This window comes from Wolffia australiana, chromosome 2 (assembly GCF_029677425.1).
Source record: "Wolffia australiana isolate 7733 chromosome 2, ASM2967742v1".
NCBI lineage: Eukaryota > Viridiplantae > Streptophyta > Magnoliopsida > Alismatales > Araceae > Wolffia > Wolffia australiana.
In genome coordinates, this window is record NC_135836.1 from 20,918,069 (window position 1) to 21,049,090 (window position 131,022).

At 40.6% G+C, this 131,022-nt stretch overlaps 11 protein-coding genes across 16 annotated transcripts; 5 read left to right on the plus strand and 6 right to left on the minus strand.

Annotated features, from left to right (window-relative positions):
• Positions 1-1,851: 1,851 nt before the first annotated feature.
• LOC144700043 (vacuolar protein-sorting-associated protein 37 homolog 1-like) lies at positions 1,852-16,429 on the plus strand. Of its 4 annotated transcripts, XM_078571421.1 has the most exons (10): positions 1,852-2,012; positions 2,352-2,412; positions 2,662-2,709; positions 2,780-2,800; positions 14,219-14,440; positions 15,413-15,500; positions 15,650-15,689; positions 15,772-15,818; positions 15,900-16,020; positions 16,104-16,429. In XM_078571421.1, the coding sequence occupies exons 3-10, from the start codon at positions 2,678-2,680 to the stop codon at positions 16,271-16,273; spliced, it is 741 nt and encodes a 246-aa protein (XP_078427547.1). In that variant the 5' UTR covers positions 1,852-2,012; positions 2,352-2,412; positions 2,662-2,677; the 3' UTR covers positions 16,274-16,429. The 4 variants fall into 4 exon arrangements, with proteins under 4 accessions (XP_078427547.1, XP_078427549.1, XP_078427546.1 ...); XM_078571423.1 differs by lacking the exon at positions 2,780-2,800; XM_078571420.1 differs by lacking the exon at positions 2,352-2,412.
• A 4,936-nt stretch (positions 16,430-21,365) lies between these two features.
• On the minus strand, positions 21,366-41,674 carry LOC144700044 (uncharacterized). 2 transcript variants are annotated; one of them, XM_078571425.1, is made up of 14 exons: positions 41,109-41,661; positions 40,154-40,240; positions 38,968-39,065; positions 38,787-38,837; positions 37,621-37,792; positions 37,209-37,529; positions 36,081-36,290; positions 35,481-35,987; positions 35,181-35,390; positions 22,854-23,042; positions 22,527-22,699; positions 22,212-22,361; positions 22,018-22,084; positions 21,366-21,933 (listed from the first exon to the last, which is right to left on the minus strand). In XM_078571425.1, the coding sequence occupies exons 1-14, from the start codon at positions 41,577-41,579 to the stop codon at positions 21,547-21,549; spliced, it is 3,093 nt and encodes a 1,030-aa protein (XP_078427551.1). In that variant the 5' UTR covers positions 41,580-41,661; the 3' UTR covers positions 21,366-21,546. The 2 variants fall into 2 exon arrangements, 1 of the variants encoding a protein (XP_078427551.1); XR_013580663.1 differs by lacking the exons at positions 21,366-21,933; positions 22,018-22,084 and having other exon boundaries at positions 22,224-22,361; positions 22,799-23,042; positions 41,109-41,674.
• Positions 41,675-57,835: 16,161 nt separating this feature from the next.
• SEX4 (dual specificity protein phosphatase (DsPTP1) family protein) lies at positions 57,836-61,811 on the minus strand. Its single transcript, XM_078571426.1, has 14 exons — positions 61,669-61,811; positions 61,519-61,582; positions 61,408-61,449; positions 60,736-60,838; positions 60,567-60,643; positions 60,414-60,490; positions 60,255-60,335; positions 59,616-59,748; positions 59,475-59,534; positions 59,333-59,389; positions 58,838-58,933; positions 58,704-58,763; positions 58,516-58,623; positions 57,836-58,049 (listed from the first exon to the last, which is right to left on the minus strand). The coding sequence occupies exons 1-14, from the start codon at positions 61,692-61,694 to the stop codon at positions 57,918-57,920; spliced, it is 1,116 nt and encodes a 371-aa protein (XP_078427552.1). The 5' UTR covers positions 61,695-61,811; the 3' UTR covers positions 57,836-57,917.
• A 1,798-nt stretch (positions 61,812-63,609) lies between these two features.
• On the minus strand, positions 63,610-67,293 carry PME31 (pectin methylesterase 31). The gene is made up of 6 exons (XM_078571428.1): positions 66,835-67,293; positions 66,600-66,704; positions 66,406-66,483; positions 65,597-65,784; positions 65,064-65,237; positions 63,610-63,993 (listed from the first exon to the last, which is right to left on the minus strand). The coding sequence occupies exons 1-6, from the start codon at positions 67,111-67,113 to the stop codon at positions 63,831-63,833; spliced, it is 987 nt and encodes a 328-aa protein (XP_078427554.1). The 5' UTR covers positions 67,114-67,293; the 3' UTR covers positions 63,610-63,830.
• On the plus strand, positions 67,274-69,682 carry LOC144716411 (putative glucuronosyltransferase Os03g0107900). The gene is made up of 3 exons (XM_078591520.1): positions 67,274-67,936; positions 68,010-68,251; positions 68,330-69,682. The coding sequence occupies exons 1-3, from the start codon at positions 67,274-67,276 to the stop codon at positions 68,781-68,783; spliced, it is 1,359 nt and encodes a 452-aa protein (XP_078447646.1). The 3' UTR covers positions 68,784-69,682.
• LOC144700046 (ACT domain-containing protein ACR10-like) lies at positions 68,731-71,054 on the minus strand. Its single transcript, XM_078571427.1, has 6 exons — positions 70,611-71,054; positions 70,328-70,546; positions 70,109-70,214; positions 69,446-69,770; positions 69,080-69,364; positions 68,731-68,991 (listed from the first exon to the last, which is right to left on the minus strand). Exons 1-6 carry the CDS (start codon positions 70,792-70,794, stop codon positions 68,854-68,856), a joined length of 1,257 nt encoding a protein of 418 aa, XP_078427553.1. The 5' UTR covers positions 70,795-71,054; the 3' UTR covers positions 68,731-68,853.
• A 10,290-nt stretch (positions 71,055-81,344) lies between these two features.
• On the plus strand, positions 81,345-83,376 carry LOC144716412 (putative cysteine protease RD19D). The gene is made up of 3 exons (XM_078591521.1): positions 81,345-81,782; positions 81,863-81,982; positions 82,843-83,376. The coding sequence occupies exons 1-3, from the start codon at positions 81,345-81,347 to the stop codon at positions 83,374-83,376; spliced, it is 1,092 nt and encodes a 363-aa protein (XP_078447647.1).
• On the minus strand, positions 83,372-84,980 carry LOC144700051 (uncharacterized). The gene is made up of 4 exons (XM_078571432.1): positions 84,899-84,980; positions 84,737-84,814; positions 83,735-83,830; positions 83,372-83,537 (listed from the first exon to the last, which is right to left on the minus strand). The coding sequence occupies exons 1-4, from the start codon at positions 84,899-84,901 to the stop codon at positions 83,475-83,477; spliced, it is 240 nt and encodes a 79-aa protein (XP_078427558.1). The 5' UTR covers positions 84,902-84,980; the 3' UTR covers positions 83,372-83,474.
• A 196-nt stretch (positions 84,981-85,176) lies between these two features.
• Positions 85,177-87,599, plus strand: LOC144700049 (3-ketoacyl-acyl carrier protein synthase III). The gene is made up of 8 exons (XM_078571431.1): positions 85,177-85,643; positions 85,796-85,944; positions 86,083-86,219; positions 86,389-86,491; positions 86,563-86,681; positions 86,763-86,827; positions 86,935-87,142; positions 87,217-87,599. Exons 1-8 carry the CDS (start codon positions 85,435-85,437, stop codon positions 87,436-87,438), a joined length of 1,212 nt encoding a protein of 403 aa, XP_078427557.1. The 5' UTR covers positions 85,177-85,434; the 3' UTR covers positions 87,439-87,599.
• Positions 87,600-87,628: 29 nt separating this feature from the next.
• On the minus strand, positions 87,629-93,192 carry LOC144700048 (uncharacterized). Of its 2 annotated transcripts, none has more exons than XM_078571429.1 (5): positions 92,893-93,192; positions 91,949-91,988; positions 91,083-91,374; positions 90,895-91,011; positions 87,629-90,766 (listed from the first exon to the last, which is right to left on the minus strand). In XM_078571429.1, exons 3-5 carry the CDS (start codon positions 91,365-91,367, stop codon positions 87,629-87,631), a joined length of 3,540 nt encoding a protein of 1,179 aa, XP_078427555.1. In that variant the 5' UTR covers positions 91,368-91,374; positions 91,949-91,988; positions 92,893-93,192. The 2 variants fall into 2 exon arrangements, with proteins under 2 accessions (XP_078427555.1, XP_078427556.1); XM_078571430.1 differs by having other exon boundaries at positions 91,949-91,997.
• Positions 93,193-98,149: 4,957 nt separating this feature from the next.
• On the plus strand, positions 98,150-106,203 carry LOC144700052 (Transducin/WD40 repeat-like superfamily protein). The gene is made up of 14 exons (XM_078571433.1): positions 98,150-98,682; positions 99,232-99,310; positions 101,734-101,823; positions 101,888-101,932; positions 102,780-102,815; positions 103,549-103,575; positions 103,661-103,751; positions 103,880-103,944; positions 104,005-104,115; positions 104,199-104,350; positions 104,443-104,482; positions 104,879-104,941; positions 105,014-105,186; positions 105,609-106,203. Exons 1-14 carry the CDS (start codon positions 98,150-98,152, stop codon positions 106,087-106,089), a joined length of 1,986 nt encoding a protein of 661 aa, XP_078427559.1. The 3' UTR covers positions 106,090-106,203.
• The last annotated feature ends 24,819 nt before the right edge of the window (positions 106,204-131,022 follow it).

The following is a 131,022-nucleotide window of genomic DNA, read 5'->3' on the forward strand; positions in this document are numbered from 1 at the left end:
TTGTTGGAATTCAAATACACCGAGATAGATCCCTAGGCACTCTAGGTCTATCACAAATGTCCTATATATCAAATGTGTTGTAGAGGTTTTCGATGGAAAATTATTCTCCAGGAAAGGCCCTTGTTGTTAAGGGTGACAAACTGAGAAAACTAGAAGTTCCTCATTATGATGAGAAATGATTGGTTACAAAGGACAAACCATAGGTTGCGGTTGTTGGGTCTCTCAACTATGCCTAAATATATACACGAACCGACCTTGCTTTCATCACTGGATATCTTGGTAGATACCAATGTGACCCCGGACTCATGCATTGGCGAGTTGCCAAGAAGGTTCTACGTTATTTGCAAGAGACAAAAGATTCGATGCCTACGTAAAATGATCAGATCAGTTCAAAGTCATGGGATCTCAGACTCTGTTGGATATACAGAGGAGAGAAAATCTACATTTGGTTATATTTTTGTACTTTCTTGGAGAGCTGTCCTACAGCCTATTACCAAGCAGAAGACGACATCTACAATGGGCTATGTGGCTTTCTTCCATGCATCTTCACAAGCCATATGGTTGTGGAATTTCATGTCACATCTTGGAGTTGTTTGCTCAATAAATAAGCCCATACTAAGACAATGAAACTTCTGTGGAGGTAGAGTTCTTCGTTTTAAAGTTCTTGGTTCTCCAATAACAAGAACTCAAGTGCTAGTAGGCACATGGAGGTAAAATTCTTGGTTTTAAAGGAGAGGATCGATGGATTAGTTTCTATTGAGCACATTGGGACTGGCTTAATGCTAGTTGACCCGCTTACTAACGCGCTGCCACCTGGTACATATTGTGGACATGTCTTAAGTATGGGATTGATAGGTTTCCCTTGACTTGTGCAGTGAGAGTTCTCACTTAAGATACTAGCGTATTCACTTGATATCACTTTCTATCTCTAATCGATTCTATACGAATCATGATTTGTTTTCTATAAATTGGTGAAATGAGACTCTAATCACTGTTATGACAATATGAGTTTATCCAATATCCTACATATTGATATTTAATGTCTTACGTAAGTATTCGGTGTGTAGTTGGGACTTACGCCTTGAAGGTATATTACTGCTATGATTGGTATTTACAAGAGAGATTATGATCATATGTGATGTGTATTAATAATCCCTGAATTGTGATTTTAATATTCACTACAAAGGCACGTCAATCAGGTCAAGTGGGAGATTGTTGGATGTTGACCTTGTTAACTAGCCTAATGTAAGCGCATTGTCATCTTTCCATGGGATACAATAACACATTAGGGTTTAGTATGCTAAGGGGTGTTATGGTTAGTCCCTATAAAAGGCATATATATTAGGGCTACTAGCATCTTTTTCTCAAGCTGTTTACCTAGTCTTCTAGGTCCCTAAACCATAGAGGGGGCCACAGGCTTGCTGGAGCCAGTCCATAGCTTCTAGAGACGATCCAAGGAGCTTAAGTTGACATATTCCGATGCATGACACTTACAGATATTCTCCATGTCTCATCAAGATTGTCAAACGATCTGATGGGTAGCGATCATGGGTCAGGTCAATCCCCCATTCGAACAGGTTAGAAAACATGCGGGTCAGATTCACAATTTTCTCCTTGTTTTTAGCCAAAAATTCGTTAATTTTTCATATTTTTCTTGTTTTTTTCCATCGTTTACAACGCCGTGAACAATCAAAGGCCCACTAAGGCCCATTAAGGTCACGCCCCGCCAAGGCACATCATATATGTGGGCCGTATTCCGAAATAACCGGCCCAAAGGCCTTATGGTGGGCCCTGCACTAGGTTAGACATTTAATATAAATTGGTATTGTTTCTTGTTGAAGGGTTCATCGATATTTTACGAGAAACCGTCGGTTGACCAAAATTAAGGAAAAGGAAACTCTGAAGCAGCTTCGTCCGCTGGGTTAACCGCGGAAGAAGTTGTCGTTGATTTTCTTCAGCGATCCGGTGTTTGTTTCTCGCAGTCATATACGATCACTGATCATTCCCAACTGGTGAGCTTGAATCTTTCTCCTCAATATATTGTAATTAGTATCGTTCATTTTGAAGGTGTTTTGGTCTCCTTGCGTTGTTTTTTCCCTGGTTTTCATTGTCGCGACTGACGGTTATCGTTCTTTATATATTTTTTTGTTTAAGCATGGTAATATTTCGGTGATGCGGTTATAGGAATTAGCGCTTGGGCAATTAGCCCTTTACATGATGTTTTATTAGATTTCTGTAAGGTTCCTATGTTCGAATGTACAATGCAACAGTTGTGATGTGATATTGCTCGTATAAGATGACAAATTTTGTTGATTTAAATTTTATTTTTTGAAATTCGAGTCGTTTTGCAGCGAATTGTCAGGTTAGGAAAAAGTAAAGGCGACGAGTATTGTGGAGAGCTTCCTTACAGAGGTAGAGAAATGAGAAAAAACTGCGTGGTCTGGTGCGGTGTAAAAAGGAATTTGAACGATGGAGCTGTTGTTTTGGGGTTTCAAGTCTTTCAGGGTTGGAAAATGAAAATCTTTGGCTTAATTGATTAAAAAATGGAAGTCACTGGGGATTATCACTTGTTTTGTCCATTTTAGAGACAATACCAAGCGTGATTTCGTTAGAAGTTTACGTTCCTAATTTACGGGAGAATATTTATGTTTCTGTTTCCAGGGCACAAGGAGGCAGAATGAACTGGAGGTTTCCTGGGAGTTTTTTGGGGTAACTTCCGAATTTATAAGCTCGAATTCAAAGCCGTTCTACAAAAGTCTCACGAGTCGCATTTTTTTAGATTCTGCGTAGCGCTGCCTCAGTAAGACTGATTTTATTTAGTAATTGGCAATTTTGAGCAAAACCTTCAGGTTCCTGCTGTCCTTTGACGCTATCCTATGGAATGTAGTCAATAAAATAAGCTCTTTGTCATCATTCAATGTTTCTAATAAAAGTTTATATCATCCAGTGTAACTCGAGATTCTCATCTGGAAAAATATCTTTAACCACGATATGCCTATGAACGATTCAAGGCCAGGGGAAATATTTCTCGCAAGTTTAACTTTTCATTGTTTCTTTTCCACACTTTTATATTCCTAATCATCTTGTAAGATTTAATCTGCTTCTATTCTGGTTTTGGTCCTTTCTTATAGTGCTTCGTAATACTTCATAGGAAAGACCACCAATGTTTGCAAACATAGGTCTACATTTCCTTGGACATATGAGCATAAAACACTCTCTTCGCATATGATGCTAGTAAACTCCTCTTTTCATAGATTATATCCCTTGCGAGGCTGTATTGGCTTTTCAACTCTCTACACCGAAATCACACGTATATATACTGACTTTTGAACTGATTAATGAGGACTCGAATGTATATGTTAGTGAGATAGTCAGCCTTATGGGCTAATGGGCCCTATTCTATAAGCCCATTAGCCCTCTTATCATTCTCTCTCTCCTAGGGTATATGTATACCCAGCCATGTACTCTATTGAGTTATGTCATTATCTTCTTCCTTCCTCTCTTGACATGGTATCAGAGCTCCAGAGCTCTTCCATCTAGGGTTTGACATCACCCTCTCGCTGTCTAGCGAATCCGGAGCGTGACCGACGGATCAGCCACAGCGCGAGCTGTAGCCAGCCCGCGGAGCTTCCGGAGAACCAGCCGCAGCCGCAGCCGAGTGCCAGCCACAGCTGCGCGCCAGCCGCAGCCGCGCACAGCCGCAGCCAGCGGCCTCAGCAGCCGCCGAAGCAGCAGCAGAAGCCGCAGCAGCCGCCGCCGCCGAAGCAGCAGCAGAAGCCGCAGCAGCCGCCGAAGCAGCAGCCGCCGCCGCCGCAGCCGCAGCTTGCAGCCGCAGCCGCAGCACGGGCCGCAACCTCAGTCACAACAGCCGTCTCCGTAGAGACCACGACTCTGATGTCGGAGGAACTTTACTCCACGGGCCAGACGCGTCAACCGGCCGTCCCAGATGATGGCTTCACCGATGCAGACTTTCAACGAGAACTGTAAACCCTAGAGGGTCTGGGGGAGAAGAGAGGTTGAAGGAGAATAAAATGTAATGACATAATGAATGAGAGTTACAAGAGGGGTATATATACCCTTAAGAGATAGAATAGAGAATAGGGCTAATGGGCTTATAGAACAGGGCCCATTAGCCCATAGAGGACATGTCTCACTAACAGCCCCCCGCAAGCGAAGTGTGGATATCGTCCATACCGAGCTTGGATACTGCACGCTGCAAGAGAGGCCTGGATAGGCCCTTGGTAAGCACATCAGCAGCTTGATCAGAGGAAGCAACAAAATCATGGTCAAAGATGCCCTCGTCAACCCGCTCCTTGAAGAAGTAGCGGTCACGTTCCATGTGCTTGATCTTTCCCTGCTGGCCCGGATTCTTGGCCAGTGCAATTGCCGACTTGTTGTCACAGAAGAAGTGAATCGGGCCGGCATACTCAACCCGTAGGTCATGGAGTATCCCATAGATCCACTGAGCCTCCGAGGCCCCATCAGCAAGCGCTCGGTACTCGGCTTCGGCACTAGAGCGGGACACTTTGTCCTGCTTGCTGCTTTTCCAACTAACCAGGCTGCCGAAGACGAAGGTGCAGTACCCGGTCGTGGAGCGATAATCAACAAGGGACCCCCCGAAGTCTGCATCGGTGTAGACCTTCACCGTTCGGTCCGAGCTGCAAGGAAAGAGTACACCCTTCCCTGGACAGCCCTTGAGATACGCAAGTACCCGAGTGACCGCCTGGCGATGAATGGCGTGTGGATCATGCATGAACTGGCTCAGGAGGTTGACGGCAAAGCTGATGTCGGGCCGAGTGTGCGTCAAGTAGATCAATTTTCCCACAATCTGCTGGTACTCATAGTGATCCACTGGAGGCGAGTCCTCCCCCTTCCCCAATTTTACGTTAGGGTCGAGGGGAGTGCTGGCTGGCGCGCACTCCGTCATGCCGGTCAAAGTCAACAAGTCCATGCAGTACTTCTGCTGGGAGACGAAGATACCCGAGGAGTAAGCAACTTCAAGGCCAAGGAAGTACCGAAGTTGGCCCAAGGCCTTGATCTCGAACTCCTTAGCCAAAGCGGCAGCAAGACGTGTAGTTTCGACCATATCAGACCCCGTCAGCAGCATATCATCCACATAGACAGCAAGAATGGAGACACCACCGGACGAATGCCGGAAAAACATGGTGGCATCCCCATTACTCTGGGTGTATCCCTCAGCCTTCATGACAGAGGCGAAGCGACCGAACCACATCCGTGGGGACTGTTTCAGTTCATAGATAGACTTACGCAGTCGACAGACGGTGCCCGGCGGGCCGAGAGGATAGCCCGGAGGCTGCTGCATGTAGACCTCCTCAGTCAGATCCCCGTGCAGGAAGGCGTTCTTCACATCGAACTGTCGAATTACCCACTGGAAGTGAGCCGCCAATGCCAAGAGAAGACGGATAGTCTCCATCTTCGCCACCGGAGAAAAGGTCTCGAAGTAGTCGACGCCATAAGCTTGGGTGAACCCCCGAGCCACAAGTCGAGATTTGTGACGCTCGAGTGTCCCATCTGCATGGTGCTTCTTAGCGTGGACCCACTTGCACCCCACCGCCTTCTTTCCAGGAGGAAGAGGGACGATATCCCAGGTACAATTCTTGAGCAAGGACTGCATCTCCTCGTCCATCGCCGCTTTCCAATGAGGAGAAGCGATAGCATCGGTGATGCGGCGAGGGATGGGATCCGATTCGATGCGGGAAAGAAACAGCCGGTAGGGGGTACTCAGCTGTGCGAGAGATACATAATGAGACATGGGATAAAGGGAAGTGCGGGTGCACTTGCGGACCCCTTTGCGAAGGGCGATGGGCCAGCCAAGATGATCATCGTTGCCATCGGAGGAAGGAGGTCCATCGCCGGAAGAAGAGGGAGCGGAAGCCTGAGTAGGAGGAAAATCAGGAGAACAGTCATGAAAAGAATCCTCGTCGGGAGTCGGCAATGACTCGCCGAGAGGAGAGGAAGTGTCAACCATCGGAGAGGAAGAGGCCTCAGGAGGAGACCAAGAGGGAGCGACATCGAAGTCGGGAATAGGAGGTGCTGGAAGAACCTCAAGAGATGACGAAGAGGGGACTGGAAGGTCAAAGGAAGATAGATCATGAGACGATGACACGGTCGGAGCAGTGGGCTCCGCGGACGGAACCGGTTCCAAGTGAGGAACCGAAGGATCCTCATCCAACGGAAGGCGGGGTGAGGAAGAATAATCTCCAAAGTAGGGCTCGTACTCGGGAAAGGTAACATTCGCCGAAACGAAGAACCGCCTGGAAGGCGGATGATAGCACCGGTACCCTTTTTGGAGAGTCGAGTACCCCACAAACACACACCGTAGAGCTTTAGCATCCAGCTTCGTCAAGGTCGGTGAAGTATCGTGGACGTACGCCGTGCATCCGAATACCCGTGGAAGAAGGCCGGTCTTCAATGGAACCCCCGGGAACGCCGCACCGAGACAGTCAAGAGGTGTAGCAAAGTCGAGGGATTGGGATGGGAGGCGATTGATGAGATGGGTGCTCGTCAAAATCGCCTCACCCCAATATGTCCACGGAACCGTATAATTCTCCAAGAGTGTCCGAGCAGTCGAGGTCACATAGCCGATCCGCCTTTCTGCCATACCGTTCTGCTCCGGTATAGCAACACATGAGGACTCATGCAAGATCCCTCTTTCCGCAAAGAACGCATCGAGGTCGGCATTGAAGAAGTCACGGGCATTGTCCGACCGGAAGCGCTGAATGCCACGGCCAAACTGGCACAAAAATGTCGGACAGACCCTGACACATCGGACTTGGCCCGAAGTAGATACGTCCACGTGCACCGGGTGGCCTCGTCAACAAAAATCAGAAAGTACCGATGACCCTGCAGGCTCGGTTTGGGGGCTGGTCCCCAGACATCGCTGTGAATGCGGAGGAGTGGCGTCGAGGTATGAGACTGAGATGAGGGAAAAGATGACCGGCGGTGTTTGGCCAACTGACAAGCCTCACACACAGTAGTCTTCGGGTCCAAACCCACAAACAAAGTCGGAAACAAACGCTTTAAAATAGCAAATGACGGATGCCCGAGGCGCTGATGCGTCAGATGTAGTCGACCCCTCCGCTGCTCATCGGCCGGCCGAAGACTGGGCTGCACCCGGAAGCACTGCGAGGTCCCCCCATCGTCCAGCAGCAGCAACCCGTGCTCGCGTCTAATTGGTGTAGTTCTCCCCACCTTGTTAGACAGAGACATTCCGTCAGGTGTCAGGTGAAAAGAACAAGACACAGAATCAACAAGACGCTGAGGGGACATCAAAATGGCTCGCAGCAACGGAACATGCAGAACCCCTTGAACCACTCCCTGACCATCGATGTAGACTGCCCCAATACCCGCCACGGGAAGACGTCCACCACCCGCAGTAAGAACAGTGCGGCCCCCACCATGTCGCTCGTACGAGACAAACCGGTGGTTGAAGGGGGTCATATGTTCCGTTGCCCCCGAGTCAATTACCCAAGTCGTCTCCGCAACCAGGGGAGCCGTAAAGGCGGTATGACCACAGTACCACTCCGTAGTGGGTAGGGTAGAGCACGCACCAAAGAAAGACGAGGAGGGCACCGAGGTGGATGTCTGAAGAGCAGAGAGCGGGGCCGTGAGCCGAGCAAGCTCGGCCTGCACACGGTCAAACTGTTCTGGCGTAACATGCTGAGAAGCGCCGAAGTAGACTGAGCAAGCAAAGCCGACTCTTTCTTCTTCTTCTTCTTCTGTTCAGCGAAGTACTTCTTCCGACAGCGGGATTCCACTTGACCAATCTTGCTGCAGTAGGAACAGACCGGGGCAGCGCCTTCCTGGGTCGATGCAGGGATGGAGGAGGGCCGAGAGAGGAGGGCCGTCGAGTCCCGTGGATCCTCGGAAGCTTGACGGCCAAACTTCAGGATATGACTCTCCTCTTCTTGAAGCTCTTTCACCAGCTCGGAAATGGTGGGCAGACCCTCCGTGCGGTACATGGCAGCGCGTCGGATGTGCTCATATTCTCGATTCAGCCCCCTGATGAAGCCCAGCAAGCGAAGACGTAGCGTATGTTGATACATTAGGCTGGAGGTGTCCGGAGGGAGGTAGTGATCAACCTCATCCCAGATGCGTTTGTGGGCCAGGGCATACTCCATAATGGACATGGATCCCTGGCGGAGGGAATATGCCTGGTCCACTAAGTCAAGGAGACGCCAATTGTCCCCATCTTTGCCGCAAAAGAGGTTTGCTTGATCCCAAAAACCCTTGACCGTGGCCTGGTGAGGAAATGTGTCCGCAAACTCCGGAGTAAGGGTGTGAAGGCGAAGCCAATTTAAGATAAAGTGCTCCTCCGCATCCCAGGCAGCATAGTGAGGGTGGGAGGTCGAAAGAGCTGGAGCCGTGCAATGCTTGAAGAGTTGTCGAGCTCTTAGCGTAGACTCGACGGCGGCTCCATTTCAGAACATTGGGCGGAAAGACGCCCCGCGTCGGGTGGATGCGGTAGGGGATTAACCACTTTATGGGAAAGCGGTTTTTCGAGGAAGTCGGCGTCAGAGAATTCGTCGGCCGTGATGGTGGCAGCAGACTTGTCATCAGCCATGGCTTGGACAGACGGCTTCGACACACAGCAGACGGCTCACTGGGCAGTCGACGACACCAGATCTTCACCAGATCTTCAGCAGAGCCGTGCAATGCTCGGGATGTCGCGGTTCCACCTAGACGAAATCGGAGAAGCCGCGCCACGAAATCTAGACGAAATCGCAGAAGCAGAGTGTTAGTCTGTGCGCTGCGGGCGGCGCGGACGGCGGCCAGCGGGCTGCTAGCTGGGCAAACGGCGGCCTGCGGGCGTAATGCACAGCAGATGGGTGCACAGCAGAGGTCGGACGGCTGGCCGCGCGGACTGCTGGCTGCGGGCGGACGGTTGCGCGGACGGCTGCCTGCGGGCGGACGGCGTCGCGAACGGCTGGCCGTGCGAACTGCTGTCTGCGGGCGGACGGCTGGGCGGACGGCTGCCTGTGGGCGGACGTCCGCGCGGAAGCTGCGGCGCGCGGACTGCTGTCTGCGGGCGGACGGCAAGGGGGCGCGGCCAACAGCAGCTGCGCGCGGCGACAAGGGGCGGCGCGCGCGGCTTCCTGACGGCGGCGCGCGCGGCTAGGGCTGCACACGCGGCTAGGGCTGCGCGGACTGCTACCTGCGGGCGGCGGTCTGTGTGCGGCTAGGGCTGCACACAGGCTGGATGGCGAACACGACTAGAGTCGTGTACCCGGAGGATGATGTCAAGTCCTCTACTAGGATCAAGAGCTTGAGCTCTGATACCATGTAAACCCTAGAGGGTCTGGGGGAGAAGAGAAGTTGAAGGAGAATAGAATGTAATGACATAATGAATGAGAGTTACAAGAGGGGTATATATACCCTTAAGAGATAGAATAGAGAATAGGGCTAATGGGCTTATAGAACAGGGCCCATTAGCCCATAGAGGACATGTCTCACTAACAAGAACCCTTGTCACACAAGGTTACTCATTCTCTGCCGGCGGTTCCCGACACGACGTGTCTCCAGGGCCCGAATTTGTTACAGTGGCGTCACTTTGTCGAGACTACTCTCAAGGCGCGCTAACTGTTCAAGCATTGCACACAAGCCCCGCTTCCATCGACTCATCCACACTATGTGGCGTGGGAAGCCGAGGAACACTTCGTCCTTGGATGGCTCTACACGACCTCCCTGGCACCCTCGTTCCGTGAAAGGTTCCCTCGCTACGCCACCGTGAAGGGTTTTTGGGACCAGGCCAACAAATTCTGCGGCCGCGAAGGGGACAACTGGCGCCTCTTTATGCTCGTTGCTAAAGCCAGCAACTTTCGCCAAGGCGCACTGTCCATCTCGGACTATGCGCTGGAACACAAGAAGCTGTGGGACGAGGTGGACTACTACTTGCCGACGGATGATCCGTCGTGCAAGTCATTCCAGAACACTCTTCGCCTACGCCTCTTTGGGTTTCTTTATGGCCTAAACAAGGAGTATGACGACACTCGGCGCCGTGCCCTCCATCGCAAGGAAGGCCTTCCTTCCATTGATGACTTGGTGAAGGAACTCCAGGAAGAGGAGAGTCATTTTCATGTCATTGTCACTCTCTCCTCGGAGGCAGCTCGTGACTCGACTGCCCTCCTCGCCCGGCCTCCCTCGCCCGCTCTTGCTCCCTCCGCGGAGGCGGCCCCCTCCGGGCTGATTTGCTCCTACTGCAGCAAGCCTGGACATCTCCGCAAGTGGTGCAAGAAGCGTCAGTACGACAACCGGAAAAAGAAGGAGGCTACCGAAGGGAAAGCTATGGTTGCCTCCTCCTCTACCTCTTCTACCAGCCCGGCGACTCTTGAGCAGCTCCAAGCCGACTTGGCCCGTCTCCGTGACCAAGTAGCTACTATGCAGACTCCGACTCAGTCGACGGCATATTTTGGTGGATTTGGTGCGTTCTCTCTCCCTCAGTCTGAACAGTGGTATTGTGGTACGGCTTCTTACTCGCCTCTCGTATCGGATACGAGCTGGGTTCTTGATTCGGGGGCAACCGAACACATGATCCCGTTCAATGACCGGTTTGTATCCTACGAAAGGCATAGTGGGGAACGTACAGTTATTACAGCCGGTGGTGGACGGTTGCGTGTTGCTGGAATTGGGGCAGTGTTTGTAGACGGCCTCGGAGTGGTCAGCAATGTTCTTCATGTCCCCGCCCTGCGAGCTATACTTATGTCTCCTCAGCGTTTGGTTGACAGTTTGTTCTGTTCTTTTCACCTCCAGCCTGACGGGATGTTTCTATCTGACAAGGTGGGTCGGACTACACCGATTAGGCGGGAGAACGGGTTGCTGTTGTTGGACGATGGGGGGCGCTCTCGGTGCTTCCTGCTTCACCGCCAACTCCGACCGGCGGATGTGCAGCGTATGGGACGTCTCCAGTTGGCTCACCAACGGCTGGGTCACCCGCCATTTTCAGTTTTACAGCGTCTCTTTCCTTCGATGTGTACTGGATTGGACCTTCAGACTATCGTGTGTGATGCCTGTCAACTGGCGAAGCACCGTCGTTCATCTTTCTCTCCGTCCACCTCGCACTCCTCCACTCCATTATTTCCCATCCATAGTGATGTTTGGGGACCCGCCCCGCAGGCTAGCCTAAAGGGCCACCGATACTTTCAGATCTTTGTTGACGAGGCCACCCGCTACACATGGGTCTACTTGTTGACTGCCAAATCTGAGGTTGCTCCGACGGTCCGTCACTTCTGCACCATGGTTCGTACTCAGTTTGGCCGAGGTATTCAGCGCTTCCGCTCCGATAACGCCCGGGACTTCGTCAACTCCGAGCTGGCCACGTACTTTGCTGACCATGGGATTCTCCACGAGTCCTCTTGTGTGGCCACCCCGGAACAGAACGGTATGGCAGAACGTCGGATCGGGTATGTCATGTCGACCGCCCGTACCCTTCTGCTGAACTATTCTGTTCCGTGGGCGTATTGGGGTGAGGCGGTCTTAACGAGTACCCATCTCGTAAACCGTCTCCCCTCTCAGCCCCTTGGGTTTGTCAGCCCATTGGATCGTCTCTCCACGGCGTTCCCCCATCTCTCACTGCGGACTGGACTCCTCCCTCGCATCTTCGGGTGCACGGCGTACGTCCACGATACGGCTCCTACTCGCACGAAGCTCGATGCTCGAGCTCTCCGGTGCGTCTTCGTCGGGTACGCTTCTCTCCAGAAAGGTTACCGTTGCTACCACCCTCCGTCTCGGAGATTTTTCATCTCGTCAAACGTCACCTTTGCCGAGCATGAGTCTTACTTCGGTGATTCTACCTCGCCATGCCTTCCGCTGGTTGAGGCGTCTTCGACTCCTTCCTTGGAACCCTTTCCGTTTGTGGGATCCATTCCTCCACCGTCGCCGTCCCCAGCCACCTTCTCTCCCTTGTCTCCTACCGTCTCACCTCCCGGTGCACCGTATCCTCCCCCTAGTGCACCTCCTAACCCCGGGCAGTCCACCTCTCACCCCGGGGAGCTACCTCCTACTCTTGGTGCACCGTATCTTTCTCCTAGTGCACCATCTTCCCCCGGGGAGCTTCCCCCTACCCCCGGGGAGCTATCTTCTTCTCCCTCTTTTGCTTCCGCTCCTCCGTCGGACGATGCGTCACCCTCGTCTACTGATGATGATGCTCAGTTGGGATGGCCTATCGCCCTTCGGAAAGGGGTTCGTCAGTGCGCTCGCACACCTCTCTACCCCTTATCTCACTATCTCTCTTTTGATCGGCTAAGCCCTTCCTACCGGTCCTTTCTTTCTCACATCGAGTCGCATCCCCTCCCTCGTCGCCTATCCGATGCTCTTGCTTCTCCTCATTGGAAAGCGGCGATGGATGAGGAGATGCAGTCCTTGCTCAAGAACCACACTTGGGAAGTCGTCCCACTTCCTCCTGGCAAGAGGGCGGTGGATTGCAAGTGGATTCATGCCAAGAAGCATCATGCTGATGGTACTCTCGAGCGCCTCAAGTCTCGACTTGTGGCTCGGGGGTTTACTCAGTCGTATGGCGTGGACTACTTCGAGACCTTCTCTCCTGTGGCGAAGATGGAAACAGTCCGTCTCCTCTTGGCGCTTGCGGCTCATTCCGACTGGCCGATACGACAGTTCGATGTGAAGAATGCTTTTCTCCACGGTGACTTGACGGAGGAGGTGTACATGCAGCCACCTCCCGGGTATACCCTTGGCCCCCCGGGCACCGTTTGCCGGCTGCGGAAGTCTCTCTATGGACTGAAACAGTCACCGCGGATGTGGTTCGGTCGGTTCTCTTCGGTCATGAAGACCGAGGGCTACACTCAGAGCAATGGGGATGCCTCCCTATTCTTCCGTCACAGTTCCGCGGGTGTCTCCATCTTGGCCGTGTACGTCGACGACATCCTCATCACGGGGTCCGATTCTGCAGAGGCCGGCCGCCTCAGCTCTGCGTTGGCCAAGGAGTTCGAAATCAAGGCCCTCGGGCCTCTTCGCTACTTCCTCGGCCTTGAGGTGGCCTACTCCCCCCGGGGGATCTTTGTGTCGCAGCAGAAGTATGCCGTCGACTTACTGGCCTTGACAGGCATGACCGAGTGTGCGCCGGTGAGTACTCCCATTGATCCTAACGTGAAGTTGGGTAAGGCGGAGGACTCGGCCCCGGTGAACGCCTATCAGTACCAGCAGATGGTGGGGAAACTCCTCTACTTGACGCACACTCGGCCAGATATCAGCTTCGCCGTCAACCTCCTCAGTCAGTTCATGCACTCTCCGCGGGAGATCCATCGTCAGGCGGCCAACCGGGTACTTGCGTACCTAAAGGGCTGCCCCGGGAAGGGCTTGTTCTTTCCTCGGAGTATGGAGCGGACCGTGAAGGTGTACACGGATGCGGACTTTGCCGGCTCAGTTGTGGACTGTCGTTCCACCACGGGGTACTGCACTTTTGTCTTCGGCAGTCTTGTCAGTTGGAAGAGCGGCAAGCAGGACAAAGTGTCCCGCTCCAGTGCTGAAGCCGAATACCGGGCACTTGCCGATGGGGCCTCTGAAGGCCAGTGGATATACGGAATTCTCCATGACCTTCGTGTGGAGTATTCCGGACCGATCCACTTCTACTGCGACAACAAGTCGGCAATCGCTTTGGCAAAGAACCCTGGCCAACAGGGACGGATCAAGCATGTGGAACTCCACCGCTACTTCTTCAAGGAGCGCGTGGACGAGGGCATCTTTGACTTGGAATTTGTTCCATCCGCTGATCAAGCTGCTGATGTCCTTACCAAAGGACTATCTCGACCTCTCCTGCAACGTGCAGTGTCCAAGCTCGGCATGGATGACATCCATACTTCGCTTGCGGGGGGGTGTTAGTGAGATAGTCAGCCTTATGGGCTAATGGGCCCTATTCTATAAGCCCATTAGCCCTCTTATCATTCTCTCTCTCCTAGGGTATATGTATACCCAGCCATGTACTCTATTGAGTTATGTCATTATCTTCTTCCTTCCTCTCTTGACAGTATATTATTTCATTATATACTTGTTACATCTATAAATCAATATGTTGAAAGAAATAAATTTCTAATTTCAGATTTCAGAGTTAGTCTTAATTCATTCCGGTATCCAATTGGTTGATACTTTTAATTAAAAGAGGTGGACTAATTCGAACCCAATGCGTTCGACCTTTAACCCTGGCGTATTTTTTTAATCAATTATTGAGTGTTTTGTCTTTTCACAGATCTGGTCCTGTACAGAATCAGGCGTCAGATGTTACTACACAGTCTTGGTATCCCCCTGGTGTAACGGATTCATCTTCCAGTTCTTCTCGTCCGTCAACCCCAGGTAATTCACCTGGTACAGCTACACATCAAAGAGCATCAGAGCATTTCCAATCTCAGTCTTCTGGGCATCCATCACCTTCTGAGGCTGCGAGAATTATAGAAAAATTGAAAGACAAGAGGTAGGATGCAACATACACTTTCTTGTGATGTTTTGGTTTTCTACACGATTTATTTCATCGTTTGTTTCAAATTTTTTAGTCATATTTTTTCTAATATCCATATTTCTTTAAGTATAAGCATGGTCAGCTTTTTAGTTATCATGGAGCTGTAGAAACCTAGATGCCTATCGTACTTCTGATTTATCCCGAATCAGTTCCCAAACATATTTTTTTTCTATCCTGTGCCGCAGACTAGATCGGGTTACTAGTTTTCCAGGCATGCACGCTGTGTGCCATTCTCCAGAAGTTTTTCCAGACAACAAACTGTCTGTAATTTTTGCTCAGATTCTTTTTCTCCCAAATACCATTGAGTGGACAATACCTAGATAAATAATGTCAAACACTGCCAGAGCAATGCTCTTCCCAGAGTGCAAACAGACTGGTTTAAATACCAGTTACATTGAAACGAGACTGGTTTAAATACCAGTTACATTGGTGGGTCACTTCACGCATGACACAATTGGGGTAACAAGGAATAAGAGGAATAGAAGAAAGAATACAGGAATCCAGACATGCGTTCAAATTACAGAATTCCTCTTTATTGTCTTATTCTACGCCTTATATTATGGACCAATTTCTCTTCCTCCTTCCAGTTTCAAACTAAAATTAGTCATAAAATTTCCACTTTTAATTTATTTTGTCCTCTTTTTAACATCTCTCAGAAATGATGATTGATAAAGTTCCCTCTGTTAAAATTAACTGGCTGTTTCTTCCCTCCCTGAATTAACTCGTCGGAAATGACTCATTGAAATTGTCATTTTTTTTGAGATGTGATTCGAAGGTCACCTGGCAAAGTGATTTGAGGTCACCCGCAGTGAAATTGTCATATTGATTGGAATTTTAAATTTGGTGTCCACGGATGTTTAAAAACAAAAAAAAAAAAGAAATGTTGTCCGTGACATTCCTCATTTTCTGTCTTCTTTCTGTACTCAGTGTGGACGATCTAAGGAAACTTTTAACCGACAAAGACGCATACGACTCTTTTTTTGCTTCTCTTGATCAAGTGAGGGATCAAAACAACGTAAGTATTCCCCGGGATATAATTTGTATACTTGTCATTCCACATCTTTTCAAAAAAATTATTTTGAACATACCAATTCTCCCTCAGACGTCATTTATTTTAGTTAACCTGCTCCAATTTGTCTTACAAATGAACTTCAATATCGTCAGCTGCGTGAAGAGCTACTAAAGGAGACCTTGCAGTGTGCGAGTAAGATACTCTGTTTTCCTGAATTTACTATTTTCCTTGATCTAAAATATGAAAGAACTGATCTCAAGCTACATTATTACAGGAGAAAATCTAGATAAAGAACCTAGAATCTTGGAGCTAAGGAATCAGGTTAGATCAGTGATCTCCATTGCACCCGACCCAAAAATCTAAATACCTATAATATATTTTTTCCTCTCGTCTATCTTACAGTGCCAGATTATTCGAACAACTGAATTAGCAGCGGCTCAGGAGAGACTTGCTGAACTAGAGAAGCAGAAGGAGGAAATATTAAAATCCTTTTCTCCTCATCTACTTCTTCAAAAACTGCAGGGTATGCCCCACTTTGCTCTAGTACCAGCAACGGTGGATGAACAGGATTATCCTGAAGATTTCTTACGCTCTATTCATATGCAGATGCAATTGACAAGATTGATGAGGAATCCGAGATACTCCACCAACAGCTTCTTGAGAATGAGATTGACCTCTCATCGTTTGTACAGAGATACAAAAAACTACGAATGATTCATCACAGAAGATCTCTGATACATCTTGCTGCAAAGACCAACATATTGGGATCAGCGTAAGTCAGAATTATTTCTCTAAAGTGTGTGGTCGTGTTCTAGTATAAATTGATGATCTGGAAGATGATGTCTTATAACTGCTTTGTAAATTTGTTGAAAACAAGAGACTTGAGCCAAGTGTTTTGACTGGCCTATTAAGTATTCCAGCTTTGGAAAGTACCCAGGTAGAATGATGTTGCTAACTCACTGACGTGTTAACAAAAAAATTATTTTGAAGAAAGAAAAACATTTTTTTGTACTTTTTACAATCTCTGTATTACATTGTGGATCATTTTTTAAAAAATGCTTACAGTTGGAAAGAGGCTCACTTTCGCTATATTGTTTGTGCGTGGGCCAACGCTAGATCATGAACAATTGGATAAACTAGATATTAAATAGGATTCTGATGACACTGAGGCGGGCTTTGAGTAGTAGCTGATGACATCATCATCGTCGCCGAGCCTCAGTGTCGTGATCAACGCCATCAATCGTCAACTAGGCCAGTTGACGTTGACTATGACGATGAAGTTGACCGTGGCATATTTTTTAAAAGAATTTTGCCAAGTTGATGGCTGATGATGAAGAAGTTGATGGTTTACTATCTTTTGAATTGAATTTACCTGATGATGGTTGATGGTGACAGATGGTGTTGATCTTATGTGATACTCAATCATTGTTAACAAAGTCAACAAGAGTGGGTGATGTTGACAGTTGGTACGCGCCGAACCCTAGATAGGATAAACACGTGCTGGTGTGAAGGAAATGAGGTTATCTTTAAGGGAAGGAAGGCGTCGATAGACGAAGTCATACAAGCAGAGGCCACTCTTGTTTTTTATTTTGCTTCTTTTATTTTTAATTTTTTATTTGTATTTTTTTCTCTTTTAATTTTTCGAAAATAAAAAGAAAATAGTTTCTTCACTTGTGGGAGAAGAAAATTTCGCTTCTTCCAAGATCTATGTCTCTTCACTTTGAAAGCTTGAAACCTGGTATGGTGGAGTACTACAATGTACAAAACAATGTGCATGATAAACTATTTAAGAAATGCATCTATTAGGAGAGAGCGATTTGGCCTTGTTTCCTTTATCATATTCGGAGATGAACTGCCTTTCCTCTATTCTGTTGTGTGTAAGACAGAGGGAAGGAGAGAGAGAGAGAGAGAGAGAGAGAGAGAGAGAGAGAGATAATAAAGGAAAACAAGAGCGAGAGAAAATAAGGGAAAATAAGAGGGAGTGAGATATAATAAGGGAGAACAAGAGCTATAGAAATAAGGGAAAACACGAGAGAGAGAGAGAATAAGGGAAAACAAGAGCGAGAGAAAATAAGGGAAAACAAGAGGGAGAGAGATATAATAAGGGAGAACAAGAGCTATAGAAAATAAGGGAAAACACGAGAGAGAGAGAGAGAGAGATAATAAGGGAAAAGAAGAGCGAGAGAAAATAATGGAAAACAAGAGGGAGAGAGAGATAATAAGGGGGAACAAGAGAGAAAGAGATAATAAGGGAGAACAAGAGAGAGACAGATGATAAGGGAAAAAAGAGAGAGAGATAATAAGGGAAAATGAGAGAAAAAGAGAGATAAAGAGAGAGAGAGAGAGAACTAATAAGGGAAAAGATGAGAAAAATAGAGATAAAGAGAGAGAATTAATAAGGGAAAAGATGAGAAAAAGAGAGAGAGAGTGAGTGAGTGAGTGAGAGAGCGAGATAAATGAGGGAAAAGAAGAGATAAAGAGAGAGAGAGAGAGTAAGTGAGTGAGAGAGCGAGATAAATGAGGGAAAAGAAGAGATAAAGAGAGAGTGAGAGAGAGTGAGTGAGAGAGCGAGATAAATGAGAGAGGGAAAAGAAGAGATAAAGAGAGAGTGAGAGAGCGAGATAAATGAGAGAGGGAAAAGAAGAGATAAAGAGAGAGTGAGAGAGAGAGATAAATGAGAGAGGGAAAAGAAGAGATAAAGAGAGAGAAAGAGAAATAAGAGAGGGAAAACAAGAGATAAAGAGAGAGTGAGAGAGAGGGAGATAAATGAGAGAGGGAAAAGAAGAGATAAAGAGAGGGAAAAGAAGAGTAAAAGAGAGAGAGAGTGAGAGAGAGATAAATGAGAGGGAAAAGAAGAGAAAAAGAGAGTGAGAGAGGGATAAATGAGAGTGAGAGAGAGATAAATGAGAGTGAGAGGGAGAAAGATAAATGAGAGAGAGAGATAAATGAGAATGAGAGAGAGATAAATGAGAGTGAGAGAGAGATAAATGAGAGTGAGAGAGGGAGAGATAAATGAGAGTGAGAGAGGGAGAGATAAATGAGAGTGAGAGAGAGAGGGAAAGAGAGAGATAAAAGAGAGGGAGAGAGAGAGAGAGAAATGAGAGAGAGAGAGAGAGAGAGAGAGAGAGAAATGAGAGTGAGAGAGGGATAAATGAGAGTGAGAGAGAGAGAGACATGAGGGTGAGAGAGAGATAAATGAGAGTGAGAGAGAGAGATAAATGAGAGTGAGAGGGAGAAAGATAAATGAGAGAGAGATAAATGAGAATGAGAGAGAGATAAATGATAGTGAGAGAGAGATAAATGAGAGTGAGAGAGGGAGAGATAAATGAGAGTGAGAGAGAGAGAGAGGGAAAGAGAGATAAACGAGAGGGAGAGAGAGAGAGAAATGAGAGAGAGAGAGAGAAATGAGAGTGAGAGAGAGATAAATGAGAGTGAGAGAGGGATAAATGAGAGTGAGAGAGGGAGAAATGAGAGTGAGAGAGAGAGAGACATGAGAGTGAGAGAGAGATAAATGAGAGTGAGAGAGAGAGATAAATGAGAATGAGAGAGAGATAAATGATAGTGTGAGAGAGAGAGAGATAAATGAGAGTGAGAGAGAGAGATAAATGAGTGAGAGGGAGAGAGATAAATGAGAGTGAGAGAGAGAGATAAATGAGAGTGAGAGAGAGAGATAAATGAGAGTGAGAGGGAGAGAGATAAATGAGAGTGAGAGAGAGATATAAATGAGAGTGAGAGAGAGAGATAAATGAGAGTGAGAGGGAGAGAGATAAATGAGAGTGAGAGAGAGATATAAATGAGAGTGAGGGAGAGAGATAAATGAGAGTGTGAGAGAGATAAATGAGAGAGAGAGAGAGAGATAAATGAGAGTGAGAGAGAGATAAATGAGAGACAGAGAGATAAATGAGAGTGAGAGAGAGAAAGAGATAAATGAGAGAGAGAGAGAGATAGAAAGAGAGAGAGATAGAAAGAGCGAGAGAGAGAGAGAGAGAGATAGAGAGAGAGATAGATTCTCCGCCAGGAGAGAAGCAGAAGGAGCCGAGAGCAAGAAAAAGAGAAGACGAGGCGTCTTGCTTAAGGCGTAGATGTTTACTATGTTTTGGAGGAATCGTTGGCATATGTATCATGCCTTTATTATAAAGAAGATACCTATTCATGGATAATAGTCACCCACCAGTCAACATATTTAAAGCAGGTTCGGCTAGTTGTTCACACATTTTATATTATTCAGATCTTTCACACCCCGTGAAATAGTTTAGCATGTGCAAGAATCGTATATGTTTTGACTTTCTGTCTACATTATTTGGAAGATAGCCAATGTTTCAGCTGATACTCCCCAAGACAAGACAAGTAAAGATTTATTTTAAATTATCATAATTGTTAAGTTAATCATCTTAACTATGTATAGATTGTTCCGAGTTGATTTAACCAAAGAATTAGTTTGGCCATCAGCCATACAATTCGTTTCATACATGTAGTTTCACACAACATGTTTCTATGGTATGGAAGCCTTGAGTGGGTCTTACTTCTGTGGGACTTTATTTTAATGAAAGTAAATGTTGGATAAATTCCGAGTTCTTACATCGGCGTGCAGTATATAATTTAGAAACATTTCAAATCATGATCTAACAAAATTTTATCTAACATTTCAAATCATGATCTAAAAAAATTTGAAATTTAAATTTTCAAAATGTTGCCTGGGAATGTGTACACATTTCCAATGAATATATACTTCGGATATAGCTTAGGTCATATCATCTGCGCACCAAAATCTAGATATCAGTTATGAACTGATAGATCTGCATTTTTTCCCGAGTTTGTAAAAAAGTATATACAAATAAGGATAACATACATTTTATCTCGATTTTAAAAAAAAAAGGATTCAATGTATAAAAGATATTTCAGTTTGGCTAGAGTATTCTCACAACCCAAAACTTTACTCGCGACTGCCCCATATTTAAGAAAAATGAATACATCGAATAATATTCAATTCACTAAATCATTCGCATTTAGAAGACATCATATGAGAAGAATATCGTCTCAGGATAAAAAAGACTTCTAATCAATCGATTAAAATCGTTTAAAGATACAATATATAATATGATACGATAAATGCCTGTGAGAAATTATTTCAACCCCAAGTCTACGAATAAATATCGAGACCTGTAGAAGTTGAATTACCACTCCTTCGAGAATATCTTTAGCTCTACTGTTATTCTCTAAGGCATACATATTAAAAATCTGGATCAAGATGCATGGTTGAGATAAACAATTTTAAATATATTGAAGATACCCATCAGAGAAACATTTGGGTATTGTGGAGGGAGAGTAAGCTTGAGTATACATGAATGAAAAAAGTACGCTATTGTGAGGCAGTAAATTTTTCCAACGAATCAAAATTCATTTGAACATGGCTGACGCAACAAGGGACATTAAATTACTTTGTTCCTGAGATAAAAAAGATACTCGATAGCGCTTCAGTTGCATTATCCAACTTAAGTGATTTGACCGTTTTCAGACGAAAAACATATTATTTTTTAACGCATGATCATTATCTTCTATGTTCTTTCAATCAAATGTCAAGGGGAATTAGTATTTTATAATTGGTGAATGCTCAAACCATAACATACGAAATTCATCTTGGAATATCTATCCATGGGCAAAAACATTAAACGTTTTGACATTCTAAATATTTGAAGAATTGGATCATAAGTTAGGACACCAGACTCCGTTCCATCACCCATGACAACCATGAAGAACCCATTGAATAACCTTCTTGATTTGTCAATAAATAAAATTCTCCCAAGACATTGATCTGGTTGAAGTGGCGACAATGAGCTTGAAGATAGAATAAGACGAAGACAAATAAGGTAAGATAAATCTTCTTCCATCCTCATTAAGTCATGTAAAACTATTCTGGCAAGTCAATTACACATTTAGCCAATCTTCCTTAGCACAGTTTATATTCACTTAGGACACGACACAACTTACGTTGATTTATTGCTAACCAATGATTTCTGAAAAAAATGATTAGCAGAGTGAAAGAAGCGACCTACCCGAGGGGCTTCTGAATCCGGCCAATCCTCTTCCTCTCAAGCTGCTTCTCTTTGTCTTTTCTATTCTTTTCTCTTTTCAGCCTATACCTCAATTCTTTCTCCTTCTCCAGAATCAGTTGACAAAAAACTTCTCCGGTTAAAGGCCATAAAAATCCTTTTCTAGGGTAAATTCTATCCTCTGTCGCCTCTGCCAGATCTTCTTCCATGCTCCTCAAAAGGGTTGAATTGAAATAGCCAGTCCACATTAATCCCCTTCGTAGGTCAACGGGTTGTTGCTCTTTGAGCTCCCCGGACTGAGGATTGATATATACCATCTTCCTTCCGCTGTGATAAACCCACACGTTGACTAGCAGCTCCATCAGCCGACAGTAGCAATGCTTCTTCTGTTTAGAGAGATAAAGATAGCATCATTAGGATTTTACTCACCTTATTCATCACGATTGAAACATTAAAAGAGATGGCCAGACCTCCAGCCTTGATGAACCAAGAAGGCATGCTTTATTATTCAAGCTATCCAATGACTCCAGAAATATCCTATCAAGTGATTTGTTTATCAGGTGAATAATAATTAGTCATCAGGTGTTTGAAATAGTGAAACAAGAGAAATATGTAGATAATACGATGATGAATATGAAGAGATGCAAAGATGGGAGAGAAATACCGAGAAAACATAACAAACTCTAGAAACGATGGTGTCGACATGACCCAGCTGTGGAGGGCAGACCAGTATCTGCCATCTGGCATTGGAGGCAGGGAAGGAACGCCGCTCGGTATGCAGTACATTGTCCTGAATGCGCCTTGAAACATGTCCCTGTCAAAAAAGAAAAAATAAGAACAGAACAAAAGATTAAGTGAAAAATAAAAAAGTCCCGGACATCGAGGGGGTAAATTCAAATTCCCAGAAGATTCCTGAATAATTAAATTTTAAGAGCTAAAATTTAAGTGAAATTTATAAAGGAAAAAATTGAAGAGGAACCTGCAATGCCCGTTATTCAAAGTATCGCAGATCGACCAAAAGTCATAGACATTTTTCCCATTAGTGTTCCTACTCCCCATATCTGTTGTGGCCCAGAAATAAAATACATCTCCATTGGCTTCCTTGCGCAAAATCTGCTCCAGCGATCTCTCCGCGACGAGAGTTAACGAAACCTACAATAACATTATATGCAGAAAAAGCCGGCATTAAACAATAAAGCGAAGATGAGAAACTAAATCTGCCTGATTAATAATGAAGATGACACTACTTACAGCAAAACGAAATAAATTGATTATTTAAAGTGAGCAATCTAGTGAGGTCAAACACCTTTCTTCCCACGGCATGCCATGAGTGGAACCCAATCCATGGTGTCTTATGAATGCTGTTCAACTTGTTTGCAATGGCCAATATGCCACCATATTCACAAAGAATATCCCTGTAATATGTGATATTCAGCAATGGGAGACGGAGTACAGCTCGAACGTCGCCCATCCTTGATCCTTCAGCCTCAGTTGACTGTCGATCATAAAAAGAGTAAACGAGTCAATAACGCACCAACACAGCTATTAAACTTAGTTGGTTACTGATAGATGAGTGACGTGATATGGGCTAGAGAATAATAAAACAAATAATTTTTAAAATATTTCAAAAATCTTTATTCTACTTGAAGGGACACTGTAGTGTACGGATTTTCTAGTTGTTCATTGTGGCTGGTTTCATTTAAATATCTGCTCATTACAGACCAGCACGCAATGAAAGAGAAGCTCGTGTTTAAAGAAGAACCAAGCGCTGTTATCTAAATGCCATATTAAACTAGAGGATCCTGATGTTCGATTCAAATTACCCCACATGCCTCAAGGAATTTTTACATAACACAAGCACAAAAGTGTTATCATAATAACTGATTTTTTATATTGTCTGGCACAGTATAAACCATCTTTGATCATCTTTCCTTGTTTTAATCAATGGATTTATTTTTTTCTGAAAGAGAAGGGAAATATCACCCGGAATTGGTGATTAATCCATATTTTCTTTTTGAAAGAAAAGAGGGAAGATCAGCCAAAATCAGTGATCACCCAAAACTAAAATTAATATATATGTCCGTGAAAATTACATGCCCGGCCAGCCCAGCCTCTTTTCCCTCCTTTACTTCTTACTGAACCTGTAGGATATACAGTTCTCCACATCAAGGAGCACCGAGTCCAGCAACACTTTATTTACTCCGTATTTTATTCAACTGATTTTTTTTTATGGCTTTCATTCTGGACTGAGCTTTCATTCTGGACTTTTTTTTTCAACTATAACAAGGGATGAACACCTGACGAATCGTTAAACCTCCCATCAGGACCTTACAGGCCCTTCACCCTCGTTTCAATCATCTTCAAAATCTCCCTTCACCTCCCATTGCTCGCGAGGACCATGTTGCCTTAAGTCCTTCCGCTTCATGTATAGCTCCAACTATAGAAGCCCTTCTTCCTCTGAACAACACCTCGTTTCTATGCAACCTGATGGCCCACAACACCGCTAGTGCTCGGCTGATACCGACGTATCAACAATGGATTTCCAGAAAATAAAACGGAATTGTATTTCCCAAACGTGGCCGAACCAAATGTGAGAAGATGATCCGAAAGAAGGAGAAACAATAACTACGAAGATAGATGAAGAGGGGAATGTAGCTCCCTCTCTCCCCTTTGTTCTGGTAGGAAGAGGTCTCCCGCCCAGCCTCAGCTTCCGCTGCTTAAGTTCGATGATGATTTCTTGACCTACTCGCTTGATCTGGTTTGTATATATAGGCCCTCGTACGTTGACGTTGATGGATGACGCTTCTTAGCGTTGACGCTTTGGGTGACGCCTTTGATACATTCTGGAAAAGAACGTATCATTGCTCCCTCCTAGTGCAGCCAACTTGTCCTCAAGTTGAAAGGATGGAAAAGATCTGCGTAGTTGTGATGCCGACTCCCAGGTATATTCTGCTTCCGTCATGTTCTTCCAACGAAACAACACTTTGGGTCACGCTGACGTAGATCTCGCTTTGAGTACCGCCTCCGGATAGACCTGCCACTCCCAATCCTGTGTAAGAAATGCAGGAAGGGGTTGAGGCTTAACAAAAGATCCCAAAGCCCGTTTTAGCAATTATGCATGAAAGACAGGGTGGATGTTGGCTTCTTTCGGGAGATCCAGTTTGTATGCCACCTGTCCTATTCTACGTAGAATTTTCTAGGGCCCAAAGTACTTGGGACATAGTTTTTCGAAAGGTTGTCAGGCCAAAGACTTCATACGATAAGGTCTAATCTTAAGTAACACCATTTCACCCTATGTAAATTGCTCATCCCGGCGAAATTTACTGAGATGCAGCTTGAGAGAGCGCAATGTGGAGTCACGTTCACTTAGAAGTTTATCCAGAGAGTCGAAAGGTGTGGATGGAGACCCATATCGGATCATTGCCAGTGGTTGACGCCCGTACAAAGCTTGGAAAGGAGACTGTTAGTGAGAGACTAGCTACTATGGGCTAATGGGCCCTATTCTATAAGCCCATTAGCCCATCTATTCTTCTCTCTCTTAGGGTATACATACCCACCTATGTACTCAGTTATGTGGATGTCATTATCTTCCTCTTCCCTTCCACAACATGGTATCAGAGCTCCAGAGCTCCTCACCTAGGGTTTGACATCGCCCGCACATCGCCGTTGCCGCTCTTGCAGCAGCAGCAGCCGCCGCCGCCGCGCGCACGCGCAGCAGCCCGCAGCCGCGCGCACGCGCGCAGCCCGCAGCCGCCAGACGCGCGCAGCCCTAGCCGCAGCGCCTGCGCGCCGCAGCCGCCGCCGCCGCGCATGCGCGCAGCTCCAGCCGCAGCGCGCCACGCCGCAGCCGCCAGCCGCGCGCACGCCGCGCGCAGCTCCAGCCGCAGCGCGCCGCGCCGCAGCCCCAGCCGCAGCGCCGCGCCGCGCCAGCCGCCAGCCGCCCGCGCGCGCCGCAGCCCTAGCCGCAGCGCCCCCGCCGCAGCCGCCCGCCGCCGCGCGCACGCGCCGCAGCCCTAGCCGCCGAGCGCCTGCGCCGCAGCCCCCCGCCGCGCGCGCGCGCGCCGCAGCTCCAGCCGCAGCCGCCAGTCGCCGCGCGCCGCGCAGCTCCAGCCGCAGCGCCGCGCCGCCGCTAGCCGCCGCGCGCGCGCCAGCCGCCAGCCTCCAGCGCGCCGCGCGCCATCCGCAGCCGCCAGCCGCCGCGCGCACGCGCCGCAGCCCTAGCCGCAGCGCGCCTGCGCCGCAGCCGCCAGCCGCAGCCAACCGCCGCCGCACGCCGCCACCGAAACCAACATGCCGTTCACTGAGAGTGCCTTCGCCGAGGCCCTTGTCCTACAAGGTGGCCCACCCGCTCCCCATCGGTCCCGGAGGTGACACTCCTACGGGCCCGAATCTCCTTCAGTGGATGCGCTTTGTCGAAACCGCCCTAAAGGCACGTCAGCTCTTCAAGCACTGCACTGAAGAGCCCTTACAATCGACCACCCACACCATGCGGCGTGGGGCGTTGAGGAACAGTTCGTCCTCGGCTGGCTGTATCGCACACCCTGGCTCCCGACTTCGCGACCGGTTTCCGCATCAGAAAGCGGTCAAAGGATTCTGGGATCAGCGCGCTCCTTCTGTGGCCGGGACAACGACTGGTGGCGCCTTTATGCTCTTGCATGTCAGGCCAGCAATCTCCGTCAGGGCGCTGACCATCTCTGAATATGCACTTGCCCACAAGAAGATGTGGGATGAGGTGGACTATTATCTTCCACCCGACGACCCGACATCGAAGACGTACCAGAATGTGCTCCTCCTGCGGATCATGGGCTTCCTCAGCGGCCTGAACCGCGAGTATGATGACATCCGTCGTCGTGCTTTGCACCGCAAAGAAGGCCCACCTGCTCTTGAGGAATTGGTGAAGGAGCTCCAAGAGGAGGAAAGTCACTTTCTCCTCCATGGGACTCCCTCCTCCGGTCCTCCGGGCGAGTCGACCGCACTGCTTTCTACCCCCACCGCGTCTGCACTTTCTTCCGGCGGCAAGCCCCCGGCGATCCTCCCTACGCCCACATCCGCTGCTCCACCAGCTGGGACGGCGGTTTGCTCATACTGCGGCAAACCGGGCCACGGGAAAAACAAGTGCAAGAAGCGCCTAAATGATTGGAGAAAGAAGAAAGAGGCCGCCGAAGGCAAGGCCATGGTGGCCCAGTCTGACTCATCCTCCGCCAGCGCCTCCTCAGTGACCATGGATCAGCTCCAGGCAGATTTGGCCCGACTTCGTGACCAGATGGCAGCCCTGCAGAATCCATCCACGGCTTACTTCGGTGGTTTTGGTGCGTCTTCCACCCCTTCCCCTTCCGATGAATGGTATTGTGGTCATACGGCTTTTCACTCTCCTGTCATCTCCGATACTACTTGGGTCCTTGACTCGGGGGCCACCGAACATATGACCCCGAGTAATGCCCGATTTGTGTCCTACGAGCGGCATCAGGTTGGCCGTACTGTTCTCACGGCAGGGGGTGGACGTCTTCGTGTGGCTGGCATCGGGGCAGTCTATGTGGACGGTCTTGGTGTGGTCCACAACGTCCTGCATGTTCCCGACCTGCGGGCAGTTCTTATGTCTCCGCAGCGTTTAGTTGATGCCGTCTCCTGTTCATTCCACCTCAGGCCTGACGGTATGTTTCTGTCTGACAAGGTGGGCCGGACTACACCGATTAGGCGGGAGAATGGACTGCTGCTGCTGGATGACGGAGGCCGCTCCCAGTGCTTCATGGTGCACCGGACTCTACCCTCTTCGGCTGAGCAGTGTCGGGGTCGTCTTCTGATGGAGCATCAGCGCCTTGGACACCCACCTTTCTCCACTTTACAGCGTCTTTTTCCCTCGTTGTGTTTGGGCGTGGACCTTAAGACTATGCTTTGTGAACCTTGTCAGTTAGCCAAGCATCGTAGATCCTCTTTTGCTTCCTCTCCGCCTCACACTACGACCCCGCTGTTCCGAGTCCACAGTGATGTTTGGGGGCCGGCCCCACAGCCCAGTCTGAAGGGGCACCGCTACTTCCTACTCTTTGTGGACGAAGCTACCCGCTATACGTGGGTTTACCTTCTGACTGCGAAGTCGGAGGTTGCGCAGAATGTTCGACATTTTTGCACCATGCTCCAGACGCAGTTCGGTCGCGGCATCCAGCGTTTTAGGTCCGACAATGCTCGGGACTTCTTCAACGCTGACCTCGACTCTTTCTTTGCCGACCGGGGCATTCTCCACGAGTCCTCCTGTGTGGCCACCCCCGAGCAGAATGGCATGGCTGAGCGGCGGATCGGCTATGTTACCTCGACAGCGCGCACGTTGCTGTTGGACTCGAAGGCGCCTAGGCGTTTTTGGGGCGATGCGGTTTTGACGAGTACTCATCTCGTTAACTGTATCCCCACCCCGCTCTTGGAGTTCTCTAGCCCCTTGGACCGGATGACTGCGGCCTTCCCGGACGCTTCCCTTGGGACGGGGCTCTTGCCTCGTATCTTCGGCTGCACGGCCTACGTCCATGACTCTTCTCCGACACGCACAAAGCTTGATGCTCGTGCCCTCAGGTGCGTGTTCGTGGTTACTCTTCCCTCCAAAAAGGGTATCGGTGTTACCATCCGCCCTCTCGGCGTTTCTTCATCTCGGCAAACGTCACCTTTGCCGAGCATGAACCCTACTTTGGGGACTGTTCTACCTCATCACGCCTTCCGCTGGATGAGGCTCCTTCGGCCCCCCCCTTGGGGCCCCGTCTGATCGTGGAGTCTACCACCACCACACCACCCTCCTCCCTCCATGATCTCTCTCCCCTTGCCTCCTCTTCCTCAGTTCCCCCTGCGGGGTCCTTGGACGTGTCCTCCACTTCGTCTTCGTTTCCTGCCCCTCCCCCCTTGGCGACTCCTCCTCTCCCATTGGTCTCCGGTTCACCATCCTCGTCCCCTCCCGGTGAGTCGCCCCTGTCACCTGTTCGTGACCAGCCCTCGTCTCCATCCAACTCATCTTCCCCTCCTACCGCCGACATATCCTCCTCATCCGGTGTGTTGTCTCCTGCTCCTCCCGGGGAGTTCCCCCTTGCTTCCGCTCCTCCCTCTGTCGATGGTGACGATCAGTTGGGATGGCCTATTGCTCTACGGAAAGGGGTCCGTCAATGCACTAAGGCCGCCCTCTACCTCTCTCTCATTTTATCTCCTTTGACCGGTTGAGTCCTCCCTACCGGTTATTTCTTTCCCGCATCGAGTCCGATCCCGTTCCTCGTCGCTTAGCCGATGCTCTCGCCTCTCCTTCTGGGAAAGCGGCGATGGATGAGGAGATGCAGTCTCTCCTCAAGAACCACACGTGGGACGTCGTTCCACTTCCCCCTGGCAAGAGGGCTGTGGACTGCAAGTGGATCCACGCCAAGAAGCATCATGCGGACGGGACTCTCGAACGCCTCAAGTCTCGGCTTGCGGCTCGGGGGTTCACTCAGTCCTATGGCGTAGACTACTTCGAGACGTTCTCACCAGTGGCGAAGATGGAGACTGTCCGTCTTCTTTTGGCGCTTGCGGCCCATTTCCACTGGACCATCCGCCAGTTCGACGTCAAGAATGCCTTCTTGCATGGCGATCTGACGGAAGAGGTGTACATGCAGCAGCCGCCGTGCTATTCTCTCGACGCCCCCGGTCACGTGTGTCGCCTGCGGAAGTCTCTCTATGGACTCAAGCAGTCTCCGCGCATGTGGTTTGGGCGGTTCTCCTCCGTTCTGAAGACCGAAGGGTACACTCAAAGTAATGGAGATGCCTCCCTCTTCTTCCGTCACAGCCCGACCGGGATCTCCATTCTTGCCGTGTACGTCGACGACATCCTCATCACGGGGTCCGATGCTGCTGAAGCTGTCCGCCTGAGCGCCGCCTTGGCTAAGGAGTTTGAGATCAAGGCCCTCGGCCTTCTTCACTACTTCCTTGGTCTCGAGGTGGCCTACTCTCCTCGTGGGATCTTCGTCTCACAGCAGAAATACACCGTCGACTTACTAGCACTGACTGGGATGACCGATTGTGCGCCGGTGAGCACTCCCATTGATCCCAACGTCAAGTTGGGCAAAGGGGAGGATTCACCACTGACGAATTCCCACCGGTATCAGCAACTGGTGGGGAAACTCCTCTACTTGACGCACACTCGGCCTGACATCGCCTTCGCCGTCAACTTGCTCAGTCAGTTTATGCATTCTCCCCGGGAGGTTCACCGTCAGGCCGCCCAACCGCTACTTCTTCAAGGAGCGAGTCGACGAAGGGATCTTTGACCTTGATTTTGTTGCCTCCGCCGACCAGGCAGCGGACGTCCTCACTAAGTGCCTCTCCCGCCCACTTCTTCAACGTGCCGTCTCCAAGCTCGGCATGGAAGATATCCATACTTCGCTTGCGGGGGGGTGTTAGTGAGAGACTAGCTACTATGGGCTAATGGGCCCTATTCTATAAGCCCATTAGCCCATCTATTCTTCTCTCTCTTAGGGTATACATACCCACCTATGTACTCAGTTATGTGGATGTCATTATCTTCCTCTTCCCTTCCACAACAGAGACATCTTAGTTCCTGAATGGTAGGAAGTATTGTAGTTATATTCAGCCCAATGCAGCCATTTGTGCCATTTTCTGGGATTCTCAGAAGTAAAACACCGTAGATAGCATTCCAGGCCTCTATTGGTCACTTCCGTCTGGCCATCTGTTTCAGGGTGATAGGATGAGCTTAACTTGAGTGCCTTGTAAGCGATGTAACTCCTTCCAGAATTGACTTGTAAAAATACTCCCACGGTCAGAAACGATAGAGCTGGGGGTCCCATGTAAGCGTACTATTCCCTTGGAAAATGCATCCGCGACCACCTTGGCATTAAATGGATGTTTTAAAGCGATATAATGAGCATACTTTGTGAGTTGATCCACAATAACCATAATTGTGTCATACCCTTCTGAAGTCAGCAAGCCTTCTACAAAATCCATTGTGATATCTTCCCATACCTGATTAGGGATCGGAAGAGGTTGTAATAACCCAGGCGGAGCTAATGTGGAAGCTTTGTGCGTCTGACATACAGGGCACTGATTGACATAAAGCTTGATAGTTTTCCGCATTCTCGTCCAGAATCTTTGTTGATTGATTCTTTTGTAAGTGCGATGATAGCCCCCATGACCTCCTATTTTGGAATCATGAAATTCCTGTAAGATCACTGGGATAAGCGAGGAGGATGGAGGAATAACAATTCTTGATTTGTAGAGAAGCAAGCCCCGCTGTACTGAGTAAGAAGGATGAGATGAAGGGTCTTCCAATACGGCTCTTTTGATAGACGACAATCGGGTGTCAGCTGCTGTTTCTTTTTCAATGGTGGGTTTGTCTAACCAATGAAGAACAGAGAGTGAACAATGTGTTGCATTCTCAACTTCCAATGGGCCCCTGGATAAAGCATCAGCCACCACGTTTCTCTTTCCCGGTTTGTACCTGATTTCGAAATTGAATCCCACAAATTTAGATAACCATTTATGATAATGTAAAGGAATCTCCCTTTGATCAGACAAGAATTTCAAACTGAATTGATCTGTGTGAATATAAAACTTTTGAAACATAAGATAGTGCTTCCACTTTTGTATGGCCCACACCACAGCAATCAGTTCCCTCTCATAGGCCGATTTTTCTTGAGCACGAAGGAGTAACAGTTTACTGAAATAAGCAGTAGGCTGGGATTCTTGCAATAGCACTGCCCCAACTGCATAATTGGAGGCATCTGTTTCAACTCTGAAGGGTAAGGCAAAGTTGGGTAATCGTAATACTGGTGCTGAAGAGAGAGCTTGCTTGAGGTCCTTGAAAGATTTTTCAGCATCCTCAGTTTATTGAAAGGAATTTTTCTTTAAGAGTACTGTCATTGATTGAGCAATGGAAGCATAATTTTTGACAAATCTGCGATAATATCCAGCTAAACCCAAAAACCCTCGTAGCTGTTTAATATTTGTGCGGACTTTCCATTTTTGGACCGCTTCAATCTTGGAAGGATCAGTTGACACTCCATTGGAAGAAATTCCGTGTCCCAAATACTCAATATGTTGACGACCAAATTGACATTTTTGCAGATTTACCAATAGTTGATTCTCAGCTAAGGTTGCAAAAGCCAGCTTCAAATGCTGCTCATGTTGACTATCGTCGATGCTGTAAATCATAATGTCATCAAAAAATACTATTACAAATCTCCTCAAATAAGGCTTGAATATCTCATTCATCAGCGATTGGAATGTGGCCGGAGCATTAGTCAAACCAAAAAGCATTACAGCCTTGATGGTTATGATTTGGTCTTGTATCAGAATCTTCATGGTCAGATGTTGATAGTTACAATGGAACCACCCCAAAGTTCGCAGCCAAGAGGCCCCCAACACCACATCCACACTTCCCAATACAAACGGAATTAGGTTGTGCTCAAAAGTGAATCCTTGAAGATTGATAGGAACATTTATGCAAATTCCCGACGTATGTCGCTGAGTGCCATCTCCCAATGTAATTGCCATAAACTTGTAAGTTCGAACTGGAATCTTTAACCTCTGGATTAACCTTGGACATATGAAACTATAAGAGGCTCCACCGTCTATTAGAACCGTAATCTCAAGGTATTTTATGCTGGTTGATATGACCCCATAATCTCAAGGTTCCATGTACTTATGGGCGCAACCCATTACCTGCGGGTTGAATGGCCCTTAGTTCCCCACTTTCGACAGGGTTTGCATTTAACTGCAGAAAATCGTCTTCAGTTAGTGGTAGAACTTCCTCTTCCTCTTCCTCTTGTAGCATGTAAATGCTCAATTTTTTCTGACACTTATGTCCCGGCGTGTAAACTTCACTACAATTATAGCACAACCCTTTTTCCTTCCTTTGCATAATTTCTTCGGCTGATAGTCTGGTGAGTCTTCTTTTGTTTTGTCCAATCTCATTCTCCGCAGTTGTGGGTTGAGCCATGACCCTAGTGGGCTGAATCCCATTCGGGTTTTTCATTCCTTACCCTGGTGCAGATCCCTGCCTGGAATGGTAATTCGGATTGGGGTGCTGCATGTGCCCGTCCCATGGATTTGCTGTCCAGAACCTGGAGATTGCTCTCGGCTTCAATAGAATAGTCCATTATTTCTTGAATTCCATAAGGCTTGTATTTATTCAATTCAATTCAAACCTCGGGCTTTAGTCCTTGGAGATAGGCTGTCTCATGCACATCGGATGGTAAATGAGATAGAAATGCAGCCAAGTCCTCATACTCTGCTCTATAAGCCGAGACTGATCCCGTTTGGCGAAGATTCATGAGTCGCTCACAAAATGACTTCGAGGAAAACTCATATCGGCGTTTCAAAATGATGCCGAAAAACCATCCAGGTCTTGAACCCAAAGTTTTCTTCGGTATAAATAAACCAACCTTGCACCTGCCCCTCCATATGTAGCGAAACCAAATGTAATTTTTCTGGATCTCGAATTTGATGTACCTTGAAGAAACGTTCAACACAGTTGAGCCATGTCTGAGCGTGATTCCCATTGAAATACGGGAGATCCCCCTTTCGGAATTCCGATTTCCTTTCTGGAGTAATACATGAATTAGTCGGGATTCGCCCATATCGTGCTTGTGCGTCTGTTGCTGACCCCGAAACTCCTGGTGCAAGTCCTTCGAACTTGATATTCATAGTCTTCAATTGTTGCAATATAAGAGATAGAACTGCTGCTGTGTCGGGTTGCTCGGGCTTAGTGTCCTTACCCTTCTCCAGAGGAAGGTCCATGGCTTATGTTGTACGTGACGAGCTCAATGGTACATCCTTTTTCGTTCACCACAATAGAAGATGGCCTTGGTCGTCGCGGCGATTCTAAACTCCCAAATCTTTCCTTAGCTCCACAAGTGCCCAGTGATGTTTGCTCTGATACCAATTGATGCCGACGTATCAACAATGGATTTCCAGAAAATAAAACGGTATTCCCAAACGTGGCCGAACCAAATGTGAGAAGATGATCCGAAAGAAGGAGAAACAATAACTACGAAGATAGATGAAGAGGGCATTGTAGCTCCCTCTCTTCCCTTTGTTTTGGTAGGAAGAGGTCTCCCCCCCAGCCTCAGCTTCCGCTGCTTAAGTCCGATGATGATTTCTTGACCTACTCGCTTGATCTGGTTTGTATATATAGGCCCTCGAACGTTGACGTTGATGGATGACGCTTCTTAGCGTTGACGCTTTGGGTGACGCCTTTGATACGTTCTGGAAAAGAACGTATCATCGACCGCCTTCCTTGTTTCCTCTTCCCTCGCAATTTTGTGCCGAGTCCCAAAAAGCCAGTTTAGATGTCACCTTCATCCTTGAGAGTATCTGGCTGGCCCAAACCATGTGACCAAAGGAGCCTTCAAAGAAAAGATGGTTGTAATCTTCTTCACCATTCAAGCATAGCACGCATTGCGACGAAGTATCTGGATATAGCCTTTTGCGAAAGACTCTTGTCATTAATCTTTACCTTGCTAGCAGCCACCCAAAAAACCTCACCTTGAATGGGATTTTTTGGCGCCATATGGACCTGCATGCGCTGCCTAATGCCGTGTCTTCATCTTGCCCCTCCCGGATCATCGTATAAGCCTTCTAGACCGAGAAGGGGCCATTTGTCCGCGCCCAACTGTCTCGTTCCCCATCTTCTGGTTGTAACTTGAGTAGGGATTGATGCATATCTATGAACTCATACACGCGCTGGTCTAATAAGGCCCCATGTATGATCGGGTTACACGATCCCTCCCAGCAGTCACGCATGTGGGCATTTTGATCCTGGGTAAGTGCATGCAGTCGGGAGAATATCTCACTAAAGTTGCCCAGTGGTGACCATGCATCTCTCCAATATTGGAATATCGCCCCGTCGCCTAACTTGGCCAGAAAAAAACCTTGCACTCTTGGAAAGACCTGTCTCAGCCCTTGCCAGAATGGCGATGCTCCATGATACGGATCTGCCTTTCTGTCCCAATTCAGTCTCCTACCATAGATATGCAATAAATTGATGATCAAATCCTCTCATGGATTCATAATTCTCTTCATCCATTTGGTTAGTAGTGTCGTGTTCATATTCTGCATGTGTAGGACCCCCAGACCTCCCATCTTTATGGGACGACATACCTTATCCCATGCAACCATCGCAAGGCCCCCTCTTTGTTCTGGCCCAGATCCTCTCCATAGAAAGCGCCTCATCATGCCTTCTATTCTCTTCCCGACTCCAATGGACATCTTAAATACTGAGAAATAGAAAATCGGAATGGATGATAAGACTGACCTCAGCAGCACCTATCGTCCCCCTCTTGATAACACTTTTGCTTGCCATCCCTCTAGTCGTCTTTCCACCTCAACGACCGGTTGCCAATCAGCTTTCGTCATCCTTCCCTTCGTCAGTGGTAGGCCCAGATATCTCATTGGAAGTCGCCTATTTTATTCAACTGATAAACACTTCGTTTACTCCATTCACATTGAGCCAACAACAAATCTGACTTGCGGCCCAAAAAAATTCACACATTGGATAACGAGACCAGAGTTTCAAAAAATTAAACTTCACATAAGTTTTGACGAGTGGCAAAGCAAAAAGTAATGGATGGACCCTCAATCAACCATTGACAAAGAAATGTTGATGGTTACATAGACTTACAAGGCTCACAGAGCGGTAAAGGACACCATGGTGTAGAAATGGCCATGCACCCGCGCCAGAGTATATCTCATAAATAGTAACATGCTGACCCACCTTCTCAAGCTCTTCGTCCTCTCGTTCATCATTTCCCACCTTCATCTTTGACACTTTTCGAGTTCTGCTATATACATCTTCCCACGATTCCCAAGGCCTCTCTGTCCTGTCCAAAAGCTACACGGTCCAAAAAAAATGATTACAAAGATAAGCCAAAAGTTCTAACGCCACATAATTTGAAATCAAATCAAATGAAATAAATCGCACCTCCTCGGCTTCCAGCATCTCGATGTCTTCTAAAAATTCCATTTCCCTGATGTCTTCCCAGTCTAAGTTACTCGGATAATCGGAAACAGCTGTTTCATTCTGATTCGAGGTGTCTTGAGAAACATTACCGTCAGTCAATTCTTCCTCAATAGTAAAGACGATGCTGGACGATTCAGAAGCACCCCCTACATTTAAAATGAGGTGATGATCTCCATTTTCCATTTTCTCAGATTCTTCTTGTAAAAAACCCCACTCCCAGTGGTAAGATCGAAGTTCATCAATCGGCTCAGGAAGCAAAACGTCAGAAGGAAATGGAACCACATTTTCAAGAAGCTTTGCGTAGCCAATAATGCAGTCATTTGATAGCATGTTTTTTGATAAGTTTTTCCCAGAAGTAGCCACAGTACGATTTGATGAAGATAACTCTGCCGTGGCAAGGGAAAAAGCAGCGCTAAATGATTTGGCATTTCGTGATTGAAATATAAACCCATCGATGTTGTTCCTGACCTGTTAAGTAATGAACAAATTTGGTGCGTTTGCAATTTACTTTTTTCTGAGTGCATAAACAAAAACTGGAATAGGATCATGCATTATACTTACGTATCGCTTTATTGTGGACAGATCAGGAGCAACGACGAGGACTCCAAAAGACATGGCCCTTGTTAACAAAGAAGGAAACGTCTGCTCATCCAGGAAAGAAATATAAACAACAATATCTGCGATTATCAGAGCTCTGTTCACGTCACCATCCATGGCACAGCGCTTTACACATCCTCTAGGAAACCCAAATTGTGATCCAAGATCCGAATCCTGCTTGTGAATTCACAACCGAACCTTCTATGAGCAAGTCAGTGTAACAAAGAAGAAAAAGGAAAAGAGAGAGAGCATCAAGTGTATTGAAAGGAACAAGAGTTTTGACAACTCATGCCATGTGGAGTTAACCTGTGAAAAGCAACGTTGGTTTTGCATGACTATCAGATAACCAAAAGAAGAAAAGTTCAAATATGAGGAGAGATTCAGTCTAGCTTAAAGAGTAAGTACTGTTTTCCACAAAATAGGAGCGTCTCATTCTTGATGTTCAGTGATTTGCATCACGAGTCTGATCAACTGTTTATGTCTTTCCAAGATGAATAACATCAAAATTGGGGAGTGAAGACAAAACTATTCTGATATGGACATTAGTATCATCTGGAAGTGAGTGATCTGTCAGTGTCGGTACAGTGAAAAGCTTAAATAAGTAAATTTTCAAAATAACAAGCCATTCAACCTTAACACGCTGCACCAACAAGTTTGAATATTTATTTGAGAACTTGAAAATGCTACCATTTAATGCTATTTCTAATGGAATCTTCTTAAAATCCCAGGTTTCAGGCCCACAGGGCTAAGTGAATAACTAGAAACAGATAATTTTCACAGCGAAAGAGGATAATACTGTTGACATAATCTCAAGTTGATAATGCGTAAGAGATTGGGGTGCTTTGGGCCATGTGAGTCTCTGAAACAATTGCTACGAGCGGATCAAGACATACGATCTACACTTTTCAAAGGACGCCCAACTGCATCGCAGATATTATCCTGTAGCCAATCCTTTAGATAAAAATGCCAACAATGCTGCTTTAATTTAAACCTAATAATGAAAATTGAGCATGTTGAATACATGCTAAAACTAGAACATTGAGAGCTGCAAACTTCAGCAAGAAATTTAAGAAATTTAAGAATGAGACAAACCTGAAAAGCACTGTTATCTACTTCAGTATACTTTCCAGACAAAACTATCACTTTAAATGAGCCCTCCATATTCTTTGCTTGAGCGAATTTTGACAGTGTAGGCCCCACAAAATGCATGGCGGTATCATAGTCCCTTGTATCATTATCATAGACAAAGGAACTCCCAACAACTAAAACCACGCAATCAAGTTCATGGAATCCATTCTCTCTTCTTAATTGAACTTTTGAATGTGATGTTCCATAGGTTTCAGCAACCCACACGTCAAACGGTGACCCAGGAATCAGAAAAAAATTTCCTGTATCAACTGCAGTGTATAGCACCTGGCAGAAAAATAAAAACGGAAAACAACCAATTATAAAATACGTTCCCAGAGACATGAAAATATAGAGGAATGAAGAGCAACGTACTAACAGGAAGAGATGAATCGGGGAAAACCACGACATCTGCCCTGCTGAAAGCCTTTCTCCAGTCGGAAATAATGAGTTGCCAATCCATCTCTTTATACAGAGAGAGTCTCTCTCCAAGAGTGCTATCATGAATTATCCATATTACTGGCACATCATCAAGAGGCTCATGCATAAGGCTGCCAGATATAGAAAACCATCAATAACGTTTCACATGAAAAAGACGTGAAAATTAGCGGGGCCCACGAAGAAAAATACCAACAAATGTACTTTCAAAACAAACATTGCAGAGACACTGGAGTGCAATAATTTTGGAATCACAATGAAAAAGGGGAAAAATGGGACAGCTGATGATCCACTTATAAATTTAACAGAACTTGTGATAAACATCCCTTGAAGACTTACCAAAAGAAGAAAAGAAAGATCGGGAATACGGCACGCGCGAGCTGATCCACTCGTCCGAGAAGATTCAAAATAAAGCGGGAAATCGAGCTACTCCAAAGAAGAGGACGCGATGCAATAAATAAGATGGCAGGTTCAAGGAGAAGGGGATCAAGAAGTTGTTAGAGTTCCCGAGCGACCGGAGATACTCCTCGCGCGGGTGCTGGACCGATCTGGACAGCATGTCTCTCTCGTCACAGGGAGATTCCTCCCTCTACTACTGTGAACTTTCATTCGTTCTATATTGCTTCCGTTGTGATCCTCTATTGCCCACAAACACTTGGGTCGTTGAATTCTTTATCGAAATCACTGCCATTGATTGAGATCACGGTTTTGAACATTGATCTATCCGATCGGCTTTCTCCTTGTATCAAATTCGTCGTCGGATCTACTCTAGTACAATACAGGAAGAGATATTCGTCAGTATCTTAACAACTTGACCCAGCTTTTTGCCCTTGAACTTAAACATGTTGTTCAAACTCATGTTTGCTAACAACATTTGCCTCCAAATGGTCCAGTTTTCCCTTCTTGGCCTGATCAAAACTAAGAATAACTTAACAAAGTCTAATATTAAGTAGAAGATTAACAAGCCACATCATTTCTCATTACGTGGAAAGATAAATTTACATGACTCGTTGTTTCATGCCTAAAAATAAACGTCTGTCCTTCAAAGCTACTTTTGGTTCCTGGCAGGCTACAGAACACACAAAAGAATTTATCCAAATTACGCACCTGTTCATGACTATTCTAGCCTCGATGGAGCTCAATATAAGACCTTCAAATCTGAAAAAGGAAGCGAAGAAACGATTAAGGTAATAGTGAAAAAAAACGAAAATAAACTTGCTTCCCGTTATGAGTACATTATCTTCTTTTTTCCGCATTCAACACAATTCACACTTATAATAAAACATACATAGACCAATCAATGTTGTTGTCACGACTCAAGATAGAAATTTGACCCGCAACTTGTTCCCAACGCGGTCGAGCTTTTCCATCTTTTGCTGCAAAGACCTGCCCAAGACCAATTTTTTTTCTTAACTATATTTCCAACAGGGAAAAAAATACAACAAGACTTTGAAGGTCTCAGAATAATATTTCCTTGTCAATTCAAAGACAAAAAAAGACCTTATGTAGGTTTGAGAAAGACTCGTAACACTCTTTCCACCCTTCCAAGGTCGTGAGCAGAACAGATTCTACCTTTTGATCTAAGAAATCCTTTTTTACCATATTTTAACAAGACTGCAGGTGAACTACTCAATGACACAGCTATTTTATCCTCAAAACGGAAGACAATTTAATAGTTACGGAAATATCCCAGAGCAATGAAACTAATTCCTTCTTCATTCAAACCTTACCAACGCTTTGACATGACTAAATACATAAAAAAATCTTTTGAAAAGGTATTTATTTCTTTCTCTCATAAATCACTTGGAGTGCTATTGAATATAATTTTCATGTAACTATATGCCAGGGCATTCATGTTCTTAACACTGGTCATAGAGTTTTTCAATTGAAAGACAGTTGAACACGAATGCCAAGCCCCAGGAAAGAATTAAAACAGCCCACGGGTGTTTACAATTTCGTCGGGTGATAAAAAAAAAGCCTTGTAGTCATCTTTCAAAAAAAAGAAGTAAAAAAAACCCAATCTTTCCTCTGACAGGTCCATTCATTAGAGACGAATAAAGGACCTATTGAATCATGCGAAACTAGCAACTGACTTTCTACTTATTGGTTTGTACGCAAAAAAGTCAACCTTTCTACTTATATTTCAAAAAAAAAACTTATTGCTTTGTACGCAAACTAGCCATTGGACAGACAATAATGTTTAAGATATTCAGTATCAGTTCAGATGCTCCAAAACCATCACAAATAAAGTCAACTGTCGAGAGAAAAGGAAACACCCAAAAAAATTCTTTGTGATTGCATAGTCATAATTAATTCCCAATTAAAGTGAGCATAATAGTGTTTTATTACGGAGAAAAGTGCTAAATTAGTATTTTCAATGATAATTATGAGTTTGACCTGATTATTTTAGCTTTTCGTGGAGATTTATACAAACTCTATTTTAAGTAAATAGCAAAGTAGGTAGTGATACTCACAGTAATATGGTAACCAATCTCTCTAAGATATTTTACCAAAGTAAACATCAACAGAGATGATGAATCCTTTTCCATTCGTCCAAGGACCTGCATCAAATATCGACAGCAAATTGGCATTTTAATGACATTAAATTATTTGATATCGGAAAAGAATAAGAGATGAATCAGAAAATTTAGAGAATAAATGTTCCCTCCAAGCTTGTCACTTAACAATGCTACGAGGTTCAACTTAATGGAATCGAATACACATAAAGAGCGTTAAGTTTCATAAATAGGATGTCATAAGAAGACCATAACCAAAAGTGGGATGTTCACGATGAAATGACCAGTACAACAACATCCTATTTCGTTGTTTCAGTCAAACCAAGAAAAACACCATCCTACTTTGCAAGATGTACTAAATAGCAAGTAAAGGATGCGTTCCATTCAAAGGAACATAAATTAAAAACTATTAACATAATTTATATATTGACTTTCGCTTCACAATTTTTCCCATACGTTGCCAAAGCGTCCCGACATAAAATAACGCTTTAAACGCACAAAAGACAATGAGTTTATGCATAAGGCCGAGTAAACAAGCATGTTATCAAAGATCTGCTTCTTGCTTGAATTTTAAGAGACTTTAAAGCGAAAATATGTCATGGTTTGATGTGGATAACGCATAAAACAGCTGAGAATTCAGTAAAGATTAATAGAAACTTGAAAAAGGCAGCATTTGCACTGAAAATTTTTCACGTTCTTTAACACCAATTGTCCACCCTATGATTCTATGAGCAAAAAGTAGCAATATTATTCAGCCAAGACTAGGAAAAAAACAACCATCACCGACTTGGTAGACATAAAATCGGTGGAAAAGTACGTTTGAAAGGAAGCGCCACTAAAATGAAGCAAATCTCGTAAAGGTGAATACTTTAACGAAACCAAACAACAATTCAAAAAAAAATGCTACGCTTACAACAGCAAGCCTCGGAGGCCGCACAGCCAATCTCGGCTCCGATCGAATCCTATCAAGCCCCCCACGCTCATCAAACCTCCGCAGCATCCCAGACGGCAAGAACCTCAAACCTCCACCAAACTTCGAAGTCGTTCCACCATCCCCAGCCAACATTTCCCTCCATCTTCTGCTCCCGCCACCACCGCCATCCGTCGCTCGGTGCAGCAACGCGGCCAACAGAACGAAGCCACCGACAGCACAGAAGATCAAGATAAACAAGATTACCGCCCTAACGATCGCCCAAGGCTTCTTCCCGCCTCCAACACCACCACCACCGCCGCGAGAGAAGATGGATCTGCTCTTCCCTCGCCGATCCAGCAGCCATGGAGCACGATCTACGAATCGCCTGGCCAAATTCCTCTTCGTTACGACTCCCTTCGATCCTTGCAGTTGAAAACTGTCGGATTCTTCCCTCGCGCGGCTCCCCGCCATGAGCCCGAGCGATCCACAGCGAGAATGCTAAGAGACGGCGCGATTACAAACCATGATCTCGATTCACACTGCTCGAGACTCGAGTATTTATAGACGCCGATGAAATTATCGGATTATTCTACTGTTTGATTTCTTCAGCGACGAACTCTAACTGATTTAACGATCAATACTATAACACGATAATACTAATATAAGTACTGATATGGTTTTTCAATTTATATGTACTGTATTTTCTAGTTAAATAGTTTTATAGTTTCCGGGCTAGTTTTTTGTTTGAGACTGATATAATTAGCAAAACCGCTAACAAAATAATATTATTACAACTTTACAAGTACTGTTATATGTACTCTATTTTGTAATAAAAAATATACTGATGAAAATTTTCGGGGATAGTTTTATAGTGTTGGTTTTAGTTAAACTAAATTTGGGCATTAACTAGAACGTAATTAAGATAAGCAAATTATGATGGGAATTATTATAATTGAATATTGAAGATTATTATTATTTTTAGAAATTGATTGTCCCTTGTGTTTGCAACAAGAATCTGACTGTCTCTCTCCCTCGCCATTCCTCTGTGGCCCATTCCTGTTTTATAGATATATTTTCCCTTTTTAAGGTTTTTATTATATTCCCCACTTATCCAATAGACGAAGAGGGAAGTTTGAGGGTACGGTGGACTTGGGGTTAGGTAGGGTTATCCGTATAGAGGGCCAGGTTGGATTTGGATCATGCTAACTTTGGGCTGGTTAATAAACATTTGATTATTTCAGCATGGTTCAAATGGTCCTTAAATTTATGACTCAAAATTATTGACCAGAAAAAGATCAAGTTAAGGTGAAGAAGGGAATTTGGGTACTATATCATCGGCTTTGGTTTGATTTCTCAAGATGGAATACTTGTGTATGAGTTTAGAAGGGATCAAACTGAAAAAACCAAAATTAAGGGGAGAATAAAGATTTTGATCCCCAAAATTCAAGAACCCCCAAAAGTATATAAATTATTTTGATGGGGGTAAATATTTCATGCTGAGTGTTTTTTTTAATAAATTATGATTTCAAAGTTGGTTGTAAGTGAGTTATACATCATGAACTAACAGGTTTCCAAAACGATAAATATCCACATGCTTGAAAGGCTCAAATAACTGATTCAGTAACATGGTTTCCCACAAAGATGACAGAAACTTAAAGGCAGTTATAATGAAATGATACCTCCAGTGTAGATGACAGCCCCCATATATAAAAAAGAAGGAATGTGAATAAAGTAGACAATAGTGAAAGAAAAATGAAGAAGTTCAAGGATAGGATGTGCTAAAGCCAATGAGAGGGATTTTCTTCGAACAACCAAAAGTGCTTCTTCCCTTTTTCTGTCCTATATTTTACCTAATCATGAAAACTGAATGGGAAAATTCTTAAATGCATAGGACGTTCTTACCAACTAACAATACACATATATTTACTACATTAGGTTCTCAGATTAGACATGACAATGTTTCACCTCGGGGATGAATTCTCATCCCGTCTCAGCCCTCCAGATGAAGGATTCGGATGAATTGTTGTCCCATAAATGCCAGAGGGGTTGTTTGTTCGTCGCTATGACCAACGGTTGTCTTGTCTCAAGGGTTTGGACAGGGGGCATAATGAGAGGATGAATAATTAAGCCAATAAATTAAATAATAATATTTTAATACATTTATAAACACAATTCAATTTAAATTTTATGAATTAAAAATTAAATATTTAGTCTTTGTTGATCATAAATCAAAGCCATAAATTCAAAGTGGGATAGATATGATTATTTTGGTCCATTTATTCAAGCAATTTTTTTTTGTAATTGTGGTAGGGGTGTGATGGTCATTGTGACCATATCAATAGTAGATAGATGCAGTGACAAGGGGAGTATGGAAAACTTTCTGAAGGAAATACGTACAATCAAATCAAAGCCACAGAGTGGGGGACATATGTAATTAGAATACTCTTTTTTTGGTCATTGAAAAATAAAATATTTATTATATGTTATTCAGGTTACTACCATTTTTCTTGACAAGTGAGATGGGATAGGATGATCCTTGAACGACAGGATCACAAAGGAAGAAAAACCATGCACAAAAATATCAAGGATTGGTAAAGACAAATTTCATCCTTAAATATCTGATCATCCTGTCCTATGATGAATTTAACTGTATTCCCTTGTGTCAGGGTGGCCTTTGGTGGAATATTAGTCTATAGAGACTTTTGCAACTGTAAATATATCATATGTATTTCCAAAATTAGGTAAGTTTAGAAATTTATTTGGCAAATATATAAAATAGACTTAATATGGAAATTTTAAGAGAACTATTTATAAACTGTTAAAAATCATACAACTCATACAATAAAAGTTTTATGATATAATAAGAGTACTTAATTTCAGATATTAATATTAATTTTATTTTAAATCATTCAATATAATTACTGTATTTTAAACTCAGTATACATGTAAATTATTTCATATACAAATGAAACTTACAAATGTTGATCTTATTAATAAGATTACATAGATCTTCGTCGGTGTTATAATTTCAAAAGGCCACTACTACACCAAATAAGATGATGTATATTATGATGCCATCAAAGAAAATAACACAACCATGCTATGTCAAAATTCATTAAGTTAAATATATTTGTTCATTATTATTCTTGCTTGATGTTTATAATGAAGTCTCTGAATTTGTGAATTGCTTAAGTGAATTATGATGAGATCATAATACAATGATCACTAGTATTTAATCATGTATTATAAATATTCCTATGCAGTTGATACTTGAGACTAACATTGAGATATCCGGATGTAATAAAATCATATGATCTTATGTATATAGTAAGTATGGGTGATCATTTGGCCATTAATGTGAAGGCGCTAGGAATAGATGTTGGTGATGTTTAGATAAATAGTTCATTGAAGTGATCCTTATGAATCCCTTAATGGTACTATAGCTAATATCAATTAGGTTGATTCATGTCTCAGTCATATAAGTGGTTCATTGGCATGAAATACCAAAGACATCTTACGCATGGAAATGGTATGTTTTGACTAAGACACAAATTTCTAGTCACACAATTCAAACATGTCTGAGCTTTCATATAACAAGAAGTACACGAAGGTGATTGAGTGGTCAAGATGGGCCCATTTATCATCTGTATAAGTGGATATTGACTTGAGGAAGAAGATGCGTAAAATCCTTGCACATGAGAGGGAGGATATTGTTGAAGGCGCACTCCAATGCTCCTCATTACACATCATTACTGACCAAATGATAGATTAGGGTTTGACCACTAACCATACCCTAAGTCATTTAGGAGTCTTGTAATGCAACAAGTTTTTCAATTTTAGCTTTCAAACCTTTTTCTCATTTTTTTAGCGTACAATAGATTTTTAGGGTTACTAAATGATTCTATCTTGTCATACGTTAAACTAAATGATTTTTAGGGCTGGTAAATGATTTTTAGGACTAAACATATACTAAGTTGCATTTGGTCACAAAAATGACTTCCTCTTCTTCCTCTCTAATGCGAAACGAAAGAACGGGATCGATCATCCGTTCTAGTGTCAATTGGACGGGGATAATGCAATGGAGATCCAAATGCTAATGCGTTAAAATCAACAAGTATCAATTCGACGCTGAGAGATACTGACGACTAAAAGATCATGGTGAGGGGGTCCTGGATATGCCACAAGGCTCCCAATGACCCAGATGTCAGGATAAAGATCAACGGTGTGAGCACGGCTTTTGCCGCTGGTGGGCACACCCTCGATGGTCCAACCACAGGCGTACTGTGAAGGGTGCTATCACTCAAGATGATAGTTCTGTCCATCACTATCCTAACCCTGTCGGTGGAGACACGTTCGGGAGGTACTGATGGAAGTAAAGAACGTGCAACGGGTGAGGCACGTGTACTTGCCGACCGACGCCCGCTTGGTCGTGACAACAGTAATGGTGTCCGTGAGCGACGGAGACGGCGGTGACAGAGGTGGGTCAAGTTGGTGGCCTCGACTGTTGCGACATGAGTGGTGCGCAAGCAGCGCACGGTGGCACGTAGACAACACAAAAGATTGCAGTGCAGAGGCGTGCACAGGACGAGGCAGGGCACATGCAAAGAGCATTGCGCTCGTGGAGGCAGCGCGTGCGAGAGGGCAGGGCGCATGAGGAGGCGTTGCACATGCGAAGCCGGCAGGCGGGGCATAGGCTGAAAGGCGCAGGTTGCGGCGCACGGACGGTTAATGCGGGCAGCGTGGGTGGGCCTGGGAGAGCGCGATGGGCACGAGCGAGGCGTCGCAGAGCAGAGGCGCTGCCTAGCGAGGGCGATAACTGGAGCAGGCTGGCGGGTGGCTGGCATGGGTTGCAGCGATGGGCGGCGGGGTGTGGCGACAAGCGCATCGGCAAGCACAGCGGGGGTCTTGGCAGGATGTGTGGCGGCAAAAGTGCCTGCGGGCTCCAAAGCGGGTGTGGATGAGCACCGATGAGCGCGATGAGTACGGTGGAGGCGTAGCGGCTCAGCCACGGGGGCTGCGCCGGAGACGGCTTAGGGGTTTTCCAAGGAGCACCCAATTTTGCAGTGGCAGAATTGTAGAATAACTCAAAAACTCAAAATTACACCAAAATGAAATGAAACACAACTTTCTTCTCTATTCCTTCTTTTTCTCCTTGACTAACGAGGGGTACCCCCTCAACCTAACATAGCGGATGAATATGGGCCTCCCCCTTAGAAAATCAAGGACAAGGCCCACATAAATGGTTTTAAGTGGCCCCCTTAGCAGGAGAAGGCCAACACATGGGCACAAACACGTCGGCCCGACTACACGAACACATGGGCTCCAATACATAGGCCAGACAAACAAAAAAAAAGATGTCATAAATGCATGACGAAGATAACGTCAACCTCTGTGGGCCCATTGACTAGGCCGAATACGTGAAGGTCGGATCTCTCCTTCAGCCTACACTCCACGCGCTAGCCGAGACAGATCTTTGGTGATAGATGGTACCCATCACTCTTACTCTGCCTGATCACACAATCCACTTGTAGGTAATTTAAAATAGTATTTAAATAATAATAATAAGAGTATGAATAACAATATGAGTTGTCTTATAATTTAATACATGTACGACGGACATTTGGTGATGGAATAAAAAATGAAAAAGGGGATCAATGTGGACATCCATTTATTTATCTCTTCCCGCATTAATTTTTAGTTCTTTTCATGGATTAAGAATAAGAGTATCTGATAATTTACCTCAATATATATATATATTATTTTATTATTAAAAAATTAATCATAATTACCAAAATTTCAAATCTTATGTTTATTTACCAGCCTCTTAAATAATAATGATCCCTTAATTAGTCTCTAAATAACAAATTCTGTATGGATAAATTATACCTTTGTTTAAACAAATCTATTAATTTCAATATATTGTTATGCACAGGGAACATATTACAAAATTATTATAGGCACTAGCAAACATAGAGTGTCAACAAGTGATTTTTCAGAACAATGAAAATCTCTGAGAAGCAATGGCTTCTGAGGTAAGAAAAAACTATTTATAATGGATTAGTCCTTAGTCTTACATAATTAGTGTCAGCTTTGACTGGAAAACACAATGTACTAGTGGTGACGAGGTTAACAAGGGAAGTATTGTTAGTATCGCGTAATGATAATCTCAAAATTAGGGTTTAATCTCAAACTTTGGTACTTTTGAGATTATTCAAGAAAAATATAAATCTGTACTCACCAATCTTAGCTAGAGAGGAGTATGGATCACCTCCACAGGGAATGGTGATTATAGATTTAATATTGTTAATGTAATGATTAACAATATGAGATAAGATATGTCCTAATATGAAATCAAGTGACGAGAAACTGCAAGGCGAGATAGTGATATTAAGTGAAGGAGAACAATTACTAGATAGTACACTTTGGGTTTGAGCAGTTTGAGTGAATGCAAGAATGAAATAATAATGATGCAAAGAGTGAAAGAAATGGGGTAGAAAGTGATTCAAATATGGTAATTGATAAGTAAGTTAATGATAGGACGATGATGTGAAGGGGTTAGACGTGATTTGGAAAATGTATGGAGGTGATGTGATGGTGAGATATGGTAGTGAAATTCATTTAAGCTACTGACGATGCCAAGAAAGAATAACGTAAGGCAAAGATGCTTACCGTAGATCCTTTCATTCGACCAAGATCACAGAGATTTGTGAGTGCGGGTAAGCTCCCCCTCTTCTCTGTTGCTTCTTCCCATACACCCACGACACCAAGAACACACCTGATGGATCTCAAAAACTCACTATCTTCCAATCAGCCTACATGAGTAGGAAGCAAGTTTAAGGATGATTTTGACAGTGATCCAAAATTGTATAAATATATCATATGGTTGAAGACAAAGCATCCCTGAAAATTTCAGCTCAATCAGACCTCTAGATCGTCAGATATCGTGCTTTGAAGTTGGAGCAATCCTACATGTCTACTTTTTCTCTCCTCATCATCGACGTTGGTGCTTCTTCTTTTTCCATTTCAATAAAGTAGTCTAAGCGTCAGATGGTTAATGATCAGCATGATTACCTCGTCTTCTGTGATTGCTTACTCTGAGGACACCACATGTACCAACAGGAGAAAAAAGACAAAAAAGACTTCTAAATTCATTTTTAATTGGTGATATGGCGGCGCATTGCAACGTGACATGTCATAATATTCCCCTTGTCTCATCAGAAAAAGGGGAAGATTCCCTAAGTATTACTTGATGTGGGACGTGTTTCTGCATGCCATGTCAGTTTTTACTCTCTTTTTTAATCATTTGCGGTAGTACACATGTGTCCCATGTGTACTGCTACAACTTTTGACTTTTCTCTTCCTTTTTATTATTTCTTTTTCTCGGCTTAGGGATTGCATTTATTGTGATACAGAATTTCCCTTTTTTCTATTGGTCCATGTCACCTCTCAAGAATAAAGTGCATCGGATTTCAGATAATGATTGGCTTATTATGGCATCCTGATTTGCGATGCCATTGTTATACCTTTTTCACAATGATTAGTGCACCAAAGCATTGCAGATACTAGTGATTGGTTGCCATTCGACAAATCAAATTGCGACACATGGCGGGTGCATATTCAAGCCAAAAAATTGATTAATAAATCAGTATAAAATAAATACTGAATCATAAAAATATAATAAATATATATTTTGACTTTGAAATTTTGTATCTCTCTGAATATAAGTTCAAAAAATTCATTAAAAATATATTTCGAATTAGAAATGAGGTCCTTTAAGGACACAATGTTGGAAAAATCTGTACGAACGGGATTTAATCCAAAAAACATAACATCAATCTAAAAGTAGGTTTAATCATTTAAAGGGTATATCACACAATTATATTTATTTTAATGCATAAACAAGTGTAACCTTTATAGAATCAACCCAATAATTTATATGTTATCAGGTAACAAATGCAACTAGTGCAAGCGGACAGGTACAAGTACACATGATTCACATTGATGTCACTAACCATTTATCAAATATACATAATGATGTGATGGTAATGTGAAAGTATTACATGAATTGATAAGTAATAATTGTCATTTTATGCATCTCAATAAGTGAAATTCCTACTATTCATGCATAAACATATTAATTATGAATTAACATTTTTTTCTGACAGTTGAACTAAAATATTATTTTGGAAAATTTCCTAAGCGATTAATAATTTTTAGAATTCTCAGAAGTGGTCAGAGTTTATTTCATATATATATGATTTTTATTTAAGCCAATATATATTCATATATTTACTATTTGTGTTTATTCCAATAATATTTGGTTTACCATATTAACATAACAGGTAGGTGAGACCACTTAGGGTCTCAAACATGTGGCGGAGCACCTAGTTTATTTTTTAGATGTTGATCTTTGACTTGCAGATCATTCCAGGATTTTTGAATGATCCTTTTGAAGAAGTTTCTCTATGGATGACAGAGCTTTTGGAATATTTTGAGAGAATTCTTTCAGCTAAGTACCCGGAGGGAAGAATAAAGGATATCATCTCATGGTAGAAAGGATAGCAAGTTTTCTAAGTGGAGAAGATGGAAATATGAAAGAGCATAAAAGCATGGTTTAAAAAAAGGACCTCTCTCATAATTTACTATGTCTTGAGGTACCTTCGACTCCCTGCCACAACGTTGATGTGAACACATTGGGTATGTTCTTCTCACTTGTGCTAGAAAGATAATTAAAAATCAAACAATTTCTATCTATGCTCTTACCAGTAACAAGCATACAAGAATTCTCATCTAGGAAATTTATTTTACAAGATACTCAAGCCATAATCCACTGTAATCATATGTCAAAATAGTTTTATTTAGTTTGAAGATCATTACCATATCTAAAAATAAGAATCATCATTCCACTAGTTTTTCCCCTGTGTTCATACTTGGTTGATTTTCAAGAAAATGTTTCTAAAATGCAGTTGGCATGGAATAATTGTTTTAGAAAATAAAGTCAGATAAAATTTTAATCCAAAATCAAATCAATTTTTTGATAAAATATTATATTCCCTGCCATGTGTTCAATACAATTTGTTTAGATTGTGTCCAATGATTGGCGTCACTGATTTGTTGAGACGAGTGATTGGAGTTAGCAAATCATTGGTGGGAGTCAATGATTACAACATAGATTTCTATGTAAATTTTTACGGAACAGAAAATTCATGCCAACAGAAAAGACATATTTTTCATTATCCGCTGACACTTTTTCAAGGATCCAAAACATGTGGAAAAACAAGACTACTGGGTGAAAAAGGTGGATTAAATGCACAATATTTGTATGTATTTTCTCATTTTAACAACTACATGTGATCTTTTCAAATTGGGCACACCAATTCAAGCACAAAAAATCATGCCAATAATTGGCTCTTTTTGGCAAAAATCAGGCACATGTCAGTGCATCATCGGGGTGATTTTATAGTGCAGATTATGTTGCAAAATTTTTGTGAAATCTGATGATTCCACCCCACGTGTGATAATATGGGGACTAGGGGTATAGGTTATTGGTGATCCAAGATGAAGAAAAAGATAAATGAACGGCCCATTTCAAAATCAAATGGTAATATCGGAAGGTACATTAAGAGTTTCAGGAAGAAAATTTGAGGGTAGATTCATCCTTTTCCCTTTATCATTCACCATCTCACCTCTACAAGCGGAGTGATTTACTCATGCAATGTACCATAATCGGAGTGATTTGCTCATGCAACATCTTTTTTGGGTCTTTTCTTTCATTCTAAGAGCAACCAATTTAAGGAGTGATGTTTAGATCAATAATCATGAAGAGAAAGCGCCATTTGACCCATCTGGGAGGTCTCGATGAGTCGGTGCGATCTTCACCTTTTGACTCAATTTTGAGTCATATTTCCTCAGGTTATCATAACTGATTGCCTAAGTTTTCACATCATGAAAATCATCTCCAACCCTTCTCTCTTGCATTGCAGCGTGTATCCACTGTCATCTATATCTGAAAACAGTATTTCTTTCATCCACTCCAATCCATTAAAATCCAACCCAATCAACAAAAGTGTCAATGAAGGTAATTATAGAATTAATTTATATTTTTCTACTATAAAGTTATCTTAAAATTCTCAAAATTATTTTATAACTTTTTAATAAATTAGTTCAATTAAGAGAATTTTTTCTCATCAATTAATTTTTAATAAATTTTCTCTAGTTTTATTTAATTAAATTATATTTAATTCCATAAATAAATATACAATCCAAAAAAATGAAATTAAAGATAACATTCAATTATTTAGTATGTTCTCACTATGGGTTCAACCCTTGATCTCCATGTGCTCTTGACAAAAATTTATGAAATTTTGTTGCATAAACCAGACGCCTCAAGCGGCATTTCTATCCATAATATATTATTCATTATTGTGCATACTTTTTTTTCAGAGCATTTAATTAAAGATAAAAAAATCATTTTTAATGTGTCCCTCCATCTTTTCTTTGCAGTTGAATATACTTCTATTTTAATACACTTTTTTTCCTTTTTGCCCACGTCACTTTACAAATTAAAATTTTAAAAATTTGTCAGATAAGGATTGGCCATTTTTCCATCACGATTTGCAATACTAGAATGATATCTGTTCACACTGAGTAGCTGCAGTAATTATTGAAGGAAAATATTAACGGCCACCATTTGATCAAAATGAAAAAACACCTGATGGGCAGAAAACAATACCAGAAATCCTTATAAAAATCTCATAAAAACTAATTAAAATTCCAAAAATGTGAAAACTACTCTTCCTAGAATAAATAATAGCTGGAAGAATATAATACCAAAAAACTGTAAAATGGTTACATTATTTCCTATGTGAATATGATGTCCAATTATTTCATAAAATACCAAAAAAATTAATTTAAATATAAAATATTAATTTAAATATAAGTATTTCAATACAAATAAAAATGGATAACTTGCGATATAAATTGAATAATTGGCATGTTATCTCTTTTATCAATGTCAGTTTATCTATATTTTGGTGCTTATACTGACACGTGATAACCATTTTCTTGAAGTGACATTGAATGAGTTAGTATAATAAAGATTGAGGTGGATAGGTTATAGTGAGATTCATGTGATTAGCATTATCATATTGAGGTGTAATGGTTTTAGATAAGGTTTGGGATTGGATGTGTGGGTGGGAGGGGGAGTATGCAAGGGGCGGGGGAATGCAAGGAAATAAGAATCCTTACTTATAAGTAATGTCTGGTCCCGGTTCAGTTTGACCATTAGACTACATCCGACTGAATTAACAAGTGTGACCTGAAACAGCAGTCTGATGATCCCAGTTTGGTCCAATCTGACCAGTTCTCAATCCAAATATCAAACTAGTTGTTCGTGTGTGACACATGTAAGAGCCACAACCTTTGGCCTTCCAAAAATCAAGAAAATATTTACAATAATAATAAAATCATTGATGTGTGGATATTTCATCTAGTTCTCCATATTGGGATTAATTAGTAGTATAATATGGTTTTTTTATAGTGGTCCATTTCCCCTCTGCTAAATAAAAAATAAAAATTATGTCACCTAATTATTGGCCAATATGACATCGTGATTTACAATATCAGAATGATATATTTATTGCAATGATTAGCTACACTAAATGTCGAGGAGAATGATGATTGGTCACCATTTGATTAAATCAAATGACGATACATGTCAGGACATAAATTAAGTCTGAGAACCCTAATATAATTGTAAAAATGAATCTGTAGTCACACAAATATGTAATATAGAAATTCCTTTCTGCGGTAATTGAAATCCTGAAATAAGATTTATTTATTTATCATAAAAGAGTCAGAAAATGGATGCTAGATGGAATTGTGGAGACATGTTAAATTCAGAGTTAACTGAAGTTTTATTTGGTTGACTTGAATAGATGTCCAAGGATCTTTTAGTAATTTGATATCAAAGATAAGGAGTAATAAGAAACTTGGAGAATTGTATACTTTTCAGAATGAATTATGCCACATTTTTCTGGCTAAAAGTTTTAGTAGATTTGAAATTGAAGAATGCATTTGTTATAAGATTGTGGTAGATTCAGGAGTCTGAGAGTAAGTAAACCTTAAACATGAAAGCCTAATGCATATATGAGGAAGGGGATCTCTACGGGTGATAACACATAAATTATGGGATTAATTCTAGAAAAATTACACCTTTTATGCATTAAAATGAATATAGATGTGTGTTATCAATATTTAAATGATTAAACTTTTTTTAGATTGATATTCTGATTTTTGGGGATTTAATCAGATTTTAAATAATTTTTCTGAGTCAAAAAATAAATTTTATTATATTTCATGACTTAGTATTAAATTATAATGATTTATAATCTATTTTTTGGCTTTAATATGCGTCCGCCACGTGTTGCCATTCGATTCATCGAATGGTGACCAATCACGAGTTTATGCAATGATACGCTGCGCTAATCACGAGTTTATGCTAATGATACGCTGCGCTAATCTATTTTTTGGCTTTAATATGCGTCTGCCACGTGTTACAATATTCGATTCATCGAATATTGTAATTATGGCATCACAAATCGCAATGCCCTACCGCGCCAATCATCATCTAACTTTCTTTCTTTTCATTGCAGGAGTAACATGGACCAATGAAAAAAAGGTCATTTATATTGCAATAAATGTGATAGGAGAATTGAGAGAGAGAGAGAGAGAAGAATAAAAAAGAGGGGAAAAGGACTCAACAATTGCTGCGATACATGCGGTGCACACGTGTACCCTCACAACTGATTAAAAAGAAAAAGGGCAGTGACGCGACACGCGGAAACGTGTGCCGCACCAGGTAATAATAAGGAATATTCTCCCTTTTTGTGACGTGAATGATACCCACCAGTGCGTCCTGCAATGAAAAAGGGAATATTGTGACGTGGTGTACGGTGATGCGCTGCCACATTACAATATTCAAAATGAGACTTAAAGTAAGTTTTTGTCTTTTTCTTTTGCAGGTACATGTGGCGATTTCGAGGTGCATGATTGCAGAAGATAAGGTGACCACACAATCATTAAAACATATGACGATTGGACAGCTTAACTGAAAACAAAAAAAGAGGAAGCATTATTGCCGATGATGAGGAGAGAGAAAATATGAATGGCTAGCATTGCTACAAATGCAAAATGGGATATCTGATGATCCACAAGTCTGATTAAGCTGAAATTTCTAGGGTGTCTTTGTCTCCCCCTCCTATTTCCATCCATACTCTGATCATAGAGGCGGGGATCATTGTCAAAATCATCCTTAAACATGCTTCCTTCTCATGTGGGCTGATTGAAAGATAGTGAATTTTTTAGATCCATCAAGTGTGCTCTTGGTGCCCTTGGTGTGTGGGAAGAAGCATCAAAGAAGAGGGGGAGCTTACCTGCCTCGCAAATTGCCGTGATCCTGGCGTAATGTAAGGATCTATGGTAAGCGTCTTCGCCTTAGATTGCTCTTTCGCGACATCATCGGTAGCATAGTTCATTTGCACAATTACATCTCGCCGACACACTACCTCCATAAATCTGCCAAATCATGTCTTACCATCGTCGTGTCATTACTTACTCACCAATTATTGTATTTGACTTTTTCTCTACCCTAATTCCGTCATGCCTCACGTCATCATTATTTCATTCTTGCATTCACTTTATCATCTCAAACTAATTGATTGGCCATATTTGATTGGCTATATAATAATTCAAACTAATTGATTAGTTTCTAAAGAGAGAAACTAATCAACGAATGCGGCTAATCGATTTTGCGTTCATTGATTATGCAGAATATTCTTATTTCATAAATGCGTGTGGAGATCGATTCTCCCTGTACATTTATTGCATGAATAAACCAAATAAGATAAAAAACACAGTGTACCTTTTTCCTCCCCGCCCGTGGCATGTTGTTTTTCGAGATAATGATTTTCTCATTATGGCACCATGCATTGTGATGCCATAATGAGCCAATAAAGTGCTCATTTGATGCATCCAATCATTCGCCCAAATTTTCAGGCGAATGACATGGATGCCACGAAATTCATTGAAAAATAATTTTTAAAATACTAAATAAATTATGAAATATATTATTTTAATTCTAAAAATTATTTATTGGCTATATAATGGTAAGAAAATTATAAAAATATGGAAAAAATTCCCAAAAAATTAGTAAAACCTTAACACCCTCTAGCCAAGTATTTTATGCCTGCAAAAAATAATTCTTCAATGCACTGAGGTTAAATGTCACGTAAGAAATACTAAAAAATTAAAAACAAACATAAAACTATAGTGCAAGTCATTTATGTCCATTAAATTATGATAACATGCAAATATGGCTGGTAAAACACATAGATTTAATGCAATATTCATCAATTTAACATTATAATTTGCAATTTATCATATATCATCTTTATTCACTTAGTAGGATAATGTATTCATGGACTTCATTATAAGCATCAAATTAGCATTATAATGAATATACTGTATCAATAAATATTTTTAATTGGCTTTCTGGACACATTTTTTTAAAAAATGGGAAGGAAATATAAGAGAAAATCATTCAATGTTATTTTAGTATATATATATGTATGTATAAAAAGTGTCTTTCCCTCATTTTAGACATGATCTAGCAAGTGCCTAGTAAGCAAAACAAAGCGTCCACAGTGTTGAAGTCTCTCCAGGGTCCACACTGTTTAACCTACATAATTTGATTTTTCTAAAGTTATGTTTCAATCCCTTCTCTTGTTTTCTTTGAGAATAATGAGATCCTGGCAGAATATAAGGATGCACACATGAAAGAAAGCATTTAGGGATCATGAGATGACCTTCATGAATTTAGATCCAGATTTTTTCCATGCTTTTACATCCATTCCCCCTTCATCCCATCATTTTTCTCTCCAAACATATGTTTCCCCTCTTTCTTTCAATAGAATGGCCTATATCTCTCTTTAAACCTTCATTCATCTTTAATTTGTAATCCTAAAATTTCATAAGAAAATCAACTATTTTGACTTCATAATTTCTTCATGTCACATCTTTCATTCTCTCCATTTACACTAGTTTCTCTCTTTAGAATCTGTCTCCTTACCTCTCTAACACCCCTATAAATCTCAAGTGTCTCCATCCAGAAAAGAATCCAAAATATATTTACTTCATCCCCACACCTCACCAGTCCTCGAAGGGTTCAGCTGTGTGCATAACTGTCACATTCTTTTATAGAGAATTATATTTTCTTATCTCAAATTAAATAAATATTAAGAAATTTACGTAAAAATAATATTATTCATGTTTTGTCAATTAAAAAATCCCTAAAAATAGTTAAAAACCTTAAAAACCCAAAACGTATTATTACTTTATAAAATCATTTATGCTATTTTTTAACATAAAAATGAAGAAATTCCTACTTCCTTGTGGATAAATCCCATGCTCACCATTTATGTTTTATGGAGTACCTAAGAGAGAAATTATTATAAATATGTTGTGTAGGTCTGAATTGATTCAACGATTGAAAATACACCAAATTTGGACTCAGCAGTATAAAAAACTTGAGTCGAGTTTGTAACTAACAAGCTAAGTTTTAATTACCAAGGAAGAAGGTTTACTTTGCTGGTGCATATTTTTTTCTCTGAATATATCAAATATTTTATGAAATAAGCTTACTGATGAATATTAATTACACAATTTAGCGGTCTTCTCTAATGTGAAGCAAGCTATCTTTACGTTCTTTTACTTATATGTATTGAATGGAAACTACGTCGGGTTCCTGTATGACTTCATTTTAATGTTAATTCATAGACTAATATTAACTCAAAAATAAATCAAAATTTAGACAATTGGGGAGCCTTCATTCCCCTTTTACTTTGACTTGATATGAACCATTTTAATTTTTTTTGTTAGGAGATTATTATTAATCTACGGCTTCCCTTCCTAAAATTGATTTCTGGATTAAATCCTCATTGATGATTTAGCACCTGACCGCTGTCTCAATTATTTCTGTTCCAAGAAAATTGCGCAGTCGCTATGGTTATCTTGCTTTATCCAATCAATTTTGTTTTAAACTTATCCATACTAGATCAATATTTCTGTTTATCTTCTTGTTTGTGTCCAACCTCAATTTTTAAAGCATTTTATACTCAAGGGCCTCTAAGTTATTAGGTGCTCTCAGAAGAATAACAGGATATCATAATGGAGTGAGAAAATATCCATAAAACCCTTAGCAACAAACTGAGAAGTTATTTAATACAACTTACCAAAGACGAAAAGAAAAAGGACTTTGTCTTAAAGAAGCGCATGCGCGGAAGTTGGCACGTGCCAAAGGAGTTATAAATAGCAAGGGCAGTAGTTCCCAAGCAAAGATTTGAATCATCATTCAGCTCCCAATCAGGGAGGAAGAGCCGTGCTCGGCTGGTTGGACATGGGAGAGTTACTCGTCTCTTATCAATCTCCAATCCCGATGTTCTTTCTGACTTACTGTGCTTTGATTGGACTTGATTTGATTGCAAGGATTCTTGGTTTTCTTTGACATCTGGATTTTCCTGAAATTTTCTGTATCATCCTTGAATATTGGATACAAGTACCAGGTCCTTTTATCACAAACTCTGACCCCATTTAGCCAAAACTCAATTATCTTAATCTCCAGAAATTCCCACACCCCTGGTGGCCATCTAATATTCCCTAAAGTCACATGCTGGCTTTAAATTATTATTTATTTTCTTCATCAATAACAGATTAATTGAAAATCAATCTACAATAATAAGAATCAAGCAGAGATCACTCAGGGCATGCCTCGAGAAATTCAAGGATTTTCTTGCGTTCTTCCGCAGTGAGCTCTGCGTCCATGCCAGGGCTGCTCAGGCGATCTCTCACTTCTACATTCTCTCTGCTTTGTCCGCTTCCATAGACCTACAAGCATGCGAATGCGTTATTGGTGAAATATCGATTGAAGCCATGATCGGACAAAATATTATGAATCTAAATCAATCGAATTTAACCCTCTATCTCTGAGTCATCATTAGTGGCGAGTTCAGATAAGATTATGAATCTAAATTGGTATAACATATCCCTATAATTATGAATCCTCATTAATGGCCGGCTTGGATAAGATTATGGACCTACATTAATCCAATTCAACCATGTATTTATGAATCGTCATTTCGTGGCGTATTTGGAGAAGATTATGAATCTAAATTAACCTATATTCATTGATTCATTAACTTTTTATGCCTTTATTCGAGATTAAACCTTCAAAACACCATATAATCATGACTTATCAATTGATGACCTGTTAGGATGAGATTATGAATCTAAATCTATATAAAATGACCCTATAATTACTGACCATAGATAAATTGGAGTGATTGGACAATACCTGGACGTAGTTGTTCACATGACCATCGCCATTGGGGATGGTCAGCGGCTCATCCTTGTTGCACGTCCACTCCTCGTCAACTATATATTTATACTCGTACCTCCCAGCCTGAGAGCATAACAGATTTAATTGATTTCATGCGAAGTTTTTACTAAATTTCCAGCAGGGTAGAAGTAAAATTAACTTACCGGAAGGGTTCTCCTCAAATTCCAGAACCCCTTCTCCCCGTCATACTTTAGAGGAATTCTCTGAACAAAATAAAGGTCAACATAATGTCAGAAGATGTTTTCTGAAAGTTTGACTTTTTGGTCAATATTATGACCTGTCCCCATCCAATGTCGAGGCCGGAGATCTCCACTGTGATGTTATCTTCGTCGTTCCACGATAAAGTGACGTCATCGGTGGGCACGCCGGTCAACTGTGAACCGCACCAAGTGAGAATGGCTGTGACGCAGAATTAAGGTTCATGCTGGATGAAAGATGACTGAATAGGACGGTCAGGACAGGACGGGTGGAATGACATTTCAATCACTCATCTGTCACTGAGTCTGCAGTTTTGTTCTGTTTCCATCCCAGAGGCTGGACGTAACGGATGCCTAAATGGATGATTTACTGTTGTAAACCTATAGTAAATCACAAATATCTGATGGCAGAACGAAACAGAATGAAGCAGAAAGCACAAAGGCTTTTGTTCACTTTCCATTCTGAGGTTAGGATGGATGACTGATGACAGTAACGGATGGAATGGATCATGGATCATCATCCGTTTGTGCACATTATGAAGAATGTTATAAACCCCAGATAGTGTTTTGCTTACCATGTCTGCAGTGGCACTCTTAATGGCATCGATCTTGGGAAAACACGAGCGTTGACTCTGATGTGAAGAGGGAGAGCGTTGACTTAAGTCACAGTAAAATAAAAAGGAAATTATACGAAAATAGAGCACAATGAATTGTTACCAGAAGTAACTCGTGGGCATCACTGAGCTTATATCCGAGAACCCAAAACATGTATGCCAGCTACAGTTTTAAGACAAAGGGTATCAGCTAACTTAAAAGGAAATAACGCCAACAATGGGTGTTCTATAGCCCATTATTTACCGCAACTGCTGGGGCTCTTCCTAGACCAGCGGTGCAGTGTATGTAGGCGACTCCACCGTTGCGTTTCACAGCCTTGAACAACTTACTCACTACAGCTGGAAGTCTCATCCTCAGATCAAAACCATCAAAGTCCCTGTTACAAGGAAATCCATAATGAAATAAGAGGTGATTCTTTTTATCGAATTCAAATTAAGTTCTGAATCTTTAAGGACCACTTTGTTTCTTCAAAAACTTGACTAAATGAAGGCATCCGGGACATTTTTTCAGGGCATAATGTCATAAAAACTGGATAAATATGAAAATACAGAAATTTTCTCATGAGACCATTAGTTCAATACTGGGTCCTTAATTTTCAGAAAAAGGCATGATAAGCTTTACATGATGAATATTAAGGAAACATATTTCATATAGAAGGAAGTAATAATATCAATTCACCTTAAGCAAATATATCATAAAAATGAAATATAAGCAAAAAATGAGAGAATGCATTTGGGAAAATACACGGTATTATTCAGACAAAAAGGATCGTCATTAGCGGAAATTTGAAAAACTCATTAAGACACGGGGACCAAAAAAAGAAATTCATAAAATAACATTTCATTAATTATTGCAGCACGAGAACACTTCTGGTTGATCTACCTTATTTCAGCACGATAGTGCGCAATGTCCTCAAACTGCTTCGCATAATCCTGTATGGCAACTATGTCAACACCGAAGTATCTGCACATATTAATAGGAATGCAATGTCATCTCAGATTGATGAAATTTTTAATTGTGTAAGTGTGTGAAGAAGGATACTCGAGGTCTGGATTTTGCTGAAGGCAAAAAATGGTCTTTACTCCAATTTTACGTAACTCGTCAACATCTTCAGGTGTCTGTAGTCGGAGATCTCAGAAACATCTCAGAATACATACATATTTGTGCATCATCGATTTTGGGTCAACAAAATACCTGAAGGCAGGATCCAACAATTAAATCAGGACGAATAAAATCGTAGTTCATTCCCAACTCGTGCCTATACGTCAGCACTGCGCCAATTTGATAGAGAAGGTGAGAAAAACTGGATATTGAGTGTTTTGAAAAAAAGAATCCAGGCAATAGACCACGAGAAGACACCAACCGGCGCCCATCGCTTGGGTCATGTCATGGCTATATGTGTCTGACTTATCAACCTCTTCCTCAGAACTACTCTTCTCTTCACTTGATGCAAAAGTAGAAGATGCCTGCAAGAATGCATTCTGAATCACATTTCCAACTTTCCACTGAACAGAAAATGTAGGTGTTCATTCTAAAGCGTTACATTTACAAAAAGAAAACTCCTTCGCTGTTAATTTTTCATTCAGATATGAACGCATGGAGCAAATATTATGTCGAGGAGCGGGACACTGGTCTGAAGAATTTAGCGGATAAAAATCAATAAAGCTGACGAACAGAGAGAAACTAGTAACTTTTGGAGAAATCGTTTTCACATTCTACACTAAAAGATCGGCGCCAAATTGGAAGAAAATAGTGGCATTGGTTTACTATAGCCATCAGCATATTGTTTCAGCTCGGAAGAAACTAAATTTTTTCGTTCCTCCGGATTTCACGAGTCGAAATACAGAACGAACAAACTAGAGAGATTTGGCCGAATTTTCTCTTCCTAGGAGAATCGTCCATAAACCAAGTAAAGGAAGCCGACTTCCTTGGCTTAAAAATCTATATAAAACGTATAAACGCAATATTAAAGATCAATTCACGATAATTCACAAGGATTTCCGTATCAAACAGAGCGTAAGTCATGAGAGATTACCCTCATAGCAATTCTACGGCGCACACTGGCTCCCATGGACACCTACAACGGCATTAGAGGGCAGGTGAAACGCAGGGTAGCGGCTTCAATATCAACTTAAACACGATATACCAGATTAAATTTCGGATTCCGTTGAGAAAATCCTCTGTGTCCGCGTACGTGGTAGCCGCCCGACCTGAGAAAAACATCAACAATTCACGATTAAAGCCGATCGCAAGTGTAAAACAACAAATCAAGCGATCAAACAGCGCGTCAACTCACCTCGGAATGCTCTGAAGACAATTCATCTTCTCTCGGCCAACGAACACCTCTCTCTCCTCTCTCCCTCTCTCTCGATCCTAAAATTACAAGAGAGAGAAAGAGAGATGCGCTATCTGCAGTCTAAACTTGTGCTTTAAATTAATGGTATTTATAATTTTATATTGAGGAGTCGGTGGAAGATATTTTAGAGTGGGCCCCGCATGTGGCTGTAAATAAACAAGATTCCTGCCGACGTGGTAGCCGTTGCTGACGCGGCTGGCGTCGCTATACATGGTCCGCGCTTCATCGGGCCGTCAAATAGGTGACCCCGTTTATATAAACCGTCGGATTAGCCAAAGATGAGTCCAACTCTGGGGCCCACAGATAAATATCTTCCCCCAAAGCAATCCGGCGAAGGTCCATGAGTTTTGGCGCTTTAATGAATCAAATATGAGAAATCATGCTGGTTCCAATCTACTGTTTGGAATTTGGTGAGCGAAAATTCTATGAGTTAATTTAAGGTTTGATTTAAATTATATGTTAACACACAGGAAAGCCTTAATAATTTGTCATTTTTACATGGCAAATGCATTGTTAGGGGCCTTTAGTATAAAATTTATAACGACCTTCAGTGTAAATTTATAATCTTCAATATACTTATAATGATCTACAGTAGGAGATTCAACTGTAAATTATAAATACCTGGTTTAAAAGATGTGACTTGATTACGAATCCAAAGAGAATACCTCACAATTTGGTGCAGAGATGAGGGAGGTATTCTCATGAGACAAGGATAATCTATTAGATCAACAGTTCGCCAGTGTTTTAGTTTAGTTTCTGCCAGTATTTTATAGATCTATTCTTTCAGATTTCTTTGTTCTTCTGCACATTTATACTAACTTACAGGAGGAATCCGGTTAGTAGAAAATCAATGGGAAGAAGAATAAGAGGAAATAAGGAGAATGAGCTCACAATTAATTCCTAAAGTTTAACGAACTATAAATGGCGTAAACGCATTAGTTTCTTTCACTATAAATACTCTTAAGGGGTGTTTCTCCATGATCCAAATCATCGACTTTTGGGTTTGAAGAATCAAGATACCAGCGAAATAATCAAGAAGATCATTTAACTTATTTTTCGGATACTAAATATGGGTAGTTGAGGGCTTTTTGGATTGATATTTGAATATAATTCATCCAATGAAGTTAAGAATAATTGAGCGAAGTATTGAAGGAATACAAAACTGAGACACATGTATTAACAATGATAGTGATGTTTAAATGTATTGATTGGCTCGAGTAGGATCCGTTCAAATCATAAGAATAAGGGTATCTGCTAATTTAATACTCTTGGGAGATTTTTCTTCGGCTGAAATATTATGAGATTGGTAACATTAATTGATAAAATTTTTATTCATAGATTACTTTTTAGTTACAAAGAAGCTTTATATATTGAGTGTGCATCAGAGCATTGAGAGGGAAACTTATACATATATATATATATATATATATATATATGTAAACACGATTCATTGACCTGGATGAATTGATAGAGTTGACATGTACCTCACTAATATCTTGAGCCGATGGATTTTGAAAGTACAAAACAATGGGTAAGCTAGAAACTGGGATGAATCTATTTCGGTTATTGGAAAAAAAAGGCACATTTAATTTGGAAAGAAGAATCATCCCAAAAGTGAAGAACAAGTATGATGTAATTTGAAGTTCCAAGGGATAAGAACTGAAGAACCTATCAGAGAAGGAATTTCCAATTGATGCATGGTTAGCACTGCCAACAAGGAAGCTTGATTAGAAGCTTTTGCATAAACTTTCCATGGAGGTGAAGAAGAACCTCCACATCTAGCTCGATTTCAAGAAAAGTTTACAAGAACAATGGCTCAAACATCATTGTTTGGATCTACGATAGTAATTAGGGTGAAAATTGAACCTTAAGAGACGAAGATTCAAGATTAAAAACGAAAATAGAATTAAAAACCACACAAAGGATACAATAGAATCAATGTAGGAACCTATTTTGGAAAGGCCTTCAGGCCCAAGTAAGATCTCCTCTCATCTCAAGGTGAAAAGACTAAACTGCCCCTCTCCTACTCTTGGGTCATTACAAAGACCATAATAGTTAATCCTACATTGATTCAATATGTGCATATATATAAAAGAGGAACCTCAAACAGAGAGCGGGATCCTTGTTGACATTCTTTGAACCAGCCATGGCTTTGCGGGATCTGGATCAATGAAAGAATGCAAGAGCAGCTGCTTTGCTTCTTGCTCTTCAAGCTCTCTGCACCAGGGTACCCGCCCACCATGATCACTGCCAGGCCCTGAACATCTGCATCCATAGACCGATATCCCAATTCAGGATATGAAACCCAAGAACGGGAAATAGTCATACTTTGGGGTTTGAGGATGTCTATGATTGTTAGTTCTACGCAACGTTTAGATGAAAAAATAAGAATTTTATCTTAGCGGTTGATAAGAACCTGAGAGTTCTTATGGGATAAGATAGAGAAAGAGGAGAACCGGCAGAAAGATATTCCTTGCAAATCAAAGGGAAGGGAAGAATGCCAAGAAGATCGTCACTGGAGAGAATAGAGACCGGCAGAAAGAGCATTTCTCAGGAGAGAGATATGGGAGCCAAAAAAACTTCGGTTTACTTCTTCGGGTTATTAAATGAGGAAACATACAACAAAATGACGAAAATACATCAAACAAGGTAAAATGACGAAATTACCCTAAATACAACGAGGATCGTATCAGTGATGATCGGGAATAATGTGACAGGGATGATAGTGTCTACAAGTACTAGTTCTGAGCCATGTGTAGATGAAAAAGGAAGAATTTTGTCTCAGTTACACGTAGTGATGATCTCCTTTTCTACTCTCTCTCTTTCTCTTTATCTTTTTTGTCCATCCTTGATAGTATCTAGGATACTATCACCGGGTGGTTACCGCTTTGTCGGGTGACCACCTTATTTAACTTTTCAAAAAAAAATCTAGGATACTATCACTATATTGGAGCTCCTCTAACTATGGTAAGATCTTTGCACGGATCTTATCGAAATGCATCCTGAACTCGATGTAATGAGGAACACAATCATTGATTTAGGACCATTCAAAAGGGAGAGACGACGGTAAGGTCATCACTGAGAAGGGAGGAGGATCCGGCAGAATGGACGTAGCACAGGGAAGAGAACTGGAGGATGGACATTGCATGTGGGGACAGACGAATACGACTTCAAATAGCTCTTTTTCTACCCTCCTAAAAAGAGGACTGCCCTATTGAGCGGGAAATACATGTAGTAGGGAAATGACCAAAATGTCCCTAGAGGGCTTCAAGGACAAAACTAACCCTAGATATGATGGGGATTTTATTTTAAGACAAACTGAACGTTGAGAACACCTGAACTGGAAGAAACAAGCGCTCTTTTCATTTGCCGGCTTGTCCCAGTTGTGCCAGCCCATAGGCTTGATGCAGGAATCCATCCAAGTGTACGCATAGAGGACTCTAGCAAATGAACCCCATGGGCGACCAAGGTATGAATAGGCAGAAGAACCATTGCCTGTAATCACGCATCTGGGGGAGAAAAAAAGGAGACAAATTAAGGCAGCAACAAATAAGTAATAAGGTTGGTTCATCTAACAGATTAAAACCCAAAAAAACACTAAATAGTTATCAGGCACATCAAACTGAAAATAAAAATTCAATGAGAATTGAATGGTGAAATCTTGGATAAGGTATGACATAGATTTAGAAAAAGTTGAACTTAATGCGGGAAGTAAAAGATGATTGCATGTGAGACTTCCTGGGTATAACACCCGTTGATGTTTACAGAATCCAAAACCCATCACTGTCATTGTCATCATCATCCAAAATTGTCATCATCATCATCATCCGCAAATAATGGGGAGTATGAAAAACATTATAGATATCACCTTAAAAATATGTATCCAGTGGACTCTTCAGCAGATTTTCTACTTTGTGCGGTTATGAATCCTTGGGACTTGCAGTGAACGTGGCAGTGTTCCAGAAGAGCGGTGCTGTTGCCGAAAATGAAATCCACACTGCCTTCAATGTAGCAGTCCTTCAAATACTGTTTTCCATAGTGCAAATAAAGCGTGTCCTGCAAAAAAGACCTACGATTATTAGACAATTTTGGATAAATTGGGTTGCTAAAAAATATAATGTGATCGGAGATACAGCAGTGTAATGAAGCGTACAACGTTCATGGTCTCACTTGTGTCTCGGGGAACAGAGAAGTGTAGTTCTAAACGCCTAACGAATCACAAATTATTTTCCACATATTTTCTGTAACTTTCATATAAACATGGATTTCACCAATCTAAGCTTTCATATAAACATATGATATTCTTCTTAACCCGTCAGATATCAGTTTGATTCATATTTTGATTCCTCCTCCTGGACGCTAAAGTTTTGTTGTTGAAGATCAAGGTTCTATTAGTCCTAACAGTAAAGGGAAACCAAGAGTGGAAAAAAACGCTTATTTACCAAAAGTCCTCCGAAGGAGAACAGTAATTCATCAGACGGGAGCCGCTGATCAGAACTATATGCCCATAAAATGCATCATGAAGTAGATTCAACTTCCCAAAACTCGAATGCTCGTTGATTCTCAGAAACATCAGATAGGTGGTTAAAACAATGACCTTGCTCAAATCAACGGAACCTGATAAAATGTGGTAATTATTGAGAGTTTGCATCAAAGAGATCATGTAGAATGAGCTACCTGCCCACCAAGAAACCGGCAATTGTAGAATGCACACCGGTCGGCTGTCACCCTTACTGCTACAGCTTGACCCGAACCCTAAATCAGAAGTAGAAACAGGCTATGTGAGAGGAAGGCCGATCAATATGATGATCCCAATACGTATAAAAAACTGGCAGCCTCAGACGATCAAATCCACAAATCTAAGCCGAGACCTGCGGAGCGGAATTCTCGAAGGTAATGTTCTCAGCAATGAAATCTTCTCCCTCGATAATAGTACTACCGCATCCGAACGTACCCGTTCCGATCACCTGCGAAGGCTAAAGCGGCACGGCAAACACGAAAAAAGAGAAGTACGAATCAGCAAACGTTCAAAATCATGAAAAAAGACACTCAAAAAAACAAAAGAACTTTCGAACACGAAAAAGGCGATCGCAGCGTGGATCTCACCATATGATGCTCGATTCGAGAGGCAGTGTTGTGCCACGTGAGAACGGTGGTCTCCGGCTGGGAACCAGCGAGAGTGATGAAGTTCTTGGTCTTTGGAATGTAAACCGGCTGGCGATAGACTCCCGGCGGGATCAAGATCACGATCCTGACCTTATTTCCCAGCGGAACAGCGTCGATCGCCTCCTGCACAGTCTTGTAAACTTCTTCTCCGATCGGAATCTCCACTCTTCCTCCGCCACTACACGGCGGCGCCACCGTCAACACTCTCCGCGACGCCATCTTCCACAGAGAACAACTAAACCAACGACGTAGACTTTGAAGTTTGAACTGCTCAACTCAAGCAGTAGATCTCAAATAAATAAACCAAATTAAAATAATAATTATAATTTCCATAATTTGAATTTTTCTTCAATATTAGCCTTTGATATATCTATCATATATGTGGCGGCGGTCTGGTTTGGCCTCCACTCTTCAGCCGGATTTCCCAAAGACCCCCGCCGCCGCCGCCGCCGCCGAGGTTCGCCGTCTTGGCGGCGGATCGGGATCTCCGCCGCCCGATCCGTTGACGATAACCGCGATGAAGCTCTCGCAGAGGAAAGGTCAGCGGAGCAGCAGAATCGTTGTAAGGCGTCTCCGGTGGGTGGCGCTGCTCGCTCTCGGCCTGACCTTCTTCCTATTCTCCTTCTTCTCCCCCGCGCCACCGCGGGAGGTCGCCGGAAAATCCCATATCGGAGAAAATAACGAGCGAGGGCCGCCGCGGATCTATATCTACGAGCTGCCCCCTCGCTTTAACGATGACTGGTTGGAGAATCCTCGTTGCGCCCGGCACCTCTTCGCGGCGGAGGTCGCCATCCACGTGGCGCTGCTTCAATGCGCGGAGCGGACGCTGGATCCGAACGCCGCCGAGTTCTTCTTCGTCCCCGTTTACGTCTCCTGCAATTTCAGCACCGTCAACGGATTCCCCTCCCTGGGCCACGCGCGGGGCCTGCTCGCCTCCGCCGTGGAGCTCGTCTCCTCCCGGTTCCCCTTCTGGGACCGCCACGGCGGCGCTGACCACGTCTTCATCGCGTCCCACGACTACGGCGCCTGCTTCCACGCCATGGTGGGGGCCTTATCCTGAATCAAGGTTTGATTCCGCTGCGGCTACTTCCTCATCTCTGGGTATTTTTCTGCAGGATGACGTGGCGGCGACGGAGGGGATCCCGAGCTTCATGAAGCGCTCGATTATTCTCCAGACTTTCGGGGTCGAGCGGGCTCATCCTTGCCAGATCGCGGAGCACGTCCTCATCCCGCCGTACGTGCCGCCGGCGTTGCTACCGCCGCCGCCGTCGCCGGAGCTCGAGCGCAAGATCTGGGTCTATTTCCGAGGGAAGATGGAGGTTCATCCCAAGAACATCAGCGGCAGGATCTACGGCAAGTAAGCCCCGCCGGCCCCGTTCTTTCTTCTTCTTCCTTCAATTTCCTCAGCCACCTTCTTCTCCGGCGATTTTCTCAGCGGAGTCAGGACGGAGATTTGGCGGCGCTACGGCCGGGACCGGAGGTTCTTCCTGAAGAGGAAGAGGCACGACGGGTTCCGTTCCGAGATGGCCACGTCGGTCTTCTGTCTCTGCCCGCGTGGCTGGGCGCCGTGGAGCCCCCGCATCGTCGAAGCCGTGGCCGTTGGATGCGTCCCCGTCATCATAGCGGACGGCATCCGCCTCCCCTTCCCTGACGTCATCGACTGGCCCGCCATCTCCCTCCGCGTAGCGGAGCGTGACGTGGCTCGTCTGGGCGCTGTTCTCCGCCACGTGGCCGCCACGAATCTCTCCCTCATACAGCGCCGTCTGTGGGACCCTGCCAACAGGGACGCCCTCCTATTCAACCGTGGGATCAAGACTGGGGACGCCACGTGGCAAATCCTGAGGGCTCTCTCGGCCAAGAAAATACAACACAACCGATCCAGAACGTGACTGTACAAGTGACAGGCGCTGGTTACGTACAGAGGGAAGAATACACAGAAAAGAACATGATGGGCCGAGTTCAGTCCCAGCCCATTAGCATATTGAGAACGCGGTCACGGACCCGGCCCAAAGCGGCGGGGGTGCGGACCCCGTCGTTGAGGAGGATTCTGTACACTTCCCACTCTCGGCCGCCGACGACGTGGCGTCCGACCTCCGCCTGCAGCAAATCAAGATAGTTGATCTCGGGGTCAACGCGGACGAAGCCGGAAGAGGAAAGCTCAAGCGAAAGGAAGAGAGGGGCTGACCAGGAAGATGCAGGCGTTGAGGAGCTTGAGGGCGAGGGTGATGTCGTGGAAGACGAGAGGCCGGCCCCTGCCCGACAGCTCGACCGGGTTGACCACCAGCAGCTCCGTCTTGAGCCCGCGGTTCAGCGCGTTGACTCGGAGCGGCCGGAAGAGCTCCATCCTCAGCCGCGTGCACAACGCCTTCTGCTTATCCGGGTCAACGATCTTCTTCCCGTCCGACTGCACCACGAACAGGTCAAACTCGCAACTCTGCCTCTCGTTCGCGTTAAACCTTCCATACGACACCTGTCCAGGATAGATAATCATAATTCAGAATCGCCCTGGTTTTTGCGTCGCCATTCGTTGTACAATAACCGGGTGAGTTACCTGGATGTTGTACTCTTTGAGGATTCTCATGACGTCGTAGAGGAGCCCCTTGTAGTCACGGCAAAGGATCTGGATGAGGGAGCGGGCCGGGCTGAGGGAGTTGTCTATGGCGACGGAGGGGCAGTCGGAAGCGTTTGAATATTCCCTTGCTGGATCTTCTTCCGGAAGCTCCAGCAAGAATGTTTCCTCTGGAAATGAAAAGGGCTGAGAGTTCACCCCCGTTTCTGTTTCAGCCACTTCGATACCGCACTCGGCTTGCTCCCCCAGAACGGATTTCAGTTGTTGGAAGATTTCTTCTCTTCTGCCTTCCGTGTGCAGAAGCTCCCTGGAAAATAGAATAGAGTAATTCGTTAGCCTTGCTGAATTTCTGCCATTTATGATTTTTTTTCTAAATAAATAGCATAATAGCAATAAAATATTATAAATCCGAATGAACTTTATTTATTTATTATTTATTTTCTCTCGGAGCACAATAAAGTAATCATTTTTATCCAGTTCCATCCTTGCATTTTTGCTTTCAATTTAAGGCTTGAAGATCTTTGACACGAGGCATCAACCAACAGAATTGACTCGGTTTTATCCACGCAGGCGTCACTTGTTTTGAATCTCCATTAATTAAAAACCGCAAGTCGAATACCAGGGGCGAAGGTGGAAGATACGGACCTGGTATCAATAACGAAGAAGAAGTCCACAACCTGCCCGTCTGCTGTGGTGGAAACTTTAACTCTTCTGATTATGAGCTCCAGCTTGCAGAGAACTTCGCTCATATCTGCCCATTAAACCCAGTAAGACCCACGTGCTCTATTTCAATAACCTAACAAGATTATCCCCAAACCAAACGAAGATTAATCAAATTAAAGCCCTGGCGCAGGATGCACACACCATGTAAGAGGCCGAGGCGATCGTCGCAGAGGATCTTGAGAAGATAGACTTTGGGCTGGCTGGGTTCAAGATCCGTCTGTGCAAAGCAGTAGCTGTAAATCCCCGCGGCAATCGAAGGGCAAATCCCGAGCAACCTCTTCTTCAGCAGACTCCACCGCGTGGGCCCTCTTCCCTCCACCCAGAAAACGATATAACACCATCTCCCATCCGTGCTCAAGTCTGCAACAAACAAGCGGTGAGAAAATCCGAAGAATCGAAGAAGGAATTAAAAAAAGAGGAATACCGCATCGAGTAATGTTGAGACCGAAGAAGAGGATGATCCGGGTGAAATCGCATCCCATGCCGATCTGATCAGGGCAGCTGATGGTGATCACGCTGGGATCTCCCGGCCTCTCCGGCTGCCGAATCACCACCAAGTCCTGGCAGAAGGAGTCCTCCGGGCGGAGGATTCTCTGAACAACTCCCATCCTTGCCTTCAAATTCCGGAAAGATCTTCAGCTGGAGTTCATCCCCGGATTCGCCCAATCCCGAGGAGAGAAAGAATTTATGGTCGGCGAACTCGAGGGCAGATTCCGACCTTCCAGCCGTTCAGGGGAACTAGATAACCCTCCATTTTATAATTCCACCGTAAGCCCATCTCAGCCGTCCATTCCCTCTCTAACGGGCTCTTCTTTGCTCTTGCCTCAGCCGTCCGATCTCCCGGCACTACTCCCGGCGATAGACGGAATGACGTGGGTTCGTACGTTTCCTCAGGAACAAACGTGGCTGTAAGTATATAATCCGGAATGCATTTTGTCAGAAAAGCCCCCCCCCCCTCCGCCGGAACGTGTCGCTGACCGGGGAGCTGTTCTTGACCCGGAACGGAGAAAGTCAACGCACGCAAACCTTGTGGAAAGTGTTCGGAGATGATCAAACCGCGGTTGATTCAAAATTGGGTGGCGGAAAATCGGAATTATTAAAGTTAATTACTCGAGGTTGCTTTCCGAGCTGGAATTCAAGATCAGGACGAGGTTCCCCTCTGGATGGGGACAAGGATTAAAAGCTAAATTTCCGTGGCTGGGGAGGGGGTTGAAAGGAAATTGTGAGTAATACTTCCGGAAGGTAAAAATTGCTCTTTTGAAATAAAAGAGGGGGGCAAAGTTAAAGTTGAAGAAGAGGAGAAAAATATCTTCTCTCCTTACATATATATATATCTATGCATCTAATCTGGACTTGTTTTTAGGGGACAGCAGCTATACCCAGAAAGGAATCACTTTATCCTTATTTCTCTGATGAAAATTGAAGACACATGGTGTGATTATGAGGATTTGAAACTTAAGGTGAGAGCTCATTATTTTACTTAGAGGCATGATCCTTTGGGCTTATGAAGAGGAAGAGATTATCTATTCAGAGTGCAAGAGAAACGGAGAGAGGAGAAGATGTCATGAGAGGAGATAAGAAAGAAGTGGAAGATGTGGTGAGATGGGATAAGAAAGAAGTGGATTTCCTTGGAAATTTTGAAAATCAAACAAAAAGTAAGGTCCCTTGGTGGTCACTTGTTTTGGTGGCATGTGTCTCCAGACATGATGGACAATTTCTAAGATGATAATAAATTAAATAGTGGAATGTTGAGGGCTTGGTGAAGCTCTCACCAGGATAGTATTCAATACAAAAGGAAGAAGCTAGATGATTTATTGGCATCGATATCACAAAAAAATAGAATTTTAATTACATTTGGCGCATTTAAAAATATAATTCAATCCAATATTAACCAGTGTGTTATTTATTTTAAAATCCAAGTGAAGTTGTGGTGTGATTTCAAAATGAGTGTAGGAGTAGTTGGCATTGATGAATAGCTTCTGCTTTGTTAGATTCCAAATAAGGATAATAGACTTCATATAATGATCCGGATATTATAGACTGTCAGTTGACTTTCTCAAAACTCCAAAGTGAGCGCAGCCCCCGAAAGAAACAATAAATAGAACTAGACTTGGACCAATGAAATATATTCAAACATAAATAGTGAATATTTGACTTTACCTTGTCAGATACCTTGACCCGGTCTGATTAAATTATATAACATAATAAATAAAATAAGGACTATAATATATCGATGTAATTGGATCAGTTTTAAGTAATTTAGGATCAGCAACTTGAAGTGCCTAACCGCAAGATTCACATATTGCAGTACCTTAACTGCAAGATGTGCACCACCATTAATTTTGTGGTTTGGTGGACAAGTAATGGCTTACAACTAAAAAGCAATTTGAAATTATAATTATGTATTAATAAAATAATACTTGATGTTTACTTTGCACCATCAAATCCAAAACAACATAATCCAATTTCAAGTTTAAAAATACTCTACGTCGTAGATTGTAAGGTTTTAGGACCATCAATCAGGAAATCAACCCATACAAGTAGTGATACAAAGTGATCATCAAGAATCATCCTTGAAAGGTTAGGTAAAGTTACTTGTACTTGGTAATCCAAAACTAAAAAGTATTAAAATTTGTGTACTACCAGTAATGAAATGATATTTTAAACTGTATAAGTCCCCTGAAAATGATTGTCATTGTGAAAGTTCAAACTGTTAAAATATTGGACTCTGGTAAGAAAAATTAAAATTAGAATATAGCTCAATTTTCATTTCTTGAACACACAAACAATGTGGTGGAATAACCCTATAAAAATATTTATTGCTAGTAAGAATGGTGTTTATTGGAAATTCTACCCAAAAGGCAATGGGTTACTCCTACTGTGGGCCTATGCATCATACTCAATGCTTACTGTTTGGTAAAAAATAAGATGTTAACAATTTATGAACCCAAATAACATAGTATTTTTTCCATACCACTTATTTTACTAAGATTATTTTTTATTTTCATAATTTCCCTGATTTTAAGCAAAATATTTGAGATATTTATTATTTATATAATCCCATTGATCTTAATCTTTGTAGCAAAGAGAAACTTTTCTTTCTAATACAATTAAAGTCATAATAGTATCTACGATATGACTTTTGAGTTAAATGAATGAAGTCTAGACATATATGTATATGATACAACAAATTTAATATTAATTTCTTTGTATTTAGATTACTGATCTCTAAAGACCCATTTGACTAAAATTTGAGCTATGATTTTTTCAAGGTCAAAAAATATTTAGCGGGAATCTGAAGATATCACCATTAAGGGAAAGAGTGGGCGAGTCCAGACTGTGTAACAGAATTAATAATATATTTCATGAAATTCTGACTTTTTATATACATCATGGTAGACGAAATTGATCATGATGAGAAACCGGAATAAAAACAAAACGTGTGGGAAACCAACTTATTATCTATTTTATCGTTTATGATATGATTTTGGCTCTGTGCTCGATCAACATTTATTATAAATTTTCGCGAAAAGGTGTTGTGGATTCAAAATAGCAATGGTAGGAGGCGTGAAAATGTACACATAAATTTCATAATGGTGAAATGTAATGACATATGATTTAAATAAATAATAATATCTATATATATGTGAAGGATTAGAAGATGAATAATGACTATAAAAAGAGACAGGCGATGAAGGGGAAATAAATATAAGATTTGTAGAAGATGTCACATTTATTGGATAATGTAGATCGTTGCAATGAATAATTATTGATAATGAAACAGGGATTGATAAAATGATGTTAGTGTCATACCCAATTATTTGAACATTAGTTTAACAAAATGCATAATATCCTCAAGTGGAACAGTTTCTAATGATAGATTTTTATGAGATACTTTTCTAAGAAGGTGTTTTTTAGTTAAATAAATACAGGCACTAATTTATTTTATTTTTATTTTTTTATAAATATTTATTTATCGTATATTTAATATGGTATAAGGGGAGGAGATTAAAGAATTGGAATACGATAGGGTACGTAAATTTGATAAAATTTATAGATCTAGTGACAAATACATATAATTAGTCTCATTGATAGTATACCTTGATTTCTTGATCAGTACTTGCACTCCACGAGCTTCATCATGGAAATTTCACACCTCTATCAAAACTAGACAGTCGAATCATATGAATTATAACATAAACAGTCGAATCATAACTTCATTTTAATTATGATTCAATTCCTTCAACAGATGGTAACTTCCCATTAACTATAATTCAGCAGAAATTTGGAGTCTTTCATAATTAAAACTCTATGACTTCCCTCAGAACTTAAAATTTTGACATTATCATGATGATGTTTAGCATTCATGTGTGAAATTTCATTTCATCTCTCTTATCATCGTACATAGAATGGCATTCATTATGGGTCTTCTCCTATAAAGAAGATTATTTATTGGGTTTTATATGATCAATCATCTCTGAGTATATTTGGGTGAAATTTCTATATATAAAATAGAAGTTTTTGTAGTGTAGTTAAGAATCGCATGTCACATATTTAAGTAAATAAGGAAATTAATGACATGTAATTAAACCGATATAAATTTTATTTCATCAAATTATTTCAGACATCCTTATATTTAGGAAGTGAATTTTGGAGAATTTTTCTAGGAATATTTTTAAATTTGAAATTTTTAGAATTATCAGACATTAATTAGGTAAATTTGTGATCATAGTTATACTTTCTTTTTGAGATTTTCAGCATAAAAGTAAACATAGATAAAACCTTCAGGTAGATTTCCAGCTCAAGGTAGCCTTCTAGCTCAATTAAGTAGGTATAGATAGGGAAACTAATGCTATGGATAAACCAACATAGTACTTTTTCGAAAGAGACCATTGAGAAACTGAACCCAAGGTTGAGTTGTAGTTCTGCCAAAGTCAAAGATAATAAACTTGGTCCCTTACCTACCTTCCACACTACATCTAAGTTTCGGGCACATGATGCAACATGCAAATTATTGTATCACTTTTAAGTTATAGTTTCCCTGCTGTGGGCTTACCCCGTCAATTGGTAACCGATACAAGAAGCCCACTTTTCTTGAAAGTTATAAGACCTTTTAATTTTCATCGAATATGTAGACTGACAATCTATACATAAACTCCAAAAAATGTGTTGTGTGGCTTCCTCTAATGAAATAAACCATGATATGTTATTTTTATTTTATTCATAATTATGATTTTTTCATGATCTTTTTTCCTTGCTATATTTTAACATTTGTTTCTTATGAATCATCAGCTGATTTTTTAGTTCAAAAAGTTTTAAATAATTAAGCCCTTGATATATTTTAACATTTGTTTCTTATGAAAATCATTTATCAATTTTTTCCGTTTGTATTTTCTTATGCATTTTAAAACCAAGTTTAATGACTAATAAACTCTAGATACCATTAGTTTTCTATCAAATCCTTAAATTATTGAACAATCTTCATCATATCCTTATGTTTTCAGCCTTTTTATATTGTATGAATTAAGTATTTTAAGTTTCTTACAGTTTACTTGGTCATATCTTAAGTGATATATCATATCTCAAGTTAAGAATCGTTGGCTTGATACTCATGCAAGTTAGTTTGAGTGCCCCCCTCTTTCTTCTCTCCCTCCTCCCTGATTGTTGCTTCTAATGTGGACTAGATGAAGATGAAATGGGATTTCCAGCAGCAGAGTTCATGGAAAGATAAGGAAATTGAATGATGAGATAATCACATGGACATGAAAGGCTTGAAGATGTCTAGAGGCTAGACATATGAATGGCTTGAAGATGCTTACATGAGGAACCAAGAAATCATGGATTCAGTATGTGCAAAGGTGATATTTTTAGTTTTCAAACTTTTTTGTCAATTCAATATTCCACTAAATCAATCAGATTCCAATAAGGTCAATCAAAGCCCCGGAGTTCCCGATTATCTCTCCACTAAAGGATCCATTATGACCTATTTATCTCTCACGATCCCTTCTAAAGTAATGAGACAACTCATAATAAAGAATCTGATGATTTGGAAACTTTATACTGTAGTCTACTACGATGGATACAAACTTGAAATGATTTCCAATTCTCACACAGAAAATTTAGTGTGGAAAGTTGAGCAAAGTATAGGGAAGATGGTAAAAAAATTATTGGCTTCTAGCTCAATAAAGTGTTAATCTTAGTGCATGAATATCATCCCTGTGTATATCTTACAATTTGAGCCATGTCCATATTAATATGGATTCCATCAAAGAATTAGTTTTAATCTTAAATATAAGAAATGGGAAGGTTTGAAATGATCCACACAATGTTTCATCAAGGAAGGATATTAAGATCAATCATACACTATGAAGAAAAATCTATTTAGGATTGCATTGATAGTGGCTCAAGCAAATATGACTTATACAAAATGTTTAATACTAGAGTTATATTTGTTTCTAAGGCTATGATTGCCATGATCCGTATATGATTCATGCAATGAAAGAAAACATGATCTTAATCGGCCTTAAAATTTGTGTTGAGTCGTTCAAGTGTCCAGCCTCTAGACATACCCATGTGATCATCACCACAACAAATCTCATCATTTTCATCTCAATGGGATCCATTATTTACCCATCACCATTTTTTGGATGTTTTAATCTCATCTCAATTGAAGGGCGCCTAAGGATCAAAGGAACAAGAGGGATAAACACCTGAAGAACTCTTGCATGGATGCCATTCGTTTAGGACTTACACCTATTTGAGAACTTTTCATTAACCCCAAACATTTTAGGATATCTTCTGATGTCCATTAAATCATTTTGAGTGTGACCCTCTAGGCTCATGTATGATATTATTTAATAAGGTTGTTGGCCCAATAAGATTTATTAGTTAACTTCAATTGGACCACATGAAAAAGGCAAGCATTTGCTCATGATTGGACAATTATGTCATCACTAATTGTTACTGCATAAAATCATTTTTCACAGTGGTTGGAAGACCAATCATTGAATGTTGGCATCTATCGGGCTCACATAATGATTTTTCCCAGTACAAAATAATCTTTCTGAGACTTATGGGAAACCTGTACTGAACCCCTTTAAATAATTCTTTAAGAATTATTCTATTTCATAAAAATCCAAAAAAAAATATTCCAAATTAAAGAATTAATATAAGCATGAATATAATGTCAGATTAATCTTAAAAATATTCTATGACTTGTAAAATTATTTTATTTATTAATATGGTGTCATAGAATTCCATTAAAATATGAAAATTCCAAAATATCAATATATCATTATAAAAACAGTTTTAATAATTTTTATCTTGATAGCATGAATATCTAATCATTTTAATGAAATTATGATTATCAATATAACTATTAGCATGTCACCAATGGGCCATGGAATCCTGACAATCTATGTATGGGTTCTATCCATCAGAAAATATCTGCATTGACCAAGTATAGTACCTATTAAAGTGTGTAGGGATAACTCTATGATATATGTAATGGTAAATGAGCTTCAGGTTACACATATGTTTGAGGTTTCCCAGTTGATATGAAGCTTTGAATTCCAGATTAGAAATATGTAGATTTGAGGACAGTTAGTGGTTACTTCTTTAGCTACTTTGAGATATGTAAAGGCCTGAAATTATAATGTCCTATACGTAAAAATAGAACATTAAATCATATTACCCATGTTTTTAGAGGAAGGCTGTATAAGATACAAGAGCCTATGACGGGGTTAAGTGAGCTCTCTCATCAACAGTGATAAAAACAACCATCCAAGTAACTTCAATCAGATTAAAATCGACATCAAGTCCAAGTGGTCATATGATAAGGTGTACTTGTTAAATAAAGAGAAAGGAGAAAATAACAAAACTACATTTTCACAAGCTATAAATCTGAAAATATGATTATTTGACACAGGCCACAACAGGCAGCTTTTGTTGACTTGTCACAACAAAATTTGGGAATATTGTTGATCTATCATTGGAATAATAAATTTATCAGTTATAAGTGGATATTTTATACAACTTAATTTTGATGGGAAAAAGGAGGTATAGGTGGTCGTGATTGTCTCAAAAGGGTTTACACAGAAGGAAGGTGTTGGTTATAGTGCTATATTTCTCACATATCATCAAAAGACTTATTTAGATAATTGTCTCAAAATGGTTTACACAAAGGCAAGGAATTGATGTTGAGAGCATTTCTCATCTCATTGAGATACTTGTTCAGAATGTCCATGGATTGTTTATCTTATTTCAATTTAGAGACATTTCAGATGGATGTTAAAGTATCTTTTCTAAAGTGACAGAGAGTGTGCAAGAGCAAACTTCAAGGTTTTTATGCTGAATGAAAATCACATATGATTTGCAAATTGAATAAACTTATTTATGGATTTAATCAAGCTTTCGTACAATGGTGCTTTCAAATCATCAAGTCAGTGATACTTTTGGGTTCAATAAAAACTGTTTAATATATAGAGTTAGATTAAAGTTGCAGTACGCGGTGCTTTATTTATATGACATTTTTGTCATTTTATGTTTCTAATGTTTACATAGACCAGAAATTTCTCATCAAGTCAGTTGGGACGAATGAAATAGGTAAAGCTCACTTTCTCATTGATATTGAAATTCATTGTGATAGATCCCTAGGCATACTAGGGATATCAGAAATGTCCAGCAAATTAAATGTTATAATTTTAGATAAAAAAGTTTCTGCCTTAAAATGTTCCAATCTTAAAAATTGTAATGAAAAGAGACAGATCAGGTTTTGAATATCTACACATAGTTGACAGAACCAACTACTGCTGCATATGAGTTTCCTTCATTACAAGTCTTTCCTCCCTAGAATTAGGGCCTTGTAACAGCAGGTGGTGCTATCTTTTTATACCTGATCTGGGAGCTATCTTATAATATAGTGCTGAGCAGAAGACAATCATAGAATCTATCGTGAAGGCTGAGTATGTGGCTTGCTTCCACATGTCTTCATTGGCCATGTGGTTATGAAACTTCATTTCACATCTAGGAGTCATTAGCTTCATAAGGAAACCCTTAAGGATCCAATTTTCCCCTGAAGTTTTCATAAGATTCTCCGATGACAACAAAGTTCCTCCGAGAACATGAAAGTGAACTTCTTGAATATGACTGCAAGGGTTGGAGATGGTTTGGTGTCAATCTAGTACATTAACAACAATGCAATATTAGTTGACTTGCTTTGGAAGGCACTACCACCTGGTAAATGTTGTGGATTTGCATTCAGATGATGGGATAGTCCAGTTTCTTTTAATTTGCGCAATGAATATTCTCACATTAGACATTGATGAACTTTCGATATCACTTTGTATCTTTCATTATACAAGTCATATGTTTTTATCACATTATGGGTTCATTTATTGTCTATTCAGCACAAGCATTTGACAGTTAACATTATTCAAAATTGTTTAATGCATAGGTTGGGCTTACTAATTAGAGAACTTTACGATCATGTCAAATGGGAGACTGGAGAGCATTTCTCATGCTCAAACTAATTGATCTATTCCAATGCCCAAGCTCAAAACATGGAAGGATTAAAATACATAGAACACCCACTATACATATGTTCCTTGGGTTTTACCAGTATCTAACCATCAACATGCATCTCCTTAACATGCAGTGATCAATAGACAAGCCAAAGATTCAAAGAGTGTTCTCAACCCATCATGAGAAGCATTGCTTGTGATGTGACTGGAGAGTCTTAGCATCAAACTCAATGAATAAAGCATGGCTATCACAATTATAGTGCACTGACACAGACAAGACGGTTTTTTCATCCTGGAGACAAAAAAACCATCCCGGGATGAATGTACTAGACGGAAATTCCTCCACCGGACGAAGGATGGGGAGGTTTTTTGTAACAGGATGAAAAACCATTTCATAGTCAGGCCATGAACATGACACAGGACGAATGTACAAGATTCTTTTAATCAAATATCAAAACTTCTATGAATCAGAATGTCTATTGTTATCCATTCCAGATATCATGACACTGTTATGTATGAATCAGAGGAGTCTATTGTTTTCCATTCCGGATATCATGACACTGTTACGTATGAATCAGAGGACGTCTATTGTTTTCCATTCCGGATATCAGGACACTGTTATGTATGGATCAGAGGACGTCTATTGTTTTCCATTCCGAATATCATGACACTGTTATGTATGAATCAGAACATCTGTTATGGGTTCTATGAATCAGAACCCATAACAGGACACGGGATGTGAGGGTTTTGGGATGGGACCCTTTGGGGCTATAGTTCAGCGACGCGGACGGGACGATTTTTTTGTCCTGGGACGAAAAAATCGTCCCGTCCAATGACGCGGACAAATTTTGGGACGGAAATTCATCTCAGGGACCACCAGACAGGACGGTTTTCGTCCCGTGGGACGAAAAAACCGTTCGTCTGGAGGTCTCGGACGATGGACGGACGGATGGGACGAAAAACCGCCGTATTCACATCCGAGAGTTGAGATCTTGCCATGTGGCCTCTCTATGACAATTTGCATCAAGGTCCCTGTATTTTTTTGCTCTTGCAAATTGACGCCGCTCAGAATTAACTGTACATATGTCCATTTGCATTCTCTCTCCGCCATATTTCCCTTAAAAAACTAAGACAAATCTATATTAATATATTAAAAATATAAAATGGGTTTTTTTTGTCCGGGATGAATTTCGGGACAAAATTCGTCCCGAGGTGACTGGACGGGACAAAAAACCGTCCCGGTATGATTGGACGGGACGGTTTTTTATCGTTGGACGAAAACCGTCCCGTCCTTCGTCCCTGCACTTACTCTGGAGACGGGACAAAATTCGTCCCGTCCTGTCCATCGTCCACGTCTGGGCCAATCCAGAACTATATTTGGGACAACCCCAAAAAAAAAAGGACATGGGACGGGACTATGATTCCCACACCGTCCTCCGTCCCCCTCCCAGAAGATGGTACGCTATGATTCACAATAAACTAGATATAAATGTAACAAACAATACTATGCCATTATGGAAATGAGATAAGGACGCTGGCAAGGTGGCAGACACGTGTGCATCTGTCGCTCTGCATGGCACTTCTACCCCAAGTATAAAAAACTCATGGGCAGAGAGAGAGAGAAGGAGAGCTCATCCATGGAGAGGAGAGTTGGGTTATGGGTTCTGGGCGTGGCCACAGCCTTGGCTGTGTTGGGCGTGGCGGCGATAGAGGAAGAGCAGCGGCTGGCCTTGGGCACAGCTGAAGAAGTTGCCTTCGTTTCCTTTGTAAGAAAATACGGCAAACAGTACTCTTCCAGAGAAGAGTATCTCCACAGGCTCGGTGTGTTCTTGAAAAACTTAGCCAGGGCCGCGGAGCACCAGACCGTCGACCCAAGCGCTGTCCATGGCGTCACCACCTTCTCCGATCTCACCCAGGCCGAGTTCGAGAGCCGCTTCACGGGCCTGGCCACGGCCCATATCCGAACCGGCCCAATAAGGAAGTCTTGCGCAGCCGGCCCACGGCTGCAGACGAGGGGTTTGCCTTCCAACTTTGACTGGCGGGAGAGAGGAGCCGTCACTGATGTGAAGATGCAGGTGCGAGTTTGGGTTTTGTTTTTTTTTTTTTTGGGGTTTATTTGGTTGAGCTATTGATTTTTGGGTTTTTTTTGAGGCAGGGTGTGTGCGGTTCTTGCTGGGCTTTTAGCACCACCGGCGCCGTTGAAGGGGCCAACTTTCTCGTCACTGGCAAGCTTCTCACTCTCAGCGAGCAGCAGCTCGTTGACTGCGACCATATGGTTTCTCACTCTGCTACCCATCTCATATTTTCATGTTTCTGCTGACACTATACTTACCAGCTCCCCATTTATGTCCGTCATTTTGTATACTCAACTACCCTTTGTATTATCCAATTTCAACATGTACATCTTTTTCTATCAAACCATCATCCTCCACTCAACCGTATCTGCCCATCATCCATCCATCCACCCACTTAACCATCCATCAGCCCCTGTCAATCAATCTAACAATATCTACCGATCATCCATATTTTCATACATTCATTCTGCCCATCTTTATCCGTCATTCAGTCCATTCATCTACCTTTGGTATATCCAATTTCGAAACGTACATCTTTTGCTTCCCATCAACCAATTCCTTCTGAAGCAACTATAAATCTAGCCACCATCCCCACTCAAACATCAATCCACAAATCTACCCATCATCCATCCATCCACCCACTTAACCATCCATCAGTCCCTGCCAATCAATCTAACAATATCTACCGATCATCCATATTTTCATACATTCATTCATTCATTCTCACCATCTATATCCGATCATTTAGTCCATTCATCCACCCTTGGTATATCCAATTTTGACACGTACATCTTTTGCTTTCCATCAACCAATTCCCTCTGAAGCAAGTATACATCTAGCCATCATCCCCACATCCATGCACACATCTACCCATCATCCATCAGTCCCTGGCAATCAAACCAACAATATGCGACAGTAAACCAATCCCCCTACAACTCCACTCATAATCCATGATGCATTCAGCAGCCCACAGTTGAACCCATCCATCCATCCATCCATCCATCCATCCATCCATCCATCTATGTATCTCTCTTAACATGGGTTATGATGTGGGGGGCAGTGCGACGAGGAGGAGAGGGAGGCGTGCGACAAGGGGTGCAACGGGGGGCTGATGACCAACGCCTACAAGTACTTGATGGAGGCGGGGGGGCTGGAGGAGGAGAGATCCTACCCGTACACGGGGAGGATCGGACGGTGCACCTTCGACGCGTCGAAGGTGGCCGTTAGGTTGACCAATTTCAGCCACGTACCCCTTGACGAGGGCCAGATAGCGGCTTACTTGGTCAACCATGGGCCGCTGGCCGTAGGCCTTAACGCCGCCTTCATGCAGACTTACGTGGGCGGCGTGTCGTGCCCGCTCGTGTGCATGCGAAGGTGGGTCAACCATGGCGTTCTTCTCACGGGTTATGGGGCCAGTGGGTTCTCTCTCCTCCGCCTCCGTCGCCAGCCTTACTGGGTTATCAAGAACTCTTGGGGCAGGCAGTGGGGGGAGGAGGGGTATTATCGTCTTTGCAGGGGGCACGGCACGTGCGGGGTCAACACCATGGTGTCCGCCGTTGCCGTGGAGACGGCCTCCCAATCAGCTGATATCTAGATGGGCTTGTCTGACTTTATGAAAATATATCAAGTCTACATACTGTTTTATTCAGGAGTTTGGTTTTTACCTTCGTGGATTGTAGTGGCGTTCTTGTTTTAGTCCTGCTTGCTCGGCTCCTCCTTGACTGCAGCGTGCGGGTTGTGGACATCCGCGGCACCCTGTTGAAGATTTCGTTTTTTCTTTAAAAATTGCAGATGCAGTGTTTTGGTCCTTGAATTTCTGAAGATTTTTGAAAGCAAAGACGAGATTTTTGAAGGGGATAATTTAGTTTTGTTTAAGAATTAAACAAGAGATAAAAAGGGTGCATAAGATAACTAATAAGAAAGGTAAGAAGGGGGTTTATAAGCTCACGTACTTCATTAATCTTGCCCGCGGCAGGCCTGAAGGGACAGGCCGGAGCTGCCCTCACAGGCTTCCTGTATTCCCATCCGAGAAGCCCATAAATTTTCCCCTGCAAACCGAGAGGACACCATTATCCATCATCGCTTCAAAAATTAAAATGAATCTATACACGAGAATTTCATCGTCCTGGACAACATGCTACGACTAAACGTTAAGACGATGCATTTTCAGGCAATTAATTTTGTTTCAATCCTCTGAAACATCTATAACGCAAGAAGGCAAAGACAACCTAAAACCCGTGTTTAAATGTTGAAGAAAGGGAAAAATCGGTAAAAAAGAAAACCCGTCGAAGGGGAACCCTCAGCTAGAAACTACGTATCTAATAAGTCAACATATTTTGAGATGTCAGGTTTGAATTCCAACTTTTCTCATCTTCTTTAGTTAAGGTTCTTATTGCAAGCTTCCCAGTGTAAGTATCTCAATGATTTAAGCTTCCCGTGTTTAACTCAAGCTTAAACTGAAGATAGGCAGTTATTTTAGATGACCCAGCTTCTAGGATAAACGAAGAGTTTCAATTTGAATAAAGAAAGATGTATGATTGTCTCACTTGATAAATGGTAGACAGGACCAACCATATGGTTTTAGTAGAATCGAGCCTAGAGAGGATACGTTTATAGTTAATCTTTAAAATATTTTGGTTACCCCAATTTCATTTTATAAAACTGAGTTTAAATCTCAAGACAAAACTCCTACTGAAAAAAAAAGCAGGAAAAATTACAAAATCCATAGGATCCCCCAAGCATCAAGGAAAAACAGCATCCCACATGATTAGCCAGGATAATTGTTTTAGATCGAAGGAAATTACGCCGCCGCTTGAACCCCGCTGAAGACGCATAGACCGGTGATAATAATTGATACCGATACCAAAAGGAAAAAAATATACTGAAGGAAAAAAAACAGGGAATTTAATGAATTCAATTCCACGGTGAAATATCTAGAAATCGACGCCACTCACAACAATAAAATGGAAGAGCAACGGCAGAGCGTTGACCACCGGTATCAGGAACAGCGGAAGCAGACACGCCACGCAGACCTACAAAAAATTCCACCTTACAGATTGATAAACCAACTTTCCAAACAATCGGAACACGCGATCCGAAACAAACTCCAAACTCACCATGCTTCCGAATCGAAAATCGCAAAGGAAGAATCGCGAAATCCCCGGAGATCATCAACAAATATATATAACACTGTCATTCCTCAATCCCCAAATTCAAAAACTTTCAAATAAACCCCAATCCACCTTTTATTAGCAAAATGCCCTTCATTCAGATCTCGACCAGCACCACCGTAGGATCTGAATCGGACGGTCAGGAACCTAACAGATTTCCCCCCAACCCCGACCCCCAATCTATAAGTCAGCGGCCGAGTCGCGGCTCGCGAACCGGTGGGAAGAGGGTTCGGTGTAGGTGAGCCTGGGCTCGGGCCGTGGGCTCGGCGGGCGGATCTATACAAGAGCAGAGAGAGGAGCTTTAATGGCGGACAACAAAGAAGGAGAAGAGGGGAAGAGCAGAGCAGCTTCGGAACTGTCGCTCTGAATCCATCCCCTTCGAGAATGCCATTTGCCGGCGGCGCTTCTCCGCTGTAGTTTTCGCTCGATTCCCAATCCCCGGCCGATCCGACCGTCCAGATCTCTTCTCGGTTACTCCGCTGATGATGATGATGGCGGACATGGCCAATCCGTCCGGAGCAATCTCCCTCGTCTCCGCTTCCGCCAGATCGGGGAAGTTGTCTCCTTCTAGGTATCGTTCCTTCTGCGGGATTTCCAGGAGAGGGATTTCTCTGCGATGTGGAGTGGCTGTCGAAGGCGGTCTCGAAGAGCCGGTTTCGAGTTCTTCTCGCCCTAGAACCAAGCCTCCTAGGTGACCTTCTTCTCTCTTGTTCATTCTTCCTCATTGCATGTACGATTATTCACCATTTACCCTGTTTCATTGATGGATAAGTTGATTTTCAATCTTTTGCCGCGGGTTTTGTGAAGAACTGAGAGGAATTTCCTGGTTTTTTTAATGTGTAGACTTGTGGGGATGGGATCGAAGCTGGTTGGGTGTGGTTCAGCGGTGCCAAAGCTTCAGATTTCTAACGAGGATCTCGCGCGAATCGTTGAAACATCAGATGAATGGATTTCTGTTCGTACTGGGATTCGTAATCGGCGGGTTCTTTCAGGTAATGCATATAGAATCTGCAACTTAATTTTCTCCTTGTCCGTGAATTAATTGCCTTTGATGACCTCCTGTGTATAGATTCCGCTACTTAATTTACCATCTAAGCATGAATTAATTGCATTTGATCATATCCTGATAGGAGACGAGACCTTGCACGGATTAGCCTCTGATGCTGCTAGAAACGCGCTAAGCATGGCCCAAGTATCACCCGAGGATGTGGACTTAGTCCTTGTCTGTACATCAACGCCGGAGAATCTCTTTGGAGATGCTGCAAGGGTAAGGTCTTCTCATTAAATTTTCTTTGTTTTTTCATTAAATCTTTTTCCTCAGTGAAACCCATTTTATGGTCACAAAAAATATGAACATTTGTTTGTCATGATGTATATTCATCGAGGAAAAATAGGATATTTTGAGCAAAAGTACCTGCTTGTTTTGACTGGTTCAGGTACAGAGAGAGATTGGGTGCAAAAATGCATGGGCTTTTGACATCACGGCTGCCTGCAGTGGCTTTGTGGTTGGGCTGGTGACCGGCTCCCGCTTCATTAAAGGTAAGTGGCTCCAAGAACAAACTGACAGCTCCAAGAACAAACTGGCTAAATAAGTTTCTCAAAAAACTTAGGTGGTGGCTATCAAAACGTTCTCGTCATCGGCGCTGACGCTCTTTCCCAGTATGTGGACTGGAGCGACAGAGGAACCTGCATCCTCTTCGGCGACGCCGCCGGCGCCGTTCTTCTCCAAGTAACAATTCACAAAAAAAAAAACTTACAAATTCCATCTCCATGACAAGGCTAGGCTTTAATTGGCAGTTCATTCTCCCAGGCTTGCCCGGCAGACGAAGATGCATTCCTTGGATTCGACCTACAGAGCGATGGCCATGGCGAAAAGTATCTTCCTCTCCCACATTCCCTTTTCTTTCTGTGTGTTAAGTCCCTTACCTTGTTATCAATTGCGTCATTCGTCCCCAGAGCCTCACATTGTGGTGTTTTGGTAGGCATTTGAAGGCGAACATAGAGGAAGGGCCAGGGTCCGAGAACGGCTCACCGCGGTTTCCACCGACGAAGCCAGCTTACTCGTGCCTGCAGATGAACGGCAAGGAGGTCTTCCGCTTCGCCGTGCGGTGTGTGCCGCAGTCCATCGAGACCGCCCTCGACGAGTCCGGCCTCCCGCCTTCCTCCGTCAACTGGCTGCTTCTCCACCAGGTCGACGCAGCCCACAAACACATTGATGTATCAGTATGCTTTGATGTTTATACTTTCTCTTGGGGCTTTGTCAGGCAAACCAGAGGATCATAGACGCGGTGGCCACCCGGCTGCAGATCTCCGCCGACAAGGTCATCTCCAACCTGGCCAACTACGGCAACACCAGCGCCGCCTCCATTCCCCTCGCCCTGGACGAGGCCGTCCGGGGCGGCCTCATCCGCAGCGGAGACGTCATTGCCATGTCTGGGTTCGGCGCAGGGCTCACCTGGGGGTCTGCCATCGTCCGATGGGGTTGACTGTTGACCGTTGACCACCACGGCTGCCATTATTCCTTTTGCTGGGGAGACTGTTGACCGCTCGCTTTCTGCCTATTTCCAAAAAAAGGTGACCAAAAAAGAGGAACATACATTGGCTATGGTTAGCATTCGGCTAGTGTAATCCTTTTTATCGCCGCGCCGTGGCACGGCTTCATGATAAAAGGAGGTGTCAACAGTCCAACCAGGCGCGACGACGGCCTTGAGAGGGCCTCCGCGGGCCAGTGGTCACCGTCATCGCCTCTCGGTCTCCGACCAACAACGGTAGATATTCCTCGCCATCGGTTATCTTGACCTTAGCGCAATGAAATTCATCTTGTAGACGTTCACCTGATGCAATAGCTCTTTGATCTGCAAGGTTTTTTCTGATTTTCTCAGTTCGTGAGGAATGCTCTTCGTCTGAGTTACAGGATTTTATACCCGCCGGGTTTTCTTTGATATTCTCTGTAACGCGGTCTGCATCATCTAAACTTCCACCAGGTTCGTCGGAATTTTGATCCGACGGGCTTCCGTTCAACTCCACAACACTGCAGACTGCATCTTGTTGATGTTCACCTGATAAACAGGGCCTTTGATTTGCAGGCGTTTCTTTGACACTGTCAGTAAATCTGGCTGCAAGTTCGTCGGATTTTTTACCCAACGACTCGACACCGCAGACTGCATCTTCTATAAATTTAACTGATTTATTCGATTTTTTATCTGCTGGCTTTTCTTTGATATTCTCAGAACCGCGGTCCATGTCTTTTAGATCTTGTCCTGGTTCGTCCGATTTTTTATCCGACGCCTCTTTTTTCATCTCCTCAACACTGCGAGCTGGATCTTGTAGAAGTTCGTATGATTCATCGGCCTTTTGATCTTCTGGGTCTTGCTTAATTTTCTCTTCACCGAGAAACCAGTGTTCCAGCCTCTCACCAGGTTTACTTGCTTTCTGATCTGCGTTTTGTAGTCTTTCACCTGGTCTTGCTTTCATCTTCTCAATAACACTTGATGCATCCTGTAGACATTCACTTGATTCGTCGGAGTTTTGATCTGACGTCTCCTCCTGCATCTGCTCAACACCGCAGACGGCATCTTGTAGACGTTGACTCGGTTCGTCGGAGTTAAGATCTGGAACTTTTTCTTTGATCTTCTCGACAACGCGTTCTGGATTTTGTTGACTCTCACCTGATCCGTTGGAGTTTAAAAAAGCAAGGCTTTGTTTGATCATCTCAACAGCGCTTTCTGCATCTCGTAGACATTTACCTGATTCGCTGGATGTTAGACTTGCAAAATATTCTTTGATCTTCTCTATAACGCGGGATGCATCTTCTAGAAGTCCACCTGATTCTTTCATATTGTCAACGCCGCGGGCTGCATTTTGTAGACGCTCACTTGGTTCGTTGGAGTTTAGACCTGCAAGATTCTCTTCAATCTTCTCAATAATGCGGGATGATTCATCTCGGCGTTCATCTGCTTCGTCGGAGTTTTGATCTTCCTTCATCTTCTCAACACTGCTGACTGCATCTTGTAAAACTTCATCTGATTCACAGGACTTTTGATCCCTTTGTTGTTCCAGACGTTCATACAGTAGACGTTCGTTGTTCTCCATAACATTTTCCAGAAGTTCATCTGATTCACCTGATTCTCGATCCGCTGGATCCTCCTCGATCTTCTTAACACCACCAGTTGTATCTTCTAGACATTGATTTGATTCGCTGTATTTTTCATCAGCCGGCACTTGCTTCATCTCCTCAACATCGCTGGTCACATCTGATACACAAATCTGTCGATCCGATGGCTGATCTTCCTTCATTTTTTCCACTAGGCAGGCTGCATCTTTAAGACATTGAACTGGTTTACTGAATTTTCCATCTGATGGCTCTTGATTCTGAGCGTTTTCTTCACCCAAAGACGGCCTTCGCAATCTCTTTCTCTTGGGCTTGACAGAGGAAGCTTCCCCTTCCTTCTCCTGAACAAGGTTGTCTAATTCTACCTGATTGACCAGCTTTTTTGACTCGCTTCTCCTCTTGAAGTTGAGCGGGGTTAGAGCGACGGCAGCGTTCTTCTCCTCCGCTTCTTCACAGGGGGGAGCAGATCTACCATCTACTCCTTCCCTCGAAGGCTCCCGCCATTCCTCATCGTCCAACGCCGCTGGTCGATTGTGTGAGCCGTTGGATTTAGCTGCAGACCATCTCCCCGTCCAGAATTCCGCATCATGGGCCGTTCTGAGCACGACCTTCCTCTTTCTAGCAACCGGCTCCTTCATGAAATCTTCCAGCTCGCTGTTGAAGGCCAAGGTCTTCCTCCCAGGCCGAGACTTTAGCCTGGACAAGCGTGAGAATACGCTACCCCTCTCTTTATAAGCCCCATCATGATATATGGCAGAGTCATCAAATTTGTTACATGGTTTCGAACTTGACCCCTCATGGTGGATGTGCTCTGGAACGATGCTGTTGTCGTATTCAAGGTCTGACATGGAGCGTCCATCTGGCTCTAACATTTCCATATCATCTTGCTCATACCCAGTGGCTGAATATCTCTGCAATTCCCGGTTGTGATTGAGCAGATATGTCAGGTCAGGCCTGGCTAAGCCATTAGTGATCGTGTAGTCTGTTTCTCTTTCAGGGTAGAAATCCTTCACTGGGAATGATGATGGGAGATCTACATGGCGGCCTCCGTGGTGAAAACCTGTGGAAACAGGATCATGAACTCTGGTGGGGATATCCTTGGCAGAAGGTGAGTGCTCGATGGGAGTGACGAGGGTGGGATAGTACGGTTCATGAGCAATGAGGCGACGAGGGACATTGTCCATGTCTGGTTGAGAAACTCTGGGTGTAGTATTAAACACTGGATCTAAGTAAGAAACGGGATGAGTCGGAAATGAACCGTCGAGGAAGGAAGATTTCAATGTGCGATGAGAGTATGTTGGAATATAAGGGTATTGATCTTCTTTGTTAGGCATGATTTGATCGGGTGAAAAGATTTCTCTGGATGATGAGTAACTATAATCAAGCTGGGTTTTTACTCTTTCCAAAGGAGAGGAAACAATGGGTAGAGCTGGATTTTCGATGCCTACGCCTGAACTGACGGCTGGCAGAGTTGGCCTTCTAAGGTGGTTCACAATGCGATGAGGGCTTGTATGAGTTATGTAAGGATATGCGATCGCAGGGGAACTTTTTTCCTTTCCTGACGTTTCATAATCTCTGGGTGTAACTTTTGGATTTTCAATATCGGTCATGATTCCAGACTGCGAGGCATAGCCGTTGCCTTCAAAATAGGACCGGTCAACATTCATCTTCTTGGAAAGAAACAGCTGCAACAATTTGCGGACCTGCATACCAAGGGCAAAGCAGCTCTAGTTTGAGAACATGGATTAGGATAAGTTATTTTAAGTTAAGGATAATATCGTCTCAGGTAATAGGTGACATCTCCGAAAAAAGATGGAGAGATTTGACACACCTGTGTTGGTGACAATTCAAAGCGAAACTTTCTGGGCTCATAATAGTTTTCCTCGATTGCGCAACGAAATTCAGCTTCGTTTAAAGGGCAGCATAATGATATCGTTCGGAAACGAGCCTGGAGAAGGTAAATTGCATAAGTCGTTGACTAAATAACGGTCGGAAGCGTCAAAGTTAAATTGTTATTACCTGAGCAGCGAATGATTTTCCAGATTTGACAAAAGCAGAGGGAACGATATTTGTGGAACCGTCTGAAGTAGCTTCAAAGATCCCATACAGGTACCGTTTATCATATTCAAAAAGAAACAAGATCATGCCTGCTTTTATCTTTTTTACAAGGCCTGCGTGAGAAGATGGAAGACCAAAAAGCTTGCGCCTGAAGCATTCTTCCTTCGTAGCACGGTTTGACATAAAGATTGCACCAGGAGGAATGGGCCCCCGTTTGAGCAAATTACTGATACTACTGGTCTCCATTCAGGTCCTGGAAACCAAACCACGAAATAAACATATTAAGCTCTTTGACACAACCATTTAGTATCCACTCAGTCAAATCTAAAGAGCAACCACAAAAATCCACTGAAAGTAACCTATGGAAGTCCACTACCCAGATCGAATTCAACGCCATACACCAAAAGAATAAATCTCAATAACGAGAGATGATTCTAACTTCAACATCCAATTAACATATAGATTGTTCTCCACAGTTGTAATTTAATATTCTCCCCTAGTGAAATTACCTGTACCTAAACACATGCCTCGTCCAAAGTAATGCCCTCCATGATTTTTAAGATTCAACGACGTGTGACGGAAAACATTACAATGATAGACATTTTCTTGTCAATCAACCGCAAGCAAATTAAAGCTATCAAAACAGCATTGTCGAAAAACATAATACAATGTATCAGTCTTCAGTAAGGCATTCAACAGTATGTGTTACATGATGCAATCTCCGTAGACCCTTGAGAAACGAAACCGCATTGGTGTCACTTCACTTTAGGGTAAAATATTCCAATCATAACCCAGAATTAAACGGAAAAGAAGACACAAATGTATACCTATTTCCGAACCGAAGATCTTGTTAGAGGGGGGTAACACCTGAAAACACTGATCAAAATATTACAGCACAAAAGGTCCAAAAAGAATTCCGCAAAAGGTAGATAAAATACAACTTATACAAGTGCGCTCTATAGCAGTGCCGGACATATGTTTACTTGTTTACAAAGAATCCCGTACTGTGACTTAAATTTTATAAAAAAATACGTTATGAAATAAATTAAGGTTTTCAACAGTGGAACGAGTCACATTCATCTTATCTTCCTTATAAGTGCATTTAACCTTGACAGCACATGGCCAGAAGAACATCATCTGCTAGTGCTTATGTAATAAACAAGAGAAAGAAAACATCAAGGAATCGTCTTGTCATATAAGAATAATGCCGCCAGTACGAAACCGACAAACATAAGAAAATGTGTTTGCGGAAACAATCTTCGTAAGCAAACGCTGGTATAGCTGATCACCTATGAGGAAAATCCCTTAGACTCGAAAACTTTCCCCTCGGATTACGCACATGTAAGAATACGTTGTCCGCTACCAACTCTAAGCTAAAGACAATACTCTGTGTTTTGATTCACTAATGAAGTAACGAGTGAAACAGCCTAACAACGAAATGCAAGATAGAAATAAATTGGATCAGAACAGATCGGACCGTCTATCTCAAGAAAACAAAAGAAAACAACGCCGAATGACGAGGGAAACGACAACATATTTTCCGATATCGATCAGAAAACGACAAAAATAACGAGTAGCAAAAGAAGATACGAAGAAGATCTAAGACTAAAACCGAGAGAACATCTGGAACGCATTTAGAAGCATTTTCGGCGATACGTAGACGAAAAAAAATCATACAAAAACAAATATGTCGCCAATGCGAAAAAAACATCATCCAGCGAACAAGTATTCAAACATCGCACGGCGCAGACGAAGAGATTGATGAATATACCTATCAACAGAGAAGATCGCCAGTGAAGAGTGGGGAATCTTCGGCAGGGCAGTTTGAAAACTCAAATCAGTTCTTCGCTAGTTCTTCGAGGAGGCGGAGGGACGTGGGAAGTTGGCGCCTAAACCGCTTCTGTCGAGGTAGACTATTACGTTTTTACCCTCCGGGTTACCGCACCGTAAACGGTGAACTTAGGGTTACTTTAGAAAGCGGGCCGGGTCTTAATGGGCTCCATTAATAGGCCCATTTCTAAGTTTAATAATTCCATCTTAAAATTCATGAATAATTCTAAAATGAGGAGTAAATTTTTAATTACTCTCTGATTCTCTCTGTATATCTAATTCTTTCTGTCTTGCATGTACCTCTGATAAAAACTTTCCATCTTAAAATTCATGAATAATTCAAGAATAAAAACTCTCTGAGTTTCTATTTTTTTGCTGATCCTTTACGATGCATGTGATTAGGAATTTATATTTTTTATTATGAAATCATTTACGGTCATCAGTTTATATAGTTAATAATTTGGTTTTGTCACTCAACTTTGTTGAATTTAAAAAGATTGGTTCAGTCCCAATTGTGCCAGCAATATCGGTGGGAGACTCAATAGAGTTCAGTCGGTCGCGGTAAAAAAAAAATCATATAGAAGCCGCTCATTTGTTACTCGACAGGGTTTGCCCAGATGAATTAGAATGGCATTATACCAACTAAGAGAAATTAGAATGGCATGATAGTAACTATAATCATGATACCAACTAGTCAACGGTAGATCACTCAATTGGCCTACTAGGAGAAATTGATTATTTGTTCAATTCATGGGTTCCCTAGTGGTGTGTCTGAATAATGGTTAAGAGAGGAGGGATAGAAAGGATGTGGAGGGAAGAGCTCTTTAGTACATCGGTATCACCACCTCTGGGTTTAATATTCACTTGATAATGAATGTTGATGCCAGCATGACGATGTTCACGCTGGACTTCGATGATCGCCGCAAGGGCCACATGTATATAAAAATAATTAAATATTTATTAATTTTTTAAATAGTTGAGACATGTCTCAATTGAATGGTCAGACTTTAAGGCTCAAAAGTCTCAAATCTATGGATGTTCTCAATAATGCACTTATGTGGCTTGATAGAAGCTAAGAGGGGGGTGAATTAGCTTATCTACTTTTAATTTGCCTAAATTACTTTTTAAATTCCTTGGATTGTCGCTCACCTTCTTTCTCTCGAACACAAGATTTACTTGGTGCCTCGATCCGCTAGTGATCGAGTCAATCCAAGGCCCCCCTTCGAGTCCTAATTAGGACTCAGGATAACCTTACTAAGGATCCTCCCTTGTAAGGGACCCCAACCCAACTCACCGAGTTGCCTCTACAGAGGAGTCTTCCGATGGTACGTCACGTCCTTGGGTGCACGAGCTTCACCCCCGAATCGCCTTCGGGTAGACCGTCCCGAGCTCTTCCTCGTACGTCCACTTCCCTCGTCACTGTCACGTCCTTGGTGCCACCAACGTCACCTCCCTGCCTTCTCGATCTTCAACACCTGTTCAGATTAGTGGAAGAAACGATATACCGCTCCCCGTGATTGATCAAAGGTCAATCACCGCGCTCAATGATGTATAAATGATCAAATGCACTAAGATTCAAAATGTGATATCAAGATCAATTCTGCAAATCTGTCTCAGAAGTACTTTCAAGATCAACAAATCAATTCCTCTTAATCGCGTTCAAAAATAATATCAATCCCTTCACTATCCTTCACAAAATCTCATAAAAATCACCACTAACTCAATGATTGTGGATGAAACTATTACCCTATTCAGTAAATGAATGAGTGAAGAAAATGAAAAACTTCCCTTGAGAGTAGAGAAGCATAAGCACACTGACTGCAGGGGAAGAACTTCACAAGAGGGAGCATTTTCTTCTTCAAAGAGGAGCTCAAGAGAGATGGGTTTCCCAGTCCGATACCTCAACCCTTGCTCTGAAGGGGTATTTGTAGTGCTAGAGGGGTAAATTGTAATTTTCTGAGAATTTCAAAAAAATTCGAGCTCAAAAGGAGCTGTAATTAATTTTTTATGATTTTTCAAAGTTTTATAGAAAGTTTCCGCAATTAAAAAATTAATTATAGTAATTAGTGCTAATTAAAGTAGTTAGGTTTAATATATGAATTCCAAAAGTCGAAAAAAATATGATTTTTAGAAATAACAAATGAATTTTGGAAAGTCAACCGTCGGACCCGACCTTTGGAATAAATCGAATTTCCTAATTCGATTTATCGGGTCCAAAGTAAGGTAAATATAGAAATTTTATTTCTATATTAAAGTGCACACGTGGCGCACTGTTAAAGCGCCACGTTGCGGGGCGGAGGTCGCGGGTTCGACTCCTGCCCGCCCCGTTTTTATTTATTTATTTATTTAAACTTTCTACTGCGGACCCAACCGCGGACTTAACTGGTTAAGTCCGCCCGTCGGGTCCGCCACTAAGGCTAATGGGCTCCGCCCATTTAGGCCTTATTGAGCCCTTTATAACACAAAATAAATAAATAAAATGATTAAAAAACCATTTCTCATTCAATAAAAATTATTTTAATTTCTTTATTTTTTGACATTTTAATTTTTTTAAAAATATAAATCAATGTTTTAAAGACACTTTAAAACCTAAAACGCCCTTTATGTTATTTAAAACATTTAAAAACATTTTCAGAATATTTAAAAAGCATTTTTAATTATACAGAAGATTTTAACAACTTTTATTAAAAATTATATTAATAGATCTTAATATTTAAAAAAAAAGAATTGTTTTTTTTAAGCATTCAAAAACCTTTAAAAACCTTTAACTTCAAAGAATTTATTAATTTATAAAGTCATGATTACTATTGTAATTTAATGTACATTAAAACACAAAAACCTCAACATGGCCAATAATCCAATCACACTCATACATCTCGTTAATGTCCACTGAAAAAAAATTATAATTCATTGTTTTTGTCATGTTATACTAAAAATGAATGCACATGAATACATGCGTTGAAAAAGTCAACTACGATGAGATCATAATTGAGACCAATATTTTTTACAAATGTTTTTAAAATATTCACATCAAAGGATACTATAAATGGAGATTGAAATATATGGAGATAATAGTACTATCTAGTCCTATCCATGTGATATGTCAGATCACGTATCCATCAGCGTAGAGACATAAATGATGTATATAGAGCTATTGGAGCATGTAATTCTCTAAAATTTATCTTTTGGAGTCAATGAATGACAAAATAACTAAGCGTGAATCACGTTGATTTGAGTTACAGCTGCGTAAGTGGTCCTTACTTGAGACACCAAATACAAATTGTAGATGTACTGTTGTGTTTTAAGGATGACATGAAAATTTCTAATCATATGATTCTAGAAAATCTCAGCTTGGATGTGACAACGTATCTACAAATGTGATTGTATGGTAAATATGACATCATCCAGCCATAGTATAAGAAGACATTGACTCAAGGAAGATAACGTAGTCAAATCCTTGGCCATGGTCGTTGAAATATTAGAGAATTTTCTATCGAATGATTTCTTCATGCATCAGAATTAACTAGAACGACCAATTAGGATTTGACGAGCATCCATACCCTAAGTCATTACAAGGGTCTTATCCAAGTTTAATATCCACAGTGACAACTTGAAATAGAGACAAGTCATTCTTATGACCCATCACCCATGCTTGAATACTCTCTTCATCATTCATCGGTCTAATATGGTAACATGAATCAGAGCAAAAGCTTTCACGTCTTATGCCATATAACATCATCGTGATCTAGTGTTTTACCTGGGTTTTCAAGTGTCCTTCCATTTGTCCTGTCATGTGGAAATGGACAAAACCCAAACGACACATGGCTAATGCTCGTAGATGGATGGAAAGGAAAATAGCAGGGAATAGAGGGCACAAAGGCTTCAGTTATGTTTCCATTGTGAGGCCAAGATTGATGACATATGATGGTAAGGGACAGAATAGATGGCGTAACATCATCCTTGACTAGCCTTGGTGGTAGCTCATTGTTGGAACGTGTCAAACCCCCTAGCCTGCTTTTACGAGATATACGGGTAGACCCATCCCTTGATTATTTTATGGAAATCATATTGTGTCTATTTAGTTGGGCCTTTCCAATGTTTTAGGTGGATCTCCAAGGCAGTGTTTCAACTAGTTTTTCATCAAGTTATTTGGGTCTTTTTTGAAAATTCGTCTTTGATCAAGGTATTTCTCTCCCCCGTTGGCGCAAAGGGTACTCTCTTGACAGTGAGTACACGCGGATTTGACGAGGCTAATGACAATATCTCAGGTATTCCTCCTTACATTGGTCAGTTGATCATCCTCATTATCATATACATTTGTTATTGTGGAAATACACTTTTGAGAGAGTTTATTCCCAACATCATCGGATGCTGTTCGGTCCTGTCTGCCCCTGTAGTGCAGGGACGTGGACGGGATGGTTTTTATGTTCCAGGACGAAAAAAAATTCCGTCTGAGAGGTAGAACGAAAACCGGGACAAAAAATTGTTCCGGGACGAACAGATGGGAAGGTTTTCATATCGATGGACGAATAAACCGTCCCGTCCGGAGGTCTCGAATGACGGACGGTAAGGGATGGACGAAAATCCGTCGGATTTGCTTCTGAAGGTTGAGATCTTGCAACGTGGCATCACTCTATCAATTCCTTGACATTTTGCATCGAAGTACATATATTTTTTTCGCATGCCCAAACTGACGCCACCCAAAAGTAATTGTACATAAGTCCATCCTCTTTCTCTCCCCTCCATATTTCCCTAAAAAATTAGAAAAATTCATATTAGTTCAAACAGATCTTGGAACTATTTTTATTGGATATTTCGTCCAGGTTGAGGGCTGGGACGGTTTTTCTACAGAAGGGACGAAACTCGCAAAGTCTGGACAGGATGGGACAACCTTTGTCTCGTCCCATCCATCGTCCACGTCCCGGATGGTCCGAACTACGGACATTGGTTACTTGAGCATCCTCATTATCTTCTACATTTGTTCGTGTGCAAATACACTTTTGAGAGAGTTCATTCCCAACATCATCGGATGCAAGTCCCGTCATCCGTCATCCATTCGGCCGTCACTCTGCATCAGTCATCCGTTATGTCCGTTCAGTTCTGTACTTTTGAATATTTGCAGAAGTACTCTGTTATTCTAGTTTTTGTAATTATACCTTCCCCCCAAATTCTTGTGAAATATTTAAACCTCGGCGGGGATGTATTCATATTTCTTCAAATTTCGCCTCTGTTCTTGCTGTTCCAGAGTAGCAATGGCCGCTAGCAGTGCGGGAATCGGCTGGCCGTCGCGATCTGGAGAAGAATTTGCCGTCGAGGATGTCGAGGCAGAGGTCAGTGACGGAGAAGACGAAGAAGAGAATGCAGAAGAAGAAAGCTATGATGAAGATTACACCCCTCCCGGAGGCGTTGCCGATGAATTGGAGTCCGCGGATGCGAATTCTCGGATTCCTGCTGGAGTTGTTGAACGGAGACGCGCTGAATCCCGGGGTGGAACAATGAATCGTGATGTAGATGAGGGGAGAGGATCTGACCTAAGATGGGAGGATGAATTCATCAATGTTTCGGAGGATAGCGAAAACGAGCAGCCGAAAGATAGTGCGAAAAGAATGCGAAAAGAGAAGGAGGATTCAAGCTTGCAGGAACAGTTCAACGTTAAGGATCTGGATCTCGTATTGCCAAATTGCCCAATTTGCATGGAGCGATGGACTGGTCAAGGTTCTCATCGAGTCTGGTGCGTTTTTTCTTTCTTTTTTCTGTTTTCATCTCTTTCTGACAGTAATAAAAGTATTTTCACCGTCCACAATTCGCGCGTAGCGCCAAATAATAGTTTCTACTGTATTACTCTGTGCAAAAACTCAGGCTGGGATAGGCCGTAATTCTTGATAGTTTCTAAATGTACACCATCAATTAAGAAACTATCATTCATTGTAGAATAGTTTAGTTTAGAGATTTCCAGCATCGGCGAGTCATTTAAATTCGAGTACATAGGATTCATGCTCACGTGAGATTTCTACCGAAAATTGGGTGAACAGTGTCATTTGTAACATTGCATCTCCCTACCTACTCGTTTTTATAGTTTTTCTTAACATTGCAAGATTGGCCATTTTGAGAATTTCGTTTTGTATTCGACCCTTTTCGCAGATTTCTTTCCTTTTCACTTCAGTAAAATGATTCGTATGAGCAAAGTCAATAATGTGCTCGTAAATTATTTGGATAGTGTACATTCCTTTCGATTTCTATCCTCCCTTCTAGCTTTAAAATTCGTCCATTTGAACTGCAGTTGTATTCCTTGTGGGCACTTGTACGGAAGATCTTGTCTAGAGCGTTGGGTAAAACGTTGTGGGGAGAGCTTCGTAAGGGTATGAACTCTAATATTTTCGGGATTTCTTCTGTTCTTTTCCATTTAAATAGTTTTCCTTGTTTGATAAATATACACCTTTTGCCCACTTCTTGTTAAATGCACATTTTTTTTGAACAAGTTGTGGCGTTATGGATATATTTTATTTATCTCGTGTGCACATATATATATTTATCTCGTGTGCACAAGTTGTGGCGTTATGGATATATTATAGTTTTATGCGATGCAAGCCATTCTCTGTTTGAGACGACATCTGTTGTTCGATATTGCTATTATTCTGACGATCACTTATTCCGTGATATTTTATTGAATGAAATTGTTGGGCGACAAGAATGGGAAGTATTGGATGTACAATATTGCTGTGTATTATGAAATAACTATAATGCAAAGGCTGTAGCATGGTTTACTTTCCATATCAAAGTCTAGTTGATTCCTCTCAAATATCAAGACCATACTAAGAAGAGAGGTTGATTTTCATTTGACCAAAATCACCTATTGGTATAAAAACTTTGTGGTGACTTTATAAATTTCATGCCATGATATTCAGATCCGAATGATATGTCAAGGTTTGGTGGTGTTTTGCCTTCAAACAAGATCATGTGAGCATATAAGGTAGGATTTTGGCTATGGGATAGGAGATGTTGGCAATCGATAAATCACCTTCATTCTGTGATATTGATTTCGGTTTTTAATATTTCTTTCTCGTCTTTTCTTCTTCTCTCTCGCCTATATTCCTTCTCCCCTTTCTCTATCCTCATTGAAGACCTTGTTTTTTCCTCTTCTAGCTTGTTCAATCTCCTCATCTCAGTTTGCCACTCAGATTTTTTCCTTTCCTGTTCCGCTTCCAGATGAGATTTATAGCATCCTCCTACAATTCCGTTGTACGAACTCATACGGATCTGTTAATTCTGTTAAATACGAATATGCAAAGTCCCATCTAATTATTTCGCGAAATTATGACGCGGAGACCATTAATCTTAAGTTGTTTTCGCTGAGATTCCCTTTTTTGTGTTTTCATCCTTCCATTCATGCGCTCATTGAACTTTGGTCAAGGATTTTACTTGAGATTGAGGGATCTGATTGCATCTGCCTTGATATGTCTGGCCATAGAACTCTTTTCCCTCCAAGGTTTGGTTGATCACCATTCTCGGGTGAGCTTCCCTAATTTTTTAAAAAAAGTTATTTTAAGGCTTATTTCTATAGTTTGATAACTTGTTTAGGTTTTGAGAATGGCATTAGATGAGACTTTCTGGGGATAGGCTATCTTCATGCACACTGTCTGATGAAATTCTGCGTTCATATGCTTTGACGCGATTAATTTGCTTATAATGTCCTGGATCTTTTTGCCTGCGCTGTACATTGATATGATGCACCCGTAAGGCTAATATATATCTCATAAATATCCAAAGACAGGGTACTTGGAAAGGTAACCATCTGCTGTGTTCTCCAGATGTATGGATATTTGTATCGTAACTTTTGTCTACCCTCAGCTCGTTAGGTCTTTAAAATATATTTGACTCAATCTTATGCCGACCTTCTCTGTTCCCTCAGCCGTAATATAACTGATGAGACTCTACCAACTTCAGAATAAGAAGAACAGGAAGAAGACTAGATCTCACGCACTGTGTTTACTGATCATTTTGATGTCTCACTATATCCCAGGAGATAATATATCCATGCTGATGTGAATCTCTCTCTTGGAGAATTTGTCTCTCCCCAAGAGTTCCCCATTCCACCAAGGAACCCTCAGCCAAGAAGTCCAGGAATCACATATCCCCTTTATCCTCCTCCCTCACCCCCCCCACCCCCTCCCCCCCCCCCCTTTCAAACAACTATTTTCCCCGCCAAGAGACTGGGCCATTATTCCACTTGGTCAGCACGTGGTACTGCACATGCTGATCTTCTTCCCTTTCTGCTGGCCCACCCCTCATGTGATGCACTTTCTTATTTCTTTTCCGTTCATAACTCAATAATGGCACCGTAACAAAACCCTTGAGTTTAAGTGTGCATTCTGTATATTCTCTCAAAATGGTACGAATCCATATTTATTTCCCTCAGACATTTTCTTCATTGATCCAACTCCTAATTTTCCGGGCCAAAGAGGATTACGGACAAAGGAAATGAAGAATTAGTATCTAGGCCCTCATCTTGTCCTTCATGACATTACAATACGGAATTTTTTTTATGAGCAGGGGTTAGTAAACATGCCAGATTGAGTCGTGCAATGTGGAAAGCCTCTTAAATATCTGTTCCATCTTCTCTTTTCTCTCTGGTGTTTTTTACTCCAGCCATGGAGATTGAAGCAGTACAGCTCAAAACTCCTTGCTAATTTTGTTGTGATGCGTGGATCTTCTTATTTCGACTAGTAAGATTAATTATAATCATTATTATTATTTGTAATTTTTTATGGATATCCTTTTACAGTGCCCACAGTGCAAGAAGAGTTTCAAAGTGAAGGAAATCGTTAACCTATATGCTCCACAAGTTTCTGTCTTAAATGATGAGCTAGAGAAGGTCTTCACCATTACTAAAATCTTTTGGTATTTTTTTATCGTTTTCTAATTTGTACCTTCCACAGGAATTAAATGATCTACGGAAAAGGAATGAATCCTTGGAAATCGAAGTAAGTCATTCGTGAACTTTGATCCCTCTAGTATGTGTCTTATGAATACTTACTTTTTTATTGAAAATGTGTGAAGTTGAGATGGTGCTTCTCCTTGAAACCCTTTAAGGTTCATCTGAGAGAACTTTTTATCGTCATTTGGGCTATTTTTCTGCTTGTGACCATTGGCATTGTCCAGTGGAGAAAGTGCATGCTTGATAGCCCATCGGGTACATGAAAAAAATTATTCTACAAAATAATTCCTGACGCAGTATATCGGTATAAGTCAAAATATTTTAGAGTCACAACAGTAACGAACTGACAGCTATCACTTTTGGATGTCAATCTCTTCTTGCAAATGAATGAGATCCGATCACAGTTATGCTGCCTCCTCAGCTGTTGTCTCCCAATAATATGACACCTCCCACGAGTCCCCACATCAAATTCAGTTCCCACGAGTCCCTGACTCCCGGAATTACTGGTCCATGATTTATTAATTGTGGGAAGAACTGATACCGATCTCCTGCATCCTCCTGTTATGTATCTTCTTTTTCAGGAATTCCATTCCCCGCTCAAAATGTGTCTGTTATTTCTATTAGTTGGCACACGTTTCTTGCACGTGCTGACTATTTCACCTCGTAGGGCCAAGGGAAACTGTTCCTCTCTGTTTCAACCTCTTTTCACATTTACTCCACAGAATCCTAACATATTATTTGTGGCCCTGTCTTATGTATCGAAATTATTATCTTTCCTTTAAAGGTCAACATGTTTGTATTCTAATTTTCATTAGCCGTTGTGTTCAGTCAACTTACAATTGTTTTTTTGAAGAAATAATTAACTTACAATTATGAAATCTCTTTTTCTTCAGCGGAAAAAGCTGCTTGACGAAGTAAACAAGTTTAAGGTAAAATACTTTCTTTGTTATTTGAATTCTTCTATTTATAATTTTCTTGTAGATATTTCATATAGAACTTATTCTTTGTCTTTCACATCGGATATGCTTCTGAATCAACTACGGTGGTAGCTACATTATCAGTCATCCTGGTCAAACTGTTTTGTTCTTGGAGTAGAACCCAAATCGGCTAGATTTAACTCATGGACAATGATTCTTTTCTGGTTTTAATATCGCATTGCTACTCGTAGTCCTTTCTTTTAATATCCTGGTCTCATTAACTTTTATAGATGTACCAAGGACCATTTAAATATCATTTAACGAAGTATTTAAATCGATTGTTACTGAACATACCTTTACTTCTGCTCCTGGGCCTTAATTCATTTTTTCCTTACATTTTCTACAAGAGACAGACTTGGAAAAATGGGTATAAAATAAATGGTATATTTGATGCGTTTGTTCACCATCTTCATCTCATACAGATCCCAAAAGTTTTTGGGCATGACAAAAAGTAGCCACCCTTAATGTATTTTCATTATGAGTCATCCATTTATCGTTTTAGTCTCTCTGAAGTTGTGTACTTTTTTTATAATTTTTTTGGGTACCCAAACATTACGTGGGAAGTCAACTCTGTCAGTCATGGAAAATCTATTCATCATTTACGTCTGTTTGAAAATTACTGTGCGTATGCCTTGTCATCCTCTCTGTAAATCCGCTTCTAATCATTAATATCAATTTCTTGCAGAAATATAATGAAGAACTTAAACAATTGGTAAGATGCGATCCATTGAATGATCGTGACAGAAGCAATCTGACACTGGAGACACTTGACCCCTCCGTTTTGTTCCTATCTTTAGAAAAAGACATGCACCCGTCGCAGCTTTCCTGGCTCTGTTCATCCCACATTAGATGATTGGCTCAATGAGTCTCAGATCACCCCAGAGCGAGGTGATTTTTTCTCTAATTACACATTGATCACTCTTTATGTAAAGGCAATAGGTCAAATAAAAATTTACTGCTGAGACGGAAATTTACAATTCTCCCAAAAATACTTAACATTTAACTGTGGCCTATAGGACGAACTTTCCTTCCTCCAAACACTGAACAAGAAGGGCATTCCTTCGGGAACATCATCTTACAGGTTCGTCCGTTTGTTATGTTGTATGTTTCAGTGCGTTACTTGAAATAGTCTCTTCTGCAGAACGAGTTTCAATTTGATGGGGCGAGGGTTGTGAACATCGATGCTTACAGCCAAGTCTTGCTAATCTCAGGGAAATCGCTGGCGTGGAGAGAAGGGCACTCTCTGACTAAAGTAATTCTCCTCCACCCATTCCAGTGAAGATAATACTTTAGAAAAAATGATTCACAGGAACTAATTTGCTACTTTCTCTGCAGATCAGTTTATTATGCCCTTACGCAGTGCAAAACATTAATCTTTCCGATGATACGGGTGCTGTCAGGGACCTTCAGTTTTCCCCCATGAATGCTGTTCTTCCGGGCAGGCTTGCGCTGTTGGCCTCCTTGGGAAGGAAATTATCCGTTTTCAGGTGCCTCCGTTTCTTCTCTTTTCAGTTTATTTTCTAAACATCTTCATCTGGACATGTGGGAAACTGATCACAATTCGCGCCACCTATTTCAGCATGGAAAGCAATAGCATTGTCCTCAAGTACAACTTACCGGTAAGTCCCGGCTGTATTATTTTATATAATATTTTCTCGGTGTATATTAAAATTCACTTCTTTTGATATCACACGAATATTGGTAAATTTACATTTGATGATGTTGGGTTATGAAGCTCTTTTTGTTGAATCTTCATCTTCAATTTAAAAATCATTGTTGAAAACCAGATTCTATGAATTGGGTCATCAGTCTTTGATCAGATGGACTGTTTGGATTTTGAATGAATATATTACTAAAACAATCGATTTTAATACTCTTAAACCTACACTTGCGACTCCTTTTCATTGGTGAAAGATGCATCTCTGATGTTTAATGAAGTATCTTGAACGCCGAAAGTTATATTCTTATCGAATGCCGTGCGTCAGTTATTCCAAAGTTGTTATTTGACGTTCCAGGGACCTGCATGGTCATGTTCGTGGGACTGCAATTCTCCGTCCCACATTTATGCCGGATTGCAGGCATGGCTTCCAACTATTAATACTTTAACCAAATTTCATTTTATCACACAACTAATTCTCACATTTCTGCAGAACGGCATGGTTCTAACTTTTGACATACGTCAAACATCAAGTCCGGTGGAATCAAGACCTGGTCTAAGCTTTCATCCCGTCCACACAATCCATTCTCTTCGGCGTGGCAGCCCTGGAGAGCTCCTCACTGCTTCTGCAATGGGCCCATGTCTTTGGGCTGGCAACGAGGCCACGTAAGTCTGCACCGAGATTTAAAAAAAAGAAAGAAAATAATCTCTGTTTATTTTGGGATTGTCATCCATTCTCTCCTTTACCATCATCAGTCATCATTCTTGACCTCGGAACAGGAAACAGAAGGCTTCCAGTTCCATTACGTCATCGGGTGCTGGTGATTTACTCTAGATTTACAACTGCCCTCCAGCCGTTCAGTCATCCGTTCCATCCCTTAACATCATCAGTCATTCATTTGGTCCTCGGAATGGGAAATGAAGGGCTTTCCATTCTGTTACTTCCATCAGTGTCACTGATTTAAAATCACTCTAGCTTAACGACCGCTCTCCGCTCGTTCAGTCCTCTTACTGCACCCATATAGTCATAGCAGTATTGATCATCATTTTCTAATTTCTTAAAATATATTTATTTATTTCTCTCACAGCCCCTATCTCGTGCCTGATCTGGAGAACCAAGGCGTCTGCATATCGCTTGCCTGTGGCAGCGGCGGTGGCACCGCCGTCGCAACTTTCCGCCCACGCGTGTGTTCTGGTGACGGCACTGCCGTTGCTCAGTCATCACAAGGACACGTGCGGCTGGGCACACACGTGCTCCTGAAGAGGGATGGCGACGGCGCCGGCTTCCGCCGCCATGACGTGGCCTGTGGGAACGTGAGTGACGTGCGAATGTGCCGGTCGGCCGTCGTTGCGGCAGAAAGCAACCACGTCAGGGGCGACGTGACCTTCGTCTATCCAGACGAAGCCTGCCATGGAATGGGCATGTGGGACGTGATGCCATTTCAGCTCATCCATCGCCTCAAACCTCATGACAATCCGATCCTTGACGTCAGATTCTCCGAGCAGAATCCTGGACATGGGCTTCTGAGTTGCATCAGTGAGACAAAGGCGCAGGTATTTCTCATGTAATTTTTTCATAAGATATAGGAATAGCCATTCCTAGAGTTTTCGTTTGTGCTATAGTGATGGAACACATTCTTTCTGTACATTAATCAAGCTCTAATCATATCATTTTGGGGATCATGTCATATGAGAGTGATAATAAGTACGAGCAAGGAGAAGGATGAAGTGACAAGAACGAGATAAGAAGATAGAAGGATGTATAGGTAGTTTGTGATGAGAGAACAGTATATGTAAGTGGGATGACGATGACAAAGGCATGGGGATAGAAATGGCATAAGGCATGATAGAAATGTGGAAGAATATAATGTGTCTGTGGGATGTGACGATAATATGGACATAAGCTATCAATGGAGATGAAAAAAATTGTAAGGCGTGGATACTTACCTTAGATCCTTAAAATCAGCCAGGATCATAATAATGTGTGAATGCAGATAAGTGTCCCCTCTTTGTTACCTCTCCCAAAATACTCCAGACACCAAGAACAAGCCTGATGGATTTGAGAAGCTTACTGACTTCCAATCGGCCCAAAATAGTAGACTAACTCAACACCAAAGACTGTGATTTGACTTTGAGTTCTTGATCCACATTTAAGGGAACTCAACTTATAGTAGATTTATAGTAAAATGAGCTGATGTAAATTCTCTCATTTTACAATTGCAAGAGTAGATTGCTCATTCGAGAAAAACCAGTTACTTGATAGATTTAATTGTCAATTACTTGTAATCGTTGAGTCATCTTTGATCTAATCACATTCCATATGTGTGTTTCTGGTTTCATTACTTTATGTGCAGATCTAGAAAGCCATGCTCTTGTAAAATTAATGGTATTATCATAATGCTTTAAAGGTTTTTTATTGATTATCTGTCAAGGGATTGATTTTCCTAAAAAAACGATTACAAAATAGTATGTTTAAGAGGTGCCCAATGGCCAAAAACTCTGGTAAATCTGTATGTGCTTCACGGATCAAACCTACTGATAACACACAAATTATTGGTTTACATCATATCCTTGAAGAACTTAATTTTACGAGTCAGAATATATTTTTTACGATTTTTTTGAACTTATATTCAATGAGATATGAATTTCAATAGGTGAAAATTATATTTTTGTGACTTAGTATTTATTTTATAAAGATTTATTAATCTATTTTTGGCTTTAAAATCCGCCCGCCATGTGTTGCCATTTAATTCATCGAATGATGACCAATCGCACGCTTCTGCTATGTTGGCAATTATGGCATTGCAGATAGCGATGCCATGATGCGCCAATCATCTGCTGACATTAGATGTACTTTTTTAACATGAGGCGACATGGACCAATAAAAAAAAGAGACGATTTAAATCACAATAAATGTGCTTCATAAACTGAGGAAAAAAATAATGACAAAAAGGTAAATGTCAAAAGTTGTGGCGCTACATGTGGGGCGCACGTCTACCACCGCAAACTGTTAAAAAAAGAAAGAAGAAGAAGAGAATGTTGGCACAACAACGGAAATGTGTGCCACATCAAGAAATAATGGGGAATCTTCCCCTTTTTCTGATGAGAATGACATGCATTAGCATATCATTCAAGGAAAAAGGGGAATATTGTGACGTGGCCCACGGCAGCGTGTTGCCACATCACAATATGAAAAATAGATATAAAATAGTGTTTTGTCTTTTTCTCCTATAGGTACACGTGGAAATTTTTGAAGTGTGCAAACATGATTGACAAGGTGATCAAAATTAATTCAAATATCTGACTATTGGACAGCTCAACAGAAAATGGAAAAAAGAGGAAGTGCCAGCATCAATGATGAGTAGAGAGAAAAATGAAGGACTAGGATTTCTAGAAATTTAAAATACGATATCTGATGACCCACAAGTCCGATTGAGCTGAAATTTTCAGGTTGCTTTGTCTGCTCCTCCCCTTTTTATCCATACCCTATGATATAGAAATAGAGGTGTGAATTACTATCAAAATCATCCTTAAACTTGCTTCCTACTCGTGTGGGCTGATTGAAAGATAGTGAATCAAACATGTTTTTAGTACCTTGGGTGTGTGGGAAGAAGCCTTAGAGAAGAGGGGGAGCTTACCAACACTCGTAAATCACCATGATCTTGGCAGATCGTAAGGATCTATGGTAATCACCTTCATCTTATGTTGCTCTTTCTTGAGATCATCAGTAGCGTAATTTGATTCCACGATCACATCTCACCATCACACCACCTCCATACGTACGCAACATCTCATCTTACCATTGTCATACCATTCACTTAGTTGCCAATTATGGTATCTGACTTGTTCTCCTCCCTATTCCTGTCACACCTCGCGCCATCATTATTTCATTCTTGCTTTCATTTGTTCCTTTCAAACTTGAATTATCAATGTCTGCTCTCCTTGACTTGACATCATTGTCTTGCCTAGTATTTCTCAACGTTTGACTTTGTATTAAGAATTATCTTTTCTCATCTGGATAATGACCATAGAATATTAATTCCTAATCATTGTTCAATATGGAGACGAGCCGTACACATCACAAGCTAAAAATTACAAAGTAAGTACTGGTTTATATATTTATTGAATAAATTCAATTACCAATGACTAATTAAAACCCAAATTTTGAGATTATCACCTACATTCAGAAGAGGTGAGAAAAAGGAAGCCACACTGAAACTTTCAGTTCAAAACTCATTCTGGATCGTCAGATATTGTGATTTGAATTTGAATCATTATCAACCTCCATTTTCTCTCTTTTGTGATTTCTGAAGACCAAAAAATTCAAAGAGCGATTAAATAATTACAAAAAGTACAGAACTCATAAATATGTTAGAAATATATTTTTTGAATTTAAAAAATGATATCTCTTTGAATATAATGCCAAAAAACTCAGGAAAAATATATTCCAACTCAAAAAATTTATGTTCTTTCAAAATATGACTGTAAAAAAAATATTAAAAATACTGAAAAACTCATACAATTAAAAATGTCATTCTAGAAATATATATTTTGAATTTAATTTAATTATTTTAGTCTTGATAACAAGCATACATAATCAATTTTATGCAAGCATACATGTAAATATGATCATATTAACCAACTAAAAATGTGTGTTATCACTATCGTAGAACCTTATATTCAGCCAAGATCATAACGATATGGGTTTGTATGTAATCTTTCCCTCTTGTATGCTACCTCTCCTTAAACACGAGGACGAAGAAAAAGATTGATGGGTCTCAGAATGTTACTCTCTTTCAATCAGACCACAAAGTTACATAGCAAGTTCAAAGATGATTTTTTTGCAAAGATACACAGCTTAATTTATACATCTAAGGGGATGATGGTGAAGACGGGATAAAGATGGAGGTACTCTCAATAGACCTTCTCGATTGTTAGAGTTCAAGCTCAAAAGTTGGAGGAATCATGTCCATCCATTTGATTCAATATTCTCACTCCTTGTCAGAAATGTTCCCAGTTCAGTTCATCTTTTTTGTTAACAATTCTCAATCATAAAACATTGGCACTATTCTCTCTCCTAGTCAGTGCTGTTCTTAGTTCATTAGCACCAATTTATCATCTTTTGTGACTTGCAACTCAAGAAGTGACATGGCTCAAAAAGATATGTGTGACATAACAACCCATCTCTACATACGGTGTCAAAACATTTTTTAATTTCATTTGGATGATACGCTGACACTTGTCATTCTCTCCATTAGAAACTGTTCACACTTATTGCACATTGATGTGACACATAAATTATGATGGCACATCAACACATCTTTTCCTTTTACTGCAAATTGATTGGCACCACATTATTGCACAATTTTTTATATTTACACTTCAAATGGGTAAAAATAAGAAATGTTTTTCTCAATATTCACAAGAAAATTATTTAAATTTTAATTTCACCTTATGATTCAAAAACAAAAGAGGCATTTGATAATCATCAGCTGTTGTAGCATCATGATTTATGATGTGTTAATAACAACTTCTCACATTGATTAGATGTGCTAATACTGCTGAAAACTGTGATCATCATTCGGTCACATTGAATGGAAAAATGTAGCAGGGTGAGAATTTAAGAAGTAAAATATTAAATAAATTTTATTTAAATGAAACATAAGTAAAAAAGATATAAAAGATAGATTTTAGGTTAGACAATTAATATACTTTTGAATATAATGTCAAATTTTTCACAAAAACTGTTCTGACTCAAAACATGAAATTCTTTACTAATGGATATTATATGGTTGTCAATCCAATCACAACACCATGGTTTTATTCAATGTCATTGAACAAAATATTTCTTTATTATTATTATTCATGTGTGACGTTTATAATGAAGTGCATGAATATGTGCAATGGCCTAGTGAATTATGATGATATCATAATATATTGATCACTAGTCTTTAAACATATATTCAAAATACTCTTATTTGATTGATAGTCGAGATGGACATCAAATTATCTAGATAGAATAACACCATATGATACTACTTATAATAAAATTATTGTTGATATGATGGCCGTTAGTGTGGAGACACTGAAGACATATGGTAGGTGCTCTTTGGGGGAAGAGTTCACTGAATTGGTCCACATGGATCTTTGAATAGTATTATACATAAATTTCAATCATGTTGATTCATGTCATAGTTCCATAAGTGCTCCATTGACCTGAGATACCAAAGACATGTCATGTATGGAAGACTAGATTTTGACTATGGTTTATGAGTGTCTAACCATGTGATTCAAATAAATTTTAGGTCGGATATAGTACAAAGCTCATAGAGATGATTGCGTGGTCAAGATGGGATCATGTGCCCTCGGTATAAGAGGATATTGACTCAAGGAAGATGATGCAACTCAAGTCCTGGGCAGGGTAGTGAGGATATTGGAGAAGACGTTATCTAATAATTCCCATTACACAGAGGTACTAACTGGATGAGGGGTTAGGGTTTGAGGACTAACTATACCCTAACTCATACGAGAGTCTCATGTGAACGAAGGGTTATAAATGTATGGTAACCAATGATGAACAAGGTTTCATAAGAAAGTTCAAAGACTTATATATATTTTCTAGAGCAAGAGGTGTGGTTTGGCAATGTACGGGCTGGAAGCTTAACATATTGATTAGGTTAAATTGATCCTTGATTAAGTAATATACATGTTGATATATTTAATTATTAAGGTTGGTTAATAAATGTTATTTCACCATAAAGTTATTAACTAGAATGATATATTGACATAGAGGGTCACACACATAAGACTAAAAGGACATTAGAAGATATACTTTATTTCGAGAATTTTTGTGAAAAATCCTTAATGCGGCCCATTTAAAGTGCCCAGGCCAGCCAGATTTGCCCCCCTTATGCGGGATGACAAGAGGGGATCGTCATCTGCTCCAACATCAATTGGGTGAGTGTAATGCAAATGGGAGCCGAACGTTAAAAATCAACGAGAAGTATCGATTTAGCGCCAAAATATTACGACGACCAGTAGATCACAGTGAGGGGGTCCTGGGTATGCCACGAGGCTCCCAACGTCTCGGACATCGGGATAAAGATCAATGGTGTGAGCATGGCTACTGCCGCTAGTGCACACACCCTTGAGGGTCCAACCATGGGCGTATCATGAAGAGTCCTATCCCTCAAGACGATAGTCCTATCTATCACTACCCTAACCTTGATAGTGGAGATGCTATCGGAGGTACTAATGGAATTAAAGAACGTGCAATGGGGTAAGGCGAGCATACCTATAGACTGATGCTCGATCAATCATGACAACAGTAGTGGTGTCTGATAGTGACATAGGTTGCAGTGGCGAAGGCGCGATGAGATGGCGGCATCGGCAATCGTTTTGTGGGTGGCACGTGGGTGGCACTGACAATTGCAGTGCGTGGGCAGAGGCAGCGCACGGGCGATGGTGGCGTGCAGGCGGAGGTGGGGAGCGAGCGAAAACGGTGTGCATGCGAAGGAGACGCACAGGCGGAGGTAGCATGCAGGTAGAGGCTGAACACTGCAGGTTATGGTGCGCAAACGGCGGATGTAGGTGGGAGGCCGGAGCAGGTGCATGCGAGCGATCGGAGTGGGCATGGGCGGGCAATCGACATGGGCGCGAGTGGTGCTGCAGGACTTGGGCACATGGTGGGCATGGGCAAGCATGCGATGGGCCGCCCGGGTGTGGTGGTGAAGTAGTGATGGCGACGATAGTGTTGCGAGGTGCGTGCAGTAGTGGCGACGACATCAATGGATGCAATAGGAGTGGCAGGAGCACAAGGGGGGGGCGTTGTGCTGATTGTTCGCGCAGTGGCGCGAACATATATATAGGCATATATATATATATATTTTTATTTTTTTCTAGCGCTTTTCTCAGAGAATGAACGTGCGTGGCGTGGCGCTGTTCGTCATGGCTCACGCCACTTTATTTTTTTTTATTTTTTTTATTTTTAAGAAAATTAAAAATTTTCTTTTTTAGAGCAGAGGCGGGGCGGGCCTGGCGGAAGCGCGGCGTACTACTTCGAAAAGAAAACCAAACCATAGAAAGAAATGGAAAAAAAAAAAAAATCGCGAATAAAAAAAAAAAAAAATCAAAAAACAATAAAATTTAATAAATTTGTGATGATGAATAAAAAAAGTCCGAGAATGATTTTTTTTGAAATAAATTTCATTTCTTCTCTAAATCATTCCAGAAAATTTCTAAAAAAAAATGTGAAAAAAAAGAAAAAAAGAATATATTTATTTTCAAAATAAATTCATGAAAAAAAAAATATTTTTTTGACTAAAAATCATTTTTCCAAAAAATAAAATCAGAAAATTGTGCATAATTAACTAAATTCATAAAAAAATAAAAATCAACTTTTTTTTTGATTGCTTATATTTTCATAATGATAACATGCAATATTAATGTTTTAGGTGAAAATTTCTTATAAATTCCATGATTTTGCATGATAAAATTGCATGTTATCAGGCTGCTGCCTGAATGACGTGTCTGTGCAAGGCATGTGGAGTCGTGCATTCGCGCAGTGGTGTGAGCTTGCTATCGTGGCACGACAAGGCAGCAAGGCACGGTATGCAGCGGTGCAGCTCGTGGGCGGCAGGAAGGGACGGCGGCGCATAGGCAATGCATGTGCGTGGTGGCGCATTAGCTCAACCGGCACACATGTGCACGGGCGGCAGCGCACAAACATGGACAACAGCCTAAGCGGTGGTGGCCGGGCGCGGCATGCGGCAGTGCAGCTCACGGGTGGGAGGAAGGGCGGTGGCGCATAGGCGACCAACGCACATGGTGGCACCCTCGTTTGTGCACGGACATGGGTGCACGGGTGGCCTTAATGGCATCACAACTTGCAATGTCATAATGACATATTTCTATGATGATTATCACCGGTTATCATTGGCAAAAATTTATGATGTTGAATTCATTAGAATATTATATTTTAACTAATTGGAATATATTTAAGCAAACTCTTACGGGTGTCGCCATCCAAGTTTTTGGATTGTGACAAAACATTGATTTTTGCCCATGATAACTGGTGCTAATCATTATAGAAATATCCCATTATGATATTGCAAACTGCCATTCCATTAAAAGGTCAACAATAATAGGAAATTCATCTTTTTGGTGCATTATGACATGTGGCAGCAGAAAAAACAAATGATATTTTTGTAAAAAATATGATGAACACATCAGACACATGTCAGCATGATAACTCTTTAATTATTAAGTCAATATCACTAAATTTACATGTTTATTCAAATTAAAATGATTATATACACATGTTTTAGAGCTTAAAATGGTTAAATCAATTTTAGGATGATATTTAAATTGAACTTCATATCTAAAATAACTATTTTACGTTTTAGGGATATCAGATTCTTAAAGAAAATACTGTTTTGAAGAATAATATATTTTCAATGAATTTTATGAGATTAAATTCATGAAGATATTATTTATCCAAGTCATAATATATATATGTTTTATATTTTTCTAAAATTTATTTTATTTATCATGATTTCATTAGGGATTGTTAGGTCAATGGTGACTAATAATCAATTTTGCAATGATGGATGCATCTAATCATTAAAAAATACTGCATTAAGACATTAAAAATCACAATGGCATAATATCCAATAACTCACTGATGCAACAAAAAATTAATTGTATGGGTGACATGGAACAAAAGAGAAAATACTTCATTTAAATCACAATAAATGTGATTGCAGTTGCTGGAAAAGGGGTTATTTGAAAATTATTTACTTTTTACTTTTATAAAGTCAAAAATTATGGTGTCAACCACATGGCATGCATAGAAAACATCCATGCTTATATGTGGCACCACCACATATACATTAAACACAAATGTCTATGTGTGGATGACGAAAAAGAAAATTGCATGGACGTGGCACACTCTGATGCTTCATCATGTCACCTGCTCACTAATTATTTAATTACATTTTTTTTTCTACACATGTACACGTGGCAATTGGGTTGTCGTAGATCATGAATAAAAGACAAAATTGCATTAATCCTTATACAAAATTTTGGAGATATCAATGAAGGAATCCCTGGATGCTCCAAGTTAAATCAACAACCAAGATTGCTCCAAATTCAAAGCTTCATATCTAACACTTTAAACGGCAGATCGAGTTGAAATTTTGTGTGCAGCTTTGTCTTTCTATCATATTTCCATCAATGCCATTTTTTCTACCAAATGAAATACGAATCACTCTAAAATAATATTCAAATTCACTTTGTACTTAAGTATGCTGATTAAAAGAGAGTGAGGTTAAGGATACATCAAGGGTTTTTCTTGGTGTGTTGGGGTGGTTGGAGAGAGGTAACATATGAGTGAAGTGGCTTTCTTATATCAACAAAGTGTTTTGCTCCTTGTATAACATACGGACCTGAGGTGAGTTCTCCAGCCTTACAATGCCTTGTATTCATCATGGTTATTAGGTTAGATCTATCTTCTCCTGTCTTCAGATCTCAATCCCTCATCATCATTGCCTTTAACCCGTCATCATCGCTTCTCTAAACTTTCTCGTCTCATCATTCCACCTTCACCAAAACCTAATATTCTTTAATCATGTTACACTTCTTACCCGCAGGTCTCTACATTTCTTCTCATTCCATTGCCTTCTTCTCACACTATCATCCATCTCTCTCCCACTACATCTCACCCATCATTATCTACTATCTTCTATCATTCTAACTATTCTTTAAATATTCTATTACCTTCATGTCTCTCAATATCACTTGTCTCATGCCTCAAATCCTATAAATATTTCTGATCTCTTGAAATATCATTTAATAAGTATCACACCCCTGATCACTCTTCTGTATGGTGATGCTCCATACTCGTCACTTGTTAGATTATTTCAGTGAATATAGGTTTTTATAAATTTACGAACTAGACTCAAAAGCACCAATGATGTAGATAAACAACCGAACATTTGAGATTACCATGACACTACAAAATTCAGTAATTTAAATCAACATAAACGCAACGAGAAAGTGGGATACATGTCAAATTCTCAAAATCTAAAGATTAAAATTACAGTAAATGATGGGTCCACAGCACAAAAGTAGGATTTTTTAGGGAATTTGAGAATGGGCCAGATCAGTGTTTAGATGCATAAACATGGTGGAATCATTGGAGAGTTGGAGGATTCCCATGACATACTGGTGATATGACACGTGGACTGAGAAGGAGAGAGAAAAAATCAACAACTTAAAATGATCCAACTAGATAATGCAATATATGATGACTCTTAAGGATTTTTACATGTGACATTTCGAGTGTGGTTTTGTCCATGTCTCCTGTATCCATCCATACAACTTGAATATATAAATTTAATCCCTAAAATATATATTAAATGCTCGTACTATGGTAAGTTGAGTGAATGAAGGTGATTTCAAATTGATATATTCAAGATTTCAAATTGGTGATTGAAGTTAGAGGGCAAAAGACAAGTGAAGGGTTTCTCTTACTGTCACACATTTCTTTGATTCATGCACAATATAGGGATCCACATTGAGTTCCTTTCACGTACATTATCATATTGTTCTCAACACCGATCCATTCATCCAACATTAATCTATCCATATCCTCCCATCCACTTTATTCATCCCCTTCCATCCATCCACATCTACCAATCCATATCCATCCATCCACCTACTTCCATTCATCCATCACTATCCATCCATATCCATCCATGTGCTTCATTCATCCACTTACATCCATCCAAAACTATCTATCAACTTTATTCGACCCCTTCCATCCATCCACATTTATCTATCCAGACCAATCCATCCACTTCCATACATCCATAACTATCTATCCATGTGCTTCATTGATCCACTTCCATCTATCTAAAACTATATATACATATCCATCCAACTTATTCATTCGTCCACTTCCATCGATCCATAACACTATCTATTCATATCCGTCCATCTGCTTTATTCATCCTCTTCCATCCATCTGTATTTATATCATATCACCCAACATCATCATCCACAGTTTCCCCTTATTCGTATATAGATACACATTTATTTAAATTAATTATTAAATGTATATATCCCTACTTATCACCTTCTCATCTTCACTATATTTCATATGCTTTAGAATATCTCTTCTTATCGCTAATCACAATTTCAAGTCATTTATTCCCTAATCACATTCCCTATGGAAACAACTCATTCTCATAAGTAGCTAATGATATTTTTTTACAGGAAATGCCTTGTAAATTTAATTTATTAACTCAATTATTAACAATAAATTATCACCCCAAATTTGACTTCATCTTTAGGGAATGTCATAGATTATCTCTTGACAATCATATCATTACAAATTTGATAATAATCATCTAACAGTAATTTTTCCATGAAAACTATAAACAAAGATACATTTAAAATAGTTATAACTAATTAGTAATATCATAACATTTTGTCAAAGCATAAAGGCTCCAAAACATGCAAAACTATACTAGTATCACTTAATTTATCATGTCATTGGGTTCCTTAAGGAAATCCCAATTAGGATCTCTAGGAATTCACCCCTCCTGTTCTACCCCAGCTGCCTTAGTATGCTTGTCAGCCAACAATAAGCACAGTTACATTGCTTATTGTTCCTTGATTCTTAGTTGTTGTACATTTATCCTCTAAATTTTTTTAGTTGTCATTATTTACATGCTTTTGTAGATAAATATTCTTCACCATATTGGGCAGATTATATAATATATATAGTATCTTCTTCACCCTATTAGATTTCCTTTCAATGGTCTAGAATCATTACCCAAAATAGTGGAGGAATTAGTAGATGTGGAATTCGCATGGGAGGCTACCAATCATGTGTCAGAAGCTGTGTAAATGAGTAAAATGATACCGAATACCAAAATCTTCACACTTGTTCTGGATTTCATATATGAGTGTGAAATTTTCACATGAAAATTTGTTTAAATGTCATCCAAGTAAAGTGACCAACAAACATTAATACATGTGTCTTTTGGTACCACTTCAGATTTTTTCATCCTACATAACACAACAGTATTAATGTGGCACTTCAGATTTCATTTGCTTGAAGCCACTCCTAGCACATGACAATATATAGTGGAGCTCATGGATGATGGGACATCAGGTGTCTTTGGCAGATGGTGACCCTTGAAGGATCAAACACTTGAGGATAAAAATGACACTATTTGTTAGCTTGTTTGTCGCACTGACTAGCCATGACATTGGGTTAATATACCATGCAATGTGAGGGATAACTCCCAAAGTGCACGTCTTGAAGCTTTTGATGATGAACTTACTTGATAGGATGAAGGCAGAATTGTGTTGATGGTAGTTGAATTTGTGCTTGTATTTGTCACAGGAGACACGTGGACATCTGAGGATGATTGTGGCCTATTGTGTGTAACTATGCACCAGATCAATGGCTATGTGTAAAGCATGAAAAAGAGTCAATGGCTTTGATTCTCATATGAGTTGGAGGAATTTAGCTTGGAATCAAAAGGCCAATAATGTTCTTCCAGTAATGTAGCAGTTAGTTGGAGGAAAATGTGTCTAATATGATTTCCATTGTAGGTATGTTTTGTGATGACCAACATTCATCTAGTATCAAATGAATCATGGCAATAATTGGATGAAAATTGCATGATAAAAATGTAGTGTCAATGCTAGTTATAACATTTCATGCTTTACACACATATTAAATATTCTTGGTCAGCTTTCATTGAAGAGTTTTGCTATTCCTATCACAATTCCCCTCGTGAAGGAAAAGGGTTATGTCATGAAAATTAACAACCTTTATGAAAACAAATCTTAGCTGGAGGAAGGATGAGACAAAGACAACTCATCACCGTGATGTACTTGAGGTCTTGGTGAGGCATTGATCAAAGTTATGATTCTTTGGCCATTCATTGATCAACAAAGTGACATATGATAAGAATCCATGTAGGATGCACAAATTGAAACCTACATTATTTTTTATATAGCCAACGGGTGTTGTAGCACCCCGAGATACTAGAGAAGACTATTGTGAAGCGAGATGTAATTAGTCTTGTACAGTCTGATATCCATTTGATATCTGATATCAGACAACTGATATCTGATATATGGCAGAAATCAGGGCGGTTTCTGAAATATCAGGTAAATGATATATATTGGATGTCCATCTGATACTGGATATCGGGACGTGTATCATACGCTTCCTCACGTGGCAGATTGGATATCGAATCTGATATTGAATCTGATATCCGGACGTCGGATATTGAAGTTGGTCCCAAAGATTGGTATCCAGATAAAAATATCTGATGTCCAAATACTGGTTAAAAAACAAGCATATATTGTCCCATAGGGAAAAAAGTTAAATGTACAGATATAAATACTTTGGATCATTTTGATAGTAAAAAGAATCTTGTGATCTACCCATTACAATATATTATGTTGCATCTTAGGCCTTGTGGTGAGAGTAGTCTGACCCATTTTGTTATGGGTCAGACTAAGGTGTAATATATAAATGTAATATTAATTGCAAACTTGGAGGGTATGAAAAAAGTGCAAACTAACATTATACAGGCTCATAGTAGCTTAGTGACAAATCAGTATCTATTGTAAATTATATTTCTAGTCATATGTTGGAATCGAAGAAACTGATATATGACGTCGATATCTGATATTGTCATCCAACCTTTGAGATGAGGACGAATTCTGATATCGGGATGGATAATGGTATTAGATATAGGTGCTGTAGCAACCAATATCTGGTATTGTCATTCCGCATCCGGAAATTGGTTGATAATCTCAAATTTAGGGGTTTTAATTTTGTCATTGGTAATTGAGATTATTCAATAAAAACTATATTTAACCATGCTTAAGAATACTTAGTGATGAGTACGAATCGTCTCCACAAGGAACGATGATTAAGGAATTAATTTCTTATGATAGTAACGATCAACGAGAGAAGAGATGAAGATGAGAATAGGGGATATGAGCTAGTGATATCGAGTAAAAGGATGTAAGTTATACGTTAATTTAACGAGTAAGTGAATGTTAAGGATATGATGATGGTCGAGTGCGTAGACGATGATAGTGGTTGAATGTAAATGGTGTGATGGTTACTTTAGTGACTGAATGCATGAATGGAATGATGATAAAGATAGAGATGAGATAATGGAGATGTAATTAAGTGAAATGATAATGAAAAGTTGATAAAAGCTATAATTATGATAATGATGATGTCAGGAGAGAAACAACGTAAGGCGAAGACACTTACCTTAGATCCTTATGTTCTGCCAGGATCACGACAATTTGTGAATGCCGGTAAGCTCCCCCTCTTCTCATATGCTTCTTGCCACACACCCCAGACACCAAGAACACATTTGATGGATCTCAAAACTCACTATCTTTCAATCAGCCCACACAAGTAGGAAGCAAGTTTGAGATGAATTTCACAATGATCCAAAGCCTCTATTTATATATCAAACGGTATGGATGGAAATAGGAGGGAAAGACGAAGCAGTGCTGAAAATTTCAGCTCAATTGGAGTTGTAGATCAAAAGTTATAGCCGTTTGAAGTTGAAGAAATCCTAGCCCTTGAAAATTTCTCTCTCCTCATCATCATCACCATTTTCTCTGCTCGTTGCGAAGTCAAACCACTCTGTATTACACACTTTTCGTATTGCGTGTGGCACTTTTCGTCGTCTGCACCACATGTACCTAGGAAGAAGAAAAAGACAAAAGAGAGAAAAAAAAGAAAAAAAGATTAAAAGAGTTATTTCTCGAGGCTGACATGGCAGCGCGTCAGCGCACCACGTCACCCTCTTTCTACTTTTTTTTCTTTGTTTTAAATGAGTGGACGAGAGCGCGCCACGTCACCCTACAAAAAAAGGCAAAAAATTCTTTAGAAATTCATATTAAATAAAATAAAAGCCCAAAAATACGTATAAATATATATTTCGACTTAGAAAAATCATGTCTTTCCAAGTTTAATGTCGAAAAATTCCAGAAAAATTATATTCTGTCTCAAAAATTATATTCTTTTAGAATATATTGTTGGGAAAATCCCAAAAAAATGTATAAAATTCAGAAAATCATTCTAAAAATAGATTTAATCGTTTTAAGATTGATAACATGCAAATATGAGTGATTTAATGCAAATATACATGTAAATATGATCATATTAAAATGCCAAACATGCATGTTATCATCAGAATAGACAGATATTGGATAGCGCATTTCTGAGATCCGGTTCAGCATCCGTCCCGATTTCATCATCTGATATTGAGCTAGGGATGGGAAAACACTAGATGTAAATGATGTTGGGGATAGCTTATTCACTTAAGTAGGGAACTAGACAAAGATATATCATGAAGAGTGGGATTTTCTTAAGTATTTCCAAGACAAAGATATACTATGAGAAGTTTCTCAAGAAGATTCGTGGCATCATTATTTTCATGATACTTGACCCATTTCACAAGGGCATAATTTATGATGAGGTATCCCACTTGAAGCTGGAGTCATATATTCAAGGTATTCCCCTGATTGTACCACTAGATGTAAAACATAGAAGTGATACAAAACATGCAATGCTTATAACCATTAGCAATTCTTAGGGTAAATCAGGCTGTTAAGACTGAACTCACAATGAAAATGGGATCACCAATGTGTTGAAGGAATTCTACGCCTTCCTACATGCTACACATTAAGGGCTAAAACTATGTTATCTATGCTAATATGCATCTTGTCCATTCAGTTGTAGCATCATTATCAACTTTTGATGTGTAGTTCCCTTGATTTTGATGTATAGTATCATTATCTTTTTTATAAAATCAAAGTTTAATTATGTCCTTTAGTCATTTTTAACCTTTCTCAAAGTTAATCATTTGAAGTTAACATCGTATCTTTGTTGGGCTTTGCAGGCTATATAAAAAATCTGGCACTGTTCTCCACAACAGAAATCATCAAAATGGAATTAAATTAAACTATAGATCCTAAGAAGAAATTGAGTCATATCATCTTATGTGGAGTTGTGCTCACTATCACTTTGCTCCCTAGAAGAGTTCAATTTGTTATCATGTCTGGCCTTTAGATGTAGTTAATTATGATGTGAGCACTAGAATGATGTATACTATCTAGAATTTAGTCAAACCTCCTTGAGGATGCAATTAATTTTCTCACCATCCATTCTCAGTAGAAAGGGAAGAAATCAGAAGAGGGGAGAAGGTAATGGGGTTGCCATATTGGGCTAGTATGGGCATCTAAATTGGGGACCTATTTACTGCACTTAATTTAGTTGGTATGGGCATCTAAAATGGGACCTATTTATTTACATCTAAATTATTTGATAAACTTACTAAATTAAGTACATCTGCATATAGATTAATTACTCCATAGTTAGTTTATTCTAAATATAGGTTAAGTTTCCAGATTGTGGGGTGCAAAGCTACATAGTCATAAATACTCTCCAATGGGACCTTGACCATCATTGGTTGCCATATATACATAATCCTTCATCTTACGAAACTCTCAGATGACTTATGACATCATTAACCATTCAACCCTAATCCATCATTTTAATCGGATGTAACAAAGATCATTGGATAACATTTATCCAGTCTCTTCACTACCTTATATAGGGACTTAAATCATCGTATTCATGGATTCAATCTTCCATTATACTGAGGGCTAACTTCATCTTGGTCTCTCAATCACCATCATCTACTTCTTGCAAAGCTAGGACTGATTTGAATCCGTGGTCATAAGATGCCTTTAGTGTCTCACATCTAAGGACCACTAATACAACCACGCCATGAATCAATCATATTGATGTTCAGGTATAAAAAAATTTAGGGACTCTTTCAGATAAATTCAAAAAACTCCTCTAAACAGCATCCACCATTTGTCCTTAGATCTCTACACTAGTGGCCACAATATCGACCATACTTATCATATTAGTAAGTTCAGATATTGATAAACTTTCTAGATGATTTGATGTCAGTCTCAAATATGTTTCAAATATATGTTTAAAGACTAGTCATAATTGTATTATTTTCTCACCATAATAATCTAATTCATTCTATATATTTAATGAGTTCATTATCAACACCACACGAGAATCATACTGAATCAATATATATTTCAATTAACTTAGCTTGATGAAAGCATGATATTGTTTAATTTTGAGTTTAATTCTCTCAAAACTTAAGTGGATTAACATGGAAGCAAAGATAAGAAGAAGAATATAAGAAGAATAAAGCTCAACAGTGAAAGTTGACTGAGTTTGACATAACTAGTCAAACCAGTCATTCCTGTAAACTAACATTTTGTTACGTAATAATTTAATACAAGTGGAATGGATTTAAAGACGATAAATTCAAAAACCAATGGAAAATTTCATTTTAAAAGGCATGAGAAATTAAAAGATATTGTATTTTTTGGATTATATGATTCTGTCATAAAAGAAGAAAAAGTATTGACATGAGCCTGCAGAAGTAGCTGACATGAGTGTGTCAACAAGTTGCAAATCACTAATAAGCAAACCCTTTATCGCTGCTTTCTTTCTCTTCTTGCCTTTCTCCTCCCCCATCCTTTCTTCCCCATCCCCACTCGTCTTTGCCTGCCTTTGCCCTTGCCCCCCCCCTTCCCCATCTTTCTTTATCGCTTTATTCCCAACCGCCTCGTCTTGCCTTTCTTGATCGCCCACCCCCCTTTCCCCATCGTTTCTTGATTCCCAACCATTCATAGCGCCTAAGTGGTACAATGGCGGCTCATAGGTGGATAGCCTTCGGATATTGGTTATTTCAAACCGATATTTATTAATTCTAATATGTACCCAGATAACATGAAATAATGAATATTGAAAGTTCTCATTTTCATCATACTTTGGGGTTTATAGTGTTAAAATAAGATTTTCTCTTGCATATTATCATGATTTGATAGCAAAGTGAAAATTTTCATTGAAAAATGGGTTAAATAAGTTTTTGACAAATAATTAGGCCAATTAAGTGAGTGTACGGAACTAATGAGATAATTCTAAAAATTAAAAAATATCATATTAGTTAATAAAACAAGTAGGATATATAATTTATTCCTTTGATTTGATTAAGCTTTGATAATTAAACACATTTTCTTTCATTAAATAATGCTTTTAATTATTTTTATTTTTATTTTATCTAGCCCTTAAGGAGCTGAAATACACTAATGTGCATGTGAGTATGTACACGTAACATATGCGATTAGCGCTGGACCCATCATAGTTTTGGACTGATAGATGTGTGCAAACCGCTATGTACATGCTTATATGTTAAGTCACTAACCTGCAGCATGCAAAGTGGATGTAAAGGAATGGAAAACGCTGCAGCATGCAATGGAAGATGCGCCGGCCAATCACACCAATTGTAGCACTCTGGACACATATGTGTGCAAAGTGCTACGCACTCGCAAACACGTGGATTCACTTAAGCACATGCGAATGCACCCGGACCAATCAGAGTGCGGACTGCACTCCACCGACTAATCAGAGTGATGTGTGCACACAAGTGTGTGGAGCGTCGCTTATCATGAGCTCATAACAAACCTACCAGAAGATTCTTTGAGTTTCCCCATGGATTAAGGGAGAAATAAGAGGGGGAGCTCCTTGTTCTTGATTTCTGTCGGATGATTCTTCAACGTGGTGGACACAACGAAAGCACGGACCAATAGAACAAATTTTCAGCATCAATTTTAGGAGTTTTGATTGCCAAATCTTCAAATTTTAAGCATCAATTTTAGGGGTTTTGATTGCACAAAATCATCGTATGATTTTGTGCGGTATTAGCTGTACGAAGATGAGAAATTACATCGCGAGATCTTCTTTCGAGGATTTCTGTGACTTCATCTAGGTTTTATCTTGCATTTAGAGTAGAATTAAATCAAAATTTAGTTAGATTTTGAATTTCCCCAATTTTCAATTCAGAATTTCGAATTTCTTTAATTTATTTTCAATATAATCGTCATTAAATTAAAACGTAGAGGAATAAAAACAAAAGAAAAAAATATAATCATCATTAAATTATTGTATACATCATCATTTCATCATCCTCTTTTGAAATTGCTAAATCATTTAAGAGAGAAATTCCCACTGCTTCCCGTGGATTCGACTCCTTACTGAGCCTTATACTTAGTATGGCATAGATATTTAGGGAAATTTATAGACTATATTGGATAAGTCCAAAAAACCCAAAAAATGACATGATTCACCGTAGTTTTTGGACATCATACCCAAACAAATATTTTATTTATGTGATTAATTGTTCTTAAGTTATGTACATACATACGTGAAGATTTAACATTCATGGTTTGTTTAGTCAATCACTATGTATCCCATGCCCTGCATAACATGGCCTCTTTCATGTCATCGTGATAACACACTGTATTAATAGGATAGTATAATGATATTAACATGTATTAGCATTAATTTGGTTATGTATGTGTTTTATAATGATATTTTTAGTTTTATGAACATTTAAAGCATTTTAAATGGTTTTTATGATGTCATATCTGAAAGAACATAATTTTTTGGCATTTAGAGAGATATCATTTTAAAAATTCAACATATATATTTCTACATATTTTATGAATTAATATCTATTTTTTGGAATTATTTGATGGCTCTTAAAATTTTTCCAGTCTTCTGAAATTGGAGGGGAGAGGAAATAAGAGGGGTAAGAATGATCCAAATTCAAATCAAGATATATTGAGATACATACGAAGTTTTTGGCTGAATTTTTTGGCGTAGCATTATTTTTCGGTAAAGATGCTTCCACATGTTCAAAAGCCTCATTCCTGCCATGAAGTTGGATTTTTAAATAGAGCATCGGATTTTTGTAAAAACTATCTTTGAACTCACTTCCCCTTAGAGGAGCTGATTGAAAGAGAATGAGGCTTTTAAAGTTCCATCAAGGTGTTCTTGGTGTTTTGAGTGATTGCGGAAGTTCAACAAATAATTGGAGAGACTGATATGCATCAGGAAAATGGCATGATCCTCATGGAACATATGGATCTAAGGTTTATCTCTGTCCTTACATAGGTTTCTTGCTTTCACATCCTTTTAATTAGAGCTACATCCTTATTTTAATCTCTCATTCTCATCAACACCTTCCATCATCTCACCCTACCACAACCGTCTTCAATCTTAATCTCTATCTCCTTACCTTTGTCTCATCTCCTATCATCCCTTTGGAATCATCATTTAGAGAGTATGTAACCCTAATATATGTTCCCTGTGGAGGCAATCCTTGCTCATTTTAATAACTAACTAGTCAAATTATCTTACGAGTAAAGATTAATAAATCATTACTTATTAACTCAAATATCAACGAAAAATTCACACCCTTAATTTAAGTTCATCACATCATCTCAATTTTCTGATCTCAAGTAACTAAATGAATGGTTAAGATCTCTCACATTCCTAATACTGTCTTTAAGTGTTTCGTTCTTCATGAAGAACTTACTTGGGCCATCCTCAATTAACTGAGCCAGTGTTCATGTTTCTTTGGTTAAAATTAGAGTGCTTCAATTTTTGACTTGTTGGCGCTCATCTTGGTGCGAAAATTCCATCAATCCATCAAAAGTGGTGTGAGAATTATTGCTCCAAAGTCTCCAAAAAGGAAAAACAATGTTTTTAAAAAGTTTTGAATTTGAAGTAATGCCTAATTATTGGAAGTTAAGGGTTGGAAAGATAAAACATAATATTTCGATTATACAGAATTATATTTGAACTTTATAGAGATTTGGATTGAATCATCAGCGTTTTCCCCTAATTTGGTGGTACTTTTTTGGGTGAGCTTGTCCACAGCTTTCTCCCTCTTTTCTCAACCAAAAATACTGTGATTTGTGGCAGTAATTTTTTCCACATATATAAGAATCATGGAGCTGTGTTGCGGTTTCGCCATCAAATACTTAATTTGATCACCACATCCTGATGTGAGTTTGATTTCGAGACGCTGACTTTAAGAGCCATATCTTGATACTTGAACCTCCAATATGTAGGATTTTTATGCCTTTGGAATCCTCTATTCCTTATGTTTCATTCACACCATATTTATCCAATTATGATATCAATTTCTTGGTTAGTTTTGTGGCTTTGACCAAATCTCATAAATCAGGTAATTTTGTAAGCAATGACTTTGAAAATTGATATTAATTTCATATGTTCTCTAAAATTCCCATATTTGAATTATAGTATTAATTTTTATGTCTTGTTTTTGAAAATATTATTTTTGTAAAATTATATTACCATTTTAGCCTCAATTCACTACAAGACGACATGAATATCAAAGTTAACACTTCAAAATTTCCATTGATTTTATTATTATTTAAAATTTATCAGATATGAAAATAATTATTATAATATTTATATTTTAATATTAATAAAAATTTAAAAAAATAATTCTGCCTGAAAAAATAATCAAGTGAAATGCTCATTGATATCTTTTGGATTTAATTGGATTAGATTAATTATTGTTTTTAATCATATAAACATATTTTCATTTCTTAACTCTATTTGTCCAATATATCTTGTTTGACCGAGTCAAAAATTTTAAAGTCAATCCTTGCACACTTCATATTCAACCTGATTTCATCAATGTAATCAAGTTTATACATTTTGGTGAGTTTTTGGAACTCTTATCAACCAATGGTGTTTTTAAAATGATTAGAGGATTTTATCCCATCAGTCTGAAAAAAATTCTCCATGAAAATCATTTTTGGCTGGCCAAGCGGTTGTCACTTATAAGCAATCCCAACTAGAGGCGTCATGTATAGAGGCTCTCATGTGTGTGAAGTGTTCATGTCATGGATATATTGTTTTAATAATGGTATGATGTTATTTTTGATAGTGACATCGACGGTCAACCAGAATCATGGGGTGTATGTCATCTTTAACTAATGTTTGTGCTATGGGTATCAATAGTACACCAATTCCCATATTAATTTTTTTATTTCACTCATAATTTGGATCTCATGAAATCTTAGTGGGCGATGGGCATCTAGGAGAGGAAGGATATGTCTCTATCCAGACTTGATGCTTCAAGCTAGAGATGAAACATTATTTCACAATCATCACATTGTTTTGAAGCATTTTATGCTTTAATGTTGGGATGTTTTTGTTTTATGTAATTCTTTTTTTATGTAATAAAGTTTGAGATTTTTTGCAGCTCTTACTATTTTGAAGATGGGATGTAAAATCTTACAGGTATAATGGAGTACGTCATGACCAGCTCGCCCAATAAAAGAGGGCAACAACATATCTCTTTATCTAGCTCAAGTGGCCTAAGGGATGCCTCAACATTTTTCATATGTTACATCTTGTTTCCTTTTGGATGCTCAAATTTTTTCTCATATATCAATTTATTTTATTTAAAAAATACAAGTCATAATAATAATAATGTGTATTAACACATAATATATACATGTGCACAATTCAAAGTCTAATTTGATAAAGATTCTCCAAGATAAGAATAGGAATGTTTTTCATAGTGGAGCTCTAGCAATCTTTTTTTCATCATATTGAAAATATATTTCATCTGAACGTATGTTAGTCATTTTCAAAATTGAGATATGCTTTGTCTAGAATTGTGTGTTATTAATATCCAATTGGTGTGATCTCATGACATGATAATTATATTTTTATCTGAGTTCCTTTCACTAGTCTGTGTATTTGGTTCATATTTCAATTAAAAATTTATGTGATTGAAAAACTAAAAAAATTGGATTTAATTATGTCATTCGTACTTTTGAATTTAACCAATAAATTTATTAAAAAATGGATACTCATGCAAAACAATCTAGCTAATGATGACTACTATTTATCTCTTAAGTGAACACTGATTGGGAATTTAATGCTCTCTAAATGGTGATTGAAAAGGGATAAGGGGGAATACATTTAAAGTAAGAGATACCGATACGAAGGAAAAAAGGAGGTGAGAGGGTGATAATAAATATTTAATAAGAATAAGATGAGTGTTAATAGGTAGAGAAAATAGGAGGATTTGAATAGATGAATGGCAATGAGAGACTAATATAGACGAAGACGTGAAAAAGTAATGATGGAATGAGATGATGAATAAGGGTAAAGGATAAGAAGAAATATTAAAATCACAGTTTTATGATTTCAAGGATGATTGGAAAATGAAACATAATGCAGATGAAGGGATGAGATGTTGTGATGAGGGTAAAATAAAAAGAGAATAAGAAAATAATGAATTTAGATATAACCTAATAGATGTGTTGGAGATATATCAATGTAAAGCAAGAGTAATTACCTTATGTACTTATGTTCCGGCATGACCATGGTGAGTTCTTGATGACAAAACCCCTCTCCTCTTTTCTGTTGATCTTCTCCAAGAAATAAGGGCACTAAGGGACACTTGATGGGTCTTCAAAACCTCTCTCTATCTCTACAAAAATCCTCTAAAATGAAGAAAGTTCATAGATATTTTTTTACAATGAATAGGGGATCATCTTATTGATCCAACAATATGGCTGAGTATAGGAGAGAAATACAAAATTGCCTTTAAAATTTCAACTAGATGGTTAGATATCAAGTCTCTAATTTGGACAAATCCAGGACACTGATTTTATTTAATTATTAATCTTTCTTCATCCTCTTTACTGCAGTCACATCACATCTAGGATTGATTCCTTCACTTTAAAAATATTACTCAATGATTGGATAATGATGTGGTGTTGTTCTCAATGCATAGACTACAGAGGACCACATCTGCCAGCTTATAGAAAGTAAAAAAAATGATATCGTATTTAATAATAGTGTTTGTCAAGAACATGTTGACACATGGGCACCTTGTGCATACTTGAATTCACCTACGCGCTAACACATGGTTTGAGGCCATCATTTTTTACCAGTGAGTAGGAAAAGGACATAAAGTAATGAATTTTTATTCCCCCTTTCATAGTTTTTGAAATCCCATTTATTGGCAAATATGGCTGACCATTTTATAAGGCCACATCAACACCTGCAATTAAAAATAAAATAAAATGTGACAGTAATGACCGGGCCTTATATCATTGTGGTTAGAGATGCCATAATGACATCTTTTCAATGATTGGCTGAAGCCATTGCAGAAATTGATGATTCGTTGCCATTCAACAAATTGAATGGAGACACATGGCAGGACAATAATAAAACCCAAAATCCCTTTGTAAATTCATATAAAATGAAATATAAGTCCAAAAATATAAATAAATATATTTTCAAACTTAGAATATTTATGTCTTCATGAATTTAAAGTTTAAAATTTCAATAAAAATCATATTCTGTCTCAAATAATTCTTTTCTTTGGAGAATATGATGTGAGAAAATTCCTTAAGAATATCTAATTTTTTTACAAAATAAATGTAATCAATTTAGGCTTGATAACATACAGATACATTAAATATTAGGGATCATCTCCTTTGGTAGGATCTGTGGCTTTCTTAAAAGTGCCACTTATTATGCGTACCATTTTACTAGATCTTATCCTCATACTTTGTGTCATCTTATTATCTATCCCCGTGATCTACAAAAATACACCATCAAATACTAAAGTACACTATGATTGGATTTTAAAAAAAAATTGTAAAGATATTTAGGTTTTGACTGATCACATCCCAAGAGAAATAATGAGATTTTAATAATGAAAATCATGACAATGCTATCACCATCTAAATATGACAATGCATCAATTGATTGTAGAATGGATATACCAACCTTGAATGTAAGGTTCAGGGATAGACATCGAAAGACAATCAGATATAAGTGATGGGATGGAACAGATATTTGGTTTTGTTTCCAATCATATAGTCAATATTTAGCAAGCATATGGTGGTTTTAAGTAGGGTTGCCATTTTGGACACAAACACCTGATGTGGATATTGAGACAAATACCAGCAATAAATGTCATTTGTGACATTAGCAAGACCTATCTTATCATTTTCTGATATCAACATTGGATTTTGGATATCAGTATTGTAGCTTCTGAAGTCTGACAGCAGCAACCAATAGCGCCTTGGTTGGATGATATTGGATGTTGTTAGCAACTATTCGATAAATACTTTGTATACTTTGTAAAGCATACAACTATAAAAATTCATGTTACATTATTTCCCTTAAAACAATCTAATATTAAGGGCCCGAAAAGGCATTCTATTACATGCCTTAAGTTTTGATTGTGGCATTCAACATTAGTGACGGGGCAAGAAAATAGATAGTGATGGGTCGGGTTGGATGGCAATAGCTGTGATGGGGTAGGTTGGGTCATAGCCGCAATGACAATGTGAGAGACTTAGCTTAAATGGAAACACATACAAATTCAATTAAAACTTAAAATAACGAGTCTTACTTTAATCCAAGTAATTACAATATCCAGATATCAGATACAAATATCTGGTAACTTGTATCTACTGCCCGGTCTCAGCATCCAT

What these genes read in the sequence shown, in the direction of transcription:
- LOC144700048 (XM_078571429.1), bottom strand. Translation starts at nt 91,367, where the DNA reads ATGGAGACCAGTAGTATCAGTAATTTGCTCAAACGGGGGCCCATTCCT. An exon ending in GAAAATCATTCGCTGCTCAG is followed by an intron (nt 91,012 to 91,082) that starts GTAATAACAATT and finishes TACCTTCTCCAG; the next exon opens with GCTCGTTTCCGAACGATATC. An exon ending in TTGAATTGTCACCAACACAG is followed by an intron (nt 90,767 to 90,894) that starts GTGTGTCAAATC and finishes CTTGGTATGCAG; the next exon opens with GTCCGCAAATTGTTGCAGCT.
- LOC144700046 (XM_078571427.1), bottom strand. Translation starts at nt 70,794, where the DNA reads ATGGGAGTTGTTCAGAGAATCCTCCGCCCGGAGGACTCCTTCTGCCAG. An exon ending in TCTCAACATTACTCGATGCG is followed by an intron (nt 70,547 to 70,610) that starts GTATTCCTCTTT and finishes TGTTTGTTGCAG; the next exon opens with ACTTGAGCACGGATGGGAGA. An exon ending in TCGCCTCGGCCTCTTACATG is followed by an intron (nt 70,215 to 70,327) that starts GTGTGTGCATCC and finishes TTTAATGGGCAG; the next exon opens with ATATGAGCGAAGTTCTCTGC.
- LOC144700051 (XM_078571432.1), bottom strand. An exon ending in TGCTCTTCCATTTTATTGTT is followed by an intron (nt 83,831 to 84,736) that starts GTGAGTGGCGTC and finishes CTCGGTTTGCAG; the next exon opens with GGGAAAATTTATGGGCTTCT. An exon ending in CCGCGGGCAAGATTAATGAA is followed by an intron (nt 83,538 to 83,734) that starts GTACGTGAGCTT and finishes AATCTTCAACAG; the next exon opens with GGTGCCGCGGATGTCCACAA.
- LOC144700052 (XM_078571433.1), top strand. Translation starts at nt 98,150, where the DNA reads ATGTATTCATATTTCTTCAAATTTCGCCTCTGTTCTTGCTGTTCCAGA. An exon ending in ACGAAGTAAACAAGTTTAAG is followed by an intron (nt 102,816 to 103,548) that starts GTAAAATACTTT and finishes AATTTCTTGCAG; the next exon opens with AAATATAATGAAGAACTTAA. An exon ending in TGGGCTGGCAACGAGGCCAC is followed by an intron (nt 105,187 to 105,608) that starts GTAAGTCTGCAC and finishes TTTCTCTCACAG; the next exon opens with CCCCTATCTCGTGCCTGATC.
- LOC144700049 (XM_078571431.1), top strand. Translation starts at nt 85,435, where the DNA reads ATGATGATGATGGCGGACATGGCCAATCCGTCCGGAGCAATCTCCCTC. An exon ending in TAATCGGCGGGTTCTTTCAG is followed by an intron (nt 85,945 to 86,082) that starts GTAATGCATATA and finishes ATATCCTGATAG; the next exon opens with GAGACGAGACCTTGCACGGA. An exon ending in CGGCTCCCGCTTCATTAAAG is followed by an intron (nt 86,492 to 86,562) that starts GTAAGTGGCTCC and finishes CAAAAAACTTAG; the next exon opens with GTGGTGGCTATCAAAACGTT.
- LOC144700043 (XM_078571421.1), top strand. Translation starts at nt 2,678, where the DNA reads ATGAACTGGAGGTTTCCTGGGAGTTTTTTGGG. An exon ending in GAAAAATTGAAAGACAAGAG is followed by an intron (nt 14,441 to 15,412) that starts GTAGGATGCAAC and finishes TTCTGTACTCAG; the next exon opens with TGTGGACGATCTAAGGAAAC. An exon ending in ACTTCTTCAAAAACTGCAGG is followed by an intron (nt 16,021 to 16,103) that starts GTATGCCCCACT and finishes ATTCATATGCAG; the next exon opens with ATGCAATTGACAAGATTGAT.
- SEX4 (XM_078571426.1), bottom strand. Translation starts at nt 61,694, where the DNA reads ATGAATTGTCTTCAGAGCATTCCGAG. An exon ending in TGTCTTCAGAGCATTCCGAG is followed by an intron (nt 61,583 to 61,668) that starts GTGAGTTGACGC and finishes TGTTTTTCTCAG; the next exon opens with GTCGGGCGGCTACCACGTAC. An exon ending in TTGTTGGATCCTGCCTTCAG is followed by an intron (nt 60,491 to 60,566) that starts GTATTTTGTTGA and finishes CTCCGACTACAG; the next exon opens with ACACCTGAAGATGTTGACGA.
- LOC144700044 (XM_078571425.1), bottom strand. Translation starts at nt 41,579, where the DNA reads ATGGCGGGGAGCCGCGCGAGGGAAGAATCCGACAGTTTTCAACTGCAA. An exon ending in GGCATGCCGTGGGAAGAAAG is followed by an intron (nt 22,700 to 22,853) that starts GTGTTTGACCTC and finishes ATGTTATTGTAG; the next exon opens with GTTTCGTTAACTCTCGTCGC. An exon ending in TTGAATAACGGGCATTGCAG is followed by an intron (nt 22,362 to 22,526) that starts GTTCCTCTTCAA and finishes CTTTTTTGACAG; the next exon opens with GGACATGTTTCAAGGCGCAT.
- LOC144716412 (XM_078591521.1), top strand. Translation starts at nt 81,345, where the DNA reads ATGGAGAGGAGAGTTGGGTTATGGGTTCTGGGCGTGGCCACAGCCTTG. An exon ending in TCACTGATGTGAAGATGCAG is followed by an intron (nt 81,783 to 81,862) that starts GTGCGAGTTTGG and finishes TTTTTGAGGCAG; the next exon opens with GGTGTGTGCGGTTCTTGCTG. An exon ending in TCGTTGACTGCGACCATATG is followed by an intron (nt 81,983 to 82,842) that starts GTTTCTCACTCT and finishes TGTGGGGGGCAG; the next exon opens with TGCGACGAGGAGGAGAGGGA.
- PME31 (XM_078571428.1), bottom strand. Translation starts at nt 67,113, where the DNA reads ATGGCGTCGCGGAGAGTGTTGACGGTGGCGCCGCCGTGTAGTGGCGGA. An exon ending in ACTGGATACATATTTTTAAG is followed by an intron (nt 65,238 to 65,596) that starts GTGATATCTATA and finishes TTTCTCCCCCAG; the next exon opens with ATGCGTGATTACAGGCAATG. An exon ending in GCTTGTTTCTTCCAGTTCAG is followed by an intron (nt 63,994 to 65,063) that starts GTGTTCTCAACG and finishes CTATGGATGCAG; the next exon opens with ATGTTCAGGGCCTGGCAGTG.
- LOC144716411 (XM_078591520.1), top strand. Translation starts at nt 67,274, where the DNA reads ATGTGGCGGCGGTCTGGTTTGGCCTCCACTCTTCAGCCGGATTTCCCA. An exon ending in GCGCCTGCTTCCACGCCATG is followed by an intron (nt 67,937 to 68,009) that starts GTGGGGGCCTTA and finishes ATTTTTCTGCAG; the next exon opens with GATGACGTGGCGGCGACGGA. An exon ending in AGCGGCAGGATCTACGGCAA is followed by an intron (nt 68,252 to 68,329) that starts GTAAGCCCCGCC and finishes CGATTTTCTCAG; the next exon opens with CGGAGTCAGGACGGAGATTT.